General features: G+C 40.4%; 4 protein-coding genes across 5 annotated transcripts; 1 reads left to right on the top strand and 3 right to left on the bottom strand.

The window, feature by feature from the left end:
* Window positions 1-41,378: 41,378 nt before the first annotated feature.
* Window positions 41,379-42,965, bottom strand: LOC109407243 (dnaJ homolog subfamily C member 28). Of its 2 annotated transcripts, none has more exons than XM_019680248.3 (3): window positions 42,807-42,965; window positions 42,513-42,639; window positions 41,379-42,452 (listed from the first exon to the last, which is right to left on the bottom strand). In XM_019680248.3, the coding sequence occupies exons 2-3, from the start codon at window positions 42,609-42,611 to the stop codon at window positions 41,454-41,456; spliced, it is 1,098 nt and encodes a 365-aa protein (XP_019535793.2). In that variant the 5' UTR covers window positions 42,612-42,639; window positions 42,807-42,965; the 3' UTR covers window positions 41,379-41,453. The 2 variants fall into 2 exon arrangements, with proteins under 2 accessions (XP_019535793.2, XP_029714975.1); XM_029859115.2 differs by having other exon boundaries at window positions 42,717-42,852.
* Window positions 42,966-49,071: 6,106 nt separating this feature from the next.
* On the top strand, window positions 49,072-76,379 carry LOC109414310 (nuclear pore complex protein Nup214). Its single transcript, XM_029859461.2, has 7 exons — window positions 49,072-49,216; window positions 49,315-49,450; window positions 49,517-51,135; window positions 66,959-68,343; window positions 68,539-69,212; window positions 74,592-75,807; window positions 75,889-76,379. Exons 1-7 carry the CDS (start codon window positions 49,181-49,183, stop codon window positions 76,286-76,288), a joined length of 5,466 nt encoding a protein of 1,821 aa, XP_029715321.1. The 5' UTR covers window positions 49,072-49,180; the 3' UTR covers window positions 76,289-76,379.
* A 5,077-nt stretch (window positions 76,380-81,456) lies between these two features.
* LOC115254028 (trifunctional purine biosynthetic protein adenosine-3) lies at window positions 81,457-98,916 on the bottom strand. The gene is made up of 7 exons (XM_029859471.2): window positions 98,441-98,916; window positions 97,626-97,873; window positions 87,456-87,850; window positions 86,816-87,070; window positions 84,624-84,846; window positions 84,259-84,406; window positions 81,457-84,195 (listed from the first exon to the last, which is right to left on the bottom strand). Exons 1-7 carry the CDS (start codon window positions 98,618-98,620, stop codon window positions 81,526-81,528), a joined length of 4,119 nt encoding a protein of 1,372 aa, XP_029715331.1. The 5' UTR covers window positions 98,621-98,916; the 3' UTR covers window positions 81,457-81,525.
* Window positions 98,917-122,944: 24,028 nt separating this feature from the next.
* On the bottom strand, window positions 122,945-143,948 carry LOC109414312 (GATA zinc finger domain-containing protein 10). Its single transcript, XM_019688132.3, has 3 exons — window positions 143,606-143,948; window positions 142,958-143,352; window positions 122,945-125,237 (listed from the first exon to the last, which is right to left on the bottom strand). The coding sequence occupies exons 1-3, from the start codon at window positions 143,681-143,683 to the stop codon at window positions 124,640-124,642; spliced, it is 1,071 nt and encodes a 356-aa protein (XP_019543677.3). The 5' UTR covers window positions 143,684-143,948; the 3' UTR covers window positions 122,945-124,639.
* Window positions 143,949-144,179: the final 231 nt, after the last annotated feature.

Here is a 144,179-nt window from a genome sequence, read left to right as displayed (position 1 = left end):
CATAGCTTGCCATAGTAAGAAAAAGTTTGATCGATCCAATGGTTTTTTACTATGTAGTACGGTTCTAGGTATCCGACAACTCTTTTTCGAAGGCTTGAATTATTTATCCAATCAAGTGATCAGAATAATTTGAGCTTCGCAAGTAGTTCAGAATCAAAGGAATTTGTGTAGCGAAATAATACTGACCGGCTTGTATCGGAAGGTATCCAGCGTGTAGTCAAAACCAAAACCTGTCTGTCTTCTATATTGTTTTTCCTTAGATTACACAAGATCTTTCCTGATGATAAAATAGTGGCTCTCGTTACGATCTACATATCTGATCCATTTCGATCCACCGGGTTTCACTTCAGATTTTTTTTTGGGCTTCACTCTTCGCGGCGTTCATAATAATGAATTCAACATATTTTATAATAATGATGCGCAAAAATATTATAACTCCCTGTTTATAATATTTTTGCTTTAGATTATGTAACAAACAAGTTATATAGTAATTTGTTGTAATTTTGATATATAATTCTAGGTCAGAAGACCTGGTTTTTTATATAAAAAATAACTTTATTCACAAATCCTAACTTAATTACATGCACTCACTACACTGACACTAATTGATTGAAATAAAACTGAACTCTAAGTACTGCAAGCAAAGACTAACCCATTCGATTGAAGATCGAACCCTTTTAATACCTAAACTTGTCCACTCTGCATTATTCGGCCAGCGTAGACGGGCTCCTCGGGAAATTCTGACGGTAGCGTGATCGATGACGTTGATGGTGGCGTGGTTGGTGTTCGTACTTTGGACCCTTGTACTCAGCATAAATGTGGCGATCCGGTGCATAACTCCTCCGGAGGTAGTATGAAGGCTGTCCTCGGACTTCTTTTGTCTAGTTCCTCTGGGATGATGTATTCTCTTGTTCTCTAATCCTGATAACCACTCGCTTTCTGAAAAGACACGTTGCTGTTAAGACGATTATGATTACCATGGCTGTCGATAATCCTCCGAATGTCGCTATCAGCAGAGTTTTGTGTTCGAACTGCTTCAGCTTGATTCTCGTAGGCGATTGAGCTTGTCAAAACTGACAAATCCGTCGCGGGGGCCACGTCCGCCTTAATATGGTAGCCCTCCTCATCTAGCCAGTCCTCGTCCACGTTCAACCTAACACTAACCGGGTCCTTCGTCTTGACCACCACGTCACCGCCGAACTTCGTCAATACCGCCTGGACAAACCACCAGGGAACAACCCCACCGTACCAATGTTCCTTCCAGTTATCGTCAGTCACACCCAGGCTATCCCCAATGACAGACAGAATCTTGAAAGTTGTGTCAGTCCAAGCAGTGGTCGTCGTGTTTGGCGACGATATAACGAACCGCACCAAGCATCTCTCTCATCTGAGGATCGGTAAACTTCCAAGTTGTCGACACTCTGTTCAGGTCCAGCAGCGTTAACCCACTTGTCGCGCGCCATAGTTCTGTGCAGGCCAAGATCAATCCACCGAATCCAAGTGATCTGCTCAAAATGTCTATCGGTTCGGTTATCGGTTGTCCAGATAAGTATCCGCATAAGACATGATTCGTATCATGTCAGTCGCTTCGGATAACTCATACTGTATCTCGCCTGACAAGAAATTCTTCAAAGCTGGCTTTGACCCATCAGCGCAAGAGACAAGAGCTTGGCTGAAGTTATGCAATGGGTCGACCCTCCACCACGTGTAATACTTGACCCTGTCAGGCATCTTTGCTGTGGTGTTGTAAGACGTGAACCAGTCAGGTATGGTGTGGTCCCCTATAACTATGTCTTTCTTAAGGTCCATGCATGTCACACCAGAAATGTGGTCTGCCTCGACTTCGTCGCCAACGGTTGAACCGAACCTTGTGTCAATGATCGTTCTGACTATACTAGCCCGGTCTTCTGGGCTAAGGTCACTGCTGTCAGACTTGTCATCCTCGTATGTCATCGACACCTCATTTAGCTTGCCAAGCCAACCCAACAAGTCAGCAGGGGCGCCTTCCTCCTCTATCTCCAGATCACTGAGCAACTGTAGATACTGTTGTTGCGAGTCCTTCTTCTTCTTCGGTTTCGCCTCGTCTGTCCAGACTGAAAAACCCGCGAAGCTGCTGGTCGCCAAGTTTGCCAGACGCTCTATCGAGGTGCCGTGGGAAAGCAACCCTTTACACATAACACGCCACGCTGCCATGCAATCAACCATGGTGGCTGGTCTGGCTGAGTCATCCACATTCCGGCCGATTATCTTGTGCCCTATCTTACCGAAGTCATGATTGCCATCATAGGTGGCTCGGTGTGTATTGCCGATGTAGAAGATCTCGGTCGTGGGAAATGATGCCTCGACGACATCGACAATGACAAGACATATGTATTTGAACGACCCAGGTACGTACATTGTTGCTGCTTTGGGGATACACTTTATCGTTGAGGTGTTGATCGATGTCTTCTGATCGTGTATCTTCACTGGAATAGATATCTGCACAGCATGATTCCACCATTTTGTCGTGGTATGAGCCAAGATGTAGGGGCCCAACCACGATTGTCCACGCCAACTCATTTTCACAGGGATGAACTTCACTTTAGAAGGATCCACCTCCTTCTTCCCGCTGTCCTTTATAGTGTCTTGAGCGATGGCCGACTCGCTAATCAACCTTGAGTACTGCCCAAGTGTCCTCCAATACAAGTTGCTCGACCCCGCTTCGATACCTATATGTGTGCTGGTGGACTATGTTGGCGAAGGAGTCCAAGTTCTAGTTGCCCCTGACACATCAGCATATCCATTCGCAACCATATTTCCTCGTCAGTCATAGCCTGGATTCCTGTTCTACGCGAAAGCTCCATTAAACAGATCATTGGGCTCGTATCTTTCATACCTTTTACAGGTAACATAGAGCGAAGTATGGTCGGAGCCGCATCTGTGTCAATTACCGATTTGAGCAACATCCCTTGCTCTGTCAAAAGCGGCTCCTGCATGTCAATCCTGTTGTTGACGCTCACCCCACAGCCGGTAATCTGTCAATAGATGAGCTCGTTGAACCTACTGACATGTTCAAAGGTAGGAGTGGATCCGCCCACATTACTGGACTATACATTCCACCTTTACCTTCGCGCTCGCTCTTCACCTCTTCGGTGTCACAGGGGAGGAACTGAGCACCTGATGGAACCGGGTCTCTCAGAGGATCGCTGAACATTTTGGCCAAGAGTGCCGCCGCCCCGGCACTGACCGAAGGGCTTCCTCCGCTCGGTCCACCTGCACCGACTGCCCTACCAGGGTGCGCATTGGCTCCATTACCAGACCGTCCTCCTCCCCCTGCTGGACTCCCGTGGGTTCCACCACCCGAACCGCCTGGCGCATCGCCGCCACCGCCTGCCGTCTGACCACCCGCGTTGCTTGGCGTAGGATGCGACCCGCCGCCCTTCGGAACGCCACCACCAGGGACGTTCTTACCTGATCCGGGTATCTCGTTACCGTGTCCTTGTAAACGCGCTGACGTTGATCTTGTGATACGGACGCCATCTCCATCTCCTCCTGTCTTCGCTGTTTCCAAAGGAGGGACAAAGTCCCAACTCTGGCCGTCTGTAATAAGCCCCGGGTTTCCCTCACGAAACCCAGAGTCGCCTGAATTATCCAGACCACCGACGAAAGCGGTCTGGCTGGCAGGCTGTGAGGGACCTGCCATTGGGAAATCACTAGATGTTTCCAGGATCTCTGAGAGTGTTTTTTGGTAAGGTGTTCTCTATCCTACAGTTCTCTAGTTGTTTCCTGTTCAAAATGGCCTGGTCATGGATGTGGGGAATGTCATGATGTTGCGCGATATTCCACTTTATCGGTAGGTTCGGGAACGCTCCTTGGATTTCTGTAATGTTGCTTTCTACTTCTTCTGATGTGAAGATTTGCTCGTCTATTTGGACACTACAGTTGAAGAAGGTTATAATGAAGTTTCCATTAAGTGTGCGATTGTGAAGTCCATAGTTGGAATTCATTTGAGATTCTTTGGCATTATTGATCAAAATCTTGTTGTTAGATATTAACACAATTCTTGTGCTGTCGTCGAAGGTTGCGTTGCACTGGCTCTCTCTTCCCAGAATTACGTGAAGGGAGCAGTTATATCTCAATGGTTCGAGAAAGGTTTCGTGTTGAATTATGCTATCTGGTTTCATAGTTCTATACAGATCGTTTCCAATCTTAACGACGAAAGAGGGTAGATCCGTTATTATGGATGCTTGAACTATTAAGGGTACGATTTGTATAGTCTCACAATTTCCGTTGACTTTTGGAATTTGCATGATATATAATAATAGGTCACCTCTGGCCGCTAGCTTTGGTTTAGCGTAAGTCAAGGCTTCCTCAGGAAATTCTGTTTTTATGCCTTGTTCGTTGAGTAATGATTCCATGGTAAGAATTTCTTTAAGCGATAGTAACTTACTGTTTGGCAGTTCGATTTTAGTCCTCAGAATGGTGTCTTCCAATTGTTCCAAGTTGTCCATGTAGAGCAGCAGGGTAATTGCGTCCATCTCCTCTAGCAAGATCTTGTTTTCCGTTGATTGTTGTTCGATGAATTTATTAACTGTTGCCATAATTCCGTCAATCCTGTTATTTATGAAGTTGTTTATCTTGTTTTGTTGATTATTTTGAGATATCAGTTCGTCCATCGTAGAGTTGATAATTCTCAAATCTTCAGCGTCGGGGGACCCGGTCATCCATTTCGAAGCAGTTCCCAGGTGATCCCACCGTTTGGTCCATCTGGGTTTCGTCGGCTTAAGTTGGTGCAGGTTGTTGACAAGTTCCCTACTCTTCTGTAAGATAAGAGATGAAATAGGGATGTCCCTGTCTATCTGCTTAGCTAGCTTTGTAAAAAGGTAAACATTATTGGTCAAATTGATTGGATGAACAATTTTAATTACTCCTGTTTGTAACTTGCAGTCATTAAGCTTTAGTAGTAGAACTGGATCGTTTGATAAATTTTTAATTTCTAAGAATTGTAACTTTGTAAATGGAAATATTAAGAATAATGAAATCAATATTAGTGAGTGCATCTGAAAATATAAGAAAAATAGAAGAGAAAAATAACGTTAGTGTTTTCTTAATCGCTTATTTTTTTTCTTGTGTCGTTTGATTCGTTTGTTGTTTCTAAACGTCTTGTCGGTTATTTCGTTCGCATTGGTTGGTTTTGCCCTCGGGTCAAGTTTTTTTTTTCCTAATATTCGGTATAAGAAATACTTCTTGATTGGGGTCTAGATGGGGTGGATCTTCCTTGTTCTTGTTTCGTTTTACCTGACTGGTCCTAGCTTTTTCTACGTTCATTATAACTTTTTTATATAACAGTTGAGCATTTTCTTCAATATGGTTTGGGTCAATCAAATTATTATTATTAAAAATGATTTCGTTGGATGAAAATGCTGTTGCAGAATGGATACTATCGTTATAAAGTGATATTGACAAACTAACTAGAGCTTTAGTGTCGATATTTGGGAATTTGTACTTGTTTGTGTTGATTATTTCTATGATCGTTGAATGCGTTTTTTTTTTTCAACTTAAACATTTGATTCAGAACACGACATTTAAAGCATCTATAAAAGATTTTAGTTGCCATTGGCGTAACTAGAGGGGGGCCAGGGGGGCCAGGCCCCCCCCAGAATCCGACAGCCCCCCCCAGACATTTTTCATGACTTTATATATGGAAATTAGAAAAAATCTGAAAACCACTGTCGTGGTGACAAACATAGATCTGAGAAATTTAGTTGAAAATCGGAGTTTTCAACTAGCGAAGTTGGATTTTTCTCCAAATCCGTGCGCCGGACCTAACTTCGGAAGTGGTGCGCTGTATACCAAACAGCTATACAGCGCACCACTTCCGAAGTTAGGTCCGACGCACGGATTTGGAGAAAAATCCAACTTCGCTAGTCGAAAATTCCGGGTTTCAACTGCACGTACAGTAATAGAAATTTATTTGGCATAATATGTGTTTAAAGTTATTGGAGACAATTCCCAACTTGTCACTCTTTACAAGATCATTGTCCAAAATGGTCTATGTAATTAGTTAGTTTAGTTTGGAAATATTATATAATCAGAATTATATAAAAAGCAATACTTTGCACATCTTCTTTTTTAAATCGCTGAGAAATTAAATCTAAATTATAATTTCCAGGAATTCCTGGATGGGTATCTTTAAGAATCTTTGAATTTTCTAGCAACATTACTGCAAAATATAGTTAAGTGCTTCTTTATGGAAATCAAGTATCATGTGGGAAAAAACTCTGGTTGAATTTGCAATGGAATTCCAGCAAAAGTTTGTGAATTCCTAGTGAGAATAGATGTACGTAGCTGAAGCGTAAACGCGAGTGTATTCATTAAAACCATGCTGGAGGTGATTTCTAGTCGGTCACTATTATTTTTTTTATTTCGTGGGCCAGGGGTATTTTTGCGTATATCAAACAACGCACAAATTCAAATGGTCATTGAGGAAGTTTTAATATATTTAAAAACTGGTGCTACAAGATGTAATCGTAAGTTTGAAGGTATTCATGATTGGACTTGTAAAAGACTTGGTATTCATGAGATAATTGTGAAAGAATTCCTGGATGACTTCTTGGAGAATTTCTTGGCTTCTATGTCCCTCTAAAATTATCTAAAAGAATTTCAATACAAATCGCTGGAGGAATTCCTCTAGAAATCCTTCAAATTATTAAAAAAATCTACAAGTAATCCTAAAAAACCCTGGGGTGAATCCCTGAATAACATTATGAACGGAATATTGTAATTTTTAACTAATCGCTGAATATTTTTTTAAAAAAATCCCGAGAGAAATTTCGGAAGAAATCATTACAAGAACTCTCGGAGCAATATCTGCAGGAATCCCTGAAGTAATTTGTGAAAGTATACCTGGAGGAATCCCTGGATGAATTCCTGGAGGAATCCGAAGAGCAATTATGCTAGGAATTTCAGGAAAAAAAAATCTGAAGAATACGCATCAGAAATTCCTGTAGAAATTAATAGATTTTTTTTAGATGAATCCTTGGAGGAATTTCTGGATGCATTCCTGGAGGAATCCTTAGAGGAATTCTTCAAGAAATCACAGGAGGAGTTCCTAGATGAATTTCTGGAGGATATCCGGGAGAACCTCTTGGAAAAATTCCATGCGGAATCTCTGGAAAAGTTCCTGGACTAATGCCTGGAGCATTAGGGGATTTTTCTATTATCGAACAAATTGGTATGAAGTCATATATATCTATATATATTTGAAAAACAAAATTGAAAAAAAATCAGGGTCGCCTAATTTTCCGGAAAACTCCAGTGAAAATCAAACATTTTCCACAGACACCACCTACTTTGAAAAATCAACAAATCGAATCAACAAATCAGAAGCATCATAGGTACATTTTTTTGTGAAATCATAAGCAAATTTTCTCAGCAATTCCAAGACGGATTTCTGGAGGAATTTTTTTTTTGGACAAATTCCTGGTGCATTCCCTGGAAAACTTAATGGATTGATTGATTGATTTGTCTTTTCAAATGTTAATGGATAAATTTCTGAAGGAGGCATCCCTGGAGAAGTTCCTGGAGTAATGCCTGGAGCATTAGAGAAATTTCTGATGAAATTCCAAGATAAATTTCTAGAAGAATTCCCAGAGGAATTTCTGGAGGAATTCTTGGAGGAATCTCACGGAAGAATCCTTAGAAGAAGCCCTGCAGGAATTTCTGGTATATTCTTGGAGGAATTCCTGGTGGAATTTCTAGAAGAACCCGTAAAATAAATCCTGGACGGATTTCTAGAGGAATCCCTGGAGTTGAAATTCATGGATTAATTCCTAGAGGAAACCTGAAAGAATTTCCGGAGGAATCCCTTGGAAAAAATCCTATAGAATTTCCTGAAGAATCTCCTGAAAGAATATCGGAAGCAATCTCTAAAGGATTTCCTGCAGAAATTCCTGGAGAAATGCTGTGGGAATTTCCGAAGAAATTCCTGGAGGGATTCCTGGATCAATTTCTGAGGAAATTCCTGTAGGAATTTCTGAAGGAATACCTACGGTAAATCTTCGTGGAATTTCTTGAGGAGCCCCTGGAGACATTGCGGTAGTAATTTCTGAGGAATTCCCAGAGGAATTCCTGAAGGAATTCCTATATGAATTCCTGAAGGACTTTCTGAAGGAATTCCTGGGGTATTTCTGAAGAAACCTCATAAGGAATTCCCGCAAAATTTCGTAGAGCAATTTCTAGAAAAATTCTTGACAGAATCCCTGGAGATATTCTTGGAAAGAACCCTGGAGAAATCCCTGAAACAAATTTCTAGAGGAACCTTAGGAGTGATTCCTGGAGAAACTTCTGGACAAGTTCCAGGTGGAATTTCAGGAGGAATTTCTGGACAAATCTTTATAGGAAATCTTGGGGAAATTCCATGGAACTATTCATTCATGGATGAATTCCAGGAAGAATCCCTCAATCAATTCTTTGAGGAATCCTTCAATGAATTCCTGGAAGAATCTCTAGAGGAATTCTGGAAGGAATCCATGGAGAAATTTCTGAATATATTCATAGAGAAATTTCTAAAGAAATTCTTAGAGAAATTCCTAGAGGAATTCTGAGAGGAATTTCTTATGGAGTTCCAGGAGAAATTTCCCGAGGAATTTCTGGAGGACTTACAGGAGCAATTTCAGAAGGAATTTCTGGAAGAATTACTGGAGAAATCATAGGACGAATTTCTGGAGGAATCCATGAAATAATTCCTGGAGGAATGTGTAGAGGAAACCGCGGAGAAGAAATGCTTGGATTAATTCTTGGGGGAAACCCTGGAAGGATTTCTGGAGGAATTCCTGGAACAATTCCTGAAGGAATTGCTGTACGAATTTCCGAAGAAATTCCTGGAGGAATTCCTGGATCCATTCCTGAATAAATTACCGAAAATATTCCTGAAGAAACACCTGGGGTAATTTTTGGTGAAATTCGTGGTAGAACTCCTGGAGGACTCCTTGGAGAAATGCCTGGATGAAATCCTGGATGAATGCCAGGAGGAATACCTGGAATAACTCTTGAATAAATTCCAGAAAGAATTTGTGGGGAAATTTTTAAAAGAATCCCTTGAGGATTTCCTGGAGGATTCCCGAAAAAAATATTTGAAGGGATTCCTAGAGATATCTCAGGAGGAAATCATTCAGTAATCCCAGGAAGAATTATTGGAATATTTCTTGGATAAACTCCGGGAGGAATTCTTGGGGTAATTTCTAAATGAATCCCTGGAGGATTTTCTAGATAAATTCTTGGAGAAATTGCGGTAGTAATTTCTGAAGGAATCCTGGATTAATGCCTGGAGGAATCCCTTAGAAATCTCTGGAGGAACTTCTGGAGGAATGCCTGGAGTAACCCCTGCATACATTCCTGGAGACATGCCTGTATCAATTCCTGGAGGAATCTCTCGAGAAATTCCTTAAGAAATCCCTGGAGGAAACCCTGGGGAATTTCCTTGAAAAATCCCTGGAGAAATTCCTGGACTAACGCCTGGAGTAATCTCTGGATACATTTCTAGATGTGTTCCTGGTGGAGTTTCCAGAAGAATTCTGGGAGCAATCTAGTGGAGTTTGGAGTTTTTAGAAGAACTCCCGAAGCAATCTCTAGATGAATTGCTGGAGAAATCCCGGGATGAGTCCATGGAGAAACTCCCAGGAGAAATTTCTAAAGAAACCTCTTTAAAAATTCATAGAGGAATTCTTAGAGAAATTTCTAAAAAAATTCTTGGAAGAATCCCTGGGAAAATTCTTTGAAAAATCCCTGGAGGAATCCCTGAAACAATTTCTGGAGGAACCTCTGGAGGAATTCCTGGAAAGTTCTGGACAAATTCCTGCAGGAAGTTCTGGATAAATTCCTTGCGGAATCCCAGAATGAATTCCTGGATTAATCTGTAAGGGAATTTTTGTGGAAATTCCTTGGAACTATCACTGGAAGAATTCTTCAATGAATTCCTGGAGGAATCTCGAGAGAAATTCTGGAAGCAGTTAATGGAGGAATTTCTGAAGAAATTCCAAAAGAAATTTCTGAAGAAATTCCAAGAGAAATTTCTGAAGAAATTCCAAGAGAAATTTCTGAAGAAATTTCTGAAGAAATTCCAAGAGAAATTTCTAGAGGAATTCCCAGAGGAATTTTTGGAGGAATTCCTGAAGGAATTGCGGTAGTAATTTCTGAAGGAATTCCTATGGGAGTTCCTGGATCAATTCCTGGAGGACTTTCTGAAGGGATTCTTGGGGTAATACTTAAATAACCTCTTCAGGAATTCCTGGAGGCATCCTTAGAGGAATTTCTAGAGAATTATTTAGGAGAATCCCTGGGGGAATTCTTGCAAAAAACCTGGAGGAATCCCTGAAACAATTTCTGGGAGAACCTCAGGAGGAATTCCTGGACAAATCTCTATAGGAAATCTTGGGAAAAATCCGTGGAACTATTCATGGAAGAACTGCAGGAGGAATCCCTTAATGAATATCTTGAAAATCCCTGAATGAATTTCTGGAAGAATCTCTAGAGGAATTCTGAAAGGAATCCATGGAGAAATTTCTGAAGGAATTCCTGGAGAAATTTTTAGAGGAATTCAGAAAGGAATTTCTGATGGAGTTCCAGGAGGATTTTCTGGAGGAATTACTGAAGGAATCATCAATTGAATTTCTGGAGGGATCCATGAAATAAATCCTGGAGGAATGTGCAGAGTAAACCCTAGAGAAGAAATTCCTGGAAGAATTTTCGGAGAAATTCATGGAAGAATTCCTGGATCCAAACTTGAATAAATTCCTGAGGAAATACCTGGGGTAATACCTGGAGAAATTCTTGGTAGAACTCTTGCAGAAGTCTCTGGAGAAATGCCTGAATGAAATCCTAGAGGCATGCCAGGAGGAATATCTGGAATAATTCTTGGAAAAAATCCGGGAGGAATTTCCGAAGGAGTTCCTGGAGGGATCTCAAGATTCATTCCTGATGAAATACAAAGTTCGATTTCTGAGGGAATTCCAGGAGGATTTTCTGAAGAATTCTCAGGGGAAATACTGAAGAAACCGCTGAAATTCCTGAGGAAATCCTGAAATCCTGGATTAATTCCTGCGGGAGTTTCTGAAGGAATCCCAATAAGAGTTCTTCTAGAAATGTTTAAAATAATCTTGGAATTCGTTTTTGAAGAAATTTCCGGTGAATCCCTCTTGAAGTAATTTCTGAAGAAACCCGATGAGGAATCCCGGAAGCAAGCCCCATTAGGAACTCCTTATGGAATCTCAGGAGAGCTTTCTTAGCGAATACCTGAAAGAATTTTTCTAGGAATATTCCTGGATAAAAAAATGAAGAAATTAATGTCTGCAGTAAATGTTGAAGGAATACTAGGATCACTAGTGGAGCGGACCTGGTGGGATGGTTAGAACACTTGACTATCAGGCCGAGGACCTGGGATCGAATCCCACTCCCGACAAACTCACAAAATGTGAGTTATTCCTTCGGAAGGGAAGTAAAGCGTGGGTCCCGAGATGAACTAGCCTAGGGCTAAAAATCTCGTTAATACAGATAAAAAAAAACTAGGATCCCTAAAGGTTTTTTGTACAAATTTTTCAAGCAATTCTTGGAGTGTTTTTTAAGAATCTCTAAGTAAAATTTTCTAAAAGAATTTCTGGAATACATTCCTGCAGAAATACTTCGAATCATTCCAGATGTAATTATTGGAGCAATCTCTAGTGGAATTTTGGAAGGCATATATGGAGATATCCCTGTAGAAATCTCTGAATACTTGCAGAAATTCCTTAAAGGATCTTTGGAGAAATTCCTGAAGGAAACTTTGAAAAAAGCACTGGAACAAGTACTGGAGGAACCTCTGAAGATATCTCAGGACAATTTCCCGAAAAAATGTCTAGTGGAATCCTCAGATGAATTCTTGATTGAATTTCTGGAAGAAGCCAAGATGGAATCACTGAATTAGGCTATGGAAAAAATCTTGGAGGAATTGTTCGTACTCATATAGTTTACAAAACTATGAACAAATCTGAAATAGTCATTTTGATTACTCAAAACTACAATACTGATTTGCATATTCACATATCGGGCGCCCATCCCGCTTGAAATTCATCTCAGGTCAGGCCCCCCCTGGGCCCCCTCCAGGAAAAAATCCTAGTTACGCCAATGTTAGTTGCAAAGACATGAAGGTGGTTTCGTGATCTGTGACGATTTTTCTGGGTGTACCATAAGTGCCAAAATAACTTGCCAGTGCGCTTTTCACGTCTGTTAAATTTTTAGTTTCCATAAAAATCATTTGTGTATGCTTTTAAAACGAGTCTATAGACTAGAGATAGGAAATTATGTCTATTAATTTTGAAGATGTCCATATGAACTCTGTCGAATGGTTTGTCAGTGGTAGGTCTTGGGGACAGTTTGATATTGTATGGTTTCCGTTCGTACTTGTGCTTATTGCACATTTTGAATGTCTGTGTCACCATTTTAATCTTGGATACCATTTTTGGAAAGAAATAACATCGGATCCTCAACTCCTCGACGACGGAACCGTCTGCTTGTCTAAGATGCGTCGATCACTGATTTCACACGTAATCTGGTGCATAACTATATGTTTTTATTATGAACAGTGTTGTTTTTGTTACGAACCTTATTATTTTCACTGTCACGGTCGCCATGTGATAAGTAAAAAATAGTATGGCCTGTCTGTTGTTTGTAGCTAATCCGAGGAGTGGTCATCAGAATAACTACTCCCTCATCTCATGCGTTTCTGTTCGAACTGAACTGAATTTTATTAATTTTCTTTAGCTTACAGAGTTAGAAAACTTGAAAAACTATAGACCTTTAGGTTTCGGCGTTTCGCTGCTGCCTCCAGTGATTTTTGACGGTTCACGTTGCGCTGCCACTTCCAGATTACGACACAACTTCGTTCGCGTTGATGTTATTTTCGATGGTTTCGTTGTCTCGAAACGGCCACATTTTGTATTTGTTAAAGTTGTACTGTTGGGCGATGGAGCTTGGTGTGGTCTGATTTTTTTGACCGTTGGACCCGTATGGGGCGCATGAGTAGACTTATTGTGCTTACTGTGTATTCATTCGAATGGAGCTGTAGCTAAGGGTCGAGACTCTAGGGGGTATTTTTATATTGTAAGGTTTCTGACCATGTTTGTGGAACCATTTTTGGGTAGAAAAACGTTTTTCTCAATTGGTTCTCAATCTCGGTTATACCACGATGAGGTCTCTAGTGTTCTTTCCTTATCCCAAGTAACTTTTTTAAATCAAATTGACTAGATGTGGCGTCAAAGATCAAAATTGATGAACTGGCAGGTTGTGATACAATGTTGTTTCGAGCCGTGTGGTAACTACGGTGCGTTGATGATGCTGTTTGATTACTGGTAACAAGCGGAACATAATTCCCCATTCCTAGCTTGAACCGTCCCGATTCAACCCGATATCAGTATCCATGGATGCAGATGATTTGATAATAATTTCTGTTGTTTGAAGGATACCTTTAGACAAAACACCTACTTTGAGATGTCTTCCAAATGTCTTCGTACCACATCCAGGTTGAAGATTAACCTCTGAAAATGTTGAATATGTTCCCAGGACACCTTCATGTTTTTTGTTTGAACTAATCTGACTCGTTAGGTTGCCTAATTCTTCCTTTTCATTAAAACCTGTTTTCGTCAAGTTGTCGATTCTTTAAACTGATTGTTTATTATTATTATTTGAATATTGCAAAAGGTTAATTTTACTTAGTCATTGTTATCCTAATTTCCTGTTATTGTTTTTATTATCGTGCCCAGAATATTGATTGCTCTTTTGGACTTTCTTCGAGTCTCTGGTGTGAAAGTGTAATTCTATCTGATTAATCATTACTTCGTATTGTTGTAATATCTCATGAAATGTGTTTAAGCTAATTGTATGGACTAATCAATCGTAAAGATAGGATGAGATGATTGAATTTTTCTTTCTGTTCAATTCTTGCATCGAGGTCCTGAACAGGAGAATCGTTACGTATCCCATGTAATAGTTGTCGAGGTGTTAGATTTGTTTGGCTACGGATCGAATCGCTGTAAATAGCCATTTGTAAATAAGTTTTTGTGGATTCTGAAAGATCTTCAGTAGAACTCTTATTTGTGCAATTTTCACAGGATTCGGTGAACAATTTCTATGATACCATTTGAAGATGATTGACCTAGAATGGTGCAATGATACTCTAAAAATTGCTTCATTGTTGCTGAAGTGAATAACGGTTCGGAGTCCATCACAATAGTTATTGGTTTCGTTAGCATTGTTTTCAATTTGGAAAATGCTTGAATGATATGAACATGGTTTCGTGTTTTAATGGGTATAGCGGTTGCTAACCTCGAAAATGTATCGCAAAATGTCAAGTACAATTGATTTTGCATTATAAAGATGTCAAGATGCTTGATTCTCAAAGGTTTTGTTAGTATTTGAGTAAATTTGAATTTCATATCATGCGGACGTCGCTCGAATTTGCTTTTTTGGCATAACTTGCACATATTTATGAAACGAGTGATCTTGGATCTCATTTTAGGAAAAAAATATTAGGTATTGATACATATGCTGAAAAGTTCCTGCAATCCCTCTATGATTGTAATTATCTGATCTTGTTCAATTTCTCTAGTAACATCGGTTAACATTTTTGCCTTTCTCGTACACTAAGTGTACTGGAAAGGCTATATGTTCACTCCAAAATGACTTTTTGATATAAATGACATATACCAATCGACTCAGCTCGACGAATTGAGGTGATGTCTGTATGTGTATGTGTGTATGTGTGTGTACAAAAAACACACATCACTTTTTGGCAGTAAACCTCAACAAATTTTAATGACCGATGGTTCATTCGACGCGGCATATAGTCCCATTGTTTCCTATTGAAAATGGTTCGGATCGGTCCAGCCGTTCCGGAGTTATGGCTATTTAGGTGTTCCGGATCGATACCCCTGGGAGGGGCCAGACATGAACATGCAACAAACCCATGCATGCGACATATCAAACCACGGCATTTTCGATAATTTGATAAATGATAAGCAGGAAAATAGTCCCAGACCATATCTGAACCGGTAGTGTTCTGGAACCGGTTCCAGATGTCCCACCGGAAGTGGCCATACATAAAAGAGAACCAAACCCATGCATGCGACACATCAAACATCGGCATTTTCGATAACGTGATGAACAGTTAACAGGAAAACAGTATCAGACCATATCTGAACTGGTAGTGTTCCGGAACCGGTTCTGGGTGTTCTGCTGGAAGTGACCAAATATAAAATTGAACATAACTCATTCATGCGACACATCAAACAGTGGCATTTTCGGTAACCTGATGAAAAATTTGCAGGAAAACAGTATCAGATCATATCTGAACCGGTATGTTCCGGAACCGGTTCCGGGGGTCCCAATGGGTGAATGCAAACTTTTAAGGAGTGATAGAGGATCGTAAATGTTGAAAAAAATGTGTACGCATATGGTCAAATCTCAACCGTAACCAGGGCACAAAATTTTCGAGCAGACTAGTTGAACTTCTTCGTGCGGCAATTTTCATTCACTTGCGTGCATATTCATATTCAGCTGCTCGATACTCGTTTGTCAACTGAATGAAACTCAATGAATATTTGTAAACATCTTATAAAGTGTTAAATTGCTGATAAAATGTTAACGTTTCGATTACATTTAGCGGTGCTTTACATAGATCATTTCCCATTTGATTGTTGCGGAGTGTTTTTGGAAAGGATCGTAGCCATAAACGTGGGTAATTATGAAGATGTTTCTCGATCGGCTTCATATTCAATGACTACGAATTGACTGACTATGTGAAGAGAGAGAGCGAAAATGAATGTGTTTGTCTTGAATATTCAGTGCAGAATCATTCAAATTCGTGCTGTTTTCAGTCAATGGCTATGAACATTTTGCACCCTGACCGTAACGTAGTAATTGAACTTTACATGTTTTTAACTTTGCTTGCCGCAAACTGGCTATAAGTTAAAAATGGTCAAACTTATCGCAGCTTTTTAACCCTCATTTGAAAGTTTATTGAATTTTCTATCAAAAAAGATCTTTCAATCTATTGGTTTAGTTAAATATCTTAGTTTTCTGAAGCAAATAAGCTCGAAAACACACAGAAGTGTACTGAAAGGCTATCGATGAATTGAGATGATGTCTGTATGTGTGTATGTATGAGTGTATGTGCGCAAAAAAAGTTCACTCATTTGTAAGACACTTCTATTGGCGGAATTTTTCGGATTATAGCTCGAATCGAACCGGAATTTTACCGCATTGTTTCCTATTAAAAAATGGCTCGGATCGGTCAAGGCGTTCCGGAGTTATGGCCATTTCAGTGATCCGGACCAGCACCGGTGGAACTGGCTATATATAAAACTGAATCAACAACGCATCATGCGACACATCAAACTGCGGCGATTTTTGCAACCTTTAGCATGGTTTACGAATTTTATGCGGATTGAACACTGGAGACCAGAAATTCCACGATTTCGGTCCAAAATTCAAGATGGCAGCCTAATATTCAAGATGGCGGCTCCAAATTCAAGATGGCAGCTGTTTAATGGAGTTTCAGGCTCTAAAACCATGTATGAAAAAGATGTCCGAAGTTTAAAAATGGCGACCAGAATATCCAAGATGGCGGTCTAAAATCCAACATGGCGGGTCAACATTCAAGATGGCTGCTGTTTAATGAAGTATTAGGATCTAAAACCAAGCAATATGGGTATATTTGGTATGGTGAAGATGCCTAGAGTCCAAAAACGGCGACCAGAATATCCAAATTGATCAACATGTCACTTGAGTTTTGTTGAAATGTGTTTTCGAAGGCACGAGAAAGGCACCTGTCCAGATTATGTTGAATGTTTTAGCTCTGGAAAAATAGTTTTTGTAAATAATTTGCATACTTCGCAAAATATTAGCTCTTCAAAATAATCCATTTGTACAGGTTGGACTTGCATATTCTCTCAGTATATTCATCAGAATACCAGGACTAAAATTTAGTGTTCTTATTGTTACTCTCGTATGGCGTGGAAAAATAACAAAAGTTTCTACACTATCTTCGGAGGATTGTTCTAAAACAATTTGGTCTCGGAATTCGTTTAACGGTTTTTTCTGAACTCGGAGTAAAGTCTCCATCATCCGTATCAGCCGAATGTTGTGTCATGCTATCTTCGCTGCTTGTATGTATTTCAGCTACTGGTTAATTTTCTGGTTCTATTCTTGATAATGCATCCGCGTTTCTATTCAATGCGCCTTTTTATATGTAACGTCAAATCCAAACTCTTCTAATTCTAGTTTCATATGTAATAGTTTTCGATTTAAATCTTTCTTCTGTCTCAGCCTTATCAAAGCTTTATGATCAGACTGAATGATGTTCAATAAATGTATGGTCTGAAATGCTTTACTGCGCACACAATGGCATCAAGTTCTTTTTCTGTGGCAGACCAATTACATTGTGTATCATTTAACCCTCGTCGTGCATTGGGGTCATTATGACCCCTGAACGTGCACTAGGTCAGCAAGGAGAGCGCAAGCTAATGCACGAAGAAGGTTAAGGTTCGCGATGTATATGCAATTGCATGTTCTTTCGAATCTCTGTGAAAGAACCGCGCCAAGTGCAAAGTCACTTGCATCGATTTCATGAAGAATGAATGGCTTATCGAAATCTGGGTACCGTAAGATAGGGTCGGATGTAAGCAGTTATTAACAAACTGCGCAAAGTCTTTCATAAACTTCCTATAATAACCAAGAAGTTCAAAAACCCCTTTTCTTTGCTTTGTAAGTTTTGATAAAGGCCAGGTTAAGATTTTTTCGATTTTGTTTGGGTTTACTTCTAATTCACTAAGTATGGTGCGTCAACGATCTAAATTGATGAACTGGCAGATTGTGATACAATGTTGTTTCGAGCCGTGTAGTAACTACGGTGCGTTGATGATTCCGTTTGATTACAGGTAACACGACTCACCCTTTACCCATTCCCTGTGGGACACCAGCCCGACTTGTTTTGTGATATTTAATAACGACTAATCGAGGATCTTTGTTGAACGCAATGCTTTCTTTATTTATTATCCATCAGATCTATTTAAATTCACCATTCTTACATTGGATGGCTATTCGTAGGATTGCGAAATCGACCGTCTATTTGCCAATAAACAGTGTCGAGATTTCCAACGATTCTTTTGTCGCGTGCCGGGTTGATATCGAATCCTATTATACTCTGGTTCTGGCCGGCAGCCACAGAGAACATCCAGTCAAGGCCCATGCTGCTTTTTGTTCTGCTCCGGAAGTTCCGTGATTGCAGCACAGGTGAGATTCGGATGTTCTGTGATACAATACACTCGGTCTCACCACCGTAACACTTATCTGCGGGTGTCTGGCAAACCGTCTGCTAGCCTGAACTTACCACTTGGAACTGAGCTCCTCCTCTGCTGATGCCTAAGTAAGAACTGCTTTCTTTTAGAGACCATTTGTCCCCTTTATGTATATAATGAACTGAAGCCTAGAAGTATGTTTTGTCTCTACTTTATTCGAACCTCGTGTTGCGTCCAAATGGTGCTAGGCGAGACAGAGGATTTACGATTATAGCTTATCATAAATTTTACGGCCTATGACCCGTTGTTGTTGTTGTTGTGAGGTTATGATGATTCGCGTCGTTCCGATGATGGTCGTCCGAGGGCACGTGATTCCCATTAACTAGTTATGCTACTGCTGGGGGTACGATAGGGCGTTGCTGTGTTGAGGTTTATGGTTATTTTTCGAAATCTCTCTGGTTTGGACTTTTGGCGTGTCGGTGATGGTTGGTGCCGTTGGTGATTCTTAGTTGATGGTTTCCTCAAGCTGAGACACTAAGCTAAACTGTGGAATAATACAAGCAGTTTATCTTTCAGGCTTTCCTGAAAGATACTAGGTTGGTTATTATTTGTTTTAAGATACTAGAGTCAGAGGATTCTTCACACAAGATCACTTTTTAAAAAGAACAAGCTTTCGATACAAAAGTGTCTATTGATTATTGCGCATTTCCCACCCCACTGGACCCCTTTCGCAGTTAGTATAAGTGAGGGATCGTGTATAAAACTGCGATTTTGCATCGAATCGCATTGGTGTCTTCTGCGCACTTATTCAGCACTTTGTAATGCATAAGTGCGCAGAAGACACCGATACGATTTGATGCGAGATCGCAGTTTTATTCACGATCTCGCACTTATACTAACTGCGAAAGGGGTCCAGTGGGGTGAGAAATGCGCAATAATAACATTACTTGTACACCTCACTAGTAAGAAAAAGTGACCGAGCCACGCTGCTGGCCCGCTTTTATTAATATTTTGTGCATACCTTCACACTTCGAAAAAATCTTGTAATTTTGTGTCATATAAGTCCGACATATAAAAGCAACACATTTGACGCAAAATTGTGTGCGATCTTATTTTTACAAGAAACGGAAAATGTTGGACTCATGTAATTTTACCGCAACAGCTCAGCGCGTCGGCTGCTTGTATACATGATTGAGAACTGTGCTATTTATAGCACCGAATATTGAAACAAAAAAAAATACAAAAAAAGTTCCATTTGGGAATCGATCTTCGATCCTCAGAGTGTCAGTTTTCGATCTTGCTCTCTCGGCTGACTCACCACGTTGAAGAGATGGCAGTCGAAGATGAACAACTTCTACCATAAACGAACTTAGGGGCTGTCCATTAATTACGTAAGGGAATTTTAGCTATTTTTTGATACCCCCTCCCCCCTTTGTAAGATTTTTTGTATGAGAACACATTTTTTTTTGTATAGCGCGTAAGATTTTTCAAACCCCCCCTCCCACCATAAACCCTTACGTAATTAATGGACAGTCCCTTACGGGATTAACCCTGGTTTCCTAGGCTTAGGAGGGGTACTAAGTTCATCCCTCGATTCTGGTAGCACCATCTCCTGCTTCTTGTTGACGTCACTAATGCTTAGGATAGTACCTCGGAACGGAATAGCCAAATGAAGAAGACTCCAATTGATATGAGCACCGTAGTAGAAATTCGTCCGAAAGAAAGCCATTTGAAGATGTTGACCCTTTATTGAATGTTTTGCGTGGTAAGGTTCAGCTTCCTAAGGGTTTCTCAATTCTCCAGGTGAAATGTCTGTAAATACTCTAGGAGGGTATACGATCTATAATTTTGATGGCATTTTTTTTTATTTTTAGTTCGGTTGTTGGTAAGAAAGATTTGATTGATATGATGGTGTCCAGGTTGACGTATTCATCTCCGTCTATGTATACTGTGCAATTTGAGATTTGAATTAGGAACGATCCAACTAAACTTCTTGGTTCATCCAAACAGTTTGATGATATGGTAGTGTTTTCGTTGTTGATGATGATATTGACTTCATCATTTTTTTTAATGTCGGTTTGAAGTCGGAGTTGGAAGAAATGTAAAGGTTTTCCAACCTTGGGCATGGTGATTGAACTGTGTATGATTTGATGCCTTTAAGGAGATAACTTGTCTGAATGTGAAATTTCGAGCCATTATTGAAGATGGGCTCTATGTAAGTATAACTCGTAGTGGATGGCTTTTATCTTGGGAATCTTTAGAACGTAGATTTTTTGTCGAGCAGCTGCTAGCTGCAGCTCCTGTGCGGTGATGAGACGGCTGCTGGGGATATTTGCACTAGCTAATGCAATGGCCTCTTCTATTGTTTCTAATTTTTGTATTGATTCATCTATGTTGAAAAGTATGTTAACTAATCTCATTCGATCAATAATTTCGTTTTTTTTCCTGTTCGGGTTTGTCACTGCGACCAGTTTTTAGATCTATTGTGACATTACCCGTATCCTTAGTGTAGTGCATGTCGCATTACTCAATTGCCATTGAGGGGCAATAAAGTATCGATTTTGATACAGTTTTTGTTTTGTTTTCTTAGAAAACAAAACAAGAGTACTGATATTGGCCATGCATCGGAAACCTAGCATCACCCTTGTTTTACTGCTAAATTCTCCCCAGTAGGACCCGGGTTTTAACATTAGCAGCAATATCATTCCAATAATGGAACATGTGTTCAGCAATAAGGATTCTAGTATGTTCCTTGCGTACTAACACTTTCCAGCCTTCGAAGAGTTAGTACATACATGGATCCCTAACCCAATTTGATTTCCTTTGCATTGAGTTTAGCCTCAGATGGTGAGGTTTTTAACTATATGCAAAGTTAAGTTGGTTAACTCAGTTTTATTCAAAAACTGGAAGTCACCAAAACACCAGTATTAAGGAATAATTTCGTTGGAGACATTTTAAATAAACATTGATAATGATGTGGACATATTACGAACCCTGTTCTCAAAGTACTGGTTAGTTTTGATTTGTTCGTTATTCTAGTCTATCAACAAATTTGTGGACCTATTAATGATTCTCAAATCTTCCACGTCGGGGCTACCAGAGATGTATTTCCAGGCTGAACCTAATGTTTCCCATCTCTTTTTACGTTTCGACGTGATTGGCCTTAGTTTGGTGTCAGTTTCGGTTAGCTTGTTTACTTTTAGATTAATCAATGGTTCTAATAGATCATCCTTCCAAACCTGCTGGTTCAATCTGCTCGATCGAACCTTCTATGCTTTCTAGGTTTATTCTGTGCAGAACCCTAAGGCTACTGCTGCTGACCCTAGCGTCATTAGCACTGCAAGGGGGTTTTGCCCACACTCTTAAAAATTAGGAATTTACACGTGACGTAAACCATCAACGTACGTAAACATTCCATGACTGAATGGCAAATTTGACTCAATTTTACATCCATCATGTAAGTTTGAGTTGGTTGCACAAGATGTCAACAAACCTATCTAACCGGATAGGTAGAAACAGTTTTACATTTATCATTTGCATCACAACTCGGTAGTACAGCCGAGAGGTATAGTGCGTGCCTCTCAATCAGCGGACCAGAGTTCGAATCCACTTCATTATTTTACTTACATATGTTTTGTCTCTCGCTTCGGCTCTAGCGATTGCTAGCTCGACTTTATTTGTGATAAAAGACGTAAATTTGTGTCAAACGGGCCGCTCCTTTTATGTGCATCCAAGTGAACTGAAATTTACATGATTTTTTCTAAGAGTGCAAGGTTGTGGACATGTAAGAATTTTGAAGCCACCGACGCCAAGAAACATAGTCTGAAAGTAAAATAGTCAGGTGTCAGAGAAGTTTGATGTCTGTCTAGTGTGTCTTTATGTTATGTCCGTCGGTGACAGACTTGTCCGTCTGTTTTGTAACGTCTATCAGTCGGTGGCCATGGCAGAAGGGTGTGGCTTAGCCTTTTCTATGACCAATACTCGTTTTTCGCTTAAAATTTTGTATTTGCTTTCGTCTGCTTCAGTTTTGTCGTTTTCTTTTGTGGCCATTGTCTTGATATTGTCCCGAGCGGTTTGAATATTCCTTTGCTTCGCGAGATTAATATCTACAGGGCTCAAGGATGAACTCGTTCTGAAAATAATCTCGCGAGATTTCAGGTTAGTGGCGCTGTGCTTCGTGTCGTTATAAAGCGTGGTTACAATCGAGTGTCCTTCCATTCCTATTATTATTTCCGGCTCTATTGTTGGTTTTGCTGATAATAACCATTGCTGTTGTAGTTATTGTGGTTGTAATTGTTATCGCCTAGATTGTTTTTCTCGTCCCGGGGATTTTCATCGTTGCGCCAGTTATTATGACTTTGAATTTGTGAATATGAATATATATTTTGGCTGTTGCCAACTCTGGTTTCGACTCTCCCGTGCCATATCAACCCGACCCGGTTGTAAACGCCTGTAAATGTCTCTTAATTCCTCTTCCTCCTCATACTCTCTCTCGAGCCATTTCAGAAGTTCCGGAATTGTTTTATCCCTTGCCTGTTAATGCTAGAGCGCGACTACAGAGTCCTCCCAGAAAATGTTTTCGTAATGTGGATCCTACGTAGGAATCGTTCGCATGGTCTGGCATAGTGCTAATATATTGGTACAGCTTCATCGCACGTGCTTTATAACTGTCAAATGATCGCCCTGACTTAACGTTTCTATTTCTTTTATAAGTGAACCGATAAATATTCTTTTCCAGCGTTTTTTTTTTTAATTTCTCCTTCAGCCATGTCACATGTTGGATGTTCTGGAGGCGAAGTAGTGCCCTTTTAGCTTTGTATACACCATGTTCAATAGTGGTGCGTGTGCAGTAGGTTGTCCCAAAATTGCACATGATCAAAAAACTTGGGGGCTCACCCTGCAAATGATAGCTAAGGGTGTTAGAAACAAACTTTTGTATGACGGCAACACAGACAAACAGACGTAACACTTGCAAAATTTCCATCGACCACGCTTTTAACGATCATTTTAAGTTTTCATAGTTGTGGCTTTCACAACCAGAGGCGCGCACATCGTTTTTCTATGCGTTTGACATTTCACACTAGCGCCCTCCTGTTGGCGATACTGCACAACACAGTGATTCGTGCAACTTTTCCACCAGGTGACGGTAGTGTGAACTGGGCGATGGATTTCCATTAGGTTGTCCCAAAAATTGCACATGGTCAAAAAGCTTGGGGGCTCACCCTGCAAATGATAGCTAAGGGTGTTAGAAACATACTTTTGTATGACGGCAACTTTCAGAAATGACGTTTAGAGGTCGCCCCGGCGAGATTTTTGAAAAATGACCATTTTTCGTAATAAATTTCATACAAATATTTTTTACCGTACAAAAATTGGCAATACCCACTATTTTTATATTTTTTACAGATTGATATGGATCCAAACTTTTTGGGAAAAATAGTTAACGACATGTTTTGCAGGCAACTTTTTGATACTGAATTTTTGAATTTACTGAAATTTGTCATTTTTTGATATACTTTGCATTTTACCCATCATAAAAAGTATCTGAATCTAGTGCTAATTTAAAACAATTTCCATAAAAAGATAGGAAATTTTATGAGGAAAACCTTTGCCGAAGACAGCATGGCGTTTTTTTCTATCCGTTTTAGAGTTATTCACAATTTACTATTTGGTGAAATTTGATTTTTTGGGTATTTTTCTAAAAATGTTACATAAGAATTGCCCAAAAACACATACAAAGTAAAAAATCACGTATGCTCAACAAGTTTTTGTCTTGATTGTGTTATGGAATTATGGTGTCAACATATTTGATTTTTTTTTGTTATTCAATCCAATCCCTTCATATAGAAATTAACTAGCAAAGATTTCTTAAAAAGCTAGGTATCTTGACAAGCTTCGTACTGCCCATTGATTTTTTAAAGATATTTTCCACAAAATGTTGAGCCATATTTTCGCGTTTATCTTACTTTCCTGTCGAAATTCTCAATTATTTTTCTACACGGAGACGTATAAGTCCTGGACCAGTGAAACAGCCCTGGAAACAGTGGCAAAGTGAATAAAGGCGAATACGTTGATCCATACCAAATTTAAATCGCGATTATGAAAATCTTACGTAAGAATACCAATTTTTAGATACTAAGTTCCAATTCAAGACAATCTAAAAAGCAGAGCATGTCTTTTTTTACATTTACTTACTTGAACTATATTATCAACACCGAGGCAAATTGAAACGGGTGGGATAAGATGAACCAGTGAGTTAACGTAATGTTATCGAAGGTTAGAACAAATTGATTACCATAACACATACACGGCATACAATAAGACAAGGTAGGCTAATATTGGTAAACAACAGTTTTGGACGTAAACAAGTGATGCCATTTTTTACGTCCTATATGTTGATCAAAATGATAGGGACTATTTGAACGTTTTATTCATGTCTTTGAACGATTTGAACATTATCATTGAAAACCAAAACCAGCATGTTTTGCGGAATGTATCACCTTCTAAATGATATGGAAATGTGCCGTGCGTTTGATTGTGTATTATGCTCGTATAAACCATTGTCAGTACATCACCGTTAAAAATGCCATGGCCTACTGAGGCATCTCAAAATGGTACCTAATGATAAAGTTTATCGCTAGTAGGTACCTTCCTATATTAAAGAAAATGGATTTGTCAACGGAAACCAAAATTCAATAAATGATGCCACCATAATTCCTAAACACAATGAAGACAAAAACTTGACAAAAACTTTTTACTTTGTATGTGTTTTTGGGCAGTTCTTTTGTGATTTAAAAAACAAAATACCTAAAAATCAAAATTTCACCAAATAGTAAATCGTGAATAACTCTAAAACGGATAGAAAAAACGCAATGCTGTCTTCGGCAAAGTTTTTCCTCATAAAATTTCCTATCTGTTTAAGGAAATTGTTTTAAATTAGCATTAGGTTCAGATACTTTTTATGATGGGTAAAATGCACAGTATATCAAAAAATGACAAATTTTAGTAAATTCAAAAATTCAGTATCAAAAAGTTACCTGCAAAACATGTCGTTAATTATTTTTCCCAGGTAGTTTGGATCCATATCAAGCTGTAAAAAATATAAAAATACTGGGTATTGCCAATTTTTGTACGATAAAAAATATTTGTATGAAATTTATTACGAAAAATGGTCATTTTTCAAAAATCTCGCCGGGGCGACCTCTAAACGTCATTTCTGAAAGTTGCCGTCATACAAAAGTTTGTTTCTAACACCCTTAGCTATCATTTGCAGGGTGAGCCCCCAAGCTTTTCGACCATGTGCAATTTTGGGACAACCTAATTTCCATGAAAATCGTTCAAGGTGTTACGTCTGTTTGTCTGTGACGGCAACATTCAGAAATGACGTTTAGAGGTCGTCCCGGCGAGATTTTTGAAAAATGGCAATTTTTCATAATAAATTTCATACAAATATTTTTTACCGTACAAAAATTGGCAATACCCTTTTTTTTATATTTTTTACAGCTTGATATGGATCCAAACTTCTTCTGTTTTGCAGGTAACTTTTTGATACTGAATTTTTGTATTTACTAAAATTTGTCATTTTTTGATATACTGTGCCTTTTACCCATCATAAAAAGTATCTGAACTTAATGCTAATTTTAAACAATTTCCATAAAAAGATCGGAAATTTTATGAGGAAAAACTTTGCCGAAGACAGCATTGCGATTTTTCTATCCGTTTTAGAATTATTCACAATTTGCTATTTGGTGAAATCTGAATTTTTAGGTATTTTTCTAAAAATGTCACATAAGAACTTCCCAAAAACACATACAAAGTAAAAAATCACGTATGCTCAACAAGTTTTTGTCCTGATTGTGTTGTGGAATTATGGTGACATCATTGATTGATTTTGATTTTTTTGTAATTCAATCCCTCCATTTAGAAATTAACTAGCAAAGATTTTAAAAAAGCTAGCTCTATTGACAAGCTTTGTACTGCCTATTGATTTTTTAAAGATATTCTCCACAAAATGCTAAATATATTTTTGCGTTTATCTTACTTTCCTGTCGATATTCTCAATTATTATTCCACACGAAGACGTATGAGTCCTGGACCAGTGAAACAACCCAGGAAGCAGTGGCAAAGTGAATAAAGGCGAATACGTTGCTCCATACCAAATTCAAATCGCGATTACGAACATCTTACGTAAGAATACCGATATGTATATTAATTCAAGACATTCTAAAAAAAACAGAGCATGTCTTTTTTGATATTTACTGATTTAAGCTATCTTATCAACACCTAAAATAAGATACACCGAGGCAAATTGAAACGGGTGGGATGAGATGAACCAGTGAGTTAACGTAATGTTATCCAAGATAAGAACAATTTGATTACCATAACACATACACGGCATACAATAAGACAAGGTAGGCTATTATTGGTACACGTCAGTTTTGGACATAAACAAGTGACGTCATTTTTATCGTCCTATATGTTGATCAAAATGATAGGGACTACTAGAACGTTTTATTCATGTCTTTGAACGATTAGAACAACATCATTGAACAATAAATTCAGCATGTTTTGCGGAATGTATCACCTTCTAAATGGTATAGAAAATGTGCCGTGCGTTTGATTGTGTATTATGCTCGTATAAACCATTGTCAGTACATAACCGTTAAAAATGCCATGGCCTACTGAGGCATCTCAAAATACTACCTAATGATGAAGTTTCTCGCTAGTAGGTCCCTTTCTGTATCAAAGAAAATGGATTTGTCAACGGAAACGAAAATTCAATAAATGATGCCACCATAATTCCTAAACACAATCAAAAAAAAAAACTTGTTGAGCATACGTGATTTTTTACTTTGTATGTGTTTTTGGGCAGTTCTTTTGTGATTTTTTTTAGAAAAATACCTCAAAATACCAATTTTACTAAATAGTAAATCGTGAATAACTTTGAAACGGATAGAAAAAACGCAATGCTGTCTTCGGCAAAGTTTTTCCTCATAAAATTTCCGATCTTTTTATGGAAATTGTTTAAAATTAGCATTAAGTTCAGATACGTTTTATGATGGGTAAAAGGCACAGTATATCAAAAATTGACAAATTTTAGTAAATTCAAAAATTCATTATCAAAAAGTTACCTGCAAAACATGTCGTTAATAATTTTTCCCAAGTAGTTTGGATCCATATCAAGCTGCAAAAAATATAAAAATAGTGGGTATTGCCAATTTTTGTACGGTAAAAAATATTTGTATGAAAATTATTATGAAAAATGGCCATTTTTCAAAAATCTCGCCGGGGCGACCTCTAAACGTCATTTCCGAAAGTTGCCGTCATATAAAAGTTTGTTTCTAACACCCTTAGCTATCATTTGCAGGGTGAGCCCCCAAGCTTTTTGACCATGTGCAATTTTTGGGACAACCTAGTGTGCAGCTCCCACGAGAAAACCAATAGCGAAATACTCAATTTGAATAATAGGCTCAGTGTACCAGTTATGGCTATAGTACCTCAAATTCGCCATAGTTGATTTTCAACCTTTAAAGATACAAATCAACAAGAAAAATTACGTGAACAACAGATCACGATCACAAAAGATGATTGCAATCATTCAAACTTCACAATTTGCTCAAATTATGGTAGAAACAAATCATTTTCCTTAACTTTTTGGCCTCCTTGCACCCTATTTCGCCATAGTGTACCAGTTATGGCAAATCCCATAAGGAATGCATGTAAATAGTGCGAAGTGGAACCCAATTTAACAAATGTGTCCATAACTGGTACAGGGTTCCTATCATTGGCACACGCCGTAAAAAATACTAAAAGTAGTTTTGGCTCCGGTTTTATATTTTTCCTGTTAAGTATGAAGACTAATCAATCATTTGACTTATTGTTTACATTCGTCGGTCTTCTTCTTATTTTTGTAGAAATAGTTTTTCTCAGGTGGTGCGATAACTGGTACAGGCACCCTAAACGGTTGAAGTTCCTCTCGTTTCCTGTGAAATTGTGGAAAACACTGGACCGCTTATATCATGGGGAAGTCATATTGATTTGCCGTTTCTTTAAACGATTTGCTCAGTATCTCGCTATATTTGTAAAATTTTAATTTAAGTTTGTGTCTAATGTTTTAATAAAGCTCGTGTTATCAAGATCAATTGTTTCTGATTGGCCTTGATAACAACGTTCCTTTTGTGTTATTTCCCTTGAATTGATGTTTTCTGGGAATTCTACTTGTTCTATCCTCTCCTTTGAGGTATTCAATGTGGAGTTTTCCAGAGCTGACTATCTCCTAGTTCTAGGGTTTCTCCTTGTCTCAATACAGGGATTTGTATTTCGAGGCAATAGTCAGAATTTATTTTTTGCCTGTTTTCTACCCTTTAGGGGCGATTTATGTCCTGTTTAAAAGTTTCTTCAGGGATTGGTTTACTCTTGTTCTGACGAATTCTTAGTCGTCAGTCAATTTGTTCCAGCTCTCTGTGTTAAGTCTGTGTTCATACGCTTTTATGAGTACCTCAAACTCGATTAGATGGTCTTTGAGAAGCTCTTGTTTCGCTAGAACACCCTGTAATAATCTTGCCCTAGTTTTGCTTTTGCAGAGATTTTTAAATTCCCTCTCTATGTACTCCTTTATCTCGTCTAAGTAGTATTGTCATTCGGCAAGTATGACGGTCTTTGCAAACGAATGAATTCCGTTTGAGCCTCTAGAGTAGTTTTTTTAAGATTTATATATTTATATATTATGCTGTTGTAGTACTGTTGCAATTTGACTGAAACTTTATATTGACAACAACTTACTACTCGGTATTCCATGAATTAGTACATTTCCTGACGATTAAATAAAAAAAACTTTATTAATCCTTAACCTAATATGTTACACATGAATACTGATCTACTACTAGAATAATACTGACTCGATCACTGCCGAACGGTCCCTATTTAACCTAGAGAATGGAATGCATCCACCAGCTGTCTTCCTAGTACGGCATCTGGCGATAAATGATGTTATGGCTTTCTAATGAAGGGCTACGAAGGACTTCCTGGGAAAGCGTCTGGTCTGCAGCTGCCGATGTTTTCAAAGTTGACTAAATGTCTGGTTTACATTCCTATGTGGTGACGGCATGTTTACAAAACTTTTAATTTCTCGTTTTCTCTCGTCCGATAACTCGTCCGAAAATTCATTGTTGACGACTTCTGGTGCTGATGATAAATCATTTAGTGGTATTCCCTGTTTAGGTAACTCTGTCTTGATTCTGATGAACGAGAATTTGGAAAAGAAAAGCATGACAAATACGATTATTATGTCGATAGGTTAATTGATCCTAATATGTTGAACTTCCATGACAATGATCGATTCTCCAAATGCATCTTCTCCAATTTACCTTGGTTTTCCAATGTCAAATTTCGTGGATACTCCGGTGGTGGTGCACCAATTATGTTGATATCTTTGACTAATTGTCCAGATGTAGGCCAATATGGTCATCCTTCTATTGTGATCTCAAAGTTTTAGTAGAGTTCCGTTGATCCGTAGGCTGCGTTGCTCAAACTGAATTGAATGTGTTCCGTTCAGTAGCTGAACCGAGTTGCTGCAATTTGAAGAAATTTCTACTGTATTGCATTGTTTATTAGAATAGTTCCATCTCTTTAAGATTCCATTCACACAAACTCTTTCAAAATCACAATATGAATGTTTTCCTCTAATTTGTAGGTCAATGCCAGCTTCTCACATGATAATGGTAATGTTTCACAGAGATAGTAATTATCTTGTTCATCGCATGGTTGACTGGTTTCAAATATATGTGTTACATTCTTGAAAACATAATTATTACGAATAATGATACGTTTTCCATTCTTTATTATTGAAACAACGGAATCATATTCATAAATTTCTCCGGACAATTGAGAAATTTTCAATATGTATGCAATATGTGTCAAATTAAGCTGCAGTTGATTTAGTTAATAATTCCTCAAATGAAGTAATATATGTAGATATCATTCTGTTGTAGTACAATTTGACTGAAACTTTATATTGACAACAACTTACTACTCGGTATTCCATGAATTAGTACATTTCCTGACGCTTAAGTAAAAAATACTTTAATAATCCTTAACCTAATATGTTACACATGAATACTAATCTAATACTAGAATAATACTGACTCGATCACTGCCGAACGGTCCCCATTTAACCTAGAGAATGGAATGCATCCACCGGCTGTCTTCCTAGTACGGCATCTGGCGATAAATGATGTTATGGCTTTCTAAAGAAGGGCGACGAAGGTTTTCCTGGGAAAGCGTCTGGTCTGCAGCTGCCGATGTTTGCAATTCCACTGATTGGGCTTTATGACTCAAGCTGGAGGCTAGCGCGTGTCGCGATGATCCATAGCATTGTTCCAAGAGTTTATTCAAGTGGCCGGGAAACCTGGGCGTAACTCCTCCCCTCTTAAATCAGCTTTGTTCACATAGTTGACTAAATGTCTGGTTAACATTCCTATATGGTGACGACATGTTTTTAAAACTTTCAATTTCTCGTTTCCTCTCGTCCGATAACTCGTCCGATGATTCATTGGTGGCGTCTTCTGGTGCTGATGCCAAATTCTTTAGTGGTATTCCCTGTTTAGGTAACTCCATTTTGATTCGAGAATTTCGAAAAGAAAAGCATGATAAATACGATTATGATTACCATTGATATTGTCGATAGTCCAGTTGATCCTAATATGTTGAACTTCCATGATAATGATCGATTCTCCAAATGTATCTTCTCCAATTTATCTCGATGTTCCAATGTTAAATTTCGTAGATATTCCGGTGACAGTGCATCAAGTATGTTGATTACTTGAACTAATTGTCCTGTTGTAGGCCAATATGGTCGTCCTCCTATTGTGATCTCAAAATTTGAGTAGAGTTCTGCGTTGATCCGTAAGCTACATTGCTCAAACTGAATTAAATATGTTCCGTTCAGTATCTGATCCAAGTTGCTGTAATTTTATGAAATTTTTACTATTGCGTGGTTTATTAGAATAGCTCCATCGTTGACTCTCTTTATGATTCCATTCGCATAAACTCTTTCAAAATCACAGTAATAATGTTTTCCTCTGATTAGTAAATCAATGCAATCTTCTGTACGTGATAATGGTAATACTTGACAGAGATAGTAATATGTTGACTGGTTTCAAATATATGTGTTTCATTCTTCAAAATATAATTATTACGAATAATGATACGTTTTCCATTTTTTTAATTATTGAATCAACATAATCATATTCATAAATTTCTCGTGACAAATGAGAAATTTTCAATATACATATATGCAATACAGTGTCGAATTAAACACAACCAGTGCAGTTGGTTAAGTTAGTATTTCCTCAACTGAAGTAATATAGATATCATGCTGTTGTAGTACTCTTGCAATTTGATTGAATCTTTGTATTGACAACAATTAACCACTCGGTATTCCATGCTTTGTTAAAAGAATAGCGTCCTCTAAGGTTTCCAATTGATTCTGAAATAAGTCCAAATTCGATAAGAGAATCAGTTGACTATCTCAATTGAATAATTGTTGACTGCGTTATTCGCTGCATCTTTGCACTTGAAGCTTTGTTGATCATTATTTGTTTGTTATTATTGTTAACCAAAGAATTAACCGACGAATTGATGACTCTAAGATCCTCCGCATCCAGTGAACCTGCAATTCAGTTCCATGTTGATCCTAATGCATCCTATATTTTGACTCTTCTAATAAATGGTCTGATTTTTTAGAATGTTACATAAAGTTTCTTATTTTGGATTCTGATTAATTCCTGTAAACTGTTGCAGTGATCTATAACCTGAATATGTCTATTATTTTGAGAATTTATCTATTGAAGATATGTACAGCTTATTCTGATCATAAACAAATATATCAATATGAACAATTTCTCCTGGATAATTTGGAATAGGGGTTATGACATGAATATACTTTTGGGGATTTCTTTCATAATTTTCCGTTTGGCAAGTTTCGCATGTCTTCATAAACTGTTTAATAATTTTATTCATTCTTGGAAAGCAAAAACTTCTCAACATCTGTAAAGCAAATAAATGAATACTTTTGAGTTCTTCCAATTGTCTTTCTTCGTCACTCAGGTCAATAACTTGCTTTTGACAAAATCTGGCTTTAACATTTCTAGGATTGATATGTTCCTTGTAAATTTCTTGTATAGTTGCCATTATAGGTTCGCTGGTATAAATTCCATTTAGTATACCTGGATTCAGGAAACAAATCATTTCAGATTTTAAGAAATCTATCGAAAAGTGTGGTTCAATGAAAATATGTATTTTATAATTTGGGAAGGGTATTTCTAATTAAACCGATTCTTTGATTACGCAAAAAATATATAGGTGATTCAGTTGATGGAACATAACAATCATCATCATTCTCTGCCGAATTCCTAGTAAGTGTTAATGAATTACATTGTATTCGTGACGAAGCGTCTACTACAACATTTGATTTCCCTAGTTTATATAACATTTCATAGTCATGTTCTTCAATATAAGCTTTCCATCGCTTCAACTTAGCATTGTTATTCTTTAGTGAAATGGTAAAAGTCAAAGGTAAATGATCCGTATAAAACCTTAACTTTGTATATACCATGAATAAAATTCCTAAGAGAACCTAATCCTCAAACTACAGCTAACATTTCTTTTTCGTTTGTAGCATAATTCTCTTCAGTCTTTGTTGATGTTCGTGAAATAAAAGTAATCGGTCTTTCACCATTATGAAACTCTTGAGACAAAACTGCTCCAATCGCTTTATCAGAGGCGTCTGTCGTCAAAATAAAAGGTTTTTGGAAATCTTTAAATGCCAATACAACCTTTGAAGTTATTTTTTTAAGTAATTCAAAGATTACTTTTCAAAGAATCTTTTGCTAAAGGATTTAATTTTACATACTTTGAAAATTTTTGAATTATGTTTTGTAACCTTTTTATGATTACCCATCTTACAAATTTATATTTACCATTGTTTACTGGACAAGAAGTTTTTTTCAATATCCTTTCCTGACATTGGAATTTGTTCCAAAGTTGTAAAATATTTACTTCTCCCTAAATTATCTAAAACTGCGGCTGTGCCAGGTATAGGATACCTATCACTAACCGATTTGGAATTGATTTTTCTATAATCAATTACCATCCTAAATTATCTCTGACCTAAAACATCTAGCTTGTTAGGTACAATCCAAAAAGGCGAAGGCCTTATAATTCCATCATTCAACAATTTTTCTATTTGTTTATTAACTTCACCCTTAAGTGCTTGTGGGTATGGATAGCTTTTACTGTGAACAGGTTTTTTATCAGTTGTTCCAATGGTTGCTTTTATTCTCGTTTTAATGCTAATTTTTCATCAGGTGGTTGGAATTAATCCAGATAATTACTCAAGAAATTATTCAATAACTTCTTTTCGTTATCTTCCAAATGATCATCCCTTATGCGAATTTTATTTACTTCCTCAAATGTATGTTGAAGAACAGGAATAACTTTTTTTATTTGGTAAAATAAGTTTTTCCTTCGCAACATTTATTACTGCTTTTAATTCTTTCAACGTGTTATGACCTAGAACAGCATCAAAAGTTTACAATTCTTCCATGTGTTAAAATTTAATTACAAGGTCTGAAAAAGGTTTTAAAAACTTTCTTTGTGAATACCTAGTGATTTTAATGTCTCCCCCTACCGATGGTACTGTAAATGGTTTTTCAACTGAAGGATATATTTATTAGATCCCGTATCTACTAATACTTTTAATTGTTTCTTGACACTACCATGGAGAAAAAATGGCGATGTAAAATTTGTTCTAAAAAAATAAATTCAACATTCTCATCTTCCTCTGTTTCGTTCACTAGATCATCTCTAGTTTGACTTTCATATATGCAAAGATAACATTCGAATTGTTGCGAATCCAAGTTATCTTCAATTTCATCATCAAATTCGATATTTTGATTCTCTTCAATTTGTGAATCAGGTTGATTTTGTGAGGTTGTGGCAAAGTACTAGATAGCTATCTTGGCCGTTTCAATGGTGGTTGATTAGTGTACTCTGGGGTCTGTTTGAGTAATTTATATGCCTTGATTTCATCGACTGGTCTACCTCCATTGGTTCCGATTTTTCCCGTCTTTGTGGTACTGGTGGTGGTCTTGGTGTAAATGTTTTCGTTCTGAATTGGTCTTTGAACTTGATATGGAATCTGTTGCTGAAAAGATCTTAAAGGTTGTTGATGTTGATATCTCGGTTGCATTGGTTGATATTGCATTCTACAACTCCAATGGCGCTGTAGTCACTTTTCCTAATTAATTATTTTAGTAACTTTAATTGTTATAATTGACTATTTTTAAGTGTTCATCTTATAGAGGATCTTTTGTTTTGATAAACAAAATTTATTTGACACTTCTAGTACCACTAGTGACGATGTAAGGGCGAGGCAAACTAGATGTTAGTCACACGAACAGTCGCGACATTGGACTTCTGTGGCTAGTTATTCTAATGTTGTACTTGTGGCTGAATTATAATAACTAGCCACAGAAGTCCAATGTCGCGACTGTTCGTGTGACAAACATCTAGTTTGCCACGCCCTTACAGCGTCAATAGCGGTACTTGAAGTGTCAAACAAATTTTGTTTACCAAAACAAGTGATGCTCTTCAAGCTGGACACTTAAAAACAATCAATAATTACAATAAAAGTAATTAATTTAATTAAATAGGAAAAGTGACTACAGCGCCATTGCAGTTCTAGTGTATTTCTATTGTGGCTGAAAAACACTAGAATTTCGTGGTGGAATTTTTGGTGGTAATCTGTTCATGGTACTTACCGGAATTAAGTTTTTGGGTGCTGTACGATGTTCTTCATTTCAGTGAATTTTTGTTGCATTTTTCCTGAATTCAACATTCTAAAATCTGATGCAATACACATATGCTTGTGCTAATGATTCTGGGCGGAAATTCTTCAAAAATTGTCCTGATCCAATGCTTTTTCATTGTATATCTCTATAAGTGCTCTGATTGCTTCTGGGTGTGTATACTTTCCATTCGACTTAATTTAAATAATTCGCTATTAGTGATAAAATTTTGTTGACTTCTTCAAAATAATCCTCAAAAGAACGTCCTTTTGTTGTGTTGCCATTAATTGATAGTTTAACGTATTGATGTCCCGTTTTTCACCATAGTATGTTAATAAAACACGATTTATTGCGATCCAATTTATTTATGTTCACACTTGACTATACAAGCGCGTCATTCGTTTCACTCTTAATTTTTCTCCGAATAATTTTACAAATTATGTGTAATTTATTATTTTCATTCGCCGTACTGGTTGTTTTTGGTTTATAACTTTGAACGATTCCCTCTACATCACTGACTGATCCAATTTGATACTTCATTAGGGTCTCCTGTAAACACTGAAAGATCACGGACATAATCCGGAATCTTCTCAATTGCATTGAATGAAATAGCTTCACTATTTGATCCAGATGAGAGAAATGGTGGATCACTCAAATCTTATGTTGTTACAGCGTTTGGATTTTCCAAGGCAGATATTCTATTCAAGATATCTTCAACACTCGCGTCTTGAGCCCTTTCTAGAGATAATTTATTGAATGAATTGATTAAGTTGTCAATTTTAAATATTGATTAAATAATAAGTAAGTTAAATAGAATAAGTTGCTCTTTGCGTCCGATTTTCTCTTGGCGTTTAATCTTTACTTTTTGTATTTAAACACTCTTTCTCGTAATTACAACGATATAAATTAAGTGGAAGGTTTTTAACTTTTACTATTTGGTTGATTTATCTTAAATCTTAGTTTGACTTCAATAACTTTGTTACTTGTATTTATTTCTTCGTTTCTTGTAATGATACTTCTTGTATATGCTTTCACTTTACTTATTTTCACTTGTTTCAATATAAAAAATGTTCCATACTTACAATCTACTGCCGATCATCCTGAGGGATTCTCACGATTGCAGGATCCGTGCTGATAATCACCAATCCTATAACAGTGGTGAATCTATCAGTTGTGGTCGCTGATCGAAATGTTATCGAATCCTATTACTCCAGTAGGATGAGGCCGGATTCCTCGTGATCAATCCTACTTCGTTTCGGTGCTTGGCTCCTAACCGTCTCAGTAGTGTCGGTTGGCTCCCGTTTCCTTAAGTACTTGAGAACCTTCACTACGGCTACAACACTTGTTGTGATATTGTTAGTTTCAGATTGCTTCCCTGTCTGACGTTTTATCACTCTGACGTGTAAACTTGACCGCACTTTTTTTTCTAACAGGACACAAACCTCTAACAGTGTATCTCTGTTAGTAGATCACTATGCCAAAGGGATAATCTTACTAAACGCTAACACGTCCACTTTGAATTCGGGTGCCAATTAGTACATTTTCTGACACTAAAGTCAAAAATAAAAAATACTTTATTTACACTTTAAATTTTATGTTATACATGAACACTAATCTACTGCTAGGAATAATACTACTCTGATCACTGCCGTGCGGTCCCTATTTAACCAAGAAAATGGAATGCATTCACCAGCTCTCTTCCTAGTACGGCAATAAATGGTGTTTCCTAATGAATGACAACGAAGGTCTGTCCAAAAAAGCTTCGGGTCTGCAGCTGCCAATATTTAGAATTCCAATGATTCAACTTTATGACTTAGGATGATCCGTAGCGCTTGTGCAAGTAGCTGGGAAGTCTGGTTGTAACTCATATAATGTGTTGTTAGAATGAAAGATTTTTTTAAAAATTGGGGAAACAAAAAACGTCTTTGGAAGTGCCATTCTCGCTAGCCAGTAGCCATATACCGTCGTGCGGGGCTACTTTTGAAACACGGGGCTAAATACTTTGGACACTTTTGAATATGGATTTTTTGAATTTGAAATATGGTTCAAATCTGTTTGATGTCTTTGGGACTATTATGACGCAATATTTTCCCCTTCATTTGGTTGAAATTGTTTTTCAAACAAACCCTTTATTGCTTGTCAGGAGGCGAAAAAACATCGAATGAATCATAAAAATATACATAACGTATCAGAACATTTGCTCTGTAAGCATTGTTTCTACAGTTCATAAATTTCAGAGGGTTGCTCAATTCGTGCAAAAAGTATCGACGTAGCATATACAATCGAATATTTGTATCGATACACATTATAAATGACCGTTTAACCTAAATAAAGGATTGATGGCCCCCAGACAGCCTTTAAGTCTATATTAAAATATCGCGCTGCTCATAATACCAAAGGTAGCACAGAACCACCTGAAAATGCATATATTTATTGAAATCATGTATGATATAGTATACAACAGTACTGGTACAAAGTAGTATTTTAAATAAACCCGGAATTTTAACTGCAGCTTTGTTTTAATTATAAATGTCCAAAGTAGCCCCCCTTTGGTTCTATATAAGATGTCTCCGATTGGTGTATGGGCAACTTTTTTGTTTATTGATGGATTTAGTTCAAATTTTGCATGCATCCTACATACATACTCACAATTATTATGTGTAAAAATTATGGTAATACATTCACTACTCTGGGAGTTATAATGTCATAAAATTGAAAAACCATTAAAAAGTGTATAAAGAAGCCCCGCACGACGGTACCATTTTCTCCGGGCTCTCGACAATAATATGAAATCACACCTAAAACGTAGAACCTTGCCCTGTGATCTTTATCGATCACGACCAAGCACTCCGAATATAGATTCGCTATTTCAACAGGAAACTGTATAACTGTCACGGTCGCCATGTGGCAGGTTCTTATCATTCACCCGTATCTAAGACTATGCCTTGTATGTGAACGTCTTTGCTGAGGCATTTCCCAAAACCAACAGTTATTTAGGAATTCATATTCCCAGGACCATTAGGACACCAGGTATCCAAAGCAGATCAAACAGACAAAAAAGTGTATAATGTACTTGTTGCAGTTGATCTAAAGCTACAGCGTCCTAGGTAATCATTGTCGAATCATAACAAAAAAACACCAAAACGCCTAGAAATTATACCAGCAACCGTATAGCTACTCTTATCGAACTTTTTGCGCAGAGTTTATAGGTGCTGCAAGGTAACAGAATTTGTAAATAATGCGAAAATCAAACAGAAGTTTACCGTAAGCTGTAGAATACAAAAAAAAATATTATAGGCAGGTTTAACCCTAAATCGCCTTGTGCATTTGTTATAAATACAAACCTATGGAAAAGCACCGGTTGAAGTTCTATGATTTTACTCGTGCCTACCTACCAATTTGAATACATATACATACTGAAATGTCAGCACGGACCAGCTCGCAGCTTATACGAATTGTTATTTAATCACCAAACTGTATAAAATAAACTTTCACTCACACATATGTTGTATTGATTAAATCAAAGTGAACAATAAATTTATTTATGTTTTACTGGTAAACGTTTGCTGGACGAAAGTCTTGGTTATGCAATCCGAAATCCATTGCTATAATGTCGGTGGGAGGGGAGGGGGTCCAAATTCTACCAGAAGTTAACAAGAGAAAGTTACGAAGGTGTCTCCGCGGATAACAACGTTGTGTTGCAAACAGCTTTACTTACTAAATTCCTTCGCTGAAGCATTACCGCCCTCGCTGCGTTATTCTCCTCCAAAACCGTTCTGTACTCTTCGTCGAACCACTCGTTCCGTCGATTCCGTTCCACGTACTCGATGGTGCTCTCGGCTGCGTCGTTGCTGGCTGCTTTCACTGTACTCCAGCAGTCCTCTAGAGGGGCCTCATCGAGTTCGCCCTCGTCCGGCAACGCGGCCTTCGAGATTCTAATCCGGTTGTTTCAGTCGCTTAAGGTTGTACCGTGGCGGTCTCCGGTACCGTACATTGTTGATGACGGAGAGTTCTGGGCGCAGTTTGACCATCACCAGATAGTGGTCGGAGTCGATGTTGGCGCCACGATAGGTCCTGACGTCGATAATGTCGGAGAAGTGCCGTCCGTCAATCAGAACGTGGTCGATTTGAGATTCCGTCTTCTGTGGTGATCTCCAGGTGTAACGATAAGGGAGGCTGTGTTGGGAAAAGGTGCTACGTATGGCCATATTTTTGGAGGCGGCGAAATCAATGAGTCGTAGGCCGTTTTCGTTCGTATGCTTTTGGGCGCTGAACTTTCCAATCGTCGGTCTGAATTCCTCCTCCTGGGGCCTGTAGCATAATGAAAATTTTACTAATAATATTAGTCTTGTAGCTTGTAACTTATAATTTTCTGTTGCATAAAAATACTACAAGTACAAGTTACAAGTCCAATACTACAAGTCGGTCGGACTAATATTATTAGTAGAATTTACAAGTGTATGTTGCATAAACAAACTACAAGTATAAAATATTAGCTATGACTTGTACTTTTGATTACAAGTCTCAAAGGTCTTGTAAAATAATTTACAAGTTAGATTTAAAGTATTGCAGAAGTCATATTTAGTTTTGAATATATCGATTTACCATTTTGATGAACTCAAAAATTAATTATCTAACATGTCAACCTTAATTCCAGTTTTCGACGATTAAATTTGGCGGTATGTATTCGAAACTCATTGAAGAGAAAAATACACTTTGTATCCAAAATATAATTTCTGCTGAGTCTCTCATGTTCTCCAAAGTTTCCAATACCCATCTTTGATAAGAGGTTCTTGGTAAAATTACATATTATGGTCACTGCATAAGTACAGATAAAGTTTCAGATGCGAAATAAATTTGAATCAATTGCTTGCATTGCGCATCATTAAGCTAATCAAGAGCTACAATATACATACACTAAGTCGAATCGAGTTGCGACATATAAAAGTAGGTAAAAGCTAAATTTTTGCATCCCAGATCACTTCGGATTTTAACAAGAAGCATAATACATGTTGCTAAATCTTTATACATTGTTTTTCAACCAGTACTATTAAATCTTTGGGACATTTTACTAAAAATCTAGGTACTTGCAGTACCATACTTTGTAAAAAAATATTTCGTCAGAGCGGCCGAAAATTATCCAAACAGCACATGCTTTTCTTCATCTATCCTTTAAAGAATGCAAAACTTCGGAATAAATGAAGTCATTTCAAATTAGGGAACGTCCATAAATTACGTCACGCTTATAGGGGGGAGGGGGGGTTCCGTAAAGTGTGACAACCCATACACAAATTTCAGAGGTCTCATACAAAAAGTGTGACATAGGGGGGAGGGGGGGTTGGAAATGGGCAATTTTTGCGTGACGTAATTTATGGACGCTCCCTTAATAGTGAACTGTCGTATGAATTTTGACAGGTAAATGAACCAAAACAACTTGTATTTTCATGGTCACTAATATTACAAGTGCTAATAATATTAGTGGAAAATTGAGCCTTTATGCAACACAAATTATTAGCACTTGTAATATTAGTACTTGTAACTTGTAACTTGTAGCTAATATTATTAGCCCGATTATGCTACAGGGCCCTGGCCTACCTGAGCATTCAAATCTCCTATGATGATCTTGACGTCGTGGCTTGGGCAGCGATCGTACTCGCGTTCGAGCTGCGCGTAAAATGCGTCCTTGTCATCATCAGTACTTCCGGAGTGTGGGCTGTGCACGTTTATTATGCTGAAGTTGAAGAATCGGCCTTTGATCCTCAACCTGCACATTCTTTCGTCGATCGGCCACCAACCGATCACGCGCCTCTGCATATCACCCATCACGATGAAAGCTGTTCCCAGCTCGCGTGTGTTGCCGCAGCTCTGGTAGATGGTATGGATCCTGTCCAACACACCTCCTGCAGCGCTACGATGCCGAACCCGCGGTCCTTCAGTAGATCGGCGAGTATGCGGGTGCTCCCAATGAAGTTGAGAGATCGGCAGTTCCACGTACCGAGTTTCCGAGCGCAAGTCCTTTTTGTTCGCTGGGGTCGTTGCTGTTGGTCTCGGTACGTGTTATTCTGTTGCTGATTTTCCGCTTTACAATGTTTTTTTTACGGCTGGCTCGTAGGGCCTGACACCAATCCTGCTAAATTATTGAATCGTAAAATAATATGGAAGCAGATAAAGGATACCCAGGTTTTTTTTGTTGTACTATTTTTTTTTTACATTTATTTACAGATGTACAAATATGTACTATAATAATCGTGGCACCTTCAACAGGTCCTGCAACCCCAAAGCTAAACTCCCTTGATAAATTTCAATAGTTTTCTTTCTTTAACAACGAGCCAATAAAACTAAAAATATTAGTTTTGTGGGTCTCCTTGGGATTGTTAACCGGTGAAAGCAGTTCCTCTTCTCGTCGTATTTGGCCCCTATGCTTTCCCGTTTCCAAAACTTTACCGGCCAGCTGCCTCAGGTCCAACCGCACCATCTGACGGTTCAGCACCGGCACAATCAGATTGAACTTGTCTATTTTCTTGTTGATTCCCGTGGAAAGCGCTGCGTGCGATTCAAGTGCCTTCTCCCATTTGTATTCGTCTTGCGGGGTCAATGGGAATTCCCCCAAGCGGCCACGTTCCTTCTCCAGACTTTGTTTCAGGTTTTCCGTATCTTCTCGAATTTCCTTGTGGAGCGTGATCCATTCCGGAGTAAACCCATTGTCCAACATGATTTTATTGATTTTGTGCGTGGTGAAGTCCACATAGGGGTTCTGACTGGTCAGATCCGGTAGCGGTTTCCCAAATCCGGACAAGTTGCTAAAATCACCCCTACCCATCGCTTCCTGAATCAAATCTTCCACCACTCGGTCGTAGCCGTACTTTGTTTTAATCTCGTGCTTTTTAAAATAATCGCCCTTCTTCATCAGCGCCATTTCGGACGCCTGGGCTTTGGACATCCGGTGCTCCAGCACCCTTTCTTGCGCCCGCTGAGCTCGAACCGCTTGATACTGCTTCTGACGCTGGGCCGGAGTTCCCACTCCTACCCCGTCGAAGCTCAAATATTGCCGATGCTGGGGCGCAGTGTGACGGATGTCAAACACCTTGACCTTGTCCTGCATATCCTCAACGATTCCACGCCGAGATTTGGCAAACTTTTGCTGCAAGATTCGAAAGGCGGCGTCCACTTCTTGGAATTTCTCGGCGTTCGCCTCCGGTTGGCCACTGTCCGGGTGCACTTTCTTGACCATCGCTATGTACGCCTGTCGGACCGTGTTCTGGTCGGATTGATCCGTGACCCCTAGTATACGGTAGCATTTCTGAAAATAAGGATTTTTTATTCTGCGTCGTTTAAATAAATTGTCCATTGAACAGCTTACATTATATAACTCTCCCCGACTGGTGTAGTTGCTCCGAACAATCATCCGGCATGGACCTTTGGGCAGAATGGACCAGCCGGACCACCCACGCGATAGCATTGAAGCGTTTCTTCAGGAACCGAACAGCCTAAAATATATTGGAAAACTTATTGTGGAATCTCAACAATCTGATTGAACGCATAACATAAAAACTTTATCTTGTACTTTATTGACTGTAGTATTAAGATCTTGATATGGAAATAGTTAGAGAAACAGAGCACATGGAAATATAGACAAGTTCAGCCAAACACGCACCGAGAAAATTCAAAGCAAGAGGTAAAGCTTTACGCCACCAAAATTCTATACGCGACAGTTACCAAACAGCTGATATTTACTACGCATCGTCCCGTTACGTCGTTTTTCCGAAGATTGCGGCATTTTTATATACACCGTTATATATTCACTGTTTTGTTTTGTTCTCATCGTTCGTCACCGTATTCGAGACAATCGGTCTTATCGTCAAATCATTCCCGGGAATTTTAAACAATTTTTGCGCATATTATTTTCAGCACCAAATCGGAGTTTGTCAGTTGGACTACACTCAGCGAAAAAAAAACTAACAAAATTCATCGAAATACCTTATGAATTTTGGCTATAACTACAAATAGAGGTTGCTGATGATTGAAATCTGTCTCTTTTCAGCTCACACATATTTTCATCGGGAAACAGTTTCCTGATGAAAACTTGTGTGAGCTGGAAAGAGACAGATTTCAATCATCAGCAACCTCTATTATGGATGCCATAAGAACACCTTATGAAAATAATTTTTAATCAATTATTGATCGTGCTTGCAAATTTCATAATATAGATTTATTGAAAATCTCTTCTAAAATTCGCATACTAGCCAACAACTTGCGCGTCGGCCGCCCATGCGCCATACAAAATGTAAATAAACAAGTGTCAAAACGCTCAATCTCTCTTAGGATTCGGATCCAATTTTTGTTCAAAATATTATTGTCGTCGCGGTTGAAACCCGAAGTTTCCCCACACCCGACTATTGAATTTTCTCATAAACTATACATGAAACCTAACGTCGGACATAGTGCGCTGGATAGCGGACCTGGCCCTCTATCCAGCGCACTGTGCCCGACGTACGTCCGACACACGGTACAGGAGGAAAATCGATTTTCGCGTGTCAAAAATTCCGATTTTCAACTGCACGAAAATAATCTTTCTTATGTCTGAAAATAGTGTGCAACAAAGATATTATTGAAGGTGACCAGAGATGGCATAGATACACTGATAAACAGTTCTGCGTACACATCTTCAATAAAATGTGCGCAGCTTTGTTTTGCTACGAATGTGAACCGGCAACAAACACACATCGCGCAGCCGTAAAACTTTGCGTAAGAGTGCGAATGTCCCTAATAAAAATGTATTATACACTGCTGATAGGGTGAATGATTGTATCATTCCATGTATGATCAATATGATAGCCCGAAAGGGTTGTTAAGCACGTTGTATCATATTTTTCTATTAGGGGTGTAAGTTGCCACACCAGCTGCGTGAGATGTCGCAGAGCTCAAACTTCTTCTGCATGAGCTTCGCTCATTTCTAGGAATGTGCTACACATCTGCGCTGTCTGAGCTGTAAGTTGTATGCTCTCAGCAGTACAGAGTAGCGCAGCGCTGTGATGTGAGCTGTGAGTTGGACTGTACTTTCTCTTGCTTTCCAGCGCTCACCGTCGTGTGCGACGCGGCAACGATGCCGAGCGCGTGCAGTCGGACCACACAGAAGATTATTCTTTGCACGCACTCTTTCTCATCTGACAGGCTATGTGTATTGTGTATTTTTTTATCTTCTCACTTAGAACTCTGAGGAGCATGCCATCTCTGAGACAACCCATTTACTTCATTAAACAACTGATTATGCGAGGTATGCACTTCAAACGGAATCGCTCAAGTAATTTTCGTTCCCGTGACCGGAATGGTCGTTTCAGCTCCGTTCTAGGATCACGAATAAAGCGACGCTTTCTTATTTTTTGAGTGATTCCTTGCCTGAATTTTCCACGCATCGAGATAGGCCTAGAGATAGGCCAAGAAATTTCTCGCGATCTGCGTACTATACATAATGGGCTTGTGAAAAGCTTGGCGCAAGGGCAATCGGCGCGCAACTTGTGCGCTGGTGTATGGGTTCAAGTTAATCGTCGCAAAGTACCCAACACTTATCATACCCTGGCGCGCACAACCTAGAGGTCGAAGAGAAACTCATTGAAGTGTTGACAATTGGGTTGTTTAATGAATAAAATATTGCTATTTTCTATAGCCTAAGCGAAAGAGCTCATTTTTCTGAATATTACGTCAATTTATTGGATTCCAATACCTTCGTTTTGAAGGTCAAATTAACTAAACAGTTTTAACTTTCGTGGATAGAATGACAGTTCAATCGCTAAAATGACAGTTCGACCAGAACAAAAAAATTTCCCCATACAAACTTTAAATGCATTTTAAAAATAGTTCCGGGACTCCAAAAATTATGAAATTTTGGATTTAGACTAATTTTGGGGCGGAGAATCCGATTATGAAATAATCCGGGTACCCCTAAAGAACCCAATTCTCGAGAAGCTCAAAATGAAAAGAACAAAACAATCAAAATTATGCAGACTGGATTCGATCCATAAATGTCGGGATCACTGAGCCGGTGTTTTATCCACATGGCTACCGACGGTCGAGATTATCATTTGGCTAAGCATATATACAAAGAAAAATCCAGCTTTTTACGCTGGCTATAAAACGACAAGGGGTGAATCGATTTTGACAATTCTTGCCGACAACTTTTATAGCAAGATCCGAGTAGGCTGAAAATATATGTTGTTGATTCAAGTGTCAACAATTTTCACAATTTTTGCGTTCGTCCATTTGCGTTATGTTTTTTTCTCTACATTTCCTATTTGTAATCTTTTTTATATAATTCTAGGCAATCAATTCAAAGGATCAACATTTTTATTGACGGCCGAAATACCTATCCCTTATAATATCAGCCAGCATGTATGTAAAGTGTGGAGAATCTATTAGATTCAAGGCTATTCTCATAACCGGACAAGAATGGATAAGAATTCAAGCTCCAACCAATAATTAAGATGTGTGAACTAGTAGAAAATCCTTTATGACAATAGAGTGTAGTGGGTACTGTAGTAACGGAAAATAGTAGTATGAAACACCCAAATAGCAGATGGGTGTTTCATACTGCTATCTAACGTTACTGCAGGTAGTTTCAAGTACATTAATAAAACTATGTCTGAGACGGAGACCTAGTCTGTCCTCTACCCGTTTCTGACTGATAGCTGTTTAACGGCCAGTTAAGCATGAAAACGAACATTTTGGTCATCCAAGATTAACGCTTTTGGGATGAGTTATATTCCAATCTTTATCAATTCCACTGCGAGGGCCTTGAGTTTATTCAAACTATTTGGGAAGTCATACTGTACCTTCTTCAAACGCTGAGAATATAGGTATTCCACATCCAACATGCATACATTTTCATTTTGCCTGTCTCGGCTTTGGTATCAAGTAATGGCAGAACAGTGAGGGCTCCTGATGATATTTTCAATGCAGAGTCAACTGTTTCAAAATGTTTATACTTTGCCCCCCTTTGCCCGAAATGAACATGTCCTGAGCCTGGCACAACTTAGTGAGGACATGGTCGTAGTCCTACATCAAGCAAATACCGATTATAAACCACCTGCACCAGTGTCAGGGTCTCACATCATGCACTATTCAGATCCGGTTAAGTAGAAAATAGGAAACGCTTCTGAATTTCATCTACGAGGTCTGATTGTTCTGCTGCCATCGGCGGCCAGTACCGCATTAATTACGATTAATTCTTTTGGCAGTTTGTTTGTACCTCATCTCATGTTTCGTACCATGATATATGTCCAGCAATATCAACCTAAAAAGAAAAACTTAGGGAATTAAACATGAAATTTAAATTGAATTTCCATTTCCGAAAACTAGTTCTGGAGTTTTTGACGTTTTTCATCAACAATGAAAATTTTCAACGCCAACGAGCTTGCTTCGATCGAACCATAATAAAATTATAGTGTCGGCAAGAATTGTCAAAGAGGGGTGATTCAGAATTTATGGAAAGCCAGCGTAAAAAGCTGGATAGACGTAACACTTAGAACAAATTTCATTAAAAACATCGTCACGAAAGCATATCCGCCCAATGCTAAACGTACTGTGGTTGACCGGGCCAGCACTGGGTGGCGGTAGTGCGCAAACGTCAAGCAGGAGTAAAGACGATGCCAGTGTCGCAAGTGGTCAGTTGAGCAACTACCGACAATTTTAATCAACCGTTGAAAAGGGAACGTCCATAAATTACGTCACGCTTTTAGGGGGTGGGGGGTTCAGCAAAGTGTGACGACCCATACAAAAATCTCAGAGGTCTCATACAAAAAGTGTGACATAGGGGGGAGGGGGGGTTGAAAATGGGCAATTTTTGCGTGACGTAATTTATGGACGTTCCCAAAGGTGATCGATAGAAAGCGATCGAAGTGTGACGTCTGTTTCTCTGTGATATTTATATAGAACGAGATATAGAAGCCAAGCTGTATATATATAAGACGATTCTACCAAGGATTCTACGTCATTGAGGTTTTGCGATCCGGACAGTTAAGTGTGTGGCTGTCGGGATTTAACGATCAATTTAAAAATTTGATACAGTCGACTCTCCACATGTCGATGTTCTACATCTCGATACAGTAGACGTTCGCTCGGTGCAAACGCTTTAACTGCAATGCTTTTTAACTGCAAGTCCGCTAAGTGCAACAATTTTGCAGTTATCGCACCGCTATCCGTCAAAATGAAATGTCAACAACGATGCGATGTTTTTTGCATGCACTTTTATTGCAATGCGATGTTTTTTGAATGCACATTGGTCGCATTCTGCAGCAACTGACAGTTATGTGGCGTCTGTAAGTTGTTGCAGTTATCGAATTTCATTCGGTAAGTGAAACGTAAACATGTTGCACTTATCGAACGTCTACTGTATCTCTCCCTATCTCGATGGTTTGATCGATCCCTTCAATCTACATACAATTAACCTCTCGATATCTCCCTATCTCGATGCGATCTCGTTCATTTTTGTTCTAGATTATCTCTCCATATATCGATATGCCCATATTCGCAGGTTGCTAGATCTCGTTTCGTGGGTGCAAACATTCTGGAAATGTGAAGTGGCATCTGTTTGTTAACGGTTTTTCCTAGTTAAGGAAGATTTTTCAATATAGTGTGCATTACAAATTTGTCCTGCATTTCAATCTCTCCCTATCTCGATGGTCCCTTAAATATCGAGATGTAGAGAGTCGATTGTAGTAGGAAAAAATTGCTGCATCGTTTTTGGTCGATATAGGTAGCCGATTTGACAGTTCGATAGTGTAACGGTCATACTGAATACGCATATTTAACGCTAGTGGTTGCTCCCTCGGTTGGTAATCTAGCGCTCACACATATATGCTCGAGAGTGTACACGGAGAAATCAAACTACCTAATTTTTGGGTCGATTTTACTCAAAGCTGAGTATATCGAATAAACTAGTTACCCAAAATTAGGTTGTTTTCCCTTTTTCCCCCACCGATGTTGTCAAAAACAAACAGAGATGCGTCTACCCAATGGGGGTCCTTGAGCCCAATAAGCCAATTTTGAGTAAATGTAGGTATACTCAAATTTGGGTTGAATGAGGGGGGGTCTTGGGTTGAATTTACCTACTCTTAAGTATATTTTTTTGCTGGAGGTAAAGGCAATTTACCTAGTGTGAGTTTAATCGATTTACTCAAATTTGGCTTATTGGGCGGAACTATGGGATTGCGTCAAAAGAACTCAATTTTGGGTAGTTTGGTGGTTCCGTGTATGTCAATAGACGAGTGCACCGATGAACTGAATTCATCGCGGTCCGAGAATTTTGACACTACAGCGGGGTCGCTTCCAATCAGAAGTGGAAGATTTCCAATCAGAATTGAACAATTCTGATTGGAAGTGACCCCGCTCTAGTGTCAAAATTCTCGGACCGCGATGAATTCAGTTCATCGGTGCACTCGTCTATGGTCAATCTCGGACGGCGACCGTAATGAATCAGTCTGGCTTCGGACACACAAGAGTGCAGACGCATTCTCGAGACACAAACAAACGTGCATCACGCATTCGGCTGGTGGATTCGGCAGATCACGCGGACATTTGTCGGGACGTTACAGATAGGTAGATTTGGTTTCACTCTTTGTGGGTCTTCGATATAAACAGTTTCTACAGCCACCTTGGTTGGCCCAAGTCTGTTTGTCTGTGAGGATACCATGTTGCTAAATATCCTAAATATGCATAAAATTCAAGCTGAGGCGATTTTGAACTATTTAAAGTTTATTGGAGGCCGTTTCATAAAGTCCGGCCTAATGTAAATCTTAAGTTTATTTTTTGACTTTGTTCTACGGGTTGGATTTTCCCGGGAACCAACACCACCGTCATCGTCATCAGCGACGCCCTGCGACGCTGTCAAAAATCAACATGACGTCGTCGGCTCGCGCGTTTGTCTCAATCGCGTTCGGCATCGGTCAGTTTTCAGACGCAATAAGAATTCTGGCGAAAATTTTTAAGAATTCTTCATTAAATTGATTGGAAACGTAGTGATAAATAACTCATACGATGGCAACTCCTGCCCCAACTGGATTAGACGTGACGGTGAGTTTGATTTTGTGGCAAATTTCCTTTGTTCCGGTCGTGGGACCGCTAAATGAGGTTATGTTGATGTCTGCGGAATACTTTGTTTATGTCAACAGGAGCTGAAATTCACCCTCCAAAACAAGGTTCCCATTTTCAAGGGCGATGGGAACGTGAGGGATAGCTGTAGCTTGCTAGCCGCAGCCAGTGTCCACGGCCTGGTGTTTGCCGGCACCACAGGGCCACAGATTAAAGGTAAGTTTGGATGGATGGTTAAAGGTTTTGTTACACAGTAAAAAAAACTTCTTTTTCTAATTGCAGTTCTGCAACTGAAAGACGTTACTCCGGATAAGGTGATCGATGAAGTGGTGCCGCTCCGTACGGTTCCCCTTCCGTCGGAGCCATTCCAGATGGCGGTCAGTTCGGATCACGGTTTTCTGGCGGTGGATGTTATGGTGGGTGGTGTTCCGATGATACAGATCTATTCTGTTCCGTCGTTTCTGACGCCGGCGGTTGTGAAGCTTCATGAAATCAGGACATCGCCGGAAGGAGGGATTCGAAGCACACAGATTCTGTGGAACCCGGTGATACATAATATGTTTGCATTGCGGACGGAAAACGGAGCAATGTCGGTGTACACCCTGAAGGAACCCAGTGGAATTGAGTTCCATTCGTTGGACAAGAGCGAAGGGGCGATGTGCGCATGCTGGAGTCCCAAAGGGAAACAGCTAGTAGTTGGTTTCGCCAACGGAAAGCTGATGCAGTTTAAGCCGGATCTTAAGCCGGCACGGACCATCGCCTGCCCTCCGGAGGTAATGGAAGGCCCTTTCGATGTAATAGCCGTGCAATGGTTGTCCACATATCAGTTCGCAGCGGTCTTCCTGCCAAGGGCTGAGGATAGCGTTCCGTCCCTGTTTATAGTGAACGCTCCGAAGGCCGGCAATCCGGTGTTCGTCAACTATGACGATATCTGTTACAGTCAGAGTGGCCCCAGGAAGGGACAAGTGTTTCTCATCCATATATTGCAGTGGAACATTCTGTTGATGGCGTCTGCCAATAGTATGGAAGTCGGAATCCTAGGAACAACAGAAACCGGAGAAACTCCTACTTGGTACCAGTGGACAACGACTGATGAGGCACGAGCAGAATTACCACTGTCATCTGATAAACAGGAAACTTTGCCGATCGGGTTTGCCCTCGAGACCGGCTGCACCCATGAAGTAGTGTTGTCGGAGCAAACCCTTCCGGTTATGCCGATGATTCATTTGCTGTCCACTTACGGGTTCCTAGTATCCTTTAACGTGCTAAACCTGGTGCCAAACGTTCCAAGGATATGTTGCCCGCCAAAACCCGTCGCCGACACATCCGGGAAGTTCGAAAAAGTAGACCCCAGCAAACAGCAGCCAACACCACCAACCGCCGCGGCACCTCCCGCAGCCGACATGACGTTCACGGTCCCTGCGGGGGCCACCTCAACTCCAGCAATCGCCAAGACCAAGTCCTTCTTCAGCCCAAGCGAGAACAAATCCCCGGCCAATCTGTTTGGGGTGCCACCCACTGCCGCCGCTTCAGCTACCGCATCCATTGCTCCAACGTTCGGTAAGCAGATAACATTTGGCACGGCAGCGCCCACCACGTCCGACCCAGTCAAAACCAGTCCGTTCGGAGGGAGCACCACAGGAACCGCGCTACCGTCGTTTGGTGTTCCGGGGAAACCTTTCGCACCGACAGTAGCACCAACAGCAGCAGCAGCAGCATCCCAACAGGCTCAACCTTCGCTGCTGAAAGCGGCACTCGGTCAACAACCACCACAGCAGCAACAAATGCCGAAAGCTGCAGCGGACGCCGCCAAACCGTTTATAACCGTGCCGCCTACGTATACGCCTCCACCACCATCGGCGGACATCAGTCGGTCCAATTCGTCGGAAAGCATTTCCAAGGTAGGTACTTATGATAGAAAACGAGTCAACTATGTTTTAACCCTCAAGCAGTCGCATCTTTGACTACCTGCAGCAACGCCGCGCACACGCTGTGTACCACAAGCATGCATTTTTCACGGTGCGTGTACTCTGTACACGACGCGACCGTTCCCGGGTTAAAAACCAAATATTTTTAACCTTCCGTAACTCGCGCGGTTGACTACCTGCGTCAGCACCACACTAATGCTGAGTACAAAAAGCTAGATATTTTCATCGTGTTGTACAAAATATAACAGCGCGATCGCTCGAGGGTTAACCAAAATATAATTTTATAAGATACTAACTTGCAGTCCCCCTGGATGTTGAGAGCTCTTTGGTCCTCCTGAACCGCAAATAGCCATCTTGTGCGCGACTTGCCACGAAGACACCGACCTCTTCCTAGCCACTACTGGATATTGTCTTGGATCTGTTTGAGTTAGCAAGTTACCTTCACGTTTATTGCACATGACGAGAGAAGGCACTGTTTTTCTCCACACTCCATTGATAGTTTCGTAAAATTTCCACATACCATTTTGTTCCTACTGTTTTGCGCCTCAGTAATAACATTCTCTCCATACTGCCGGTGGAAGCATATTTGTCCCATGTGCATTTTTGGCAATATTAAGATTTTGCAGCTTATGAACGTGATTTATAGTGTAGGGTAGGTAATCAAAAGTTGAACCAAATTGCGGCTTTCCGAAGCAGCGCAAATTTTGAGTGATTTTTTCTCCCACAATTTACTACGGCAAAATCGTATGTACATGAAAGCCACGGGTATAAGCTTTCTGTTAAGTGTTAAAAAGTTTGTATTTGCACCGAATTTCATTGAAAAATTCGATTATTCGTCAACAATGTTTTTAATCTTAATTTGAACCATCGTAATCATATTTTGAACCAATTTTAATCTTAATTTGAACTACTGGCGGCAGCAGCTCGTGCATCTTCCACAACAGCCAATTTCGTGTTGAACAACAGAAAAACACATGGATCTGCTAATTCCCATAACTATTTTTCATTAGGCAGTGGAATTTCAACTAAGAATGTTCTAAACTCTTCAGGAACTTGGAAACTAAATTTGGAATTTTTCATCCCCCAAGAGTAAACAAAACAACCACTAGCGCAGTCTGCAGGCCAACACTGGAAGCTCGCCCCCGTTTACTAGTTCAAATTTAGATTACAAATGGTTCAACTTAAGATAACATTCTCCAAGTAAGAATTACTTAAATTTGATAATTTTATGACAAATAATGCGGAATATTATTCGGTTGGTCGATTCTACGATAAAAAGCTTTCATTTGACGTATTCACATATTACGTGTGATTCAATGCATGAGCTGTACGAGTGCACCGAAAATGTGCTTTATCTGGGGGGAAATGGGTGAAATCACAGTGATTTTTCAATTGCCTGTTTTCCCTTACAAAAACGCTTTTTTCAATGCTTTCAAAGTCCATGTTATCAGGTTATAGGGTGACAATGGGTATTATCGGCAGGTTTGTTCTCTTCGTCATGAGGGGTTTTTGTCAGCCAAATTACCTGAAAGTTGGTCATATAATTCAGCTTAGTGTGGAAGGATTTGAGGCCAACTCTGGGATCAATAGGTTTCAAAAAATCCCCAAAGACGAAGAGAACAAAACGGCCGAGAATAGGCAATTTCCCCTATTACGGAAAGCTGTTTAACATCTTTTTCGAGACAATATTTGCCTGAAAAGTACGTCGTTTTAATGAATTTCGAAATGGGTCAATTGAAGATTACAATTTGACTAGTTCAGAGTTTGATTTCTTACCCTACTATCATATAAAAAAATAAAAACAGTTTGTTCCGAAAATTGTCGAAAAAATGCAACGCCGATTTGTCACTATCTGTGGACGCATAAGCGTCACGTTTCATAGCAAATCCTATGGAGCATTAAAATCGCTCTAAAACAAAAATTAGTGCTCAAATTCAAAATTGGTCGATGTTTTAGTACAATGCAGCCCTTATGCTCCATAGTTGAGGCAATTTACTTTTTGAACTTTGGACGCGATTTTCTCGATTGTCTGTTTTTGCACATGGGACAGTTATGCGTCCACCGGCAGCATACTGCTTCATCTTTCTGTGAACTATTTTCTCGACTGTTTTCGCTTCCTTGTACCGTTTAAGGACTGACTTGTCAAAATCCTCAAAATTGTCGCCACACTTTGGCACCTACTCACAATTTCGAAAGCACAAATCTCTTCGTATAGACTGTTTCAGAAATTATAAATACACTTTGTTTATTGAATAAAATGAACTGTTCTAATAATTTCTAAAACTTCTTTCAGAATATAGCATATTGTACTCCATATTTTCGTATTTCCTTTCAATTGTCTTGATATTTTGAAGAACAGTCGAGTTCTCTAACAATTAACTTCATTCTCCCTGCTTGCATTTGCACAAAGGTGTTTTTTGATGAATTCAACATTACTCATCACTAAATACCAAAAATTATCTAACTGTTTATCACATTCGCTTTCCCAACAAGTTGTCTAAGGAATGTCTTGATCAAAATCTGGGAAAAATTGATATAGGCATTTCCACACACGCTAAAACTGTTCAGCACTAAAATGTGTAAGACCTACTCATAAGTGCATAATTTCCAGACCACACAAAAATGTGTAGCAGTTACACATTCTCAAAAAACAGCTCGTACACTCTTCTAGATGCGAAATGTGGATTTTTTTTGTTTTCCAAGGTCACTAGTAATCCTACCTAGATTGGCGTACAAAAATTTTTGCGATTTTGACAATTTTGCGGACACTGGAGCTGATTTTGTAAATGTGCAAGGGTTACACATTTTTGGTGCAGTCTGGAAATTATGCACTTTAGTGCTGAGCGGCGTTAGCGTGCAGCATTTTTTCTGAGATCGAGTTTCTTATTTTTTAAGGTTTTTTTACGGAACATAAGAACTTCCACACATTTTATTAGCTTTCCTGAACGCATTTAATCTAAACAAATTCATTTTTTAGCTCATTCGATCCTTCAGATGGCAAAGCTTATCATACCACAAAAGCGAATGCAGTTAGCATTAATAAAGACATTCGTTTGTTTAACGTTTGTTGCTACTCTGCCGTGAATCACATATCAGTCCCATCTTTGCTGGATTTCCTATGCAAATGGGACAGATATGCGATTCACGGCAGTACTGGTGTTGTTGAGAAATTTGGAAAACAAATGTTTGCATTGAGAAGGCCCGTAATGATGGTTTTTGATCAAATATTCCAGTAAAAATTACTCTTACCAATCGAGAAATATCTTTTCTCATCGATACAGTAATTTTTATTGTGTTTGGAATTTAAATATTTTTTTTTGTGAGATTTATTCCGGAGGCAGTTCGAGAAGGCACTTACTGCGCTAACTAAACGCTGCTGAGAGTTTCTTTCTTCACCACCGAACATGTATTATGCTACATTTTTTTTACCACTTTGTGCAACTTCAAATTTTAATCATCTAGTTTACAGAGCCCTATTTGTTAACTTTTACAAGAAACATCAAAGTTGGTATTATTTGCTTCGTTAGCATGTTAACTATAAGAGCTACAAGAAACATTTTTGTATATTGTGCTCAAACTGAAATGGCAGTCAATCGTTAGTGTATTTATAGTTTCTGAAACAGTCTATAAACTAAACGAACGCACATGAGCTTCTTATTTTAAGCTTATTACAAGTAAGCAAGAAATGAATAATAAAATGCACTGTTGTTTGAAGCTTTCTTCTTGAGATTTGTGCGTCTAAAGCTCTGATGCACTGTTAAAGCGGGTGTTTGTTCAAAACACATGGAATTACTCATACCAGACACTCACACCATTGTATCCATATGAGAAATAAAATAGTATTTACTGTGCCTCCGCCATGGCAGGACGGCTGATAATTCAATCGTTTTTTAATTAATTACATCTGTGGTGTTTCTGTCTTGACAGTTCTAGTAATAATGATCTTTCTAAATACACCGCCTACTCAGCGGTCTGCTAATCTACCACATCTCCTTTTCTTCAACGAAAGATGTTGATTTTGTGATTGATTTCTTCTAGTATCTACACTGAACGAAAGCCCCCGCCGTACAAAGAATGATTTGTCATTCGATGCGACACAAATCCAAAGAATCTGAATATTGAATGATTACGCAGCAGAATGATTAAACTGCGTTCATCTGAACAAAAATCATCCTGTTATGAAATTATAATTGACTCAATTAATAAATGATTTTTCGCTTAGGGTTTGTTGTGATTGACAATCATTGCAAAACCATCTGAAAATATTTCCCTCTGTTCTCCATACCGAAAATCATCCAATTTCACTCCTACATCTGTCATTCGTTGAAACTAGTGCTGGCGAATTGTAGTAAGTCCGAGTTTTTTGGTTTCCGGGGGGATTCTTTTTAATAATCCCGAAACAATATTCGATTAACGACAATTAGACATCTCAAGAGGTAAGCAATTGTCTTAGGATCCTTTTTGCATTATAGAATTCCTTAAACTATCGATATTTGATGATTTATTTCCAGAATCTCGTAGTCCCGACATCCCGTGCTCGCAACGGATCTACGCAACAACACACGCACGCAGATTGTAAAACTATTTATAGTGAATGTATAAAATGAAATGTGCTGATAAATCTAAATTTAAATATATTCTTTTTAATACCCTTTCAAAATTGGTGTAGGTTGTTTTTCTTTTCATATGGTACAAATTTAAAATAAACACAAATCCCCAATCAAATCAAATCGGAAAAAGGTATGAACATCATTCATTTATCGGCTTCTTAAAAAGTAATAAAAATCATCCATTTTTAAGGCTATTGTCATTCACATTGTTTTTATTTTGAAGGAAGCTGCATTAAACGAAAATCATCCTAATCTTGACTGAACATAGGCATGGGGCTCGGATGAGGCAAAAATCATTCAATTTATGGCGGGGGTTTTCGCTCAGTGATAGTGGTTGTATGTCAAACACCGAGAACGATATGCAGGAGTCCCCTTGTCAGGCGAGCTCCTCATCCCATTTTCCGACGGACTCAACAGATCGCATCTGTTAGCGATTCGACGGCGTTGTAGTGTCTCTGACTTGCGCAGGCCTCCAGTTGCTAATTTTACTGTATTAGCTGGCTTTTGCTGAGTCCTTCCAACCGATCCGGGCGCGCGTCTTCGTACAAACTTGGATGCCTTGGTAAGGAATTCCTCTTTGTCCTCTAAGGGAGTTAGGACGTGTCGTAGCCATGCTACGAACTTTAACAAATGTCGCGTTAAAGTATCCTTGAAAAGCTCATCACTAAGTGCTGGTCGCATCACCATGAAAGATCCATCCATCTTGCCCGATCAACCGTCGTTAGTGCCCTATAACACCAATCGCTTTTTGATGGAACGCCATCCATCGTCGGCGCCGTCGTTACAAAGTCTCTCATTTGGGTTTCTCCCGAAGTGCTATTTCAATTAGGTTCCGCATTGACTGCTGCTGTTCCGACTATTTCGGCTTCTACGGCAGTCTTAACTCTGATGGTACGCTGCACTAGACCGACGTCATTTTGCTTCGCGTGTAATTTTTTTCTATCTTCTCCAGTTTCAACGTCTTTTGCTGACACTTTGACTATGTTTCAAACCCGGCCAATGGAATTTATTACAACCACCGGACCCGACAGATCGTATCTGTCGCTACGGCAGCCCCCTTTTGAGGTGAGCTTTTTTTTTACTTGCACCGGCCAGATTTTCATCCGCCGGTGGTAGCATTTTATTCCTCTTTTGTCTGACCCGAGCAGATATTATCCGTCGGGATCAGACTGTGCATATTTACCATCGACAATTCAAATTAAATCCCAATTATCTTCAATTTTCTGCGCTGGGTTCTTGTTCGTCGTCGCCAATGTGGTGTTTCTGTCTTGACAGTTCTAGTAATAATGATCTTTCTAAATACACCGCCTACTCAGCGGTCTGCTAATCTACCACAACATCTAAAAAACACAACGTTCAAAAGGGTCCACCCGTGCGCGAACAGCGGGATTTAAAGACGTTTGACCTATATATTTTGCCAGATGCCAGGTACCAGGTAACATGCGCCTTTGGCAACGTTCTTCTCATTCGACACCTTCTGACACTCCTTATCAAACTAATTATTTTTTAGTCGTCTTTGAACAGTACCCATCACCCCTTGCGATAGTGTGTTCACTAATCCCTGGATAAAACCCTACAGATGGTTGATTTTGTCGTCTACGTTGAGTTTCTTTATCCGCCTAACCAGCTTCTGACGGTACTTATGTGGTCTATCTTCTTCTGAGAAGCGCTAGATATTGAAACGCAACGGTCTCTGAATTCTTCAGTTCCTCACGACTGATAACCGGGCTCGAGTCTTACTGACAACGAGATAGGGATCAGAGTCAGATGTTTGGTCCTCTGAAAGTCCTCACATCAATGACAACCGAGGTATGCCGGCCTTCCACCAGAACATGGTCTATCACTATCTGGTTGCAAGCCTCGCCATTTGGTTGCATCCAGGTGTGCATAGCTACGGATGTCTGTGCGCAAAGAAGGTGCTGCTAATGGCCATCCTTTTCATTTCATCTCTAAGCAATGGAGCCTCCAATAGCCAAGCCAATGAAGTAGGTAAGACTATATCTCCGACCCGCTAAACTGTTTCCATTGTCGTCAAGCCCTAGGTGTTTTTGGAATAATCTGCTCAACTAACACCTGAGCAGGGAGGTCCAGGTAGAGTGAGGATAAGTAGCGTCTTCTGCAACAAAAATAAAAGCCAGGATTACTCTTTCCACAACCCACTAAACAACATTCCGGGTCTGTGTCATTTGACCTACACTTTCACGTCTGATTTACGTGAAAAGATAGGTAGTTTTCGTCCACCATATTTTTCACGTAACCTCCACCGGAATGTCAGGTAGCTAGATAAATTTGAGCTTCGCTAATTGACGTGATAAGTCAGGTAAACTTGACATACATTTTACGTACCGTTTACGTGAAATGTGGGTGAGTGCTACTGAAATTTTAGGTATCTTTTACGTGAAAACATTATTAAATCCGGGGTTCCGTTAACAAGGAACAACTAAATGACCACTTAGAGTAAACCGGATTTGTTGATTTAACTAAATACTTGGGCTGGACCCGGTTGAACTGGGTAACTACACTTTGGGGTTTCACTCGGGAGCTTTAATAAAAACACTTGTTGTTAGCTTGAGTACTCGATCAGAAAGAACCTCTTGGTTCGATTTATTTATCTTTTGCGTTTGACAGTAGCGTTGCGCAATCAGCTGCGCATACGCATACGCGCTCATCTATTGATAGTGGAATACACTCTAAGTTGTATTCACACAAGTTTACAATATACATTAGCTCTTCCCCCTTTGGAAGTATAAACTTCAGAATGAACAATTATTCATCAATAAACACTTCTTAATCTAGGTTTACAACATATTCTCGAAAGCCTGGGTAGGCCAGTAAGCCTAACCGTATTTGCTAAACATTTTCTTTTTATAGTTTCACAATCTAATATTTCAGACAGAACACTTTTTCTTCGATCAGGTATTTGCCCGACATCGGTCTCGTACTGCGCAGAAAGCATCACGGGTCCCTCGACAGTCAGGATCGACCAACCAGTCTTGACATCCTTCGTTGGCAGGCCTGGCTGACTCGAGCTACTTCGTCCATCCTTAACGACTCTGTTTTGGTTTGGATAGACGCGAACCATTGCCCTATTGCCAACTACGATCTGTAATGAGTTTTCAAAAGAACTTTTTAGAAACGATGTCTTTAACGAGTTCCCATGTAAATGCAACTTGCAAATGATTTTGTAGCTAACCAAAATCAACATCCCTAATTTGTAAGCAAATACCTCTATGGAAGGAAAATTAACCTCCAGCGTCACGCAATTGATTTTATAACCAATGAAAAATAAAGTTATCTGGATTTCAATACACAACTCAATCATTCCTAAGATCAAGGAAAAAATCCCGAACAAATGTTTAAGCATTTCTATTAGTCTCTTTCCCTGGCCATTTTCAGCAGGATTGTTTAGTATTTGTGCTTGAATACATTTGTGAATGGAATGTGAGTTGAAAGAAATACCATCGTCCGACAATAAGTCTGGCAATCTAAACCAATCAACACATTTTGATAAAGTTTTTCTCATACTGTTTACCTCCACCCATTTAGAGAAACTATTCACCAACAATAAGAAGGCATTGTACTTAAAACGAAAATCGATTGTGTGTTTCTCATCAAATGGTGTCTTGGCAGGTTTGCATTTTGTAATGATATTTAGCTTTGGAAGTATTGCCAAACTTGCACAAAGGCCACAAGCAACAACAAACTTTTTGAAAGCAGTGTGCCAACCATGGTGTAAAAAGTTTAAAAGCTGTTGTAACAACGTATAACGCCTTATCTGCTTTGCCATATCCTGTAAAATTACCGGTGAGTTGTTTTCAATCATCAAGCTTTTCTGCAGTTCTCGATCATATTTCGTAGGCAATGACACTTTCGATCGGAATCGTAAACAAACATCAGCATTGCCCATTAAGGCAGCACTGTGGTTTAAGATTTGCACTGCATTCAACAAATCAAGCGTTGAAATTATCGGTTCTTTAACGTTGTCCAAAATACTAGCAGTTGCTTGGGGTATTGTTTCAATAGAAATAGTTGACTTCTCTGTATTAAACCTATTATCACATTTAAAAATAATCTCCCGAAAATAAAAGGTAACGTCATACAAATGTTTAAAAACAGGCACTTCACGAGTTAAAATCAAGTCTGATTCAAAATATTTTTCAGTTTTTGTCGAATTCTTGACAACTATGTCAGAAAAGTTTGGATTTGTATCAGCAATTAGTGTTTCGCTTTGATTTTTCAAAATATTGTTCACTGGCATCAAATCACCAAAAAAAAATCTCCAGTTGGGACAAAATTCATCCAACCATGGTCTTCCCAATAAAAGAATGAACTGGTAATCACAATCAATCACTAAAAGATTTAATTTTGCAATTTTGTCATTATGTTCAACCCTAACTTCCACTTCGCCAGACACCTTTAATCTGGAACCATTGACCACTACAAGTTGTTTTGAGCTTTTCGATATAGGAATGTCAAATTTAGAAGTAAATAATTTTTTGCCCATCACTGTAACTGAGGAACCACTGTCAACCTCCATTTGTACAGGATTGTCTTCAATAGAAACATTCAATAGACAGGGATCACTTTTTCCAATGGAAGAAACATGCATGCACTCAAGAATGTAGTTGGCTTCCTTGCGCCTCAGGAATGTAGTTGGCTTCCTCTTCGCACAAGTCGTCCTGGAGTTTGTAGCACTTTCTTCGCAGGTGTCCTCTTCCTCCGCAGTAATCACAGATTGGTTGTTCTATTGTCCATCGCGTGTCGTCCATTCTTCTGCGCTTATGGATTGTTCCAGATGTTGGACATCGACGCCTAGGTTGCAGGAATTTGGATGTTGCTGCGTGATGGCGATCTTTTGCAGATCGAAAATCAAAATGACTATTAACTGCCCTACAAAAACCATGAGATCTTTTTGTCATCACACGTTCAGCCAATTGTCTTCCATCATGAAAAGAAAATCTATTATCAATTGAAGCCAGTAGGTCAACATTGTCATTGTTCTTTAAAGTTTTTGTGTAAATATCCGCCATTTCCCAAGAAGCGATAATGTTTTCAACATGTGCTAAAGTCAATTTCGAACTATCTTCAGTTAAAAGTCTATGTTTAAGGGAATTATCAATTAAACCAACAAGAATGCGATCAAGTATAAGGCGATTCTTTTGGTCACCAAATTCACAATGTTCCGCCAAAGCTTTAAGCGAAAAAATGAAATCACTTGCAGTTTCCCCAGGTTGTTGCACTTTCATACTAAAATGATACCTTTGTAGTAGAATTGAATCAGTTTTATCAAGTTTTTCTTTAAGCTTTTGAATTAAAATTTCATAAGACACTTCGTCTAACATTGTTTCGGTCGGATACAATTTGTCCGCCATACTAAAAAGGTAATCTCCACCTAAGAGAAACATTTGATCCTTCTTTTGATCATCACTGACTTTGTTGACTCGAAAATGAAATCCTAATCGTTTAATCCAACTGGAAAAAGATTGACCTTTGCGGTATGGTTCAATATTAGGATTGACTACATACGACATATTTGCCAAAATTGAGCAAAAACACCAAATTTAGTCTTTAAATACACTTCACAGGTTCACAACACTAATTGCAATCAATAAAAATTCAAAATGTTAAAAAGTTTTAAAACAATCTGTCTATCGTAGTCCTACGTCAAAATTTCTTCAACATTCGCACTCAATCAAATAAATGCAAAAACTAAAACACAAATCTTCAAACTCGTCGCAATAAAATCTTCACTACTCACCTGATCGATGTCCCTCTTACCACAACGCCAACGGACCAAGGACCAGTCGTCGCCCGGCGGGAAGAAACCGCCGCCCTGCGAAACAGCACCAGAAATTCTCCCGGCAGAACGAAACAGCCCAATATCGCCGCACAATTGCTCCCGCTATGCAGATGGCTATTCACTCAAATAAAAAGAAAATACACTTTTAATAGGTTGTAAAAAAAAACAAATTTGTTTTGTCAAAGCCAATTCGCTGCAAAGAAAGGTAAACTAGTTTTTATTGTTCTGTTTTCACAAAACAATGCCGCCAATACAAATGGCGTTTCGGGATTATCACCAAAAAATCTCACCGAAAAAATGTTTTGCAATATTTTCTTTCACCGTTCACTTTACCTTTTTACCTTGCTGCAGACCAGTAGAGTCGACGCCGCAATTAATCTTCATCAGCCTGCCGCCGCCGGAGATGAAATTTTCTTCCTACTAGCTGCTGTTGGTTGGTGGTTGGGGAGGCCAAAATCACGCGTCTCCCGTACGGTAGAACGCCCACCGTTAAGTTTTACCTCGTCGCCACTATTAACTCCGGGGTTCCGTTAACAAGGAACAACTAAATGACCACTTAGAGTAAACCGGATTTGTTGATTTAACTAAATACTTGGGCTGGACCCGGTTGAACTGGGTAACTACACTTTGGGGTTTCACTCGGGAGCTTTAATAAAAACACTTGTTGTTAGCTTGAGTACTCGATCAGAAAGAACCTCTTGGTTCGATTTATTTATCTTTTGCGTTTGACAGTAGCGTTGCGCAATCAGCTGCGCATACGCATACGCGCTCATCTATTGATAGTGGAATACACTCTAAGTTGTATTCACACAAGTTTACAATATACATTAAACATGAATAGTTCTACGTGAATTTCACGTGATATATACATCATTTTTGAATGAAAATATAGCAGCCGCACCAGCTTGCAACGTATTTGAAGAGACACGAGATTTCAAATCCTTACAAAATGCAATTAAAAAGCATAGATTTTAGCATAGATACGCTATAAACTGGTACCAAAATGTAACATTCAAGGACAAATCTTTATCAGTCTTTTATCATTTACAAAAGTTCAGATCCTCGGGCCGTTCGCAATGCTGTTTTAATTTGTATGGCGAGTTTAAAAAAAATTAAAACTCGCCATACAAAATAAAACAGCATTGCGAAAGGTCTAAGATTGGATAATTTAAAACAAACCTCATGGTTTTGCCGCACAAGCTTTGTAGTCCAGTCGTTTCAAACACTCGTTGAACTGGACTAATAACATCTATTCTAGCTTCTGAAATTAATGAAAAGGTCAAGCGCTTGTAATTAATGACTATCAATCGCCTTAAACAATTAAATTACCTCAATACTTGCAGCAACTTGCACAGAAATTCTATCAACAAGCAGTTCTTGTACAAACCTACTTCTCGACGCCATATTGAATTGTTTTTGCAAACCGGAAAATCACGCAACTTTCGTTCCGCGAAAACTTCCAAGTCGGAAGTACACCAACACAACCGCGTTGAAACGAGTTACGTGAAAATAAGAAAGCCACCAAACATGGCGGTACATACGACGTGGTTATCGAGTGAAAGTTGCTAACATCACGTAACTTTTGAGGTTTTGAGAATAAGGATGAGTTGCCTGATATTTCACGTAAATCGAACGTGAACATTCTTTAGAGTGTAGAATCATTTGCCTCAAGGCCGTTTGGCATAAGGTCACTTGGCATAAATAAATTATAAACCCTTAAGTTCAAATGCGAAAAGGACATCAACGATGTGGACAGATTGGAAACCTTTGCAAGATCAGAAGAAGGTCTTTCCGACGATACTCTGCTGAAGTCTATCAAACATCTACTGCTAGGTGACGCTTTGGATTGGTATGGCCGAGCAGTGTCGCAGAATCTGTTAGTGACGTGAGCGGCTTTCAAAAACGAAATACGTACACGCAGAAAAATAAATTGTAAACACAATTAAATTCTAGTTCAAATCAACCGATTTTTCAGTTTACTATAGCGACAAACTGAATTGTTCTATTGTTTGATAATACAAATATTTTCATTTGTCGAAATTTTTAACAGTTTGTTAAAACAAACAGAGATATGGTTTTTTCAACATGGAATAATGGATTGATTCAAACGACTGCCCTTTTGCCACTAACAAACCCGGAATGTGATTGTGTTGGTGACGGCAGCAACTGCGGCAGCTCGGAAATCTATTTTTAGACCGTCGGTAAGCGGATGGGGAGGAGAACGACTAAAAAAGAGACAAAAAAGGCGAAACCGATCAACTTTTTGTGGATGCTGTCGTAAGTACCTGCACGTTATCCATCACGGCCAAATGGATTTGTTGCACCTTCTTCGTTGTGACGATGTTGGGGTAAGCATTTTATAGATGTGTGAGTGCTTTCGGACCATGTTTATGGTTTTTATTTTGTTGAAACAAATGAAATTTTTGACATTATATGAAATGATGGTAATCGGTTGTTTTTATCGATAAACTCTAAATAAAAACAATTAAATATAACTTTGGAATAAGTAAATTCTCAGTTTGAAAATCAACCATGCGTTTTGTTGATCTAAACAAGCGTCATTTTTCTGCGTGTAAGGAATATCTACCTAGCAGTTACGAACACGTCTAAAAATTAGAAGCCCTCTTTTTAAGCACCGGACGAGTCTTTCGCGATTTATCAACATTCATTGTTTCGTTTCGTTCAGCCTCCCATAAGTGAGCAGGAGAAATTTTTCATTGTGAAGAAAAACATGAACGCCGACTACGCAACGATTGTCACCGCCGCAAGGCCGGCATCTCTACAGGATATGGTCTGATGGTCAGGGTTTGCAGTAGCTACGACGAGACCCGCATGTTGCTGAACCGGTAGAAACGAATGCCTTTCCCACAGAGAGGGGGTTTGATCTGCTGGAACTGCGATGAAGACGGGCATAGGTATATGGATTGCCCAAAGCCGCAAGCAGTCATGTTCTGTTACCGATGTGGGCACAAAAGGTACTCCCTGCGCAACTGTCCCACAAGTCGAGCAGGTTTGGGAAACCAGTAATCGAGGGAAAGAGATCCTCGCACACCTTTTACAATCCCTCAGAAATCCCAAATCCAGCCATGGTCAATGCCATTATTATAAATCCCGAATATGACGAGTGTCCGCATGCAGAGATATCGGTTCTGGGCAAAAACTACGTAGACTACTGGATACATAGTGGAGCAAGCTGTTCGCTGCTTGGTGGCAACGCGATCAAAATCATCTAAGAACTGAACTTGTGAGAAGGAGATGCCAGGGGCCAGATCAAAACAGTGGCGCACAACATTAGAAGCTTCGTTTATCTCCCGATCTCATTAAACAACCGGGTTGAGACGATCGCAGTAATGCTGGCTCCGTCCTTATCAGAATGTGTTGTGCTTGGCATGAACTTCTGGAACATCTTTAGGGTCAAGAGATCAGAGAACACCCGGAGACCGATGAAACTGCAGCGGAAGAATCAATGAAAGTGTTAACACCAGAGCAGAAGAGAGCATGGGATCGAGTCATCGCAACTTTCCCCACAGCAAAGGAAGGCCTATTAGGTCGCACCACTCTCTACGAACACCGGAGAGAAGTCGAGGCAAAACCCAAAAAGCAACGGCATTATCCGATGTCTAAGTACGTGTAGGTATTAGACGAAGTCAATAAGGAAATAAACCTAATGCTGGCGTTGGATGTTATAGAGGAGGCAATGTTCTCTCCATTGAACAACCCACTGGTGGCAGTGAAGAAGAAGAAGGGCAATTCAGGGTTTGACTAGAGTCCTAGACGCACGACACTTGAGCTCTATTATCTATGACGAATGAAGGATACCCGATACCGCAGATCTCCGCTATCATCAACAACCTTAGGGGATGCGGATACATCTCTTCAATAGATTTGAAAGACGGCTTCTGGCAACTGGCACCGCCGCTAACCAAGCTAACGAAGACAAAGACAAAGTTTCGATGGACGGCGAAGGCAGAGGAAGCGGCACTGAACCTCAAGACAGCTCTTGTTTCGGCTCCGGTGTTGATCATGCCAGACTACAACAAGTTATTCTCGGTGACTTGCGACGCCAGGGACATTGCCATTGGGGCGGTCGCGGCAAGGAGAAGTAGCAGAAAAGTTCAGAGGGCGAGGGAGATTGGAACCACGAAAACCGTGGGCGAGTAGGGAGGCTCCAAATACCAGCATGCGAGATAACCCACAACTAGCAGCTACATGGGCGATTGGGACCCTGAAAGCTCATAGTGAATAGGGAGGCAAAAAAAATACCAGCATGCAGAAAACAAAGGCAACGAGCGGCAGTGCACTAAGGCAATGCAGAGACCCTGGGAGCGGAGCACAAAAAGGGCGGAACCGTCCACCACAATCAGAAGCTATGAACAACATCAGTTACAAGGAGTTCGGCTCACGGAAAACACTGAAACCGTTGCTACTTAACTATCGAATGCCACTACATGTACCTTTAAACTTTCTGTGTTCTGGACATGAATCAGTTTTAAAAGTTAAATTTTTAGTTGAAAAAGTTATTAAACTTTGAACTTGTTCATTTCAAAGGACCTACGCATGAAGGGTTTAATCGTCAATTTAAAAATTTACAATTTACAATTTAGCAATCAAATTCATTAGTTGTAAAAGTTTTGATGCGTTATTTGTGTTAAGAAGATCAATATTAAGTGGAAAAGGCAATTTTCTATTCTAACCGATGTTCAATTGTATGCTGACCAATTTCGCCCCAAAGTGGTATTTTGAAGTTTAAGATTTTGGAAGTTATTTAACTTAAAGTTTATATTTGTTGAACAAAATTCTGTTACGTAGTTTTATAGAGATCCATCCGGTTCTGGTTTTACAGATATTATTTATCATTATTTTAATTGCTACAAATATCTGCAAAAGTTGTTTTGAAGTGATCAATTTGACCCCGGATTAAGGACAAACGTCTTGAAATCCCGCTTGAACAGTACATTAGAACTTCAAACGCACAAATATCAAGAAGCAAGCTTCAAAAAACAGTGCATTTTATTATTCTGTTCTTGCTCACTTGTAATCATCTTGAAATAAAAGCCTCACGTGCGCTGGTTTTGTTCACGAAGAGATTTGTGCCCTCGAAATCGTGAGTAGGTGCCAAAGTCGGCCATTGTGGCGGCCATTTTGGGATTCTAACAAGTCTGTCCTTAAGGTATATGCGGAACTCGGGGAATTGACATCAGAGGAAACGTTAGAGGAATCGACATTCGAGAAAAAATAGTGGCTCGTGGCTCGTGCATACCCAAATTTGAATGTAGATAGGAACACGTTTTATTTTATTTTGAGGATCAGTTTGAACTAGAAAATTCTTTATTATAAAACATATCTTAATTGAATAATTCTATCTTTGCTTTCTCACACATTACAGCAACCACAAAAGCCAACTCAGAAGAAACAGGAGTCAACCGACGATACCAACTCGGTCATCCGTTCGATGATCACCGAAGAGATCCGAAAATTCGAGGAAGAATTGACGGACCTTCTACAGCGTTGCAAAAACCTCAACACCACCATCGGTTCCAAGGAGGAATCGACCACCATCATCAAGAACCTTAAGGAACTGCAGGATCTCAGCGTGCAGGCTGCGGAAAGTACCGAATCGCTCACATCGGACGTTCAGGCCCTAAGGTTGGGTTTGAACGAAGCCTTCGCCATGGTTGCGGAAGCGAACAGCAAAAACGCTATCTACAAACATCCGAGTCCGAATCAGTTCCAGGAAACGCATGCCATGTCCCAGTCCAGTCGGCGCCAGTTGGCCAGCTTGCAGAACATGCTGGCGGTCAACGAGAACCAGCTGCACGTTGTGAACAAACAGATCGACGCCCAGTGGTCCGCAATTCAGGAAGCGAATCGGACCAACTCCAAACGGAGGATGCATGTGCCCAGCTTGGAGGTGCTCTATCAAACGCTGTCCAAGCAGCAGGAGATCCTGAACAGACAGAGGGAGAAGCTGAGCTACATCAAGGGGAAGCTGGGCATGCGAGAGAGCATTCGAGGGTTGGAAAAGGGCCGAAAGAAGGACTTGGGTGGGGCGGACCCGGTGGATTCTTTGACGGATTCGATTATCTCGATGTCGATCGCTGACCAGGTGCGTGAGGATGCTCGGCGTTTGAGCGAGGTTAAAATGAGTTCCCTTCGGGACATGCTGAAGAACCGAAAGGTTGTAACCGTGAAACCGAGTCGACCGGATCGCATCGGTTTGAATTCGGAGGTCGTTCGGGAACGGCGAAACGAGGTTCGTCGAATGGATTCGGAAAGGGCGAAGGCGGAAACCACAGTGATCGCTAGACCGGTAGCTCGGGTGAAGAAGGTCGAGGAAAAGCCGCAGATGCAACCCAAGGTTGCCCAACCGGTTGTTGTTCCAGCACCAGCAAAACCTGCAGTCACAGAACCGCCGAAAGTTTTCGATCTTCCTAAAGCATCGAGTCTTCCTAACTTTGGATCCAAGCCGGCTGCGGTAACTGTAATTCAACAGCCTACTACCACTGCACAAAGTACCGGATTTGGGTTCGCACCAGCACCTCAAAGTACCAACAGCTTGATAACAACGGCACCAAAACCTTCTGCTGCTGCTGCTCCCGTAATGTTTGGTACATCAGGAGGAGCAGGTGCCGCCGCACCACAGTCATCTTCCGTGTTCAGCTTTGGGCAGCCCGCGGCGCCAACTTTTGGACAATCAGTGTCTTCTATGAAGGAGCCGCCTACCATAACGAAGGAGACTACACTTTTCGGAAGCACCACCATCAAACCAGTGTAAGTATAGACAAGAATAACAAACCGAAATCAAAATAGTTGTAGTAGTTTGTAGTCTTTCATGCGCAACATCGCGACCCGATCACCTAGACATCAAAAAAGTTCAACCGCAGAGATATCTGTGATTCACGTACAACCATTGGTTGGCAACCAGTCACACGAAGTAAGCTTTATCCTTTTGCAATTCTTTTCCAGCTCGACGATATCTTCGAAAGATAAGGAAAATCAGGAACCACTTCCTAAGCCTGCTGTCTTTGGATTTGGCAGCACTACTATCCAACCAATCCCAAAACCGGATAGCGCAAACAATTCGGAACCCACCAAGCCTGTAGTGAACTTTGGCGCAGCGACCAACGGTAAACCAGCATTTTCGTTTGGAGCTCCTGTTGGAGGTGCGTCTGTGACATTTGGAGCATCCGCTCCTACGACTTCGGTACTAAACCTACCCAAGGAGAAGCAACCCGAACCGAAAAAGGAAGAAAAGCCAAAGGAAGAAGTCAAGAAAGATGAACCTTTGCCGGCTGCTCCTGGAACGTCCACTGCTTCCGAGGAAGCAGCTAAGGCAGCTTTCCCAGCATTGACCAATCTGCTACAGAGGGTGGACTCAACCGCTGTAGAAACTTCTAAGGCGTCGCCAAGTCCATTCGGTGCAGTTGCAGCAAAGACGACAACAAGTTCCAATATCTTTGGAACATCGACGGCAACTATTGCACCCGGTACGGGACTGTTCGGAAGCATAAAACCGACTGCTACGACAACTGCTACAACAACTCCTTCAAGTGGCGGAGTGTTCGCCAGTTTCACCGTCGGAGGAGGTGCAACCGAAACAGCAAGTACGACGGCTGCAACAGCCACCACCACCGCTACAGGTTAGTAAATTTTCATAAAGATCACGGATACGGCTAATACTTTGCATGGTTAACCTGAATTCATCTAAAAAATAGCTCCAGCAATTGGAATTTCCAGGGAAATCAAGAATACGGTGTAGTTGCTCGCAAAACTGATCACAATTTAATATTGTTATATTTACTCCTAAATATTCATACATTTATTTGTTCAACATCACATATAAGACAAGACATAATCAAAAATAGTACGCCACAATACTCGGTTTGTGGCTTCCGCTCTCCATCCTCGGTCGCGCCCAATGCTCGCCAAGTCACGCTCCACCTGGTCCACCCATCATGCTGCCTGCGCTCCACGCCTTCTTGTGCCAACTGGATCAGTAGCAAACACCAGCTTTGCAGGGTTGTTATCCGGCATTCTTGCAGCATGCCCTGTCCACCGTATCCTTCCGGCTCTGGCCACCTGCTGGGTTCACCGAAAAGTACAGCGATCTCGTGGTTTATCCTCCTCCGCCACACACCGTTCTCCTGCACACCGCCGAAAATCGTCATTAGCACGTGTCGCTCGAAAACTCCGAGTGCTTGCAGGTCCTCCTCGAGCATGGTCCACGCTAATAAGACCGGTGATCTTCTACGTACACGAGATAGAAGACCACCGGTCTTATTAGCGTTTTGTACATGGTGCACATGGTAACATTACTACCCAGCCGGATCCGGTCGTGTTCAGTTCCGCCTACCAGCATGTATTTTGTTTTTGAGGCATTCACCACCACCAGTCCGACCTTTGCTGCTTCGCGTTTCAGGCGGGTATACAGCTCTGCCACCGTTCCAAATGTTCTGGCGATAATGTCCATGTCGTCCGCAAAGCACACAAATTGACCGGATTTTGTGAAAATCGTTCCCCGGCTGTTGAGCCCGGCTCGTCGCATCACATCTTCCAGAGCCATGTTGAAGAGTAGGCATGAGAGTCCGTCACCTTGTCGCAGTCCCCGGCGAGATTCGAATGAACTGGATAGTTCACCCGAAACCCTTACGCAGTTTTGCACACCGTCCATCGTTGCTTTAATTAGTCTAGTCAGCTTCCCAGGAAAGCCGTTTTGGTCCATGATTATCCATAGCTCTACGCGGTCGATGCTGTCGTATGCCGCTTTAAAGTCGATGAACAGGTGATACTTTGGGACCTGGCATTCACGGCATTTCTGGAAAATTTGCCATACGGTGGTTCGTTGTCGACCGGCCGTCGATGAAGGTGGCTTGATAACTTCCCACGAACTCATTCGTTTTAGGTCACAGACGACGGAAGATGATCTGGGATATCACTTTGTAGGCAACATTCAAAATGGTGATCGCTCTGAAGTTCTCACATTCCAAATGGTCACCTTTCTGGTGAATGGGGCATATTACCCTTTCCTTCCACTCCTCCGGTAGCTGTTCGGTTTCCCAGATTCTGACTATCAGCCGGTGCAGACAGTTGGCCAACTTTTCTGGGCCCATCGTGATGAGTTCATCTGCGATACCATCTTTACCAGCTGCTTTGTTGGTTTTGAGCTGAAGAATGGCATCCTCAGCTTCCCTCAGCGTGGGAGTTGGTTTCGGTCCTCCGTTGCACTGGCGTCATCATTTCCTCCATTGCCGTGGTCTCCCGTGCCTACGTTCTCGACAACATTCAGGTACTGATCGAAGTGCTGCTTCCACCTTTCGATCACCTCACATCCGTCCGTCAAGAGGCCTCCGTCTTTATCCCTGCATATTTCGGCTCGCGGCACGAAACCGTTGCGGGATGCGTTGAGCTTCTGATAGAACTTCCGTGTTTCTTGGTAACGGCACAGCAGTTCCATTTCTTCGCACTCCGCTTTTTCCAAGCGGCGCTTTTTCTTCCGAAAGAGGCGAGCCTACTGTTTCCGCTTTTTTGTTATAACGTTCCTCGTTCTGTCGGGTCCCTTGCTGCAGCATTACCGCCCTTGCTGCGTTATTCTCCTACAAAACCGTTCGGCACTCTTCGTCGAACCATTCGTTCCGTCTATTCCGTTCCACGTACCCGATGGTGCTCTCGGCTGCGCCGTTGATGGCTGCTTTCACTGTACTGCAGCAGTCCTCTAGAGGGGCCTCATCGAGCTCACCCTCGTCTGGCAACGCGGCGATAATGTCGGAGAAGTGCCGTACGTCAATCAGAACGTGGTCGATTTGAGATTCCGTCTGCTGTGGTGATCTCCAGGTGTAACGATAAGGGAAGCTGTGTTGGAAAAAGGTGCTACGTATGGCCATATTTTGGAGGCGGCCATATCAATGAGTCGTAGGCCGTTTTTGTTCGTCCGCCGGAGGGCGCTGAACTTTCTAATCGTCAGTCTAAATTCTTGCTCCTGGCCTACCTGAGCGTCTTGACGTCGTGGCTTGGGCAGCGACCGTACTCGCGTTCGAGCTGCGCTTAAAATGCGCCCTTGTCATCATCAGTACTTCCGGAGTGTGGGCTGTGCACGTTTATTATGCTGAAGTTGAAGAATCGGCCCTTGATCTTCAACCTGCACATTCTTTCGTCGATCGGCTACCAATCGATCATGCGCCTCTGTATATCACCCATCACCATGAAAGCTGTTCCCAGCTCGCGTGTGTTGCCGCAGCTCTGGTAGATGGTATGACCTCCAAACATTCGCACCATGGATCCTATCCAACAAACCTCTTGCAGCGCTACGATGTCGAACCCGCGGTCCTTCAGTAGATCGGCGAGTATGCGGGTGCTCCCAATGAAGTTGAGAGATCGGCTGTTCCACGTACCGAGTTTCCAATCACAAGTCCTTCTCTTTGTTCTCTGGGGTCGTTACCGTTGGTCTCGGTTCGTATTATTCTGTTGCTGATTTTCCGTTACAATGTTTTTTTTTTACGGCTGGCTCGTAGGACCTGTAGTGAGTTGGTATTTCGGATAATCCACTTTTCTAACTGTCGAAATTACGTTTAATTAACAGCCCGGTTTATTCACGTCTTTCCACTGCTCTCTCACAAACCAAAGTCCCTCCTTCTCTCCTCTCCCCTCTACCCTCTTCCCTGTCCATCTCCATCCACACTGCCTGTTGCTCAATCCCTCCCTTTGGCTTTCACTTACATGAAGTGTTCCAAGACCCTACAACCCCACCTTAACTTTCTAAAATCAATGAGGTATGTAATCCTTGAACTTTGTTGGTTGTTGTCGATCACGCCGGAAACGTAATGGTTCCTGCTGTTGTACACCAGTCTCGCAGCTTGCTTCGCAGTCAAGTTCCTTTGAACCAGTTGGTTCGTCCTCCGGTATAACCTGAACAGTTTCATCATTAGAAGTTGTTTGTGCCTCGGTTTGTGCTTCGTCTTGTTCCAAAGGGATCTTCTTCAGGTGTGTAACGTTCCGACGAAATTCCTTTCCGGAAACCCGGGATCGCACGATTACATCCGAACCGCTTTTCTTGACAACTTGATACTCCTCTGGTGAATAATCCGCTTCCAATTTGTGGTTTTTCTTCATCCTTTTAACGAACACTTTTGTCCCCTTCCTCTACCTCGCTATAGGCAGCCCGACGCTTCTTATCCGTATATTCCTTCCCCTTCTCTTTCTGAAGATTGTCGAAGTCACGTACGGCTTCATCATCATAACTAACCGGAACACGGGGTAGTTTGCTCTTTATGCGGCGACCGAACATGAGTTTTGATGGGGCTTCGCCTGTAGTTGCATGGTTAGTTGCATGGTATACGAGAAGATAGTCGTGTAACTCCTTTCGCCAATCCTTGCCCAATTCTTGGGCAATACGCAGCCGCTTCAAAATGGAACGATTTTGCCGCTCCATTTGGCCGTTCATTTGTGGCCAATACGGGATCGTGTTGACTAGTTGTATACCACTGTCCCTGCAAAATGATCTAAACTCTTCACTGGAGAATTTTTTTTTTGTCCGCTTTGATCAACGATGGAATATCGAACCGGCCGGATACCCCTCTCAAACGTCCAATTGTCTCCGTCGAATCAATACAGGTCATTTCGCATATCTCGAGAAATCTACTGTAGCAATACACAATCACCAGCAAGTGTTGCCCATTTGGAAGAGGTCCAAGGAAATCTATGGCTATGTCTTCCCAGGGCCCCGACGGGAGCGAACTTCGGATCATCGGTTCTGGAACGTCCGGAGCGGATACTAAAACACATCCACGGCAGTTTTTTACGAAACGTTCTGTATCAGCATTCAACTTGGGCCACCAGACAGCAGTTCGGAGAAATGATTTCATCATTCGCACCCCCGGATGACCATCGTGCGCTATGCTCAAGACTTGTTGGCGTAAAGCTGTGGGGATTACTACACGATCACCACGTAGAAGTACTCCTTCTACATCGCAGAGTTCTGAAGAAATAACACGATAAGCTACTGGTAATGATTCTGTAGTGCTCTGTTTCAGGCATTCGAAAATATTCATGATTTCTGCATCGTCTCGAGACTCACGGACCAAATCTTCCCAAGAGACAGCAACAGATTTGGCGTCAACAGCTGCGATATGTCGGACCATTAACTCTTCAGCCGAGTCAAAAGGTTCTGCCACAGTATGAGAGAGTCTGGAAAGGGCATCGGCAATATTTTGATCTCCTCGAATGTGTACGATCGAATAGTTGAAACACTGCAGTCGTAGCACCCATCGTTCGATCCTCGAACACGGGCGGGATAGAGGTGTGAAAAGGTACAGCAATGCTTTACAATCCGTCACCAAATCGAATTTCCGCCCTAACAGATAGAATTGAAACTTTTCCACAGCCCAGACTAACCCCAAAGCTTCCTTCTCCGTCTGACAATACCTCTTCTCTGTGGCAGTAAGTGACTTCGACGCAAAACTAATTACTCTGTCCCGTCCTAGGTCATCTGTTTGCACCAGCATCGCCCCTCCATCCACACTGCGTGTTGCTCAATCCCTCCCTTTGGCTTTCACTTACATGAAGTGTTCCCAGACCCTACAGGACCTGACACCAACCCCCTAGATTCCGGAGGACCATAGTGAGCTTAGAGTCCTCCCCTGATCAGCCCCCCCCCCCCAACATGGGGATCAGATGCTGTTGTGAGCTGCTGCTCCTGGAGAACAAACGTTCAGGTTTGCAGAAGCAATACCCCCCTTCCATGTCAGCCTACGACCAAAGTTCCCACCGGGATTGATTAACCGATCTTCCCTAAGGTTGCTCATAGTTTCCAGCCGGTACCATGCGGTGATAGGGATAGGAGTTGTTGGACTACACCGAACGTGCCCCATACCATGAATGTAACGCTTACACCCTCAGCATTACAACAACAAAATGATTACTATATTTTAGGGATGATCCATTTAAGACTCGATGTTGTAATGTTTAAGTCATCCAAAACTATGAAGATATGTTGAAGAAGTATTTGTTGTCCGTAATCTTTTCAGATGCAACAGTAGCACAGAGCACATCATCTGCCACGTCCACGACATCGACCCTGTTTGGATCTGTTAAGCCTCCTGCAACCACGTCCGCAAGCAGCACAGGATTTGCCTTCGGTGGAGCAAGTGGCGGTTTTTCGTTCGCTGCTGCTGCCAATAAGCCGACGGACCTGTCGGTCAAATCTGATCCTGCAACGAGCGAAGCAAAACCACTATTTGGCGCAGTTGCCACTACCAGCACAACCCCGGCTTCCACGACGGTAACGACCACGACTACATCTACAGCTCCGGCTGTAACGTCTTCTCCGGCAATAGCGACAACTTCCACAACGGCAGCCACCACTTCCTCCGGGTTTTCATTCGCTTCCGTCAGTACATCTTCCGCAACGGTCACAACTGCGCCCGCCAGCGCCGTACCCACTTCTACCACCGACGCCACATCGAATCTCTTTGGTTCGTTCAATATCTGTTCGCCATCGAGTCCGGCGGCACCCAAAGCTTCCTCCGGGAACATTTTTGGAAGTGCTTCCTTTACTTCCCCGAAGTCCGAAGGCACGTCCATTTTTGGGGGTGGCTCGTCCGGTACCACATCAGCGTTCGGAGCGGTAACCGGGGCCACCGAAACATCCAAACCGATTTCGATTTTCGGATCGACTGTGGCCGTTACCAGCACCAGCTCAAGTCCAGCTGGAACCGGTCTGTTTGGATCGGTTGCTACAACTAGTGCCGCCTCAGGAGGCTCAATTTTTGGAACGACCAGTGCAACAAGCTCTCCATTTGGTAGCGCTACCGGCGGAACCTCAGGGGGTGGTCTCTTCGGTTCGGTCGTACCAAGTTCCCCACCTACAAGTACCGGTTCCATTTTCGGAGGTGGCACAACAGCTGGCACCCAACAACCGGCAAGTCCGTTCGGAGTGGCCACCACAGCCCCGGCCACAACGGCGTCCAACATTTTTGGAACTGCAGGAGCTGCCAGTGGCGGAGGATTGTTCGGATCGGTTACTAGCCCTTCAGCCGGCGCTGGAGGATCGATCTTTGGCGGTACTTCAGCGTTTGGAAGTACGGCTTCCGGTACTAGCTCTGGCAATATCTTCGGAGGAGCCACTTCTGGTGCTTCAACAGGTGGTTTCGGTACATCAGTGTTTGGACAGCCCAGCTCGCCACAATCGGGGCAATCTATTTTCGGAGGTGCAACGACTGGATCCGGATTTGGAAGTAGCAGGTAATATTTAGTGAAGAGGGCGTCATTTGAAATTGCTGAACTTGTACTTAATAATGACACCATTAATCTCTCTCACCACAGTTTCGGATCGCCAACCCCCGGTGGCGGTGCTGGTGGTGCTTTCAGTACCCCTGTGGCCGGCAGTGTAGCCCAGAGTGGGTTCGGATCGCCCGGTGCGTCCGCTTTTAACAAACCGGCCTTCGGTGGTACACCAGCATTCGGAGGAACGCCATCGTTCGGAGGGGCGCCAGCTTTTGGAGGGTCGGCTGTGTTCGGAGGATCCCCATCCTTTGGTACCAAGCCAATGTTTGGCGGATCGAGTGGATTCGGCCAAGCACCGCTGAGTCCTTCCAGCCAATCGAACAACTTGTTCGAACAGCTGGGATCGTCGTCGTCGGGAGTTTCCTTCGGTAACCTAGCGCAACAGCAGGCGGAGAAACCGCCACAATTCGGAGGATCGTCCTTCTCCAGCTGGCGATAGAGCACATGGAAAATTAAGGTAGAGTATAAGCTTAATGTTCTATCAATCGTTCTATGTTATAATTAGAATCAAATTGACATGTTTTACTGGATCGAAGAAGCGTTAGATCATTTTGTGAGAAATCTCCTAAGAACCTTGAGACATTCCCCGCACTGCCCAGCGTTCGGTTGCTACCGTTGTGTTGAACGAAGCACGTATCCCTTAAGAATTACAGATTCATTAGAATTCAAATTAATCCTAGATTTTATCTAGGGAATTTCCTCTTAGGATTCTTCCAGGAATTCCTACTGTGACTCCAGGAATTCTACCGGGATTCATCCAAGAATTTCTCCGGAGATCCGCCTAGGGATTCATTAAAAAAGGTTTGAAGGATGCCTTCAATTTGTTCTCCATAAACAGGGTGTCTACTCATAACTCAAAATAAAATTTCCTGAGTTTTCCAGGTTTTTCCAGATGAAATTTTGTATTTTTATAATTCAAAAAATAACCCGTTTTTTCTAAAATTATAAAGGGTGACTTAGGGTATCATCGGCAGGTTTGTTCTTTTCGTCATGAGGGATTTATGTCGGTTAAATTGCCTGAAACATGATCATATTCTGCTTGGTTGGGAAGGATTTGATGCCAATTCTGAGTTTAACAGGTTTCGAAAACCTCCCCCATGACGAAGAGAACAAAACTGCCGAAAAAAACCCCGAAAAAGTTCTCCTACTCTTCAAAAATTCTTTCAAGATTTCTGAAAGTAATTTCTGGAATTTCTTCCAAAGTTTCTGCTTGGCTTTCCGCAGGATTCTTTCACGAGATATCTGTTTGAGTATGTTCCGATATTTTTTGCAAAGGTGTTCCGATATACTTCCAGAGATTCTCGCTGGATTCCTCCTAAAGATCCATCCAAAACTATTCAAAGTTTCTTCAAGAATGTCATTGGTTGAGACTCGTAGCCATGCGATTAAAGTCCGGATGAATGAGGGTTCGATTCCCGCTCCGAGCGATGAAATTTTTCACGAGAATAGCTTCTTATCCGTAGCCACTCCGTCTAAAGTTTCGTTCAATCGGTACTGCCGCCAAGCCAGTGTCCGTGTCTTTTTTTAGTGGTTTTCCGGGATATAAAACCAATAGTTTATGTCGGGATTTTAACCGATAGTTTTCCGATATTTCTCTTGTTTTCCTCGTGGAACTTCGTCCGTAGCTGCTTTCAGGATTCCATGAGGTTTTTAGAATTTCTTCTTGGATGTCCTTAATATTTCTTCTCGGGATTACTATTACCTAGAACTTTTTCCGAGATGTCTCATTTTTTCTCAGGTTTTTCCTGAAGTTCCTATCGAGTTTTCTTCAATTGTTATTGCGGAGTTTCTCGCAAGATTTTATTTGAATTCCCTCGATTATTTCTCCAGGAATTTCCTATAAGGTATTTCGTAAGTTATCTCAGGAGACATTCTGAGGAAAACCCGTAGAAGAATCCCTGCAATAACTTGGGAGAAATCTCTAAAGGAGTATCCAGAATCTTGGGACAATTTCTGGTAAAGATTCCGGGAAGAATTTTGGCAATAATGCAGAGAATATCTGTAAAAAAAATCTCAGGTGGATCACTGCAAGAAATTCGGTACTACTACAGCCAGGCTCTGAAAAATGCAAGAGAAGAATTCAATGAGAAATATCAGCAATAACTCCAGTGGAAATCCCAGAAGGCACTCTGGAAAAAAATCTTTGGAGAAAGTTCTAAATAAAAACTCTGAGTGACGTCTCATGACCAACATCGGAAGGAATCTTCTGAGAGAAGTTCCAGGAGATACTCCGAGAGAAATCTCAGGTAAAACTTCAAAATAAACCTAGCGAAAACTTTTAAGAAATTCTTGTTGGAGATCAGGAACATCTCGAAGAAAGCTCAAAGAAATTGTTTGAAGATATCACAGGAAAAAAATTAAAGAAATCTCTCGAGGAACTCTTGCAGTAAATTCGTGAAAACTCCTTCAGAAACCCTTGGAGGAACTTTAGTAGAAACCCCAGGAATAACTCCTTTAGCAACTCTGAAAGAAATTCTGGGAAGTCCCAAGAGGAACACCGGAAGGAATCGTGTAAAATTTCCATAAGGAATGCCGAAAGAAATTCCACGATTTATTCCGACAGAAATTCTTATAGAGTATTCGGGATAAATTCTAGTAGATATCCTACAAAGATTTCTTTGAGCAAAACACTTGAGGAACTCCGGGAAGAAATAGTATCCCCGTGAAAAACTCCAGAAAAAAAACCGGAAGGAATTCAGGAATCCTCGAAGGAATCTGGAAGTATACCTTTCCGAAAAAAATAAAAAAGAAATACCAAGAAAAATAGCGTCAAAAATGCGGAAGGAATTTTATAAAAAAAATCAGGAGGTATTTCTAAAAAAGTTCCATAAGGAAACACTGACGGAATATCTGAAAAAAAAATCCTTGTAGCGAAGCACTCAAGATGTTCCCTGAATATTCCAAGCTTTTCCCTGTTAAATAAAATTCCCTAGGACTCCCGGTTTTTCAGGTTTTTTTCCAGGTAGTAGAATGCCTTGAATCGCAAGTCATTCTGTAAAAAGTAGGCATTGAGAAAAATGAATGGTATTGTTTTTCAATTTTACTGAACTGCCCCTCTTCGCATGTCAGTCCCATGTTGTTTTTCAAAGCCCCTACCTTTTGAACTATAACTCCAATTAGTTTCAAAAAAATATATTCACCCTTGTTTCACCTCATGCGTATCCTTTTCATGGCATATTGAGCTGTGAAATGAGGTAGAAAAAATATCGAATTTGTTTTAAATGACCTCGTGAGTGACAAAAATATGATTTACATAAGAAACTGACATGCTAAGAGGGGCAGTGAATCTATATATATAAAAATGAGTTCGGAGTTTCTTTGAGGCAATAAAACTCACGAACGGGTGAACCGATCAGCATGACTCTTGCATGGTTCGATTCGTATTCATGGCGTCTGTGTTTATAAGTAGTAAAAGTTGTGAAAATTATCTAAAAAGAAAGAAAATTGATAAAAACTTGATTTTTTTATGAACTGGGAAGAAAATCGACACGATCGCAATAAAACCGATCTAGAGCGCCGTGCTGGAATGAACCAAACAGTTGTCAAACCACCACAGATTGGCAAGACAAAGTTTGCCGGGACAGCTAGTAAACTATATATTTTTATTCACGCAGCTGAAAGATCATCCGAAGAAAGACCGAATACGGCCATTAACTCATTTTTACCCAAAATGCAGATGGGACTGACTTGCGGTTCACGGCAGTAGACACCCTGATAAATTACTCATACAATTCATCCAAGTGGAGTGGACCTGATAAGATCGAGTCCCACTTCCGCCAAACAACTCACACAATATCAGTTCTTCGTTCGGAAAGGAAGTGAAACGTGTGGGTTCCGTGATAAACTAGCCTAAGGCTAAAAATCTCGTTATAAAAGATTAAAAAAATATTTGAGAATTCCTCTACAAATTTCTCCCATAAGGCTTCTTTTATGGACATTGGTACTTCTTGAGACTCCTTCAGGATTTCTTCTTGGAATTCCTACAGGAACCTTTTTTTTGGAATTGCTCAAGGAATTTCTCTTGTAATTTCTTACAGAATTTCCCTAGAGATGCTTCTGAAAATTCTCCTGGAGTTCACGCTAGAATTTCTCAAGCCTTTTCAGCTGGGATTCTTCCAAGAATTGCTCTGTGGATTTCTCCAGGAATGTCATTTGGCATCCAGACAGGGATTTCTGCAGAGATTGCATTAAGAATACTTCCAATGATTGTTCTAGGAAATAATCCAAGAATTTTCCCACGAAATCCTCAAGGAAAGCCCTAAGGGTTTTCTTCGGAGCAACAATAGAGATTCCTTCAGACATTACCCAAAGGATTTATCCCGCAACTCCTTCAACTCTCGAATGATCGCGCTGTTGTATGACGAACAACAACTTAAGAAAATCTCGCTTTTTATTTTCATGGCTAACGTTGCGCTGGCAGAGGTGGCCAACCGCGCGATTGATGGAATGTTGAAGGTTTCTAAAGAATTCTATCTGGGCTTCCTCCAGTGATTCCTCTAAGGAGGCCTTTAGAGGATTCTCTAAGGATACTTCCACAGATATATTCCCAGAGATTCCTTTAGGAATTGTGCTCACTGTGTGTTGTGATAACGTGCGTGTTGTGGTGACTTAGCATTCTCTGTGAAACTGGCAACACTGATTAGTAAGAATAGTAGCAGTAAATCTTGTTGGGTGAATAGGTAGTGCTTCGGAAAGGTGATGAATACCAAAGTGTAAGTTAGTTTATTATAAGTTGCAAATATAAATAAATTTAAAAAAAAGATACAGATTGTGTTTGTGCCATGGTAATAATATTTCAATATTTTCTATAGGGTGGGGCGGGGCAAGATGGGTCGCATAAGGATGGATCACCATAACTTCGTAAATACAAATCGGATTGGTTTGCATTCGTCCGCTACTCTTTAATACACTAGTTAGCTATGCTAAAAGTCGATAAAAAGTTTATTAAATACAAAATATGATGTTAAACAAGCAGTTTTAAAAAGTGATCGATTTTGTGCCGTGAAAAAAGTGCGGGGCAAGATGGGTCACCTTTTAAGTAATTAACATTTTCTCAACGAAAAACGTCAAAATATAAGATTTGTTCCGCATTCAAATATGCTCCATATCCATGCTGAGTAAACAAGAGCTACTAGTAAACATTTTATAAATTTATTTGGAATATAAAAAACTTTACGATTTGAGTGGTCCTGAGGCGACTTGAAAATCGATGTTTTTACTAAAAAATTATCATAATTTTATGTTATAATTTTGAGCGTTTATTCCGCTTGAGATTGAAGTCATTTATGAGATAGTCTTGTAATAAAAAATAAATAACTTTTGAATGCTCCAAAATACGTTCAAAATTGAAGGTGACCCATCTTGCCCCGCGGCCGTTTATATGGAGAATATATGGAATGTATCGCATAAGAAAAATGGCAAAAAACCATTTTATTTTGTATTTCCAATGAGAGTGAATAATTTTTCAATCAATGCCCCAAACTTTTGTATATTCATGCTGGTCATCTAACAAAATTATTAACATAATCAAAACATGAGTAATGCGCCCGAAAATGGCACTGACCCATCTTGCCCCGCCCCACCCTACGAGTATGAAACTGCAAGGCGTATTATATCCAAAGTTTTATTTTATAAAAGATACATTTCTATCACTAACATCTACCACTGTTCGTCGTTCTAATGCAACTGCACCTTTCCGTCCTTGTTTAGACTGATCAACCCGTTGGCTACCAGTCGCAGTGCTTTAGGGAATGCAACATGCTCCGCACGGTGGATTCTCTCGGTTAGTGTCTCTTCGGTGTCGTCTTTCAAAACCGGTACCCTCTCCTGCAAAATGATGGCCCCGGTATCGACTCCCTCGTCGACGTAGTGCACGGTACAACCCGACTCGGAATCTCCGGCCTCCAGCGCCTGCCGTTGAGCATGAATTCCCTTGTGTTTCGGCAGCAAAGCAGGATGGATGTTGATCAGACGTCCCTTCCATTTCTTGACGAATTCCTCCGAAAGGATACGCATGAATCCTGCTAAGCAGATGAGGTCAATCTTCTGTCGTTCCAGCTCTTCGAACATAGCTGCGTCGAATTGATCCCGGGTTGGGAATTGTTTGTGCAGGATGACCTTGGAAGGAACACCGGCCTTAGCTGCCCGTTCCAAACCATAAATGTTGTCCTTGTTCGCCAGAACGAAAACTATTTCTCCTCGAATACCGCAGGTAGTGTCCCTTGTGGCGTCGATCAGTGCCTGGAGATTACTTCCCGAGCCAGATATCAGCACAGCGATGCGTTTCTTGGGAAGACAGCTGGTCAGCTGACACGTCTTGAGAGATTCAACGAAGTTCAGGACGGTTACTTTGGGTTCATCGACACTGGAATTGAGAACTCGTCCAATTAGGGTCGCCCTTTGACTTTGAAGCTTCTCCAGAACTGTTTGAGCATGCTGCTTGGCAACAACCAATGCCATTCCAACTCCACAATTGAATGTATGTAGCATTTCTTGCGCTGAGAGATTACCAGTTTTGGAAAGCCATCCGAAAACGGGTGGGATGTGGAATTGAGAGGCGTCGACTTCCACCCGAGTACCTTGTGAAAGAACTTTCGAAAGATTCTCAGCTAGACCGCCAGTTTTTACATGAGTCAATGCTTTCACGAGATTCGCTTTCAGTATGGGAAGAAGTTCTTTAGCATAGATGCGGGTTGGTGTGAGAAGTTCTTCTCCAAGAGATTTGTTTGTTGCGCTGAAAGATGCTCGATCGTTGTAGCTCAGTCCAGCGTAGTTCATGACTTTATGTACCAGACTGAAGCCGTTGCTGTGCAGACCAGATGAAGGCAGTCCAATGACTACGTCACCCTCAGTCACGCTGGAAGTTCTTGGCAGAAGATGATCGTACTCGGCAACGCCCAAAACAAATCCTGCAAGGTCGTAGCTTCCTTTCTCATACATTCCAGGCATTTCGGCGGTTTCTCCTCCAAGCAGAGCCGCCCCACTCTCTGTGCAACCCTTTGCAATTCCTGAGATCACCTGTGCAGCTACATCAACCTCGAGGTGACCACAGGCGTAGTAATCCAAGAAATTCATTGGCTCAGCGGCATTGCACAGACCATCGTTAACTCCCATCGCAACCAGATCAATACCGATCGTCCCGTGTTGGTTGATCTGTTGTGCGATTTTCAGTTTGGTTCCAACTCCATCCGTCGTCAAAACCAGAACTGGGTCCTTAAAAGATCCGGCTTCCTTCAATCTGAAAAGGCCTCCGAAACCTCCCAAGCCTCCGATGCAACCCTTCCTGGTGGTAGCCTTCGCGAATGGTTTGATCTTTGTTACCAAATTGTCTCCAGCTGTTATGTCCACTCCGCTGTCTTTGTACGTAATCGCAACTTTAGTTGTGGTACCCTTGAAAGGTTTGGAAGCTTCAGCGATTGCTTGACTGAAATTGTTAACAACGACTTGTGGTGTGCTAGGGGATTTGCGATTCAAGACCTTGCCGATGACTGCACCTCCGTATGGTTTAAGCGATTCCCAGGACTTGTCATTGGGAGGCACTACAAGGACCATACCAACTCCGCAGTTGAAGGTTCGCAACATTTCGGAATCGGGCACATTACCATTGGCAGCCAACCAACCAAAGACGGGCAGAATTTTGAAGTTGTTGGCGTCGATTTCCACGGCCAAATCTGCTGAGAGGACCCTAGGAATATTTTCGACCAAACCACCACCGGTTATGTGTGCCAAGGCCTTGACTTGACCTTTCCGCAAAACTGGCAACACTGATTTGATGTACAGTGTAGTCGGTTTCAGCAATTCCATTCCGAAAGATAGCTTGTGTTTACTGAATGGAGCAACGTCAGTCAGTTTGTACCCATTGGCGGAGAGAATTTTGTTGACCAAACTAAATCCGTTGCTGTGAACTCCGCTGGACGGGAGCCCGATCAACAGATCTCCACTTTTGATATCATCCACCCTCGGAAGGATTGCGTCGTGCTCTACAACTCCGACGCAATATCCTCCCAAGTCGTACTTTCCAGGTTCGTACATCGAAGGCATTTCAGCAGTTTCACCGCCCAGCAGGGCACAATGGGTTTCACGACAGCCTTCGGAAATTCCCTTGACGATCAGCGCAGCCGTCGGCACATCCAGCTTGCCACAGGCTATGTAATCCAGGAATGCCAACGGCTCTGCTCCGGCACAAAGCACATCGTTCACGCACATGGCTACCAAATCGATACCGATACTGTCCCAATAGTTCATGGTTTCGGCAATTTTTAGCTTAGTTCCGACACCGTCCGTTCCTTGTACCAGCACGGGATCTTTGTAGGTGACATGTTTGCCGGTGCCGTCCTCGTAGGTGACCTGGGAGTGATGAAAAAGATTTGTTAGAATCTATTTCTACCAATACTGGGTAAATTAACTAACCTCTTTCATTCGAAGAAGACCTCCGAAACCTTTGAAGGATCTCAAGGTACCGGGACGGTCCGTGCCTCTGGCCAGTGGTTCGATTCGCTTGAGAAGGTCGCTCTCCGCTTCGCGATCAACTCCACACCCTTTGTATGTCAGCTGCGAACTGTTGGGAGAAAAGAATTTGAAAAAAAAAGTTGTTTCCCAAGTTCATCTATACTCATGAAAGTGAACAACTATGGGGTGTTTGTTACATGGAGACCTATGGTCTACGAATGTTTATTCGAGTTTCTGATAACAACTACTTCTACAAAGGAATTATGGCCAATCATTTGATGAACTGGGCGCAGATTATGTGAAGGAATATAACAAATTGAAATTACTATTTCAATGCCTTCTGGGCTATATCGGTCCTGTACTGCGATCCATCGAACTTGACGTCGAAACATGCTGCCGAAGCCAAGGCAGCTGCCGCTCGAAGACTCGGCTGAAGTACCACATTGATCAGCACTCGACCCCCATTGGTCACAAATTCACCATCTGCGTTTCTACCGACTCCACTGTGGAACACTAGATGATCCGGACGTTTCTCGATCGATTCAAGACCTGCGAAGGGCATCAAAAATAGGGTGTTAGTACACAACATACAACTTATTAGCTACTCTTAACATTACTCAAGGATCGGCCAGTTGCTAAGAAATTGTGTTTCTACGATCTGACGCTTCCCAATTGTAAATGTAGTTCTTTAGTTTATTTTTGAAAGCTCATAAGACAACGCTTTAACCTCCAAATCCAGAAAATGTCTGGTTCAAGGTTGTTAACCGATAAATTATCGACAGTTAACTCAACGCAAACTCGATAACGATAAAGGTTACTCGATAATCTCTTGATAACGATAATTAAACGATGAATCAACGCGAAGATCAACGTAGCTTCGATAATTTTGCGATAAATCTAGTTAGGGGGATTAGGGGCATAATGGACACCCGGGGCGAAATGGACACCCCTGTTTTTGCCGAAACCGTTGACTTTAATGTAAAACGTTGAATGCATAAGTGTAAAGGAACAAGCCATTGTTCTATTTTTCAAAAGTACCATTTATATTCCTTCAAAATAATCAAAATATCATTGAAATAGAAGTATGTTTTTCATATGGTGGATTTCTTATAATTTCGAAGCAGCAGCAAATAAGGCATTACGAGTGTTTGAGTGTGTCCACCATACAAACAAATGAATTGTTAGCTTATCTACATGTATACGCAGATTTAGCAATGGATGAAGTATTATATTTTTGATCAGAACATACTAAAAATAGCAATTTCAATGGTGTAGTCGATTCGGGGCGAAATGAACACTGGCAATTATGAATGGATGTACGCGCGTTGGATACTGTTAGGCGTTTTACAAAGTTTGAAAAAAATCAATCCGATTATTTTAGCCTAAAATTTATTTAATTAACTTTGAAGTTTTGTAAACTCGTCTAAGATGGAGTATTATATCTGTGGTATTGATCCCCGTAGGCAAATTACTTAAGTGGTCGATATTCTCAAAGATACAGCATGAAATATGTAGGGGTGTCCATTATGCCCCGATGGGTGTCCATTTCGCCCCGTACCTTTCCTGCCAACCCGAAAAAACACACGGTTTTCAATTCATTATTTCTTCTCAATAATGCCATTCTACAAGCTGTGAATGATTGAAATACGTAGGAAACAAGTTAAAGTTGTAGGCCAACTGATAATATGTTGAGTTTTTGTCTGTTATACAGGCCGAACATACTCATTTGCTTAGGGTGTCCATTATGCCCCTAATCCCCCTACCTTAGTGATGGCATCAACAACCGGTCAGATCGCGAAGATTTTTTTTCGGAGACGTTATCGAGTCGATAATTGCCACAGTTAACTGTATCGCCGATGAAGCTTCCGCCTGAAGACGTTATCGTTATCGACGATAAACGATAACAGACGTTAACTTTATCGGCGATAACGATAATTTATTAACAACCTTGAGTCTGGTTTATGATCAATATTAGCTAGCCGCAGCTGCATAACATTGGTGTGAAACCTTGCATCATTCAAATACCCTAATAGTAGTTTACGCAACAAGGTGCAGAATGAAGGTTTTTACAGCACGAGTTGTACACTTATCCAACGAGGCTTGCCGAGTTGGATAAGTACGACGAGTGCTGTAAAAATCGAGTTCTGCACCGAGATGCGTACAACGTTTTTTGCAATTTTATAAATTACCACTTGAGGATAGTTTTTAACAAAACTTTTACATCAAACTGCACTTTGATGTTCATAGCCATGTTTAAGAAAGTCTGATCATAGCAGGTTATACTGTGCAATTGTCACAATTTTTCAAACCTGCGTCCAGAAAGCATCAAGAAGTTGATCAAAACTGAAAACAGTGCTGTAATGGTTCATTACGCAACGCAAATCAGTGCTGTAATGAACCATTACAGCACTGATAATTTAGTGTGGGAAAGTAGGCCTTTTCCTGTCAGATTTGCGTGAGGTAAAACAGCCTATTACGATGAGAAATTGCAAAAAATATTTAACCCAACAGTACCTACCTTTGATGACGCAACCCTTGGTAGAGGTTTCCGGGTATCCCTTGCTTGCCATAACCACGCCTACGGCGTGCACGTCCTGCCGGAACTTCAACTCCACGCTCTCCAAACGATCCTCGCAACAAGCCTCCATGACCTCGAACAGATCACTCTGCAACAGTGGTAGAATGACCTGCGTCTCAGGATCCCCGAAGCGACAGTTGAACTCCAATGTTTTCGGTCCACTGGGGGTAAGCATCATTCCCGCGTACAGTACGCCTGAAAGCACGTGACGCATCGAAGAAACAACAACGGTTATTATCAGTAGCTCTATATTGGTCCGTCGTCAATACGGTGTTTGTTAGTCAGAGCGCAGTTGTATACAGGAGAAAGTGTGTACCGTTAAGTGGAGTAACATTGATAAGCGGAGTAACAAGAATCAGTATGAATCATTCCACCCGAGGTTACCGCAGATTTCTTCAAAACTTACCGACATCACCCCAATTGACGGTGAACCCCGTTTTACGGTAATTGGCAACTAGCAGAGTAACAACGCCTGTTTACAACTAGCGTCTGACCCGACCCAAGCACTAATCGGCTCAACAATAACAACATCGTCTTATCGCTAGATACGTCGACAATATAGTACGTTATAGTTACTGACCGTTGTATTTGATGCCTTCCTTGCGTAGGCCATCTACGGCGCGCTGCAGCACTTCTCGCGTGACCATCTTCAACTCTTCCTGGGTGATGATCGGGCAGGGACAGTAGGCTCCCATTCCGCCGGTGTTCGGTCCCCGGTCTTCGTTTTGTAGCCGTTTGTGGTCCTGGGCAGGCAACATTACGCGGACGGTTTTGGAGTCCACGAACGCCAGTACGGATACCTCCTCGCCGGTTAGCTTCTCTTCGACCACCACTACGTCACCGGCCGAGCCGAACTTTTTGTCGCCAAGGATCTCGTCGACTGCAGCGCAGGCTTGATTTTTGTTCTCCGCTACGATGACGCCCTTGCCGGCGGCCAGGCCACTGGCTTTCACCACCAGTGCGTCGAACGAGGCGCTAGAAATCAGAAATTAATAATGAAAATCAGATTTGAATTCACAATAGTAAAATGATAGGTTGTAGTAACAACCCGTTAATTCTAGTAATCCTTGTAAAAGTAACTTTTTTTTTGTTACTAGGTGATCTAAAAGCTTAACCCAAAAGTGCTGGTTTCCGCTTATAATATACCTAGTCACAGAAACACAAATCATGGGCTCATTTAACCCATTTCAAAGCGGTTTGCATTTGAATGTTAAAACAAGTAAGTAAAGCCTGTATCCGCAATAATAGGGACACAGAAATACAGCTATAAATCTGTAATAGATATATAAAAAGTGCTCAAATTTGGCCATGGATTTGGCCTAATAATATCTTAAGCTGTGTTCATTTCACCTACAAAATTTTATGTGAATCGAGGATGTACTTTTTGTTGTAGCAATGAAAGAGTAAAATGTGCGCCATTGAATTTTGTACAGCCCCTAGTTTTGCTTGTCAGCGCTGAAACTTTTGAATTTTGCAAAGAAAATGGTTGAAATTTTTAACACAAACCTCTCAATCTACATTCATTGCATACACAAAATTTCAAAAGAATCGATGCACTATCAACAATTTTATAGCCGAAACATGTATTGGGATTGGACGCGATTTTAGCCCCTCAGACAGCAATTAGTCAGCACCCCTTATTGTTTCGATTTTACTGTTGAAAGTACTATACAAATAATCATCAAATTTTGCAGACATAATATCCACATAATCAACTACCTTCTGTGAAAATTGGCAGAGAAATTCGAAAGTTATGAATAGGCAAACATCGCACATGAAAAACACGAAACATTTTCACTAACACTCACCCTTATCGACACAAGTAGCTTTCAAACCAATCGATAAAAGTTGATGAAATTTTGCAAGAAAGTGTCGCTATAAGTATCATAACTGCTAACGAAATTTCATAATTATCATCACAGAACTTTGAACTGTAGCCTAAAAGAACCATCTACTATGCGAATGAAAATTGGTTTTGATTGTACAAAATGCTTAAAACCACGTCTGTTTGTTTTTCATCCACAGTTGAAAGTAATGCATCGATTTTTATGAAATTTGGCACAAATAATAAACATACACCAAAGAGTTCTGAGTCAAATATTTGGCCAATTTTGCCGATTCATTACAGAGCTACAGCCTTACTTCTGTGTCCCGATTATTGCGGATACAGGCTTTAAAAACTGCTTTTGCATGCTGAGCGTACATATTATTTAAAAAAAAAAGATTTATGTACCGTAAACCGAGGTCAAATTGATCAGCGGGGTGAAATTGATCATTTGGGAACTAAATGTAATTACATACCAGGAACTTCTAAGCGTCGTAATGATCTCAAATTTCTTACCTTATCAAGTCCATAGATGTCTACAGATGAGTTCAGACTTTTATTTGTTTAACCCTAAAAGGGATACCTTCATGGCCTCAGTTTCGTCATCTCGCTGAGTGTGTTCCATCAAAGACGAGCTCTGAAAGGCGCCAATGGACCCCAGGTATCCCTTTTAGGGTCATAAAAAGATAGTTTTGCCTTATTTTTTTAGAAATTTGAAATGAATTTCTCACTTAGAAAAAATCGTTGCTTCTAAACAATCGATTGCCACTAGAACTTCCCGTAAATTTTTGTTTTAAAATTTTTGTGAAGCCTTGGTTGGAAAGTTATGAAACTATTTTGAATATGAAGAAGTTGAAAAAAAAATCTTTTTTGACGAAAAGTCATTTATTGTAACAGAAATCACTTTTTAGGCGTTAGTAGGGAAATTTCAAAATTTAATTTTGCATTTCAAGTGTCAAATTTACTAGTTGTAAGAGTTTTGATGCGTTATTCGGGTTTAGAAGGGCAAAATTAAGTGGATACGGAAATTTTTATTTTCACGCTGGGTACTGATTCTACAGAAATTCTTTTGGCAATATTTGAATTGCACTAATGTTATCCTCAAAAGTTGTTTTAAAGTGATCAATTTGACCCCGAACCCCGGGTACCACATATGTATCATCATTATAGGTGGTACGACACTGGAAGCATATTGAATGATGTCCATTTTTTCAACTTTAATCATCCAATCATTAAACTATTATTACTTTTGTAATAATCATTCAACGAACAAATATCTTATGATATGAATGATTCCATTGATCGAATTTTTCTATGCGGAGAGCAATTTAGGAAAAAAAAATGTGCTAATGTTACTCATGCTGTATGCGACATGGATTTTTGTTGTTTATTGAGCATGCGTAGGCCGAACACATTTTCGGTGCGTAGCCATTTAAGCGTAAGTGCTGCAGTCAGTGGCAAACACATAGAACCTACACGGTAAAAAATCTGCACTCTGATATGAACAGATTGGCACTTGAATTCGCACTACTGTCCAAACAGTTTGTTATCATCTAAATATCATTTGAAAAAGAACATCCAATGCCTCTTCAGTTTTACTAGAAGTGCACTTCAATTCACTGTAGACAATGTTTTGATTTCAAAATAAAAAATAAAAAAGTTTACCCCCGCAACACCAAGATTCGATACCAGGACCTTGAGAGTCACAGTCTTCTGCTTTACCACTAAGTAGTGTAGTATCATCTGATATTGAGGTGCGAATCGAATCAAAACACTTTCAACTACCTGTCATTTTTATTTACTTTCATGCCCAAAACAGTCATTACCAAATCAACAGTTTTTCACTTTGGATTGTATTGCTTTGTACATTAGTGCAAATCGAAGTGATTTTCAGCTAATTTCTTCGGTGGGTTTGTTTTGGTTCTCAAATCAAAACTGACAGCATTGCGATTTAAAAGGAAAAGAATTTCAAATCATGTTGATTGGGACGTTGAATAGTTAAGGGATTTTTCCCTTAGATCCAGCGTGCAGAATTTTTACCGTGTACTAAATAGGATTATTCGGTGAGTTCGTTTCTTTTTGTTCCCTCTTGTGTGGATTGTGTTTTTATGATTGTGTTGGTTTAGTCTTCTAGCATAGGTGACTATGAGTGTGTCTGATTTTGAATAGAATTTGTATAGTTCGTCACCTTGAGTATCCCCTTGGATTTTTTATTTATTTTGTAAATATCATTGTTCAGGATTGCAAATTTTCCTCTCAGAGGCGTCTCGTGACCCGTAAAGCTGACTGTGCACTTGAATAGTTTTCACATGGGAGTAGTATGAATGGAAAACAGCAGGAACCTGAACTCCGCTAGACAAGCGAATCTATCGACGATTTCGTCGAGAAAACTGCCTTGTTGTTTCAATTGATGAAACAGAGGGTTTTCTACCGCCATCAGTTTAAGCCTCTTTAGTCTTTGCTCGCTCATTGTAACTGAAGATAGGTTCTTATTCTTTTGAGATGGAAAAGCTCCTTCCAACGGCATCAGTTGTAGACGTAAGTGTTATTATCGGAGGAATAAGCAGATACCTACGTTTCTGAGAAGACGTCTTCCAAATTGTTCTTAGTAAGCACCTTAGCTATCTCTGCGACTTTTTTCGTGTAAAACATTTTCAGCTCATTGGTCAGCTGGACTTTATCGAAATTTGGGAAGCGAGAGAAGACATTGCCCACCAATTTTTAAGGGTTTTTTTTCGGAATAACTTTTGAGCTTCGAAGAATCCACTCAGAAGTGGATAACTGACACTAAAGAAGTGGAACACCCATTGCACAATTATGGGTCACTCTGTAACTATTACTAGTCTGTCTGTTCTCTATGCTATTCAAATAGAGTTTAAATGAAATTGACCCATGTGAGTAACCCATGATTATGCTATGACTGTAGTCTAAACAAGCGTATCTGTTTAAGGGCTTCAAGGGTAAGCATTAGAGGGCGGAATTGAAAGCACAAATGTGAGTACTCAATCGAAGAGGGTATTCTACTTAGATGATTCGAGAAGCGATACAATCTTTTCCTCAATCGACCGCCTGGCAAACGAATTGCGGGAGTAGATTGTCTACGATATCCCGCTACATTTTCCTTTGAATGTTGCTAGAAAATGAAACCGTACGCGACGTGCAAACTAGTAGTGAATGAAAATGCCACCCATTCAGGTCCACCCAAAGGCATGCACGCATGCCAAAAGAGTGGATGGGCGGCCTCCGTTGAATGGTACAAGTTCTCTCGCTTTGCTCTTTCACCTCGCTCTCTTGCTGAAGCATACAGTAGCTCAAATGCGACGTTGCCAAACTTAGCAGCTTCCCCGCGAGCGCAAGCTTGGTGTAAGCAAACAAACTTTCCTTTCCCCGGCCCCCGCTGAGGCCCACGTCCATTGGAAGAAGTGCACAACAATTTTACTAATACATTGCCAAAGCAGCACAGAACAGTCGAACACAAGTAAACACCAGGGGGCCAGCAAAAGGCAAAATCACCGTAGCTCACAACAAAAACACGTTCAAAATTGTTTGTGCTGAAAATTTATGTATTACACAATTTCTCACTGATTTATTTGCTATCTCCGCGTTGTCGTGTAATTTCGAACGATTGCACCCTAAAATTTTGATAACCTTTTGCTAGTTTTACACGTTTTACTTAAGTAACAACGTATGGTTATGACTAATTCGCAAACGTCGTGCACATCCCAAATCTGTCAGAGTGCCCAAAAGTGTCAATTTCCCAAACATGTCAAATTCATGTGGACTACGGCTCATCTATTCGTGGTTGACGTCCGCGCTGCCCCGCTGGTAAACACAGTTCTTGCATGCATATACAGCGCTCCCGTGTACTTCTGGAAGTGAACTGAGGCGAGAGATTTTTGGCGATGCTGTCACATGGATGTTTCGCATGCTTCGGCGTGGAGCACTCTGGCAGCGGCAGGCTGGTGGCATAGTGAAATTAAGTTGGAAAATTTACTTGATTCCTATTGGATACGCACTAGTATTTCATAGTGGTTTGTTCACTTGAAGTTGTGAACATCAAAAGGATCGCATGAGTAGTTTATATCGTTTGTAGCAAAATGTTGACATTATAGTGATTTATTTTAGTTTTTATCAACTGTGTAGTGAACGCAGTGGACCTATGGACGAGACGCCACTGCTGAAAAGTACGTCGTTTTAATGAATTTTGAAATGGTTCAAATTAAGATTACAATTTGACTAGTTCAAAGTTTGATTTCTTACCCTAAAACATTTTCTAATAAAAATCTTTGAAATAATTTCTCAAGAAATTCTCACAGGCATTTCTGGATTGATTTCTGTAGGATTCCTAAGTAATCCTTAAAGATGTTTTTGTAAGAATTTCCGAAAAAAAACTGCAAAATTTCCTAAGAAATTAAGTGAAGATTTTCCAGAAGAAACTCGGGAATGAAATTTTGATATAAAAGTATTGAGAAATAAAAGCATCAATCTCTAGATTTTTTTTTAAGGAATCTGTAGAGGAATTTCTAATTCTAAAGATATCTTGGAAGAAAATATTCAAATTTATCCCTGAAAAAATTGTGGAAGAATATCTGCATAAAATCCTTGGAGATATTTCGAAAGGATTCCATTGATTAATTTTGAACAAAAAGAAAAAAGAGGTTTTGTGCCTTTTTGAGAAAGATTTCGGAATTGAGGAAATCACTCAAAGGGGCTTTTTCCTCTTTTCAAATTTTGAGTTAAATAAATAATAATAATAATAATAATTAATTTTGAACAAATCCCTTCCTGAAAGCCTCCTTGGAGGAGTTTCTAAAGAAATCTAACGAAAAATTTGGAGAGGAATCTCAAGAAAAACAATTGATTTGATTTTTTTAAGATTCCCTGAAGCCTAAAGGAGTTTTTGGGAGAGTTTCTGTAGGAATTTTTTAGGAATGTTTCAAAGAAATCCTACGAAGAGTTTCTGAAAGAATTTTTGAAAGATTTTCTGATAGAAACAAAGCAAGAACAGTGAGAATGTTTAGAAATTTTCGGAAAGAAACTTTCACTAAAATTTCGAACGCATATCGATTTTGCTCTGCTCTTATGATTACCCTCGATCACAGCCCCTAATCCAGTTCCCACAACCAAATTCGGGATACTCAAGTGTCCGATACCAACAACCCCACTATGTTGACCCCGTTTTAAATAGTTTCCAAATTAAAATACAGTAGACGATCGCTCGGTGCAAACGGTTTAACTGCAATGCTTTCTAACTGCAAGTCCGCTAAGTGCAACAGTTTTGCAGTTATCGCACCGCTATCTATCAAAAAAGAAACGTCATCAGAGTTGCGATGTTTTTCGGATGCACTACAGCTGCATTGCGATGTTTTTGAGTGCATTCTGGCTGCGTCTAACTGCAATTGACAACTGTTTGACGGCTGTCAGTTGTTGCAGTTAGCGAATTTCATTCGGTAACTGAAACGTAAACATGTTGCACTTATCGAACGTCTACTGTAGTAGATAGATTCCTAGGTAGCATCATGTTAAATATTCAAAATAATCTAGAGAAATCTGACGGTAAAAACACATATGATCAATATTTTTTTTATGTCTTTATTAGAGAGACTTTCAGCCCTTGGCTGGTTCGTCTCTGATGATCAATCTTCTAAGATACAGTAAATAGTGAATTTTTGATAACATTCAAGGAAACAATAGCATCATCCTATTTCGTTATAGCCTTAGGCCTTTTCGGCGCCCTTGGCGGGGGCCAACCTGGCCAACCGCACGCTACGGCCTTGTAATGTGTAGTCAGTCTAAGCTGAGCCAATGATAGTTAATATTTTTTCCAATAACTTTCGTAGATGCAGTATTATAGAACGCAGTTGAAAGCTATTAGACAGTGCTGAAAATGTCATTTTGCCATATCTAAATTCAACGACATCCAGCTCATTTTAGAAGCTCAACCTGAGAATATGGTATATGAAAAACTTGTGCGACTAGATCAGCTCTACAAGAAAGTCACGGAAAACCGATCTTTTTCGAAGATTTAAGATAAATGTCACGGACTACCTTCGAAACATGCCAATGATATTCATGATGAATATCAATTGCGAATTTTAGAAGGTAGTCCGTGACATTCACCTTGACTATTAAAAAAAAAGCGGGTTTCCGTGACTTTCTTGTAGAACTAGTCCAGCCGCACAAGTTTTTCATATGCCATATCTCAGGTTGAGCTTCTAAAATGAGCTGGATGTGATTGTATTTAGATACAGTAGACGATCGCTCGGTGCAAACGGTTTAACTGCAATGCTTTTTAACTGCAAGTCCGCTAAGTGCAACAGTTTTGCAGTTATCGCACCGATATCTATCAAAAACGAAACGTCATCAGAGTTGCGATGTTTTTCGGATGCACTAACAGCTGCATTGCGATGTTTTTGAGTGCATTCTGGCTGCGTCTAACTACAATTGACAACTGTTTGACGGCTGTCAGTCGTTGCAGTTAGCGAATTTCATTCGGTAACTGAAACGTAAACATGTTGCACTTATCGAACGTCTACTGTACATGGGATGGCCAAAATGTTTGGGATAGGCAACTTTTTTTCTCTCACAAAAAAGTTTAACAAGCTATAACTTTTCATGAAGTGCATCAATAAATCTCAAATTTTGACTGTTTGTCAACCTATTATGTGTGCATCATTGGTACAAATTTGGGCTCGATTGATTAATATTTCGCAAAGTTAGAACCGTTCGGGTAAAACACTATTTTTCAGACATCTCATTTTTGAGCTGTCATATCTCGGAAACCAGTAAACCGAATTGAATGAAATTTTGAACGTACACTAACAATGTGTAAATGCTTCACAAACCTTTAAAACATAGGTACTTTTTAATCGTTGAAAAAAATTATCATGGATTGACACTTTTTGGATTTTTCTCGAAAAAATCTAATATATTTACATCAATGTTAATAAATTTTAGTGTTGATATCCAAAGATTTTCCACTTTTGTTCTCAAGTTATCTCTAATCAGATATATTAGAGCCTATTTAGATTGAAGGAAGAACACATTTAGTAATTTTTGTGTGGTATTGTAAATTTGACGTATTTTCCTCTAATGGGTAAAAATTTCAATCTGGTATAACTTAATTCGCCGTGAGAAAGTATTACATTTTATAACGTCGTATTAAGTATTGATATATTGTTGATAAACGTTAAGGCCGCACGGGACGACGTGTAATTTTTCCTATCTTCCCTCTCTTTCTAACAATTTGCCTCGCGATTTTGAAGAAGCGAATATCAATTTCCACTGCACTGACGTAAGGTACACCGGGGCAAGTTGAAACGGGTGGGGCAAGATGAAACAGCGGGTTAACATGATGTTATCCAATGATGGTAAACAGCTTGAATGCCATAACACATAGTTTTTGATTCAAACAATCTTATGGAGAACAAAAAAATTTCGAATTGTATTGAAATCTATTTCAAAACTTTGCGTTTCATCTTGCCCCACCCGTTTTAACTTGCCCCGGTGTACCTTAGCTGAAACTTTAGTCGATTGTGCACCACAAGTGAGCAAATGAACGATCAAATTTCTAGTCAATAATATGAAGTAGAAGTTGAGATTTGCATCTTACTAGCAACAGAGCAATGGCGGACGATTCAGCCACCGTCCCGTCCGGCCTTAAAAAAAATCATTCAATTCGGTTCACTGGTTTCCGAGATATAACCGTTCAAAAATGAGTTGTCTAAATAATAGTGTTTTACCCAAACGGTTCTAACTTCGCGAAAATTTAATCAATCGAGCCCAAATTTGTACCAATGATGCACATATAACAGGTTGACAAATTGTCAAAATTTTAGATTTTTTGATGCACTCTGTGAAAAGTTACAGCATGTTGAATTTTTTTGTGGGAGAAAAAAAGTTGCTCCCAAACATTTTGGCCATCCCCTGTATGTCGAAATGACATTTTCAGCACTGCTATTAGAGAATAGGTGGCGTCAATGTCAAAATTGGAACAGCGATCAGGAGACCTGTCAAAATTGGAACATGACGCCACTCTCCCTTCCAGTCACTCTAGGCCAAACTAAGTTTTCCCGAGCTCACTGAACGCCCATTAGGCTTAATCGATTTCACTCAAATTTTACCCGTAGATTCTGGAAGTCAAAATCAACAGCTACAGGGGATAAGGCTTTGTGTTTTTTTTAGTTTTATGTTTTTCGTATAGACGGGCTTGGTGGTCTAGTGGCTACCGCTTCTGATTTATATGCAGAAGGTCCTGGGTTCAATCCCTGGCCCGTCCCTTTCCTCCTACTTTGTATCTTTCTATATACTTTCTCTCTGCTCTCTACATATACAACTCATGTATATAAACATGTTCATAGCCGTCGCTAGAACAGAAACGGGTTAAAAAAGCCGTTTCCCTTCCTTCCAAACTTTCACAGCACAGTGTCACAATCCAGTTAGAAAACGCCTACAAGTTATGCAATCAAGCGAACTGTGCCGCACATCTTCAAAATAATAAAAACACACAATTCTATCACCTTCCCCTGGTATCCACACACCAATGTGTGAACCTTCTGCCAACCAATTCCCACCAACATTCCAACATCCGCATGAATTTGTGCTGGCGCAGAGGTATATTCGGCCAGATGTGGATACAAACGATTGCAATCATCACTTCCTTACCCCTTCCCCACATTGACCTGCAACCTGACGTGGCAGGCGCCATTGTCGCCTAAAAATAGAAGATCACCAACGCTCACACACTGAAGATGCCTGCTAGTCCCCGGCAGTTGTCTCATTGGTCCTTGTGTGAGTGTAGCTGGTCTGGCGATACTGGAGTAGCATCCACGGGCGGTCAATCAAGCTCAAGCTCAAGCTCAAGCTTTTTAGTTTTATGTTTTTCGTATAAGTATGGGCCACCTTACTTATGATAGTTAAACATACCTTCCAATGAACGCCTTCGCATCATCCGCCTTCGTGAACGAAGAGTATCGCGCCGTCGGAATACCATGCCGGTGCATAAAGTCCTTGGACCAATTCTTATCCGCTTCGATCTGCGCTCCCTTCAGGCTCGGCCCGAAGCACTTGATGCCCGCCGACTGGAGCTTATCGCCAATCCCTTCGGCAAGAGGATCCTCAGGTCCCACCGCAACCAGATCGATTGCATGGCTCTTGCACCATGCAACTATCGCCTAACGACACGGAAAAATAAGAAAACCATTGATCGCCACTTTGTCAATAACACACTTCGCGCGATTATCAAAGGTCACCAATCCGTTGAACCCTTTTTGAGCTCGACTCGTAATGCATGGCGAGGAAAATATTTTCCACGCCTGTACGGTATATTAACATTTCCTCTTGTTTTTTGAAGTTATTGAATTCAGTATCCGAGAAGTAGAAATTATAGGGTTTAGAAAAGTAGAATAGAATAACAAAGGAAACAAAACATTTCAACTTAAACATTCATTTCAAAAATGTTATGGTTGAAATAAAACAATTTATAGCTTTATTTCAACCATAACATTTCAGAAATGAAATCATATTAATATACCAATCAAGTAGAGTTTTGTGTTTTGCTCTAGCTATAGCTAACAATAAACTTGTTACTAGTCACTCAAACTCATTTGTGAACATCACAACAAAGGTAAAATATTGAATGGTTGCACAATAAATTGCAATTTAGTTCCCCATTTGTTATTCACTTCTACCCGGGATAGGTAACCAGTGCAGAGCCGGTGGCTCATATTTCTAATACTAACGTCGAGATTCTTCACACTGATATCGCTGACGAGGGTCACTTTATCCAACTGGCCGATACCTGGACTGCCAGGCAGGGCGTACAGCTTGGCCACCTTGGGGCTCTGGGCCAGCTTCCAGCACATGGCATGTTCGCGACCTCCACCACCAACCACCAGGACATTCTTCAAGGTCGCACTCATGTTTCGTCCAATTTCGTTCACCACTAGAGAAGGTCAGATCTTCTAGACACTAAACAATATTCTCAAATTCACACCCAAACACTTGACTATCGTTCACTATCGAAAACGAGATTCGACCAATCAGTTTACAAAAGGCACTTTTTATTATCAGGAAAAAATATACTAGCACTGATCGTAGCGCGGTTAAATAGATTATGACGGTTCTCAAAGGAAAGCACTTCAATTTAAGTCCTGCTCCAACCATGTGCGCACTCGTACAAGCATCCGAACTGGATTGATGGTACCTATACGGGTACCTACAAGTAGCACGGAACAAAGCGGTAGATTATCGTTAGCGTACAACAACCATGGAGATTGCATTATACACTCTCTACAGCGGCTCCCTACATCATCTGAAGATTAGGCTGGTCCAAATGGTGAATACTTGAAAAACGCTAAGTTTTACCCTATGAATCTATTGTTTTGAACTTTCAGAAGCTATACGGTGATAATTTTGAGCGGGCCGATTTGAGATGTTTCGTCTAAGCCGCGAGCCTCAGAATAAAAATCATTTTTTTTAAAGCAGAGATAATCGGATCAGAAACTGATGAAAATTTCATGCTGTTGGTCGCGACTCCTAGCGGTAGAAGTCACACTTTTTACACAGAAAATTTCAATCGTGTTGACATATTATCAGGTCAAACATTTCAATAGGTCCTATCTGCATTTGAGAGGCTCTCTTTGTTCACATTCTCTTTCAATTATTGCAATGTAATGGTACACTTTTCAACTATTTTTGCAGTACAAATCAAAAGAAGATTGTTTTGACCATCGTTCAATGCAAGGAGACAATCATAATACAAATAAACAACTGAGATATTAACGAAAGAGAGGGAAACCAAAGAGAGCCTCTCTTCTGCAGATAGGACCTTTAGACATGTTTGGCCTGAATATGACGGGCTGTAGTGACTACAGTTTCTGATTTGTATGCAGACGATCATGGGTTCAATCCCTGGCCCGTCCCTTTTCTCCTACTTTGTATCTTTCTATCTACTTTCCCTTTCTCTCTTCTCTACATATACAACTCATGTATATTCATATGTTCATAGCCATCGCTAGAACCAGGAACGAACAGAAAAAAGTCGTTTCCCTTTTTTCCAACTTCCACAGCACAGTGTATATAACGCCTGCAAGTTATGCAACCAAAGCGAACTGTTCCGCTTGACCCTTCTACCAATTCAAATCTAATGTTAAGCTGTGCCAGTCTAACGGAGGCGCGCTCACATCAATCTTTCGCAATTATCATTGGGTGATCGGTCTCCTCGATTCCATCCATGTGAAGGTACCTTTAACGGACGAGATACATGTGTTGAGTGCTGGAATGAAAACAACTTTTCGTTGTATTGGATGTTGCATACTACTACAACAGGGTGTATCATATCACACACATTAGAATCTCGGTACGCATACGATTTTAAATGCCGGTGATAATGCAGCATTCAGAAATCTGTAAGAATATTGGTTGAAAGGTTTTAGTTCTTATATCAAATTATAAAAATTGATTGGGTTGTAAAAATTATAGTTCTATTTTGAATAGCAACCTAGTGTTCTTATCGCCAAAGTTAATATGTTGGAATTACATTGTAACATCCTCCAGGTAATGATATCCAAAGATGTCCTAGGTCATCCATAAACTCTCGTGAATATAGGCCTTAAGATCTACAAGCGAATTCAACGGGTTGTTATTATACATACTACTGATAAGTACGATGCAGCAGATACATGGAATATATTCCTGTTGAGTGCAGATTGCCAACAATGCTCAAGGTCCTCCGAGAATTCTCGTGAACGTAGGCTTTAAGATTTACAAGCGAGATCAGGTTGTTATTACATTATTGACGCAATGCAACATCCTACAGATCCATAGAAGATAGTTTTGTACAGTAGAGATTTCCAAAGATTCTAAATCATCCAAAAACTCTACCATATATACAAGATATGGCTAAAATGTTTGGGATAGGCAACTCTTTTTTTCTCTCATAAAAAAAAATCAACATGCTATAACTTTTCATAGAGTGCATAAAAAAATCTCAAATTTTGACTTTTTGTCAACCTATTATATGTGCATCATTGGTACAAATTTGGGCTCGATTGAATAATCTTTCGCAAAGTTAGAACCGTTCGGGTAAAACACTATTTTTTAAACAACTCATTTTTAGCTGTCATATCTCGGAAACCACTGAACCGAATTGAATGAAATTTTGAACGTACACTAACAATATACAAATGCTTCACAAACTATGAAAACATAGATACTTTTTGAACGTTGAAAAAAGTTATCATGTATTGACACTTTTTGGATTTTTCTCGAAAAAATGATTTTTTTTTACGTCAATGTCAACATTTGTTAGTGTTGATGTCCAAAGATTTTCCACTTCTGTTCTCAAGTTACCTTTAATCAGATACATTAGAACTTCTTCAACATTTGAGATTTTTTGATGTACTCTATGGAAATTTACAGCATGTTGAATTTTTGCACATCCAATTGAGAAAAAAAGTTGCCTATCCCAAACATTTTGGCCACCCCCTGTATATAAGATCGACAAGAGTAATCAATGGGTTGTTATTACAATACTGCCGTAAGCGCCATTCCAAATTTCAACGTCTTTTGGTATATACCTGCCGAAATAATAGCACTGTGGTATGCTTGCTATATTGGGACGCAAGATCTAGTGGTAATCTAGCATCTATGGAACAAAGCTTAGAGAATGATGAATAGTTTCATTAAGGACAAGGTATTTGGAGTACATAGCTCAAAATTTCTAGAGCACCGTTTTTTAGAACCGTTGAACGGATTTGGATGAAAAAGCATCACGTTAATTGTTCAGTGGTTGTCAACAGCGTGATGCATTTTCATCCAAATCCGTTCAACGGTTCTAAAAAACGGTGCTCTAGAAATTTTGAGCAATGTACTCCAAATACCTTGTCCTTAATAATAATAAAAAATATGCCTAAATTGTCATTGTCGAAGAACGGCAGAATACTGATGCGATGCAACATCCTACAGGTTGATGGGTGATAGTTCTCTAGACTCTTGATTTCCAAAGATGTTCTAGGTTCTCCAAGAACTCTCGGGAATCTAGGCCTTAAGATCCACAAACGTGATCAATGGGGTCAAGAGCGTAGCCAGCATTTCGGTCAGGGGAGGGACGAGCACCCTTAGCCAATTTATACCTGCTAGTTTTTACTACTGAACACCACATGATGAAATTGAATATTATAATATAATATTTTGAAAGCATTATTTTACTCTTCAGCAGTCACGCTGTTGTATTTTTGATTCTTTGATGGAATTCCTGAAGGAATCCTAGGATAAGTCCTATAACAATTATTGGAGGAAACCCTCGAGGCATTCCCGGGGAAATTTCTGAAGGAATCCCTTGACTTTTTTAAGTATCCCTGAAGGACTTTTTAAAGGATCACCCTCAAATCCTCACAGAGGAATCTCTGGAGTAGTTCCTTGAAGAAATTCATGAATAACTTCTGGAAGGGTTTTTGGAAAAACAAAAGAATCTCAGGATATCTTCCTGAAAGAATCGCATGACGAATTTCTGAGGGAATTCCTTTGCAAGAGTTGCAGGGGGTTTTCTTGAAGAAGTTCATGAATAGTTTCCTGACTACATCCTTAGCTTAGCTTAGCTTAGACTGACTGCACATATCTATGGTTGCTACTCCGTGATTGACTCGAACCAATGACAGTTGCACAATGAATCAACTGAATAATTGACTGGGAGTGGTCAACATTCTCACTGTGCACGCTTCAGAGGCTCTCTTTAACAGTACAATAACGGCGCCGGCCACGTCCTTGCAGTCAGGTTGGAAGAGTGAAGGAATGTTAATAGCAACCTTTGTTATGTGAAAGTTGGCGTTTACCGCACGTCTCCACCAAAGGCTGCAGGAAGGAGTGATTGTTAGTAGGGCAGGTATCGTTGGGTCAGGATTCACTTTGATAAGTAATATGACCTTTTGAAGTTGCAGTATGCCGTGCAGACTGCAGTGATGTTGTTCGCTTCACGCGGAAAGCAAACAATCGACCATCCACGTCAGGTGATCGTTTAAGATTTACTATTAAAGACGCGACAACATATACAAACTTAACCTTCCGGGACGCGCGCCATCATGCAACCGAAACTGCACCGCGCTCGTGCTGTATACGAAAAGCGAGGTTTTTTGGTGGTGTTGTACTTTTTACAACAGAGCGCGCGCTGAAAGGTTAAGCGCTATTGCTCACTCCGCGCGGAAAGCAAACAATCAGCCACCCGCATCAGGTGGACACTCAAGATTTACAACAAAAGACGTGACAAAACATGCAATCTGATGCGCTATTGCTCGCTTCACGCGGAAAGCAAACAATCGACCACCCACGTAAGGTGATCGCTCAATATTTATTCATAAAAATACATACAACAAATATACATGGACAGATACACAGAACAACAGTATGTCGTTAAGAGATTGCACAAAAAAAATGAAATTCAATAAAAAGAAGAGATAATTTGTAAAATGCCATCCCGAACAGTGACAAAATGGAACAAAAATCCAAGTCGACATTCATGGTGACGAACTATACAAAGTCAATGAAAAAATATTTGAAAAGAGGATACCATAAATATATGGTATAAAACTGAATTAATACAATAATTGATGTAGAATCCATAGAAAAAGAATAACAAGGAACAAACTCACCGGATAACCGCCTGCCATCTATCGAACTAAAAATGCGAAACGAAGAAAAAAAAATCGGGGTACCGAAGGCAACGCGCGCGCAAATCCGGCCTCCAGCTGCCGAGCCGTCACTACACACACTCACGACCATTTTTCCTTACTGAAACAGTCCAAAAAGAAAATCTTGTCGCGCGTCTCCACCACAATATGAAGTAGAGGTCTTTAGTTCAATCCACACATGGATGAACTGAACGCGACACTTAGAGTTATATTTACTAAGGCATGTATCGTAGGATCATGATTCACTTTGATCATATAACTTTTTGTTTTTGAATCATGCCGTGAAGACTTTCGCACTATTGTTCACTTTACGCGGAAAGCAAACAATGGATCATTCACGTCAGATGATCGATCAATGTTTCTTCTCGAAACTTAATCTAGCCTGAAAAAAAAGAGTCAGCGCCGTTACTTGAAGTGACGGACTATACAAAGTATTCTTTGGAGAATACGAAAAGTCTACGTAGACAGTCATGTAATTTTACAACGAATATTCACAATAAAATAATAGCATGAAACGAGCTCACCCATTTATGCGTCTCCATCGCTGGTTGTCTGTGTATCACGACGAACAAATCACAAAAGCAAGCGCGTACTAATGTGGATGATTAGCTGCAAAGCTACCGCACAACTCCGATCTTTGGCAACCGCACGACCGACACACTTTTACTGGAACTAATTTCGGCTCTAACACACTCGTGCCATACACTATCTGTATATGTAATGTACCCTCACATTTGAATCTACGTGAATGCTTTGCTTTAAAATCGCGACTTCGATTTGGTGCTCCGCGAAGGGACCACCGGCACATAATGATAAAATGCGGAAAAAAAGAACGACCACACGCGCGTCGACCAGGAGGCTTTACGAAACTCCGAAATGCTCACTTCCGAATAGGAAATAAAAAGAAAAAAAAAACGAACCACCGAAGCAAACACGCGCGACACCAGCAGCCGGACGAAATCCCACCACACACTGATGCACGCTGATGGTCCGCCGCCGTCAAAATGCTCACTTCCAAATAGAAAAGAAAACAGAAAAATAATCGAACGACCGAAGCAAAAGCGCGCGACACCGGCACCCGGACGAAATCCCACCACACACTCTGAATGGATTCCTGACTACATACGTGGTAAAACTCCTGAAATCTCGTGGGGAAAATTGGGAAACTATTTTTGGATGACTTCTTGGAGATTTTCCTGCCTCATGTATGATGCATCACTGTTGAGTTATCTGAGAAATCCTTGAAGTAATTAAAAAAACTACAGGAATTGTGGGCTTCGTGGCCGAGCGGTTAGCGGCGTCAGTCGTTTAGGTGTCTCATAAGCCTCGGAGTGTGGGTTCGATTCCCACTCCAGTCGAGGAAAACTTTTCGTCTCACGGAAAATTCTCCACTGGGCCACTGGGTGTTATATGTGTTGTCCGTTATCTAATGTTAGTAATGTTCAGTCTGTGCAGCCTCTGGCCGAAGACGGTGTAATTGTCCTATGTCGTTTAATTCCTAGACGAATCGCTGGAGAAATTCCTGGAGATATCCCAGGAGTGATTCCTGCATGAAGGAATTTCTGGAGGAGTTCCTAGAGAAATCTCTGGAGCCTTTCACGGATGAACCACTGGAGGACTGTCTGAATTTAATACTGGAGATATTCCTAGACAAATTCCTGGGGGAATCTTTGGAGGAATTTTTGAAGGAATCCTTGGTGAAATTGCAGGAATCCATGAAAGAATTCTTGGATAAATCTCTGGATCAATTTTTGAAGGAATACGTAGTAGAATACATGTAAGGATTCCTGAAGAAATCCCTGGACAATTTGCTAGAGAAATCCCTAGAAAAATTCTGAGAGAAATCCCAAGAAAAATATGGGACGGATCCCTGAAGAAATACCGGAAGAAATCTCTGAAGCAACCGCTGGAGAAATTTCTGAAAGAATTCATTGAGAAATGTCTGGAGGAGTTCCTGTAGAAATTCTTAAACGAGCTAATGGAAGCATTTCTGGATGAAATTCTGGAGGAAGGCCTGAACGAGTTCCTGAAAGATTGGATGCAGAAATTCCTAGAGGAACTCTTTGATGAATCCCTGAAGTAAATGATGATGAAATCTGGGGTAGAATTCAAGCGGAATCATTGAGTAAATTCTTAGAAAAATCTCTGCAAGAATACCTAGAGGCATTCCTATAGAAATGCCTAGAGGAGTTCTAGTAGATCTCTTGGGAGAATTCCAGGAGGAATGCCGGGAGGAATTTCTGAAGGAATCCCTTGAAGATTTCATCGAAAATTTCTTGAGGAATTCCTGAAGCAATTTCTGGATGAATTCTAAGGGGAGTTCCTAATGGGTTCCTGAATGAATTGCTGGATGAAATTGCTGGAGAAATCCTTAAAGGAGGTCTTTGATGAATCCCTGGAGGGATTCCTGAAGAATTTCGTGGTGAAATTTCAAGATGAATTCCTGAAGGAAACTCTGAAAGAATTCCTAAATAAATCCCTGAATGTACTTCTACAGAAACCCCGTACAGGAATTCAGGGAGAAAACTCTGGAGAAATTCTTAAAACTCTTGGACGAATTCCTAGAGGAATGCCTTCCTAGAAGAATTTCTGGAGCCTTCTTGGAGGATGCCCTCGAGAAATTCCAGCAGAAATACCTAGAAAAATTCTTGGATGAATCTTTGGAGGAAGTCGTGGAGGAATCCATGATGGGATTTCAGAAGGAATCCCTGGAGAAATTCCTGGGAAAATTCCTGGAGGAATCCCTAGATAAAATCGTGGAAAAACTCCAATACGAATTCTTGGAGGAATTCCTGAAAGCAGTCTTCAAGGTGCAGCCCCGCGCGGATGTGTAGCCGTGCTCACACTCTCCAATGAACATTAGCTTCGAGTTCATGCATGCACACGTCGGGATGAACATGCACTCGAGCTCAAGCTCAATGCTCATGTTTTGCACCGCGCTCGCAGCGGCGCTCACAGCCGCGCTGAAAACATCGGTGTTTGCAGCTTCGCACTCGTTTCGGTTTTGCACTGCGGTCAAGCTGGGTAAGCTGAGAAATGTTCTAACGGCTCAATGCCACATTTGCAGTTGCTGTCGTCACAGTTGTTGATGGCGTGATTCACCGGTGATGATAAATTCTTTTTTTTTCTGGTCCACTTCGATTAAGAATGGGTTGTTTTTATATATTTAATAAACACATCGCCATGACGTATTTTAGGCCTCCGAAGGGCGGCTGGGTTAAAATATTGTAAGTTTTTCAGTTGGGTCAAAAACAGCTTCCGAATTAAATTTTTATATTAAGCAACATTTGTAGTGCTGAAGGTCGCTGTCGATAGTACGTACTAGAGTTGTTTTAGGAAAATAAGAATTTGTCGCATCAACTCGGGAACATTTGTTTTTTTTTTTGAATTTTTATTTACGTGTATTTTAACTTAGGCTAATTCTACACTTACGGAACATTTCGGTCCTTCTTAGCGTTTCAAAATAACCGTGGGAGAGGGGCGTTCATAAAGCACGTAAACTTCTAGATAAGAGGGGAGGGACAGGAGACTAGCCAAAGTATTCGCTTAATTAAAAAAAAATCAAGTGTTTGTGTGATCAAAAGTCGACGGGGGGAGGAGGGGTTTTAGAAATCACCAACATGCAAAACATGAGTGCAAATTTTTATGTCTTCACGGTCCGCATGATGATTTGTATAAGTTACCGTTGGGGAAAATGTTGGTAAAAATGAAGAAAAGTCAAATTTTAACCACAAGATGAAACATGAACCATGTTGATCTCTCCAAATACGTATCCTCTGGCGTCACTCGCTAGCATAGCGGGGTTATCAAAAGTACGTGTTGAAGGTAATTGTTGAAGTGATTGTGGTCTACAAAAGACTGTAGACGACACTAAAAACGGAACTGGTTAGCACAGCATGAATCATAACACCTAGCTTTCATTAGCTGTCAACGCATGTAAATGAACCAACAACTGATTGCTAAGTATGTTTTAATTCATACTGCCTGAACTGGCTCCCTTTTCGCTAACTTTCCGTTTTAATTTCCCAAGTGTTTTAGTCGAAATCATCGCATGCTGCATGTCCATGATACACACTCAATACTGGGAGCGGTTACGCCAATAACAGAAGAGGACGCTAATAACAACAAGCAACAATAATAACAACAATAATAACAACAAGCAAAACTGCTAAAAGAATTCTTGAAGATTGTACAAGAGGAATCAATGTATTTTTTTTTTATTTTGAAGGAATCTGTATTGAAGGATCCCAAGAGCATCCTGGAGAAAACTGAAATCACTTGAGAAATCCTTGGTAAAATTCCAAATAAACGTTCTGGAGGAACCCGTGGAAGAAACCTCTGGAGGAGTTCCCGGATGAATCCCTGGTGTAACTCATAGAAGAATCATTGGTGGATTTGCTATTGAAATCTCTGAAAAAATCCCTATCAGGATTATAGATGAAATTCCTGGGATGTGCTCCTTCAATTCCAAGAGAAGTCCTAGATGAAATGGATTGCTAATTGTAGCATGATTCCCAGTGATATTGAAGCAAAGAATCTCTGTAGGAATCTCGGATGAAATCATAACTTGAAAAAAAATCTCTGGAACGAATAAGCAATTTTTTTTGGGACTACATTAACTTACAGAAATGATTTCATCCCAGCGTCACATGTCTTACTTAAAATTTACTTAAAAAAAGACACAACTTTGGCAACCAGTTTCACTGCAATTACCATGAGCAGAGCAGTCTTAGCAGTAATCATATCACTCCGTCATGAGGTGACCTTTTTTCAAGAATAAGCAAAGAGCACTAGGATGTAACATTTTATTACAGATCTGTTTCTCTAGGCGGCTATCTCGCGCGTATGAATACGGCCGCATGCGGGTAAAAGCATTGTGGATTTACTGTCTACTGGCTATTCCACCGGTCACTTCAGTAGGTCCTCCAATGTAGCCGTTTAATAAAAAGAAGGACTTAAACATGAGCTTTAACTTTTTTTTGTTAATGCGCGATTATTTGTTGACACCAGCTACTCAATAACGTTATTTTTCGAAAATTAAGTTGATTTTAATATGAAAACGGCTTGTTTGGAACGGTTGCTTAAGGCGAAACTGGTTCCAATTTTTTTGACATTTTTGGTTTTTTATTTTAAATGAAATAACGAAGCAATATTTTCAAAATCGGTTTTCGTACACATGTTACTGTATCAAGGTATCTCCTGATTTTTTTTCGTCGTGGAGAATGTTTTTCGTTGCTGAAAAAACAATTTTTAAACAAAATTTCACAAAAAAAGGTTTTAGAGCTAAAATCGGATCAAGGAACTGAGTACAAGAACGAAGTACTTGATCAGATTTGCAAATTACTACAAATAAAACAAACTTTCGCAACAGCATATCATCCTCAGTCAATGGGATCGCTGGAGAGAAATCACAGATGCCTTAACGAGTATCTGAGATCATTCGCCAACGATCAACACACGAACTGGGATGATTGGCTTCAATTCTACGCTTTCAATTACAACTCTACACCACACACTGACCATGGTTATACGCCATACGAATTAGTGTTTGGAGTTAAACCAATTACACCAAACTTACCATGCTTACAAACAGGAAAAATCGACCCGATATATAATTTTGAACTATATAGTCATGAACTGAAATATAGACTTCAAAAATCACATGAACATGCAAAACAAGAATTAATAAAACAGAAAATACTACGAAAAGAAACTCTGGATAAAGCAGCAAACCCTATCAAACTCAAATTAGAAGACACCGTATACTTACAAGTAAACAATAGACACAAATTAGATTCCTTTTACAATGGTCTATATACAGTAACAAAAATAGAAGAACCAAATTGTGAAATAACCCATCAATTATCAAAACAATCATTCAAAGTACATAAAAACAGACTTATTAAAGTTTAAGAAAATAAAATACATTCATTTTAAAACATATACAAAAAAAAACAAAAAAAATATAGAGCTTATAGTTTTTAACATATAACAAACCATTTAATAAAAAAAAAAAACCAAGTATGTATAACTGTATAACGATAAAGATTATAAAAAAAAATATATTGTAAAGAAGTTTAGAGCAATCCTTTTTTTATGAATTTATACAAAACATGTTGACAAAATTTGAATGATTCCACTATGTTACATCATTCACCGAAAGGGGGGTGATGTAATGTAACCAGTTTTATAAAATACTAGCTGTCCCGGCAAACTTTGTCTTGCCAAGCTGTGCTGGTTTGACAACTGTAGGGCTCAGAACAGCACCGCACTCTTAGATTGGTTTCATTTCAATCGGGTTGGTTTTCTTCCCAGGTCATAAAAGTCAGGATTTTGTAAATTTTCTTACTTTTTTAGTTCATTTTTGTAACTTTTTTTACATATAAACACAGTCACCATGAATACGAATCTAATCATGCAAGGATCATCCTGATCGGTTCAGCCATTCGTAAGTTTTGTTGCCTCAAAGGGACTTCAAACTCATTTTTATATATATAGATCATAAATTAACAAAATGAACATTTCAAACATATTTTCCCAAAAACCATAAATTATCAGTTTCAACATTTCCAAAGAAACTGTTTTCCACTTGAAACATGAGTTGACCATTCTGTAAACGTTCCCATGCATAAGTTGGATGCGCATATGCATATTTCCACTCAAGGCAATATCCTCTACGGATAATGTCATTTCACAGCTAATTGCTAAAACATTTCTATACCACACAAGTGTTGCAACCCACATAGAACACTTGTGATTCCCATGCATTGAAGTGTCGACTCAATAATCGATACCATGTTGCACCATTCTAGAAACGGTCTCATGGCGTCAAATTTCATAGAACTCCCAGTGCGCTTTGCAATTCTGTTCTTTCTCCCTATCTTTGGCTTAAGCCATCGGCGCACAGCTAGAACATACCAGTGCCGTGTTCGCGCGCACATATTGGTAGTTGTTTTGTCATTTCTACTTTCCTGTGATTGGACGATCGGTAAATGGTTGTATCTAAACTTCTCCCACCAAAACCATTAGCTTAATAAAGTACTAGATTTAAGAACCTTCAACGTTTGTAATGAAACTGAAATAAATGACTTTATGTTTAACCACCAAGAAGAGTAGACTTGTTCTTACGGAAAAGAAGTCCAGAGTGGGCACATTTGCCGTTAACCGTTAACGCATTTTAGATGAACATTTGCCTCTATTTCCATAAAGGCCACTTCAAAGTTCTCTATCAATGTTCTCCAATCTGCTAGTTAGGTATACCTTTCTATTGAAATAAAAAAAGTTCAATTTGAACTTTAAGTTTTTGAGCTATTGCAATTTAACGGTTTACGAATAGTTGTTGTTAACCGTTAACCGTTAAATTGCGTTCACCTCTTAATAACTCGAAAGCCCTCAAATCGATTTTTTTCCACCTCAATAGAAAGGTACACCTTACTTTCTTACCAAATTGAAGAACATTGACATGTGTACGAAACCCGATTTTGAAAAAATATTGCTTCGTTATGTAATAAAAAATCAAAAAATGGAGACATGGAAGCATGTCTGTTTCGCCTTAAGTACACGTTTATTTTGATTAGCATATTAACCACTTGAAATGAGACTAACAAACAACGTTTGACTTCAAACGATATTGTTAAAAAAGTGTTGGATAGGGTTAGGCGCAGAAATGTGTTACTTTGTTAAATTATTTAGCCGTTTTCAAGTAACGCGTAATTTGTGCGTTACGTAATGTATATATGACGCCAACAGATATTAACTGAACTAATTTTAATTATAAAATGGCAATGCAAACTAGAACACTTCTTTTTCTCTTTCTCAAAATTGATTGGGTAAAATCGGATAAAAAAGCCAGCAAAACCGGGAGTAGACTAAATCGGGGATTTACAAAATCTGGTCAAAACTGTATGACACTGCGATCGAAGATCTTATCTATTTTTCTGTTGCATACGAAAACACATAACGGTTAACCTTCATGCGATCGCGGTGTTGTATTTTGTACAACACATTGAAAAAAAACGGGGATCTTTAAAGGAATATTGTGTCCATGTACTTACTGGTGTATTTAGATAAGATCATGGTGATGATATTGTAAGCCTTACTGTGTCGGCATGGTAATCGGCGGTAGCGTGAAAACCATGCGGCCAAAGAGCAGCAGCAACAAACCCAGGAATCAACTGCGGCATATCAAATTTAGTCACTAAAAAAATAGTAAACATTGTTCTCGATCACTTGAGAAACCGCACACCGGTGTCACGCAGGCAACGGCAACCCACCTAGCTTTGCCACCGCGCACCGCCTGCCGAAGAACGACAAACACAAGCTGGCTAGTAGGCTCGCCCACACAGCTTAAACACTTAGGCTTGAGCCTGAGTTTTGCGCTTGAGCTCGAGCCTGAGCTCGAGCGCGCCGTGTTCATTTGTTCCTTGCCTGCTCGATGCTCTCGACAAACACGAACATGTGAGAGAATGCGCGCTCGGGATGAACGCGCACTTGCAAAATTGAGCTCAGGCTCAACGCGGCTCGTGTTTTTGGGAAGACTGCCTGAAAGAAATCTTGGAGGAGTTCTTGAAGGAATGCTTGGAGAAATTCCTGCAGAAATCCCTGTAGAAATCCCTGGAAGTATTCCTGGAGAAATTCTAGGAGGAATCCTGGAGGATCTCCTGCAGGAATAACTGTAGGAATTCCCGGAAAAATCCCTTGAAGAATAACTGGAGCAATTCCAAGAGGAATCCCTGGAAGAATTCGTGGAGGAATTCCTGGAGGTATTCTTGAAGAAGTTCTAGGGGAATTCTTGGAAAAATACCTCCAGATATTTCCGGAGGACATGGTAAAGTCAATCGTTTCGCAATGTTTATAATAAGCAACCATCATTTATAGGCCTAAATTTGGCAAGTTGGAGGTATCTTTAAAGGAATTCTTGAAAGATTTTTGGAGGATTTCCTGGAGGAATCCCAGGAGAAATCCCAGAAAGAATTCTTGAAAAAGTCTTAAAGAAATCCCAAGCAGAGTTTGTGCATGAACTCCTGGAGCAATTACTGATGGAATTTTTGGAGGAATTCCGGATGATATCCAGGAGGAATTCGGGAAGCAATCCCAACAGAAACTCCTAAGGGAAAATCTAAACAATTCTTGGAGAGAGCCTGGAGGAATCCTTGGACGAATTTGTAAAATAAGCCCTGGAGCTGTTCGTGAAAGAATTCTTTGTGAAATTCCCGAGTGTATCCCTGGAAGAATTCCTGGAGGAATTCTTGGAGGAATAACTGAAGGAATTCCTGAAACAAAAAAAAACAGGAGTTATCCCGGAAATCATCTTATGGGGATTCCTTAGGAACTGCCAGCAGGAGGGATTTTTAAACGAATCCCTGGAAAAAAAATCTCAAGAAACCCATGGGATCCGGTAGCGCGCTGAAACTTCTGGGGCACCGGGAAGGAACCGGTTGAACTCTGGAGTGTGTGGAATACCGGTTGGGAACCGGTCGTAGACTGGAACGGCTGGGATACCGGAAAGAGACCGGTCGGATTTGGTTGCTGCAACTGTTTGGGTACTGGAAGGAATCCGGTCAGATTCTGTTGATGCTGAAATGCCGGATGGGAACCGACCTTGCGCTGAGGCGGTTGTGGTACCGGAAGGGATCCGGTCGGACTCTGGGACACCGGAGGCAATCCTGTAGGCTTCGGGCTCCACCTCGGCATGGGATGAAATCCTGGTGGCTGTCGAAACGGGTTCAGCACCGGATGGAATCGGAATCGTTGACAGCTTCGAATGAACTCCACTCGGGTCGAATGGAATCCGGAACGGATCCACCACAGGGTCGGTTCCGGTAGGCGTCTTGCTCGATGATGATAGTGTCTTGTGCTCGAAGGGTTGTGACGGTTGTCACCTCTTGAAGCGTGAAGACGCTTGACTACTTCTTCGGTCAGCGGGGCTGCCGACTCGGGAATAGTGACCTCGGCGAATCACTCTCGGGTTGGGCCTCGGCTGGTCCACGCAAATGAATCTAATTGGAATCCTCGCCGCGTTGCGGCTTCTCGGTCTGGAGTGGAGGGAATGGATTACACCAAAACCTCCATTTAGGTAATGAGTCGGGATTGCCTAAATAGAATTTTTACATAAATGGATTCATTACCAAAATGGATTCAGTTTATTACCTAAATGGAGTACAAGGTTGCAAAAAAGTTTGACAAGGGAGAGTTACTAGGAGAGGAGGTCATGCTGAGTTTCAGATGGCTTTCAAGGAGTTTCAGAAGGGGAGGGGCTTCAGGGGCATTTTCGGGGGTTTTAAAGGGTCTTAGATCAGACTTGTCATTCAAATGAAACACGAAAAACCCTGCAAAATTCCGCCAGACTGAAAAAAATATTGAATGTCGGGTCTCGGGTAGAGATGGGTGAACCGTTCGCGAACGGTTCAAAAGAACGAGTTCTTCGGAATGAATGAATGAATTGTCATTCGTTTGAAAAGAACGATAGTTCTCCGTTCTCTCAAAAACAAGAAAACTGAATGTCCCTCAGAACCGTTCATTAATATTTTTCAAAGATGATGTTTGTTTTCTAAGGAAGTAAATGTTGTCAATGCTCTACCAAACCGTCTCGCAAATTAATGTTCCGATGACAGCTCGGGCAGCTAGTCCGAGAACGGTAATTGAGAAATAATTTGTAAACATCAAAATGCTCCTCTAATTTTGTAAATATCACGTAAAATAACTTGACAAGAGTAGGTCTGTAACATTTTGGTAAGGTACCTTAGTACTAGTTCAACATTAGATTTGCAAAACAAAGATAAAAACTACTGAACGATAGAACGGTTCACGAGAACTAGTTCTTTCTAAAGAACTGTTCAATTGAGAACGATTCCCCTAAAATAACTGTTTTGCCCATCTCTAGTCTCGGGTCAATTTTTATCGTATGTTGGGCCATTGTTGGACCAACATCGAAAAACTGTTGGGTCTATGTTGGGTTTGGTGGCCAAAATAAAAACAGGTGAATGACAGGTTGATGTCGGGTTTGACGTCATCAATGCTGGAGCTGATATCAATTGAATGGTGGAAAGATGGTTGTTTACCTCAGCTGGAAATGACGCTGGATACTGCCACTTTTCAACACTGCATGGAAGCGTGGGGGGTATGATGCATATTTCAACATTGCACCCCGCTCCCCCCGCCTTCTCCCCATACCCCTTTAACACCACTCACTACTTCTTTCCCGTAAGTACTTCAACTGATCTGAACACAATCAAATTTTATTTAGGTAACGTTACCTAAATGGAGGGACCTAAATAGATTTTAACTGAATGGATCCTACCTAAATGGAGGTTTGAGTGTACAACACTCGTACTCACCTCTTTCTCCTTCGGCATTGACGAGCGTGGCCTACCCACCACGTCAGGGTTCGGAACGGACTCCCAAATAACCAAAAGATCAGATAAAAGGGTACTTTATAAGCTAAGCAGCTTGTTCGAGGTTGCTCATTAGCGTTCTAAGCAGCTTCATTTTCAAGTAATTTTGGAACTTAAAAGTTCACATAAGCACGCTGGATAGCCTTCTAAGCAGTTTCCGACAGAAATTTGACAAAATTCATGCAGAAACAAAAATGTGTTTTTCAGAATCACAACCCTGTTGGTGGGTTTGTGATTCATGTCTGGAAATTGCTTCTGATAATTCGACAATGATTTTTCATAAGGGCCTAACTGACTTGATCGATTTCTCTTCGTCGACTCTCTCTTTCGCTAATAACTTGATCAAAACAAACAAAATCATTATTCTTTTTGTTTCTATAGCAAAATGTAGTCGTCTTCTTCGCATTTCAACCAAAAAATCTTTGGAAAACTCAATACACATTCTGTAATAACACAAAGAGAGGATCGATGAAGAGAACTCGAAAATTTCAGTTAGGCCCCAATGAAAAATCAGTGTCGAATTATATTTTCAGTTTCACACATGTCGCTGCAATGTAGATTTGAACTGGATCCTCCTGCGTGATTGCCTGCCGACTTACCGCTGCGGTGCTGAAGACACTTGACAAAGTCAAGCTAACTTCACTACTGTACAAATGTGCAAAAACTAGCTGCCGACCGAAAATCGATTCAAGTCGGAGTTTACCTGCTGTTTACTCAATCGCAACTGTAGTACTGTGTTAGAGCGTAGGGTTCTCACGCAGCGACTACCGGTTCGAATCCGATGGGCGGCAGTTTTTTTTTTGCTCAAGCCTAGTATTCATTGATTTCATAAATACATATTTGTCTTTTATTCGTGCATGTTTTCTGTAAAAGAAATAAATTTAATCTTCATTGGAACACAATGCTACTGAACTGAACTTCTATGAACTTGAAAGTTCCGAAAAAGTTCCGAATAGCATCTTTAGCAGCTTTAAAGTTCCGCGAAGTTCAAATAAAGTTCCGAATGGAACTTTCTGGCTGCTTAAGAGGCTAACAATGAGCCTTACCGGAACTTGTGACCGAAGTTCTAGTAAGGCTCATCGTTAGCCTCTTAAGCAGCCAGAAAGTTCCATTTGAAACTTTATCTGAACTTCGCGGAACTTGAAAGTGCATTTTGTCATAGGAAGCGGAACTTTTGGTTACTTCGGCTGTTCCGTCGTTGGACTCGGTGACTGGCTTTTTCGGGGAGGAAGGCTGAGCCAGGGTGGTGCAATGGTCGCCGCGAAGCAGCTGGATGACGACCTTCGCTTGTTGAAACCTTTGTCACTGCTGGTCGAGCAGACAAAAGCTCACCGTCACAGCTCTGGTACTCGATATAATGGCACTGGAATTCACTCTCAAATGTCTTCACTCGTACCAAACTCGGTTGGCCGAAACCACTTAACACTTTCTTCACTGATTTGTTCTTGGGCGCAGCGTTGCCAACCTTCCAAATTTATCTGGATTTATCCAGATTTTTGAGGTCTCATTTTGCAAAAATCTGGAAGATCTAGACATTTGTTTTCGGGATTTGTAAGGTTTTTCTCGGAATTTGTAAGGGTTTTCCCGGAATTTGTAGGGTTTTTTACACGATCCAGACTTTTCCAGACAAAATTCCTAAATCATCCAGATTTGTCAAAAATTGACCTGGCGACCCTTGGGCTTCCACTTTCTTAATTCTTGTCCCAACGTGAATCCTCGCCTTTGGCGCACTCAAATCGATACCGATCTGGCTTTATTGTTGCTGTTCTTTTTTGTGCTGTGATTGTTAGGAGTTTAATCTTGCCTTGTTTGGGTAGTGGCTACGGTTAGGATAGCTCAGATCAATCTTCAGCACAAAAGAACAGCAACGATCAATCTTTGTAGACTTATGCAAAATGGTACAGCCCAAGTGGCGTTAGTCCAAGAACCTTACTTTCGTAAGGGGAATTTCTATTTAGGAAAACTTGTGAATCCGGTGTTTGCTACTTTCAGTAAAAATGAAATGGCAAACTCACGTGTCATGCCTCCAGCATGTGTGCTTGTCAACAACGCAATCGTTGCTACACTCATCTCTGAACTAACTACCAGAGATGTATGTGCTATCACAATAGATGTATCTGTTGGAAACCTCAACAGGAAATACGTTTATTGTTCGGTTTATTTACCGCATGATGAACCATCCCCTACGGATGCTTTCAAGCAAGTCATTGCATACTGCACTTCAAAAGGCCTTCCGCTAATTGTTGGTAGTGATGCTAATGCTCACCATATAATCTGGGGCAGCTCAGACATCAATTTGAGAGGCTCCAGTTTGATGGAATACTTAAGTAGTACAGATCTTGGATTACTTAGGCAACCGCCCAACCTTCATGGTATCTGGTAGAGAGGAAGTGTTAGACATAATGCTTTGCTCTAGCAGAATTAGTCATGAGCTGACCAATTGGCATGTGTCAGATGAAGAATCTTTATCTGACCATCGTTACATCTTGTTTGAACATGTGAATGTTACTTCGCAAACTTTGCGTTTCAGGAATCCCCGGTCAACCAACTGGGATCTCTTTACCGATTTGGTTGCAGCCAAATTTCATGGATACTCACCATCAATTGACACTCCAAGTGATTTAGATGATGCCGTTGATACTACAACGACCTTCATCTTGGAAGCTTTTGAAGAAGCATGCCCTATATGGTCTGTGAAGATCACAAGAGGAACCCCTTGGTGGAACTCCGATCTGGCGAAGCTCAGGAAACAATGTAGAAAGAGTTGGAACAGACGACGTTCGGCTGGATCGGAGGCTTTCAGGTCGGCTCGCAAGGCCTACCAGAAAGCTCTTCGGTCTGCTGAACGATCCGGCTGGAAAAACCCTTGTACAAATGTTTCCAGTCTGAGTGAAGCCAGTCGATTGAACAAAATCCTTGCAAAATCTAAGGATTTTCAAGTGAACGAACTTCGTTTGCCAAATGGTGATTTCACTTCCTCTGATGAGGAAGTTTTAGAATGTTTATTCAGTACACACTTCCCCGGATGTGTGGATATTACATCTTCGGGTGAACCTGATGTCTTTTCTTGTAGTTATGATTCTTTAGCTTCGGCTCGGAGTATCATAACTTCAGAATCGATTGAATGGGCACTTAATAGCTTTGCTCCTTTCAAATCTCCTGGGGCAGATGGGATTTATCCTATTTTGCTTCAGAAGGGATTTGATCATTTCAAACATGTTTTGAAACAACTACTTGTTTGCAGTTTTGCTACAGGGTATATTCCCAAATCCTGGCGGGATATTACTGTGAAGTTTATTCCGAAAGTGGGTCGCGCGTCGTATGAAGAAGCAGAGTTTCAGACCTATCAGTTTGACCTCTTTTCTTCTGAAATGCTTAGAACGCATAGTCAATCATCACATCCGTGATGTTCATCTGGCCAATGTGCCTCTTCATGTGAAACAACATGCTTACCAATCTGGAAAGTCTACTGTGACTCTTTTACACAAAGTTGTTTACGATATCGAGAAGGCATTCGCTCAAAAGCAATCCTGCTTGGGTGTTTTCTTAGATATCGAGGGTGCCTTTGACAACGTGCCTTTCGATGCCATATTGGAAGCCGCACGGGGTCATGGTATATCTCCAATGATTTCCAATTGGATTCACCAAATGCTCAAAAACCGACATCTCTTCTCGACATTGCGTCAAGCGGCGATTAGGAAATTGAGTGTTTGTGGATGCCCCCAAGGGGGAGTCTTATCACCACTTTTATGGAATCTCGTAGCAGATACGCTATTGAGGCAACTCAATAATAGCGGTTTTCCTACTTATGGTTTTGCCGACGACTACCTAACATTGTTAGTCGGTATGTGCATCAGCACCATTTTCGACCTGATGCAAAACGCTCTTCAAGTAGTTGAGGGTTGGTGCAAAGACTTAATGTTGGTGTCGCCAATATGGCCTTTCGGTGAATCCGAGTAAAACATCTATTGTTCTTTTCACGGAAAAGCGAAACCGTAATGGTGTTCGAACTTTACGTCTCTTTGATTCTGAAATCAATGTGACTGAACAGGTAAAGTACTTTGGAGTCATTCTTGATTCCAAGCTTTCCTGGACACCTCATGTTGAGTTCAGAATCAAGAAAGCTTGTATGGCCTTCGGGCAATGCCGGCGAACCTTTGGTACAACTTGGGGTCTAAAACCCAAGTATATCAAATGGATCTACACAACTGTTGTTCGGCCAATATTGGCCTATAGACTGTTTCAGAAATTATAAATACACTTTGTTTATTAAATTAAATGAACTGTTCTAATGATTTTTACCAACTTCTTTCAGAGTATAGCATATTGTACTCCATATTTTTATATTTCCTTTCAATCGTCTCGATATTTTAAAGAACAGTCGAGTTCTCTAACAAATAACTTAATTTTTCAAATTTGCATTTGCACAAAGGTGTTTTTAATGATTTCAACATTATTTATCACTAAATACCAAAAATTATCTTAATTTTTATCACATTCGCTTTCTCAACAAGTTGTCTAAGGAATGCCTTGATAAAAGTTTGGGAAAAATCGATAAAGGCATTTCCACAACATTTTTTCGGAGATCAAGTTTCTCATTTTTTAAGGTTTTCTACGGAACATAAGAACTACCACACAGTTTCTTAGCTTTCCTGAACGCATTTAAACTAAACAAACTCATTTTTTCAGCTCATTCGATCCTTCAGATGGCAAAGCTTGTCATACCATAAAAACGAATGCAGTAAGCAGTAATTAAGACATTTGTTTGCTTAACGTTTGTTGCTACTGGTGTTGTTGAGAAATTTAAAACAAAAAGTTTTGTTTTGAGAAGGCCCGTAATGGTGGTTCTTGATCAAATATTCCAGTAAAAATTACTCTAAGCAATCGAGAAATATTTTTTATTATCGATACAGCAATTTTTATTGTGTTTGGAAATTAAATATTTTATCTGTGAGATTTTTTTCTATTCTACTATGCTACATTTTTTGACTACTTTGTGCAACTTCAAATTTTGATGATCTTGTTTACAGAGCCCTATTTTTTAACTTTTACCAGAAACATCAACAAAATTGGTATTATTTGCTTCGTTGGCATGTTTACTATTAGAGCTATAAGAAACTTTTTTGGATAATGTGCTCACATTGAAATGGCAGGTTATCGTTAGTGTATTTATAATTTCTGAAACAGTCTATATGGATGCCTTGTGTGGTGGCAAAAGGGCGAAGTGAGAACGGTCCAATCAAAGTTAGGCCATCTCCAAAGGATGTGCTTAATGGCGATGTCTGGAGCGTTCTCTTCAACTCCTACGGCAGCTCTCGAAGTTCTCTTTGACGTTGCCCCACTACACATTCATCTCAAACAAGAAGCACTTTCTTGCACTTACCGCCTATGGGTACTCGGTTTACTAGAGGAAACTCCTGTGAACCGCAGTTCAACACACACCTCGTTGTTTCCACTTTTGGTGAATTGGGACAAAGTTGTCCTTGCTCCAAGTGATCTTACAATTGCTTGTAATTTTCCATATAGGACATTTTCCACGAAATTCCCTTCCCGGGAAGAGTGGACATCTGGTTATCTGGAGAGAAGTATTTCAGACGGCATCGTATGTTACACTGATGGCTCCCTTCTCAAAGGTCGAGCAGGTGCTGGTGTTTATTCTCGTGAGCTAAGGCTGTATCAGTCTTATTCACTTGGCAGACACTGCACCGTTTTTCAGGCCGAAATCTTTGCTCTTATGTGCGGAGTGCAATCAGCACTTCAGCAGCACGTAATGGGCAAAGTAATATACTTCTGTTCAGATAGCCAGGCTGCTATTAAAGCACTTGCTTCGGCCAACTCCAGGTCGAAGATAATTATCGCTTGTCGAACTCAAATTGAGGAGCTGAATTCAGCAAACGCTGTTCACCTTGTATGGGTACCTGGCCATTCTTCCATCGCTGGAAATGAATTGGCTGATGAGTTAGCTCGCACTGGAGCATCACATGACTTCATTGGCCCTGAGCCAGCTATTCCGGTATCCAAGTGTTGGGTGAAGCTTCGGATTGACACGTGGGCTGCCACTCAGCACAAACAATACTGGAATAGTTTGGAGTCATGTCGTCAAACAAAATTGTATTGTACTGAGCCATCTCTAGGGGTGGCAAAGTATCTAACAAATCTGTCAAAGCAGAATTGCAGCATGCTGGTCAAAGCATTGACTGGCCACTGCCGACTCAGTTATCACATGGCGAATATTCAGCAAGCTGATTCATTTGCATGTGATAGCTGTGAATCCGATTATGGAACTTCGTATCATTTAATATGTCCAGTTTTTGCGCAATTTCGTTTCCGAGTACTCGGGAAACACTTATTAAGTGAAACTGACTTCAGAAACCTGAATCTTCAGGACGTTCTGTTGTTCTTGACCCGCTGTGGTAAAGAGCTATAGGCTCTCTTTACGCTTTATGCATTATCACAGTGCCCTTTTCAGGGCGCTGTTCGAACCCATTGTGGCACGCTTATGCGTTATTACAGTGTCCTTTTCAGGACGCTATGTGAACCCATTGTGGTACGCTTTTGCGAGTATGACGATCCTATTCCCTTACCTGTCCTTTCCCATGTCCTATCCTTTTTCCTTCCCTTCTCCGTCAGGTAAATGATGAATAGGCTCGTGTTCATGGCGATGGCACAAATTTCCCGAATGGAGGAGAACGTGCCTCTAGAGCCGACCTACTGATACCTGATACCTGGGCTTCCACTTTCTTAATTCTTGCCCCAACGTGGCTACGTTGGGCGAACGTTGAGTTGGAACCGTAAATTACTCGCGGCGAATCAAGGTTAGTTTGGTTGGAAAGATGAGAACAAATTCCAAATAGGTCTTCGCGTTGAGAGCGAAAAATTACTCTACTGAATCATGTTTCATAGACCTATGGTATGTTAAGCTCCAGCATAAGGATAACAAAAACCCATTCATAACGTATGCGGATATGCTGAAATTTGCCTGGAACGCCAACCGACGGTTTTTTTTTGACAAGAACACAATTATTAAAATGGCCAGGCTGACTGTGCAGACTAATAATGGGTTGTCCAAGTGGTAGGGGAACTGGGGGTAAGACGCCCACGTTAAGGAAGAGTCCAATTTTAATCACGAAACACTTTATAATACACATTTTTTTGGCACTAACATGAAGCACCAACATGTTTCCTTCCAAATGGAAGAAACCATAAACCAGTTTTATGTTTTACCACTGAAAAATTCAAATTTGGAAAAAGTTTGATTTTCAGAATTTTAGTTTTAATGCGGGGTAAAACGCGCCACTAGCCACAGCTAACGCCAGGATGCCAAATTGTGTACATATACTTGCGCGCCTGGTTTATTGTCAACTGTTATTGTTCGTGAAGGGTATACAGTCATTACATAATTATGGATCACCTGTAATTATGGGTAGGGGTTCCATGTAAACGTCATAGTGAGCTGTTTTATCAATAATTACTACAAAATGACGCATGGCTGTGTGATTAGTGAACTTATTAATAGCAAAAATGTGCTGTTGCTTGGTTTCAACTTGTGTTCTACATAATTTGTGCCAGAATTTGGATCTAAATGGCTATTTAATGTAAATAACTGGGGGTGGGCATTTTACCCCACACAAACCTCAGAAGTTTGGACCCTTGTAAAAAAGTTGTAAGGGTCAAATTCGATACTTTTTCCGCTTGGTACACAAACAATGGGAATGTGCAAAACAGTTTGTGGGGATAGCGAGAAAAAAAATCTTTTAAATGATGTAAAAAAGTGCAAACATTTGACAGGCTAAAATTACATCAAAAGTAACCAAAATCTTTTTTCGAAGTTTTTGTACAATTTTTGTAGTAAAAATATGTAAACTCAAATTTTTTTATTCTTATTTTAGCGATTGCAATAGAAAAAAGTTTTGAAAATAACGTGGTTTGCCTAAAACAAGGGTGGCCCAACTTGCCCCCTATGGGCGTTATGGCCGCAGTTCCCCTATACGGAATGGATGGCCCAATTTCTAAAGCTTGTGGAGGACTAGGTACTTTAACCCCTTCGGGACGAGTTTTTTCACCGACCTCGCCGCTGTAGAACACGTCAGCGAGGTGCAAATGACCCAACCGTCCTGAAAGGGTTAAAATGGAATTCTTCAAAAGCCGGAAACGAACAACAATCATCTGTCGATACTTGCTGTGTATAGCAACGTTCTCTAAATTTTATTTGTTTGCACCGTTCTTACACAATATAATTAAAATATTCTTCTTTTTTCCTCTAAGATAATAAAGTCTGAAATAAGGGATAAGGGAGGGGGAGGGGGTTGTGTATGTAATAAAATGAACTGAAAGCAATATTGTACGCACTTTGACATGGTTGTTGGGTATGTTACTTTGCAAAAAAAATCTTTTGTATTGTTGTTCCAACAAGTGGCCTCTCCACTGTGCTTGGCCACAGGCTGTTTTGGACCACCAATAGCAGATAGGGAAACTTATATATTTTCGAAAGTTTTGTTCTTTTCGTCATGAGGGTTTTTAAAAACCTGTTAAACTCAAAATTGGTCTCAAATATTTCCCAATCAAGCTGACTTATCCAACCAAGCTTCAGGTAATTTGGTCGATAAAACCCTCCATGGCGAAGAGAACAAACCTGCCGATAACACCTATGTTTACTCTAGATAGAAACGAAACAATAGGAGGCAATCAGTGAAGTACTAGATTGAAAGTAGTGAGCTGGATTTTTGTATGGCGAGATGATCAATTCTCCATTTCTGCAATGAAATGGTGCAAACAGCGTGCGTTATATGATTTATTGACTAATTTGATGCTGTTTGAGCAAAAGTTTGGATAACTGTGTTGTTGTAGTTGCAGGAAAAAATAATACAACAACACAGTTATTCAAACTTTTGCTCAAATAGCATCAAATTAGTCAATAAATCCCACGCTGTTTGCACCATTTCATTGCAGAAATGGAGAATTGATCATCTCACCATACAAAAATCCAGCTCACTACTTTCAATCTAGTACTTCGCTGATTGCCTCCTATGGGGCACTTTCGGTGTAGTACTAGATTTGTAGTAATGAGCTGAATTTTAGTATGGTGAGAAGGTCAATTCTCCGTTTCTGCAATGAAATGGTGCAAAAAGCGTGGGTATTATGATTCCTTGCCTAATTTGATGCTGTTTGAGCAAAACTTTGGATAACTATGTTGTTTATGTTGCAAGAAATGGAGAAAACAACAACACTGTTGCCCAAAGTGTTGCTCAAACAGGATCAAATTAGGCAAGGAATCATAATACCCACGCTTTTTGCACCATTTCATTGCAGAAACGGAGAATTGACCTTCTCACCATACTAAAATTCAGCTCATTACTACAAATCTAGTACTTCACCGATCTGTCCTATTGGGGATCTTCATTGAAAGTCCTTCAAATTCTCGCTAATACCAGGTCACCACTTACAAAAAGGCGTCTAATTATGTCGCTAGTCAACTGCGTGAGTCAACTGAATGTTTTGCAATGTTCGTATGTAATTCTCTAGTCAAACTTAACTACTTCATTCGCCCTCTGGGGTTTTAGCGAGAATCTTCGGCTATGCTGTTTCAAGTAGCGTAGGTCAGAATTTCACTTTTTCTTTCATAAATCTTAAAATGGATATCAAACTTCCAAAAGTCGACACCGAATACAAATACATCGACTCCACCGAGTCTTACCGCAACAACTTTCAGGGAGTATTTTTTTTTTTGCGTGGCCAAGCACAGTCGTAGGTATAAGCAGAAAAAATATAAAACAGATTAAAGACAATTTTCCGGCGAAATCATACAATCCTAATTCCTTGTTACGTCTCCAGCGCATTTCAATTTAGTAGGTACCTAAACTAGCTACCGACGCATGGCGAACCCATGCGACCCGTCCGGCCCGGCAGGCGTCCTCAAAACGTTGTTATTACTATTGTGGTGGTGACCGAAGGCTCCGATGCCACCGTTACCGCCGCCACCGCCACCGTACGCCGAAATTGGTCCCATCCCGTGGTGGTGGTGAAAGCCGGTGGATGATGATTGGGCCAGCGGCATTCCGTACGGGGGTCCCGGCATAGGCTTCTGATGCAGATGGTGCAGCGGCTGCTGGTGATGCTGGAAGTGATACCCACCGGGAACGTGGGGACCAACCACTTGCTGTTGTTGCTGTTGCTGCTGCTGCTGCTGCTGTCCGGGATAGAAGTGATGATTGCTGGGTTCCGGAGGAATCCGCCCGGATGAAGAAACGGGACCATAGAATGAATGACCGGGAGGCAGCTGTGGCATATGGTGGTAGCTCAAGGGTGAAGGTCGGAAAGACATATGCGGCCTGTCCAGACGAACGTTGCCCCCGTTATTGTTGGTACTGTTGCTGCTACTGCTGGTACTGCTGCTGATGATGTTGCTGTTGTTGCTGTTTATCCGATAACCGTTGGTATTGGGACTGCCTTTTTTCGGTGCTCTGGAAAAACAAGGAAATCGTGAGATCACATTAGGCCTTCATACTAACGATATGAGAAGAATTTTGAAATTTAATACGTGAAACAGTATTGTACTCGCTGATGAACAAAGGATAAACTTTTACTGGTGAGCATGTTCCATGTTATTCAAATAAATCCTCTAGTCAATAACATTCTTGTTTCATTCCTTATCTTCTTCTTCTGTTCTGTTGCTTTTACGAACAATTCATTGATTGATGAAAACAGATTTATTCTGGCGCATAACTGACTAACAGAAATGTAGGATTGTAATGCTTGTTTTAATTTCTTACAAGAATAATCAGAAATTGCATGAACTGCCCTTGTTCGCATAGTCGACGTAACCATTACCAATTGCAGCATACTGTTGCTATAATCTATCAAGTGTATGTATGTATGATGAATTATCATGAATAAAGGGCAAGGTAATCCTTACTTAGATATCTCCGAGGGAAAAGCATAACGTTTTTGTGTTTGAACCTAGTAGCAACGGCACATTGTACGATCATCTATGATCAAATTCATGTTATACATAGTACATAACAATATTAGAATCTTAAAGTTTATCTTGTATTATAACTATATCCGTCATTCCAGATCCTATTCTCAATAGGTTATGGGTCCAGGCATTACAACTTCAAGGAATGAAAAGGATTCGTTGAAAGATTAATTGGAAACGAACGTCGCGGTTAGAAGGCTTGTATCTCGATTGGGGGAAGATTTGGAGAAGCTTGACGGAAGCAGGGATGGGAACACTCACTTGCAAAGATTTACCCTCACTTGCTATTTTCTCTTAGCTCTGAAGCATGCTGTCAAAAAACCAAAAAAAAACTTTTACCTTGTAGTTTTAGCAAAAAGTTTGCCGAATAGAATGAAGGTCCCACACGTATACCAAAGTGGTGAGAGAGTTATAAAGGCGACCCTCCACGAGGTGAATGTAAATTACACTCACCTCGTGGAGAGTCGCTTCCATAGCTCTGTCACGACATTGGCAAGCGTGCGCGACCCTTATGCCTGGTTTACATGGTGCAAGTGACTTGAAAGCAGGGCTGAAAATCGTCGCCGTACGACCAAAAAAGTCGACGACGAGAACGAAAACTAGATCGTCATCGTTGCTCGTTCCACATCGGATGACTCATTCAAGCCAGCGAATCGTCGTGAAGGGCTTGCGTCGTGACGAAAACAAAATCTTCATTCGCTTTGTTTCGCTCTTCGTCCAAGTGCATCTAGCCGACGGAGTCAATGTTGCCACCAGCAACACACAAAAAAAAAGGTTTTAATAAAAAAATAATTGCACCTGGAATCAAACAACGAACCTCTAGATTGCCAATCCAGCACTCTTACCAACTGAGCTAGTGAGGTTTCACATTACCGTAAGTGCCGAAACGCCAATAAAAGCTATTCCCAGTTGGCGTTCGCTTGGCCCGTCGTCGCTCATTTCCAGGGAACAAAGAGGACGACGGAAAATTTGGTGGGTGACTATTTATGATTGAGCTTCGTCGTGACGCCCGCAGTCGGCGACGAAAAGGCTAATCGTCACCGTTGTTCTTTCGGACGAAGATTGTTTTATTGTTATTTTCATGCAGTGGTGACGAGAAGGACGTTTGTCAACCCTGCTTGAAAGTGCCAAATTGAATGCGAATTGAACGTGTATAAACACCACCATTAGGGTGTCCCAAAATAGAAAAAGTGTCAAAAAGTTAACTTGCTCACCCTTAGAATGATAGATTAGGGTCCTAGCAACAATAGTTCCATACATGAAAACTCAATCAAAAAATATTTAGAGGTTGCACGCATCGATTTTATGAAAAATGGACGATTTTTGGTATTTTTACCAAAAAAAAAATGCTAATATGAGTTGAAAAATAAAAGAATTAAAAGTCATCAATCAAAGTAAATCATAGTTCTGGGTCCCGCAAACAAAGTTTGGAGGGCGTTTAGATCATCAAAGCTGATTTTACATATTTGGCAAAGGTTAAAATATCAAAAAATCGCGATTTTTTTCGCCAAATTTTTCAAAAATGCTCAATTTATAAGGATTTTTAAATTTTTCCTGCGATTCACAATTCCCTTATTTTATAGCAAATTTTGTGTAGATTATTTCGGCTGAAGACAGTTTTGAGCTATCTCCTTCATGAGCTGAGATATCGGTATGATAATGATAACACAATCAATGAAAAAATCATGTTTTCTTACGTTAGTCGATTTTGTTCACTAGTTTCCATGACTACCATGCAATTAAAACAACACACGACAAATTTTAGACATTACAGTACGTGCAAATGCACATTTTTGAAGAATTTCAGGAATGTTGGATTGCTATGATCATTACTGATTCATACTGCATGACAGTAACAATATGTAAATGTTTTGAGAGTTAATCATCGTTTCATATCTACATATGCTGAACATAACTTTTTTGCAATTTCTCATCGTAATAGACTGTTTTACCTCACTCAAATCTGACAGAAAAAGGCCTTTTTCTAACACCAAATTGAACCATTACAGCACTATTTTCAGTTTTGGTCAACTTTTTGATGCTTTCTGGACGCAGTTTTGAAAAATTGTGACAACTGCACAGTTCAACCTATTATGATCAGATTTTCTTAAGCATTGGTCATAAACATCAGTGTGCAGTTTGATGAAAAAGTTCTGTTGAAAACTATCCAAACAATTCACCACATCGAAGTCATTCATCCAACGCATGTTCAGCACCACAAACAGCGCCTACAGTGGCTGTTTGAGCCTTACCGAAGCAGCACATCGTCATTCTGCACCTTGTTGCGTAAACTACTATTCACACCCGCTTTGTGAATACGAAAAGATTTTTTTTTCTTAGATTTCATCTGTTGATCAGAGTAGCAAGCCACCGATTCAAAACTTGTAATTTTGATTGAAAATTATGTTTTAACAAGTAAGCAGCGCAGCAGAAAGATTTCAACATTGACATTTCTTAGGTTAACACCTCTTCTTGTAACATATTAGGCCAGTCACTAAGTTTTATTTTTTTTTTTAAATAATAGTAGAATCTAAACATCCTGATGCTTTCTGAAATCAAACTCTAGCTGCAAATATGAGCGCTAATGGTTTGCTTTTAAAATGAAATTATAGAATGGAAACCAATATTGTGCAAAGAATTAGCTTTAGTTAAAATTTGCGAATAAAAAGAAGAAAAAATATCCTTATATCCGTGAAAATACCTGCATTTCCATGAACATATTTAATTTTTTATGTCGATTGGCTGAAACTATAAAACTAAATTTTTCTTTCTTACAGTTTCAATTAGCTATTTTATTTTCATTTTAGTTGTTTTCAATGTTAGAGCATTAGTTCTGGTATAACTAGAAAGAACCTATATGTTTGCTTAACAAGAGCACCAAAATCTACTTGAAAAAGGTAAACACTGTTAAGCGATTTACACATTACTCAAAATATATCATAGAACTTCACACATGGAATTTGATTGTCTGACTTGCGATCACTTATATTATTAAAATATCGCAGCGAGCCACTTTTTGAGTCTTTCTTTGAACCGGTAAGCACAATCAATGTAAAATTATCAAAGTAACCCAATTATTTCTGAAAATCTTCAAAAATGCATACTTGCATAACATAACATGTCAAAAACTTGTTATTTGCTTTTTTTGCATGGTAGTCATAGAAACCAATGAACAAAAACAAATAACATAAGAAAATCCGATTTTTTTTATTGATTGTGTTATCATTATCATACCGATATCTCAGCTCGCGAAGGAGATAGCTCAAAACTGTCTTCAGCCGAAATAATCTACATAAAATTTGCTATAAAATAAGGGAATTGTGAATCGCAGGAAAAATTGAAAAATCCTTATAAATTGAGCATTTTTGAAAAATTTGGTGAAAAAAATCGCGATTTTTTGATATTTTAACCTTTGCTAAATATATAAAATCAGCTTTGATGATCTAAACTCCCTCCAAACTTTGTTTGCGGGACCCAGAACTATGATTTACTTTGATTGATGACTTTTATTTCTTTTATTTTTCAACTCATATTAGCATTTTTTTGGTAAAAATACCAAAAATCGTCCATTTTTCATAAAATCGATGCGTGCAACCTCTAAATATTTTTTGATTGAGTTTTCATGTATGGAACTATTGTTGCTAGGACCCTAATCTATCGTTCTAAGGGTGAGCAAGTTAACTTTTTGACACTTGTTCTATTTTGGGACACCCTAACCACCATTCATCTCACATGACTTGAACGAAAGTTGAACATGTTGAACTTTTTCATTCAAGTCAAACGAAATCATCTCACTTGCCCCATCTAAACCTGCGAGTTATGTGAGTTGACTTCAAGTCATCTGTCAAGCGAGATGAATTCAATTCAGTTTGCTTACGCAACGCACGAGTTGAACAAATCACAACTGAGATGCATTCATGAGCATTCAAGAATCACTCACTCAATTCACGAATCGATTCTTTGAGTCGAATCGCGAGTGAGTTACCCATGTCTAATTCGAGCCCGTATGAAGTTTAGGCTGCCAAACGGTGAGTCGATAAGGAGTGCATCGCGTCCAACATAGCTCTGGTCCTCACAAGTTCCTACATCATGCTTCCACGGGTCAAGCGATGACAAAGAACGCCAGCTAAGAGTGTGCTTAGCTGGTAGTGCAGCATGGGCACTGTTGTCCTTCTGACTTAAGCTAGAGTGAGGAGGTACGACCCGAGCGTCTTTTCACCAAGGAGGTGCGACTCAAACAGCGTCTGTTCTGGAATCCAGCGGCTGAGTAAGAAACGCTGCACCACGCCCAGCTAGATCCAAGGTGGTAGCCCCATCAGCGTGGCCGTCCCAGTGTTGGTTTTTTTTTTTTAAGACGCGGACACCGTCTTCAGCCAGAGGCTGCACAGACTAAATGAAACTAAACATTAGACAAGGGACACACGGAGCATGCACCAGTGGATACGGAGAAGAAACTATTCTCACGAAAAGTTTCATCGCCCGGAGCGGGAATCGAACCCTCACCCCATAGCATGGTGCGATTAGAAGCTTGGTGACCCTAACCGCACGGCTACGAGGTTCCACGTTGGCACGTTAAACAGAACTGACACGATGGCTCTCCGGCGAGACAGGAGTGTTGGCGTAGGCCTAATAAGCCACCCGTAAAAATCCCCTTTGCGAATAACATAGGAGAAAATACGACTCGATACAATTGGCAAAGACCCACGCGACGAAATAAGGACTACGATTAGAAACTTGGAACATGGAATTGCAAGTCACTAGGTTTCGCAGGATGTGACAGGATAATCTACGACGAACTAAATCCCCACAACTTCGACATCGTGGCGTTGCAGGAACTTTGTTGGACTGGACAGAAGGTGTGGAAAAGCGGGCATCGGTCGGCTACCTTCACCAAAGCTGTGGCACCACCAATGAACTGGGAACAGGATTTATAGTGTTGTGCAAGATGCGACAACGTCTGATCGGGTGGCAGCCGATCAACGCAAAGATGTGCATGTTAAGAGTTAAGGGCCGTTTCTTCAACTACAACATCATCAACATCCACTGCCCACACGAAGGGAGACCTGATGACGAGAAAGAAGCGTTCTACGCGCAGTTAGGGCAAACATACGATACGATGGTTGCTCGCCGCGTGATGTGAAAATCGTTGCCGATGACATGAACGCGCAGGTAGGAAAGGAGGAAATGTACAGACCGGTAATCGGGCGAAACAGCCTGCACGCCGTATCGAATGATAACGGCCAGCGATGCGTAAACTTTGCAGCCTCCCGTGGTATGGTAGTCCGAAGCACTTTCTTCCCCCGCAAAGATATCCACAAAGGCACCTGGAGATCACCCGACCATCAAACAGAAAACCAAATCGACCACGTTCTAATCGACGGTAAATTCTTCTCGGATATAACCAATGTCCGCACATACCGCAGTGCGAGTATAGATTCGGATCACTACTTAGGCGCCGTCCACAAATTACGTAACGCTCTAGGGGGAGGGGGGGAGTACGGCCGAGCGTTACGGCCCATACAAAAATTGTCAGGTTTTCATATAAAAAAGCGTTACGGAGGGGGGAGGGGGGGGGTCGAAAAATCTCGATTTTAGCGTTACGTAATAAATGGACGCTGCCTAGTCGCTGAATGCATGCGTTCAAAACTTTCGACAGTTATCACCACGCGTCGACGCCGAACGCCGCGGCTCAACATCGAGCAGCTGCGTAACGTAGAAGTGGCTCAAGAGTACGCGCAGCAGCTAGCAGTGGCCCTACCAACGGAAGAGCAGCTTGGCGCAGCTACACTTGAAGATGGCTGGAGGGACATCCGATCCGCCATAGGTAGTACCTCGGCTACAGCACTAGGCTTCGCGACTCCGAATCACAGAAACGACTGGTACGACGGCGAATGTGAACCGTTGAAAAACGAGAAGAATGCAGCATGGGCGAGAATGCTGCAACACCGTACGAGAGGGATTGAGGAACGTTATAGATAGGCGCGAAACAGGCAGAACTCAGTCTTCCAGATGAAGAAGCGCCAGCAGGAAGAACGAGATTGCGAAGCGATGGAAGAGCTGTACCGTGCTAAGGACACACGAAAGTTGTACGAGAAGTTGAACCGCTCGCGCAGAGGCTTCGTGCCACAAGCCGACATGTGCCGAGATAATCACGGGAATATGGCGCCATCCACAAATTATGTAACGCTCTAGGGGGAGGGGGGAAGTATGGCCAAGCGCAATGTTGCTGAACACTGATGAAACATGCGAAGGGCGATGAATATTGCTTCGCCATGTACATGTGAACTGCGAGTGAACAGGTTTGCCAATGCTTGAGCTTTGTTCGTCATCAACAAAGCGTCGTCGTTGCTCGTTACGACTGGAAAAAAAAACTTCATCGCCCGAAGACATGATTGCTTCGATGCATCATGCGTGCTCTTCGCGAAGATCAGAAAACCATTCGCACGAGCAGCTTCGTGAACGGCACCCGCTGCACGGCATTCTAGCTAACATGGTACCCTGGTACCTGCTAAATAAAAATGGTCATATTTTTGCCATTTTATCGCCGATTCTAGCAATCTTGGGCTAATTCGATTCAAAAATCACCTTCTACTGAGTGGGGGAGCCGGAGCGGTCACCGAGGATTGCGGAAAATCCGGATTTCGGCGTAGAATTTTAATGCCTGATGCCAGGTCTTTCCCAACCAGATTAGCCGCAACGAAACTGTCAGAATGCACTCGCAGCGAAGAGGACGATTGAAGGAGTGAGCACCATGAACGAATGGAAGTCGCATGTGGTCTGCACAAATGATCAACTTACTTCCTCGTTCACTGCTCCCATTGACTTGCTAGAGTGTTCTTCGCGAAGCATAAATGAAAAAACGAATGCTTGTGAATAATGGATCGCGAAGATGCAAAAATGAATGCTCGCGAGGAAGATCCAACGCAACATTGGCCAAGCGTTACGATCCATACAAAAATTTTCGAGTTTTCATACAAAAAAGCGTTACGGAGGGGTGAGGGTGGGGTTAAAAATGTCAATTTTAGCGTTAGGTAATATATGGATGCTGCCTATTCTCACGAGCGAGCGTGAGGTGGTCGAGAGGTGGCGGCAGCATTACGATGAGCACCTCAATGGCGACGTTGCAAGTACCGAAGGTGGTTTGGTAACAGATTCAGGAGTATGTGCACAGGACGAAAGACTTCCGGCCCCTGACCTTCAAGAGATTGAGGAGGAGGTTGGCCGGTTGAAAAACAACAAAGCCGCTGGAGCAGATCAACTACAAAGTGAGCTTCTAAAATACGGTGGAGAAGCACTGGTGAGAACACTACACTGAGCCATTACCAAGATTTGGAAGGAGGAAGTATTACCGGAGGAATGGATGCAAGGTATCGTGTGTCCCATCTACAAAAAGGGCGACAAGTTAAAGACACGGGACACGTTCAATGCTTCCAGTGAGCTTTTCGCTCTTTGAAGGAAGCACGACACTAGACAACGGACTAGCATGCAACGCCCAGTGGCACAGCCGAAAACTTTTCCTGACAGCTGCGGCGGGAATCGAACCCGCGCTCCTCAGCACGATGCGACTAAGAGCTTGGTGACCCTCGCCGCACGACCACGGAGCCGTAGTTGAATTGCGGGAACTACCGCGCGATCACACTACTGAGTGCTGCCTACAAGATTCTCTCAAATTTTATGCCGCCGACTATCACCGATTGCAAGAGAGTTCGTGGGGCAATATCAGGCTGGATTTATGGGTGAACGCGCTACAACGGACCAGATGTTCGCCATCCGCCAGGTGTTGCAGAATGCCGCGAATACAACGTGCCCACACATCACTTGTTCATCGATTTCAAATCGGCGTATGATTCAATCGATTGAGAACAGCTATGGCAAATTATGCACGAATACGGATTCCCGGATAAACTGATACGATTGATTAAGGCGACGATGAATCGAGTGATGTGCGTAGTTCGAGTATCAGGAACACTCTCGAGTCCCTTCGAATCTCGCAGAGGGTTACGGCAAGGTGATGGTCTTTCGTGCTATACAAATACAAATGGTATACAAATAAATAAACTACTTGATAACCACATAATATTTTTGATAGACTTATCACATACTCCTTCTTCAGTAATCCATATGATTTATCTATCGATAATCAATGTACTGGTGGGTAGATTTGAAAATTCTATCCCAAAATTTCAAATAACTAAATCCCGGAGGCCACTCCAGGAACGCACCAATACACCAAAACCCAAATCCCGATTTGGATAGCAATAGTTTACTCGGAGAAATGGCATTCGTTGTTATGGGTTTTGGAGTAATGGTATAATTCTGGTTATGACCCTTACATTTATGTAGGGTAGAATTCACAGATCAGTAATTTTCATCTCACTTCCATTCTATTTCACACTTTATATAACGAACATAGCTGATTTAGTATGGATTGTATATGTATACCATTTTTTACCTTAAGAGTGTAACCCAACTCGATAATTTAAATTATGTTAATGAAATCCCGTGCAAAAGTTTGGGGTCACCCCCTCAAAAACATGAAAATGTTTTTCGGTTATATCTCAGTCATCTTTCACTTAATCCACTCGTGCTTAGACTCTCTCGAAAGATGAACAGTTAGATTTGATTCGTAGGTACTTTTTACAAATTTTATATGGAATTTTTAGTATAAAAACTTTACCCAAACTTACATGTTTTTCCTAAATCTGCACGAAAAATTGTTTTCCGTGTAATTCAAAATTGGATCGACCAAATTTTGAAATGAAAGTTGCATTAGATCCTTATTTCTATCCTCTCTGAGAGCCATTCATTAGATTTTAGTGGAAAATTTCATAATATAATTTAAATTATCAAGTTAGGTTTACACATCACCGTCAAGTTTGGGGTCACCCCTTAGTATGTTGCGTCGTGCATAAGTTTGGGGTCGCCTTCCAAATGTAATCTTAGTCGGATGTTTATTCAAATCTCCATTTGTTTTTTGTACAACTCCAATTTCTTCCCTTGTTAGTTGAAAGGCAAGACACAGAAATGGTTATGAAATGTTTATAAACTAATTTCTTGACTAAGTTACACTCTTAAGGTAGAAAATGGTATATACAATCCATACTAAATCAGCTATGTTCGTTATACAAAGTGCGAAATAGAATGGAAGTGAGATGAAAATTACTGATCTGTGAATTCTACCCTACTATACCATTACCCCAAAACCCATAACAACGAATGCCATTTCTCCGAGTAAACTATTGCTATCCAAATCGGGATTTGGGTTTTGGAGTATTGGTGCGTTCCTGGAGTAGCCTTCGGGATTTAGTTATTTGAGATTTTTCGTGCAGATTTATTTAGGAAAAACATGTAAGTTTAAGTAAAGTTTTTATACTAAAAAAAATATATGCAGTTTGTGATAAGTACCTACGAATCAAATCTAACCTTTTATCTTTTGAAAGAGTCTGAGAACGAGTGAATTCAATGAAAGATGGCTGAGGTATGACCGATAAACATTGCCATTTTTTTAGGGGGTCCCCAAACTTTTTCACGGGAGTGTACGTTGCCCTTCCGATGCAGCTCGGCTTCAGCAAGATCTGAACAACTTCGACCAATGGTATACCTTAAACTGCTTGGTCATCAACCCAGAAAAATGCTCCACCATCACTTTCGCTAGAATCCGTAACCCCGTCATCTTGATTTACATGCTTCGCGATAAAGTAATCGAACGTGTGGATCGCATAAAGGACCACGGTGTTATCCTGGACGAAAAGCTGCAGTTTGATTGCCATGTTTCGTACATCGTGGAAAAAGCGTCCCGTGCATTGGAGTTTATCTTCCGTATCGCTAAAGACTTCATCAGTGTATACTGCCTCAAATCACTCCAATGCTCGTTGGTTTGTTCAATACTTGAGTACTGCTCGGTTGTATGGAATCCATATTACCAAAATGGGATTGAGAGGATCGAGTCCGTTCAGCGCCGCTTCCTTCGTTACGCTCTCCGTCGTCTACCTTGGCGGGATCCGCATAGGCCATCTAGCTACATAAGTCGATGTCAATTGATTCATCTGGACACACTTCAAGTACGCAGAAACGTCTCTAGGTCACTATTCATAGCAGATGTTTTACAGGGTCGGATTGACTGCTCCGCTATCCTAGAAGCTGTCAATCTAAACGTTCGTCCAAGGGCGCTTCGAAATAATTCTATGTTACGACTACCTTTTTGGTGCACCAATTACGGTCTACACAGCACCCTGGACAAAGGCACAACCTTGTGATCAGCTTGATTGCTGTCAGGTCTCGGCCTTAAATGTATCTTTACTCTACAGAGAAAGATGCACACTCGTGGTGCCAACAAGAACCGATACTTTTCGTGATCAAATCAAGAAGCGTTACGGTCCTTTTTTGTTGTTTTTGATATATTTGATTTCTATTTGCAGGAAGGAAGTTGATACACAATATGCTCTTCTATTTTTTGACATTATTAACCAAGCTCCCTAGCTTTGAAGACACAAGAACAAGAAGAACTAGCATAAACGGTTCACTGAAAATCAAGCACCATATCTTCGAACTTGTTCATTTTTGTGAAAATACGCAAAGGTAAATAACGTTGACCATTTAGTTAACAACACATTCTTTCACAGCTCAACACGCAAAATCAATCTCCCACCTTTCCTTATCCTTAAGGCCACGCAAAACTTAAAAGCCGCATGGCTAAAGAGGTTGCAATGCCTACTCCCAAATTCCACGGTGTATTATGGACGATGTGAGTCCTTGGACTTGCATTGGAGACTTGGCCCCATGACCCCCTTGTGCATCAATAAAATAAAATAAAACCAATTACGGTCTACACAGCGCACTTATGGGTATCCAGCGAACTTTCAATACCTAGGGTGGCATCAGTATTTGATTTTAATTAAGGTCGTGAAAATGTTCGTCGTAGCTTTTTCGCTTTTTTCTTTAGATCGGATAACGGTTAGTAACAAACTTGCTCATGTTTTTTTTTGTACAAATATCTTTGTCTAGTTTAAGTTTTATTCAACCATTGGGACCATGGTTGTCTGTTGGTGTTGTCAAGTAAATAAATAAATGCGTAGGTCTAAGATCGCCAAATTCAGGGTGGCCAGTGAATTACAGATTTTTAATTCCCGGTTTTCTCCCGGTTTTTTCCCGGAATTTTAATTTTTTTTCCCGGTATTAAATTTTTACTTGAACTGAAAAATAAATTCCCATAATCGGTTCAGGACCTGATTGTAATGGAAATTTTAATGATTAAGGATATATATCTACATCAGGGCTGCCCAACGTACGGCCCGCGGGCCGGATCCGGCCCGCGAGGACATTTTGTGCGGCCCGCGGCACGATTGGACAAAAATGATAGAATTTAGCCCGAGATATTATTATTCTGAATATTTTCCTTTTTCAATGGAAATGTATTTTAATAATATAAAAAAAATAAAATGACTTTTTAGAGTATATTTTGTAAAATTTTTAAAAGATTTAAAAATATGCAAGCATTTGGTTTGAGTGTCCTACAGAATTGAAATAAAAGATTCTTAACAATAAAATAATGTGTAATGTGAAAATTCGTTTGATAAGATTGTAAAACAAAATATAAAGATTACGTCATAAACTTAATTTAGGAAAAACATGAAAAATTTAATCACAATTTTTGAAGCTTTCAGAGATTTTTTTGTGCCATTCAATAGCTCTCTCTGGTACTACATTGAAACATGTTATTGAAACTTCCTAAATACTTTGTCAAGCTCCAATATTCTGCAAGATATGAAAAAACCTTTCAAATTTCATTAGAAACATTAAACTGCAAAAAAAGTTCTTTTCTATTATCTAGCCATGCTCAGAAAAGAATAAAAAAATGTATTATTAACGAATTTTTATTTCTGGCCCGTCGACTGGTATGCAGTTTCACCAGTGGCCCGCGGCCGAAAAAGGTTGGGCAGGCCTGATCTACATTCTTCTCACATGATATAATCATGTAAAACTATAGTCAATGCCAAAGAAACAAAATTAAAATTGAGGAAGTGTTTTTTACAGTTACACAAAATTCAGTGTTCACAGAACCTATTTTTCAGGAATTCTAAAAATACCTATTCTTGGGATTAAACTAGTGGAAATTACACGATGTTACGTTTTGGCGTCTATATAATCATTAGAATTCCTAGAGGATTCCCATAATGAATTGCTGAAGAATCCCCAATTAGAATTCTTGGAACAAACAGCAGTAGGAAATCCTGAAGAAATTCCAAAGATCGTTATGAATGGAATTCAGCAGAAGCTCTGAGAGAAATCCAAGAACAAAAGCATAGACCAGCATAAACTCTTGCGGAAGACAAAAACACTCCTCCCAGAAGAAACTCTTGCCGGAATTCTAAAAAATAACTCCTGGAGAAATATTAACGCAAATTTTTGAGGAAATATTAGAAAAAAATAAATCTTCGAAGATTTCCTGTAGGAACTCCAGGAGAAATTTTAGAACTTATCAAAAAACTAATATATGTTTGAATTTTCAATGAAACTCCTGAAGGAATTTCATGAGGATCTTTTGCTTAAAACTCTGAAATATTCTCTTAAGAATTCCAATTTCTAGTGGCAGTTTTTTTTACAATTCCAATGAAACATATTATAGGCTTCTGTAAAAACTGTACGTGTACGTTTGCGCAACTGTAAAGCACTTCCACATTTGTTCTCCTTTTTAGTTTAACATCAAAACATAATTTTCACTAGGATTGATACAATATGCCTGATACTTGTGTTAAAATTTTAAAGATTTTTCTTATTGATTTCGGTTCAGATTCAGCCAATATTAACACACAGGCTTTCATGAAAAGTATTCAAACTTTTGATGGAGAGAAATGATATTACAGTTATAAGGATACTGTTGCGCAGTAGAATAACTAGCCACAGAAGTTCAATGTCGGGACTGTTCGTGTGACTAACATCTAGTTTGCCACGCCCTTACAGCGTCAGCAGCGGTACTAGAAGTGTCAAGTTAATTTTGTTTGCCAAAACAAAAGATCCTCTACAAGAAGGACACTCAAAAATAGTGAATTATTGCAATTAAAGTTATTGAAATAATTAATTGAGAAAAGTGACTACAGCGCCATTAGAGTTCTAGTGTATTTCTATTTGTTGCGCCAACATGAAGCATATTGCTGAATTCTTTGAGCAATCGCAAACTCCTGATGTTAGGTTAGGGATGTCTAAAACATTTTATTATGTTTAAATTTTGTATAATTTTGCAATTTTTTCACTCACAAATTTCAGTGTAAAGCTTTGGCTACATTGTTTTGTGTTCGTCTATCATGTTTCATATAATAGTATCGTTTGTTTTGGCTTCAGTTTAGTTGTAAATGTTGTTAAACTTCGGCACACTAACGACAATGACCTATTTACTTCATTTAGTCTGTATGTCATCAATTCCTTGTGGCTGTTAAAAGGGCAGTGCATAACGATTTTAATTTTTTAACAACTCAATATAACGCATGCCGTATTTTCAATGCAAATTGTGTTAAACCAACAACAAGCTGTGCACTACAGATTATTCTCATAGAATAACAAAAAGTTGTTAATAATTAGAAATAATAGATCAGTACGGAATCAATCCAAGGAATGCAAGATTTTCCCGGTGGCAATCTGGATTCCCGTATATTTCCCGGTTTTTTTCCCGATGATTCTGAATTCCCGGTTTTTTTCCGGTTCTCCCGGTTTTCCCGGTTCGCTGGCCACCCTGCAAATTCTGCACTCCCATGCCAACCAACTCCGAAGATGAGTGCCTGGAAACGCCCATGTCGATCATCAGGCACGCGATCAAGGCCTTGGATCAAAACTCAGTTTTCCAAGCAGTAATTCAGGGTGTCTAACCATTACTCAAAATAAAGTTCCCTGAGTTTTCCAGGTTTTTCCAGATGAAATTTTAAAAGTTTATAATTCAAAAAATTACTCATTTTTTTATTTTAATGGGTGACTTAGGGTATCATCGGTTTATTCTCTTTGTCATGAGGGGTTTATGTCGGTCAAATTGGATTTGATGCCAACTCTGAGTTCAACAGGTTTAAAAAACATGACGAAGAGAACAAAACTGCTGAAAATACGTAAGTTCCCCTACTCTTCAAAAATTCTTCCAAGATTTCTGAGCGTGGTTCCTGGAATTTCTTCCAGAGTTTCTTCTTGGATTTCCGCAGGATTCTTTCACGAGGTATCTGTTTGAGTACGTCCCGATGTTTCTTGCAGACGTTTTCCGATATACTTCCAGAGATTATCATTGGTCGAGCCTCGTAGCCATGCGGTTAGAGTCCGAATGGGTGAGGGTTCGATTCCCGCTCCGAGTGATGATTTTTTTTTCGCGAGAACAGCTTCTTATTCGTAGCCACTTTTTACCGATAGTTTTCAGTTTCTCTTGTTTTTCTCGCGGAATTTCGTCCGTAGCTACTTTCAGGATTCCATGAGGTTTTCAGAATTTCTCCTTGGATATCCTTAATATTTCTTATCGGGATTACTATTACCACGAACTTTTTTCAAGATGTCTCATTTTTATCAGGTTTTTCCTGAAGTTCCTGTCGAGATTTCTTTAATAAGACTTTGCGGAAATTCTCTTAAGATTTTATTTGAATTCCCTCGAATATTTCTCCAGGAATTTCTTATAAGGTAGGGTAGCGAGCCACTTGGGTAGTGGCCGGTATTTTGGGCATTCTTCGCTATAACTCAGTCAATTCCAAACCAATTGACTTAAAATTTTGTACATGTACACGGCTAGATACTATACGTATCTCATCGTGTTCCAAAAATTTTGTCAATTGGTTTAAAATTGGCTAAGTTAAAGTAGAAAAGTGCCCAAAATAGGAGTCCTGCCGAAATGGTTCCACTTCCCTATTTGTAAACAAGTTACAAAGTGTTAAATTGCTGATCAAATATTACTTTTTCGATTTCATTTGATGGTGTTTTACACAGATCTTGTTCCATTTGATTGTCCTGGAAATCGTAGCCATGAACGTAGGTAATTTTGAAGATGTTTCTCGATCGGCTTCATATTCACTGACCACGAAATGACTGACTGTGTGAAGAGGAAGAGCGAAAATGAAAATGTTTTTTTTAATATTGAGTGCAGAAATAATCAAATTCGTGCTGTTTTTTATAAAATGACTTTGAACATTTTGCACCCTGCCCAGAAGACATTCTGAGGAAACTTCGTAGAAGTTTGCAATAACTTTGGGAGAAATCCCTCAAGGAGTATCTAGAATCTCGGGACAATTACTGGTAAAGATTCCGGGAAGAGTTTTGGGAATAATGCAGAGAATATCTTTAAAATAATCTCATGTGAATCAATGCAAGAAATCCGGTACAACTACAAGGAACAGCCTGGCTCTTAAAGAATTCAAGAGAAGAATTCAATGAGAAATATCAGCAATACTTCCTGTGGAAATCCCAGAAGGCACTCTGAAAAAAAATCTTAGGAGAAAGTCTAGGGTAAATTCAGAATAACTCTGAGAGACACCTCATGACCAACATCGGAAGGAATCTTCTGAGAGAAGTTCCAGGAGATACTCCGAGAGAAATCTCAGGTAAAACTTCGAAATAAACCTCGCGAGAACGTATAAGAAATATCCCAGCTGAAATTCCTGTAGGAGACCAGGAAGGACATCTCGAACAAAGCCCACAGAAATTGTTTAAAGATATCATAGGAAAAAAATATCTTGAAGGAACTTTAATTAAAATCCCAGGAATAACTCCTTTAGCAACTCTGAAATAAATTCTGAGAAGATCTTGTGGGGAAGCCCAAGAGGAACACCGGAAGAAATCGCGTAAAATCTCTATGAGGAATCCCGACATAAATTCTTTTAGAAAATTCGGGATAAATTCTGGTAGAAATCCTACGAAGATTTCTTTGAGCAAAACACTGGAGGAGCTCCGGGAGCAACACCGGGAAGAAATAGCATTCCCGCAAAGAATAAAAATACAAAGAATGCCCTCTCTTTTCTTTTTCTATGTAAACGTCAAGCGACAAGACAAGTGGCGCTCTCTAAGCATTTCAAGGTGGAAGCTCTATGTAACAGTGTTCGTGATTTGTCATAAGAGAAGGTGGTGTGCGTATGTTTTGGTATCCGCATACAATCAGTAACGCACACTACCGCATGAAGGTTGAACTTTCATCCGCAGATAGCGCTGCGGTAGTGTCCACCCGAGCATCAGCGGAGTGGGCTTTCTTGATATTCTTATTCTTTGATTCCCGTGAAAAACTTCAGGAGAAATCGGTTGGAATTCAGGAATCCTGGAAGGAATCCTGAAATATACCTTTCCGGAAAAAAATCAAAAAGGAATACCAAGAAAAATAGCGTCAAAAATGCGGAAGGAATTTTATAAGAAATCCTGGAAACATTCCAGGAGGTATTTTTAAAGAAGTTCCAGAAAGAAATTCTGACGGAATTTCTGGAAAAAATCCTTGTAGCGGAATTTTTATATGGATTTTACTACCAGGTTTTTATTCATACGACCCAATGTTTTTTTTTGTCGGAGTAGGTAAAATTTCCCTGAGCAATCAAGATATTCCCTGAGTACCTATTCCAGGTTTTTCCCTGTTAAATAAAATTTCCTGAGGTTTATCGGTTTTTCCAGGTAGTAGACACCCTGGGTAATTATACCTTTCTTCTGAAGGGTAGAAAAAGGTATATGTGCCAATTTGTAGTCGAATCGTGTTTATCATAGGTAAAAGGGTACGGTTACGCTATCTGTTCGTTCCGTAACGACGGCCGTTTTTGTTATTTAAATGATCAATACCTAACCCACCGTTCAAAGTGCTGAAAATCGTGATTTTCTAAGCGAAAAAAATTGCCTTCATCGGTTAAAGGTATTTGTCACCAGAATTACATTATACAATATAGAGCATATTATTTGAAAAATATTATAATTGATCGGTTTCATTGACCTAACTTTGTTCAAAATACATTATTCATCCTAGTTATCTAATATTCACGTTATACAACCCTTAAATAAAATGTTTAAATGACATACATAGTTGGACATGTTTGAAGCTTCACGATAGTAACTCATTACGTTCATTCTAGTGCACCCAGATGACCAGTTGTAGGTACCACATTGTGACCGTAATAGAAATATACCAAGTAAACCAACTCTAGCAGTCCTTGAGGCCATTAGGCTTAATTATATAATTTTACAATAGATTTGGAAACGCACTTCCGCACCGGTACTTACTGTTCGATCTGCTTCGTTTGCTGTTGTTCCTCCTCGTCGTGCGCCGATCCCAGTATTCTCAGGCGGGCCTCCGCATATGCCTGTTTCCGCTGATCCAGCGATTTGATCTGGGCTTTCGGTTTGCTCTCGGCCGCGGCCTTCTCCGAGCCATCCTGCTGAGCCTGCAGAGACTGGGGCCTCCGGAGAATCTGCATCTGCTGGGGCCGCTGCAGTATCATCCGCGGGCGAAGTTCCTCTTCCAGCGTTGCGGACAAACTGGTGCTGACCGGGAGTAGTCCTCGGCTGCCACCGGAACGACTACTGCCTCCTTCGCTACTTTCGCCGCCGCCGCCACCAGTCGGCAGAGTGGTTCCATCGTCGTTCGACAACTTGCTCAGACTCAGACGAGCAGCCAACTGGAAGAGAAGGTCACTTTTTGTCAATAGCTAGCCTCAAGTGGGTTGCGTTGCATGTAAGATAAGCTGAATGCAAAAATGGTGAACACTGTGTTTACCACCCTCCCCCTCCAAAACTGGTAAGAACCAGTAATCGAGATCTCATCTGCCGAACCCCGCCAAAACGCAATTACTATTGTTCACGGATGGTAACCCATATTGTGCACTTTCTGGTGCCCTCCGATTCGTCATCGTTTCTTCCGCGCACACTTACCCGATCCTCGTCGATTTCTTCCCAGCTGTCGTCAACGAGATCTTGCTGCTGCTGCTGTTGCCCTTTGCTGTCAGACATATTTTCCCTCCGCACGGATCCTTTCCACACGCGCACACACAATCCACGCTACCGAATACGGACCGTCCGGCCAGTCGCTGACACGACACGGGAACCAAAATTTAGCGTTGCTGGACGAGCCAAAAACCCGGAAAAATGATAAAACGCGAAGGAATTTTCCCCGAAAAAATTTTGCACACCGAGAAAAGTGAAAACGAGAGCGAACAACAGCAAAAAATACTGCTCTGTCCTCGCCAGCTGTCAACACGACGACGACCGCGGTGGTGGCAGTGTGACAGCTGTCAGTTGCAGGGGTGGGCTGATGAACAGCCAATCATGGTGCCGCTGCAAAAAAAATAGATGCAACACAAATCAGCCTACACTGAACGGCGGCTTGCGGTTAAGGGCGGACGGGACGGTCGGGGAAATATCCGCCATTGCTCTGTTGCTACCTAGGATAGGATACGACAACTAGTCAGCCCAAAAGAGACCAATTTGGGGACCAATAATCTTAGCA

The sequence above is a fragment of the Aedes albopictus genome, chromosome 2 (genome assembly GCF_035046485.1).
Source record: "Aedes albopictus strain Foshan chromosome 2, AalbF5, whole genome shotgun sequence".
Lineage (NCBI taxonomy): Eukaryota > Metazoa > Arthropoda > Insecta > Diptera > Culicidae > Aedes > Aedes albopictus.
This window is presented reverse-complemented; position numbering and strand designations above follow the sequence as displayed.

Coding starts and splice junctions, on each gene's coding strand:
- LOC109407243 (XM_019680248.3), bottom strand. CDS start 42,611: ATGCTATCGCGTGGGTGGTCCGGCTGGTCCATTCTGCCCAAAGGTCCA. Junction 42,453..42,512: donor GTCGGGGAGAGTTATATAAT/GTAAGCTGTTCA, acceptor CCTTATTTTCAG/AAATGCTACCGTATACTAGG.
- LOC109414310 (XM_029859461.2), top strand. CDS start 49,181: ATGGCAACTCCTGCCCCAACTGGATTAGACGTGACG. Junction 49,217..49,314: donor CAACTGGATTAGACGTGACG/GTGAGTTTGATT, acceptor TTATGTCAACAG/GAGCTGAAATTCACCCTCCA. Junction 51,136..66,958: donor CGTCGGAAAGCATTTCCAAG/GTAGGTACTTAT, acceptor CACACATTACAG/CAACCACAAAAGCCAACTCA.
- LOC115254028 (XM_029859471.2), bottom strand. CDS start 98,620: ATGAGTGCGACCTTGAAGAATGTCCTGGTGGTTGGTGGTGGAGGTCGC. Junction 84,847..86,815: donor CAAGGGTTGCGTCATCAAAG/GTAGGTACTGTT, acceptor TGCCCTTCGCAG/GTCTTGAATCGATCGAGAAA. Junction 84,196..84,258: donor GTCTTCTTCGAATGAAAGAG/GTTAGTTAATTT, acceptor CATCACTCCCAG/GTCACCTACGAGGACGGCAC.
- LOC109414312 (XM_019688132.3), bottom strand. CDS start 143,683: ATGTCTGACAGCAAAGGGCAACAGCAGCAGCAGCAAGATCTCGTTGAC. Junction 143,353..143,605: donor AAGAAATCGACGAGGATCGG/GTAAGTGTGCGC, acceptor CTTCTCTTCCAG/TTGGCTGCTCGTCTGAGTCT. Junction 125,238..142,957: donor CAAACGAAGCAGATCGAACA/GTAAGTACCGGT, acceptor TTGTTTTTCCAG/AGCACCGAAAAAAGGCAGTC.